Source organism: Emys orbicularis, chromosome 15, assembly GCF_028017835.1.
Source record: "Emys orbicularis isolate rEmyOrb1 chromosome 15, rEmyOrb1.hap1, whole genome shotgun sequence".
In the NCBI taxonomy this organism is placed as follows: domain Eukaryota; kingdom Metazoa; phylum Chordata; order Testudines; family Emydidae; genus Emys; species Emys orbicularis.
This window is the reverse complement of record NC_088697.1, coordinates 7211923-7355260: the sequence shown is the minus strand read 5'-3', so window position 1 is coordinate 7355260 and position 143338 is coordinate 7211923. Positions and strand designations below refer to the sequence as shown.

The window sequence follows — 143338 nt, the reverse complement described above, 5'->3', positions numbered from 1 at the left end:
GCAGCCGTGGGGGACGGGCAGGTGACTGGCAACTGATTGCTGGGGGCAACTGTGTTGGTAGTTAGGGGGCAGCAAGTGGGATTGGGAAACCGGGTGGAAATCTGGGCAGTCCCCATCAGGGCACTTGCTCCTGCCTTCCCGGCCCTGGCAGAGAACCAGGATCCCATCCCCAATCCAGGGGCAGCCATGTTTTGGGGACTGACTCAGGGCAACAATTTCCCACCTAAACAAGGACAAATTACTGCAGATAAAATGGGTGGGAAAATCCCCCTCATTAGAGATTTTAAATTGACATTTGAGACTCATGGAGAGAACAGGGGAAAATCTGGGGAGAGAAGAGAGCTGATCAGTTGAGGGGAAAGGGGGGAATCTCCCCAGATTTTATAGCCACGTGTGAGATACTGAGAGAGGAAAGGGGAAGAACTAGAGAGAATTTGTATCGGGGGTGAGAAGCAAGTGGCACAAACAGGGACAGGATCCAATTAACTCCCCTCCCCCCTTTCCCCACCCGCCACTTCCCCCCCGGGGATTTCCTGGCTGCACAGAGACAGTTCACCCCCCCCCCCCCCCCCGCATCCCACTGACCCCCCCGCAACTCCCGCTTCTCCCCTCCCTGCCCGACACCCCACAGGGGACCCCCCGCCGGGCCCCAGTCTCTGCCCCCCCCCCCATCCCAGCGGTGCCGGGGGCAGATCCTGCTGCAGCTCCACTGGGGCTGAGGCAGCTCCGAGGCTTCTCCCAGGTTCGCCGGGGCAGAGAGTCACTTTCCTGCCCGGCCCCAACGCCACCCCCCCCGGGTCTCTCACTCACCGGGGGCTCCGGCCCGGGGCTGCCCAGGGGGCGGGTCCGAGCTGGAGAAAGCCCCCCCCGGCCGGGCACGGAGGGGTTAATGCCGGGCTCCCCCCAGCACAGACCCCGGGGAACAGCACCTGCTCAGCCCGGGCCCCGGATCACACGGAGACAGCAGCGATAGTGACGTTGAGCGGGGGGAGAACGAGCGAGCTTGAATGGAGCATGCGCAGTAAAGCTGCTGACCCCCTCTCCCATACCTGAGCTGAAGAGGGCGGAAAGGCCCCCGGCACAGGCTGGGAGATGTAGTTCCTGACTCTCCCAGGAGCGGAAGTGACGTTCAGCAGGGGGCGGAGGAGGAGCCGGGCTGCGAACCCGCGCGGGGGCTCTGCGGATCTGCCTGGCTCCTGCGGGGCCGTTGGAGCCTCTCCCGGAGCCGGAGAAGGGTTTTGTGTCTCCCGGCTCTGGGCATGCGCAGATTGGCGGGGGGAGAGTCCCGCATGCGCAGAGGCAGCGCTTACCCGCTGCTGCTCCCTGGCGCTGCGGGGCCGGGCGGAGCAGGAGGGTCTGAGCCGGGGAGACCCATTAACCCCCCCGTGCCCGGCCCAGGCCCTGCTCCCGCTGGAGCCGCCCCGGGCTCTGCCCGCCCCGCTGCGGAGCTGCAGCCTCCAGGTACCGGAGCGAGCCCCGGGGCCGGGCGGTGACTCTGCCCCAGTGTCCGTGGGGGGGACCCGGCATCTCGCAGCGCCGGGATCTGCTCCCTGGGGGCAACGTCCGCGGGGGGCTCGGAGCTGCTGTCCCCGCAGGAGCCCAACGCCCCCGGCCCGGCCAGGCTCTGCCCTGGGGCCCCACGGGGGGTTCCGGGAGGAGGGGACCAGCCCCCACTGGGGTCCCTGCGTGGGGCCGGGCGGGGGCTGCCGGGCGGGGGGTTTGGGCTCTAGAGAGCAACATCCAGGGTGACCCCCCCCTTCCCTCAAATCCCTGAGAAGGTCTCTGTTCCCCTCCCCCGATTGTGCCCCATTTTCTCTTCTCTTCGCCAATGGCCAGTTCAAATCTCAGGTTTCGGGTGTTTCCCCCCATTTTTACCTGCAGTGATTTGTCCTTGTTTAGGAGGGAAATCGTTCCCCTGAGGGATTTCTGAACTGGGAAGAGGGTTAATGGGCAGAGGCTGGGAGAGCCCTGAGACAGGGACACCTCTGGGCTGGGCTGGGTTGGGGGGCCACTCTCCCCTGGCAACAGGGCATGGAAAGGCCCAGGAAGGGAAGGGAGGAACAAGCTGGGCTGTCTCCCCATGGAGACAGCCCAGCCCCAGGTTTCCCAGTCGCAGCTACTTCCCCTCCCCGACCCAACCCTGCAGCCCCCTCCCCCCATCGCCTACTAGTCACATTCCCAGACCCCACAGCCAGCCCCTCCCCACAGCCAGTGACCTTCTGACTCCAGGCCCACTCCTTTCCCCTGTGAAAGCCACATCACCCAGGGCTCCCTGCCGGCCTTGTGAATGTGAGGCAAGAAGAATCCGTCCCATTCTGTTGTTGTTTGAATATCACTGTATAATCCCCTCAAATTTCCCCTCTTTTGTCTTGAACTGTGGAATGGTGACATAAAATCCCCCAGATGTTGGTGCTTCTCTCTTATATTGGCAAATATTTAGTTTGTGCCCCATTTTCTCCTCAGTTCTGAACTACTGATATCAAATTGTTGAAAATCTTCTGACTGAGATCAGGGCTCTTATCATACTGAGCGTGGTACAGGCCTTGCCTGAGATCAGGTCCCCCAGTGTGCCGGGCACTGCACAAACCCTGACCGAGTTTGGGGCAGTCTTTGTGCCAGGCACTGCACAGACCCTACAGAGAGCAGGGACCTTGTTGTGCCGGGTGCTACAGTGTCTCTGACTGAGCTGCGGGCCCCTATTGTGCCAGGCCCTGCATCAACACAAAGTGAAATCAGGCTCCCATTGTGCCAGGTGTTGCAGAGACTGGAAACAAAATCAGGTACCTTGTTGTTCCTGGAGCTGCAGAGACCCCAGCTGAGATCTGCACCCTTGTTGTGCTGGGCTCTGCACAGACACTGATCAAGATCAGGGTCCCCAATGTGACAGGTGCTGAACAGACACCAAAGGTATCTCTACACTGCCATTAAAAACCCACAGCTGGCCCATGCCAGGTGACTCAGACTCACGGGGCTCAGGTGATGGGGCTGTTTTATTGCAGTGTTGATGTCTGGGTTTGGCTGGAACCAGGCTATAGAACCCTGTGAGGTGGGAGGGTGCCAGACCTTGGGCTGCAGCCCAAGCCGGAACATCTACTCCACAATTAAACAGCCCGGCAGCCTGAGCCGTGTGAGCCCAAGTCAGTGGGCACGGGCCAGCCGCCGGTGTCTAACTGCAGTGTTGACATGCCCACAGTGACAGGGAGTCCTTGCCACAAAATGCTCAGAGGCTAAATAGGCCAATGGTGGGAGGCGACTCTCCATTTTACAGATGGGGAAACTGAAGCTCTGAGAGCTGAAGTAATTTGCGCAAGTTTGCATGGAGAATTTGGGGCAAAACTGGGAACTGAACCCAGATTGTTTGAATTCTTGCCTCTTCCCTTATCCACAAGCCCAGTGTGTGTGTGTACAGCATTGTTTTGGTCTGAGTGTTTGCCTTGCATTGGCTTCGAAGGGAGGTTGTGGAATTTCCTTCATTGGAGGTTTTTAAGACCAGGTTAGAGATACACCAGTCTGGGAATGTCTAGGGATACTTGGTCCTGCCTCATCACAGGAGGCTTCAGTAGATACCTCTCAAGATCCCTTCCATGCCATTGAAATAAGTCTGTTTTGTGCTGTGTCGTACTCTACGCTGAGCTGTTTTGCATGGTGCCATTTGGAAGTGTGATGCACCATGTTGTGTAGCATAGTTTTATGGTGAATTGTTTTGCCTCAGCGTGTTTGGTGCCTGTGTTGTGTTGGTTTCAGTTGAGCTCTTTCCATTGTGTGCTTTTGTCCTAGGGTGTGTTAGTTTGCATTGTGTTGCTTTCTTTTCCTTTGCATTGTCATTTTATGTTGTGTTTTTGTGTTTTTGTTTTCTGAATTGCCTGATATTATGTTGTGGTGGGATTTTTTTCTGCATGTTGTGTTTTTGTATGTATATGTTGCATAGCATCATAGACATGTAGGGCTGGAGAGGACCTCAAGATGTCATCAAGTCCAGCTCTCTCTGCCGAGGCAGGACCAAGTCTATGTAGATTATCTCTGACAGAGGTTTGTCCTACCTGTTCTTAAAAACTTCCAGGGAAAAAGATTCCACAGCCACCCTTGTAAGACTATTCCAGAGCTGAACTGCCTAAGCTCTGGTGACACCCACACAGGTTTTAGTGGTGAGCAGCTCTGGAGAGAGAGGAGACCCCAGTGAGTGCACAGCTGGGTAAATAGGCTAACGTTGGGAGGAGAAACATTGACGTGTCCAAGGTCACCCAGGCTGTCCGTGACAGAGCTAGAAAAAGATCCCATTTCTCGTGCCACCGTACTGCTGTTTTGGGTAATGACGATCTCTGCCACACTGGTGTTTTAGGCATTGGTGCAAACCCTTTGTATAGACAAAATTTACACTAGTGCACTCTGATTGGCACTGGTGCACCCTGTCCCAATTTGAAGGTTTGGGGTGTGGGGGGGGACAGTGACGTCACTGAGGCCTGGTGCTGGCTGAACAGTGCAGCTGGTAATGGAGGGGCAGCAGTGAGTGCTGGAGGTATGAGCCAGGAGCACAGCCCCACAGGACTGGACACTGACTTCTCCTGTGTGCAGGGACTGCAGCTGAGGCCAAGACAGCCTGTGCATCCATGGACAAACCTCCTCTTCCTGCAGCCTACAATGGGGTCTGGGGACCTTTCCAAACTGTGGGTAACGGGGCTCTGGAGTTACCGGGGTTTGTTCCTGGCTCTGTCACTGACCTGCTTGGTGACCTTGGGGAACTCACAGCCCCTCTCTGTTTTCCTCCTACCCATAGTCTACTTGGATTGTGATCTCTTTGGGGCAAGATGAGGTAGCATTGGTGTTTTGTATAACAGTACTAACTTATTGCACTGTTAAATTTCATCCCACAGCTACCATGCTGAAACCCATCCCATTTCTATTACTCCAGCTTTCAAGGTCATGCAGATCTTCTTGGATGATATTCCTGCCCTCCTCCATATTGGCAATCCCTCCCAGCTTTGTGTCACACTCCCACTTTTTGTGCCAAGGTCACTAAATGTTGAATAAAATTGGTCCCAAGACTGATCTCTGAAGAACTCCACTAGTAACCTCCCTCCAGCCTGAGAACTCACCGTTCAGTATGACCCCTTGTAGTCTCCCATGTAACCAATTCCTTATCGACCTTTCAGTTCTCATATTAATCCCCATCTTGTCCAATTTAACGAATAGTTTCCCATGTGGAACTGTATCAATTGCCTTACTGACATCCAGATAGATTTGAGCTACTGCATTTCCTTTGTCCAAAAAACTAGTTACCTTCTCACAGAAGGAGATATGGTTTCTCTGGCACCATCTACCTTTTGTGGCACCATGTTTTATTTATTTATAGTGCTGAAGGCTGGAAGGAACTGTTAGCAATAGTCTGAGAATGGCCATGTGGAGGTGGGGGAGGGGATGGCAGACAGTGTGGAGGTGGGGGAGGGGATGCGATGTTGGAGGTGTATCTGGGATTTTGTTTTGTAGGAGTCCATGTCTCTGCTCCCTGTGGCCGTGGTGCATTCCGTACCAAAGCAGCATGTCAGCAGAGCAGACGCACACCCCATAGCTCCATCTGGAACACGCAGCATTCACTGCCAGATGGGATGGGTGATTTTTCAGGGGCTCAGCTTGATATGCCTTGCTGGGGTGGATTCAGTTGGACAGGGGTCTGGGTCTCTGATAGTTTGGGATGTTCCTTTTTGCATAGTCAGTTCTTTCCCTTTATTGTTTTACCCCCACCTATGCCTGATGTCACTCTCTTCTTAACTTGCTTTGGTTATTTCACTTCCAGTTTTTAAATGGGATCTAATAATTGCAAAGCTGAATGAAAGATAAAACAAACAGAACCATTTGAGTTTTGGCACATAGCTGGTAGAACTATACCTAGTGAAGGTCTGCTGTAATTACCTGGTTACCTATAGCATTTTCTGGTGGGGTGGATAAAGCAATGTCAAAGAGCCAAAAGCGATTTTAGGGCGAAAGGGCTCGTCGGGTGTTTGCTCTCTAGGAAGCATGTCACAGCCAGGGCTTGCAGCCTTTCAGGAGTGGTGCGCTGGATTGTATTTAGGAATCTCAAAATAAAAGGTTAAGACTGCTGGTTCACAATATCCAATGAAATCTTGCAAACAATTATACAAATAGACCTTAACACTATTAAAACAACATGGTATTAATACTGATTCAAAACTGAAATTAAAATTACGAGCTAAACGCATGAGAAATGAACTGACACCTAATTTCCATTTCTTAATTCCTGAAATTTTGACACTTGCTCACACCATCTTTTTTTTAAAAGCGATGCACAGCACACAGTCAAGTTAATTAATGAAAGCACACCAATTATTGACTGCTTTGTGTCGCACAGTGGTTCTCAAACCTTTGTACTGGTGAGCCCTTTCACATAGTAAGCCTCAGTGTGCGACCCCCCCCCCCTAAATTAAAACACTTCTTTATATATTTGACACCATTATAAATGCTGGAGGCTAAGTGGGGTCTGGGGTGGAGGCTGAAAGCTCGTAGCCCCCCATATAATAACCTCCTGACCCCCAGTTTGAGAACCCCTGGTGTTCATAAGCATCTGATTAAGCATCTGATTAAAACTGTACCACTGTAAATGAAAATGCATCAACACAGCTTAGCTCCAGTGTGTTTTTGAATGTTATAATTCTTGACATCTGATTTGTGTCCATTTATTCTTTTACATAGAGATTGCCAGCAGTGCCCCTCTGCCATGTACATAGGCCAAACCGGACAATCTCTACGTAAAAGAATAAATGGACACAAATCAGACGTCAAGAATTATAATATTCAAAAACCAGTTAGAGAACACTTCAATCTGCCTGGTCACTCGATTACAGACCTAAAAGTCGCAATATTACAACAAAAAAACTTCAAAAACAGACTCCAGCAAAAGACTGCTGAATTGGAATTAATTTGCAAACTGGACACCATTAAATTAGGCTTGAATAAAGACTGGGAGTGGATGGGTCATTACACAAAGTAAAACTATTTCCCCATGTTTATTCTTCCCCCCTACTGTTTGTTCCTCACACCTTCTTGTCAATTGCTGGAAATGGGCCATTTTGGTTACCACTACAAAATGTTTTTTTCCCCCTCCCCTGCTGGTAATAGCTCACCTTAACTGATCACTCTAGTGTGTATGGTAACACCCATTGTTTCATGTTCTCTGTGTGTGTGTGTGTGTGTATATATATATCCTCCTACTATATTTTCCACTGTATACATCCGATGAAGTGGGTTTTAGCCCACGAAAGCTTATGCTCAAATAAATTTGTTAGTCTCTAAGGTGCCACAAGTACTCCTGTTCTTTTTGTTTTTGAACAGTTATATGATTTGGCTCTTTGAATCTCAACATGTACTGTAATTAAATAATTCTCTGACCATCCCCATAACTTCCCACAGCTCTGAACATTGAAATTGTAAACATTAAAAAAGGGCTTAAAAATAAATATTGCTATACTCTATTGAAATTAACAGCAATCCGAATATGCCAGGGGATGGAAATTCACACCTAAGGCCCCCACTTAATTCTGCCCTGTAGTGACACTAGGCAATTGCCAGAGGGCTACAAATAAGGCATTTTACTGTATAAAGTTCCAGGTGAGATTATACCGACATGTGCATGCTGAGCAGCTTCTGGAATTTGGTTCAAAGAATTTACATGTTTCCCTGGCCTGTTCTTAAAAGTGCTGCTATAGAAAGTGGGAGGGGCAGAAACTCACTGCAGGATCTGTAGCAGAATCTCTTAGAACAGGGGTGGCCAACCTGAGCCTGAGAAGGAGCCAGAATTTACCAATGTACGTTGACAAAGATCCACAGTAATACGTCAGCCGCCCCCCATTAGCTCCCCCGCCCTGCTCCCAGCACCTCCTGCCCACCGGCAGCCCCACTGATCAGCGCCTCCCCCTCCCTCCCCGCACCTCCCGATCAGCCGTTTTGTGGCATGCAGGAGGCTCTGGGGAGGAGCGAGGGCACTGCAGGCTCAGGGGAGGGGGTGGGAACGGGTGGAGTGGGGGCAGGGCCTGCAGCAGAGCCAGGGGTTGAGTAGTGAGCACCCCCCAGCACATTGGAAAGTTGGCACCAGCCCCGAAGTCGGTGCCTATACACGGAGCTGCATATTAACGTCTGAAGAGCCGCACGTGGCTCCAGAGCCACAAGTTGGCCACCCCATCTTAGCTATTTATAGCTAATTGGAAGAAGGACGGGGATTGGTGGGTGTCTAGGGATCTAACAACACACACACATATCATAGTTCTTAATGAATTCTCATTTTACGATTCCCATAACCCACTAATTATATCCCTGGCTGTCCCCGGGAGTCTGGGGAGGGAGTGTGGAACTTAAGGCACAAGGATCTTTCAGTGTCTGGCTCAAAGTCATCCACTTCATTGGATAAATCCCTAGTTGCTGGACTCTGTAGAGGGGTGAGGAGGTGAATTTTATCCCCCATTCCTGGGCATGGACCCCCACACACAATCCTCACCCCGATCTCAGACACTACTCCAACCTTCCCCTGCTGTGATGGAACCACTTGATGCTGCCAGAGCCATCTGCCATGGGACCTAGAGGGGGTAGAGGCTCAGCTCCAGAACTGCTACCCCTGCCCACAGCCCCCACACTGTGCTGGAGTTGCCCTGCCTTTCCAGTCTGCAGATGGGTCTAGCTGTTTGAGGACCCAGCCCGTGCATCCACCACACACAAACTTCCTTACAATGCACATCCCACGATGGGGAAGGACCATCTGGGGCTGGCTGCAGTCTCCCTTTGCTGCTGTGAGAGGAATGAGGTGGTCTCTCATATAAGACACAAACATACCCAGGGGCAGAAGGGAAATGTAGTTTCTTCCAGGGGCTTGAAAATGTTTGATTTAGAGTCCTGAGCTCTCTCTTCCTGTTTGTCTCCTTCTGCCACTTTCAGGTCTCTTGGAGAGACAAGGTGGGTGAGGTAATTTCTTTTAGGACCAATTAAAAATACCTCTCTTTGATATCCTGGGACCAACATGGCTACAACAACTCTTTTCCCTTTGTATCCCCTCCCCCTCTAATATCCCCCTCAGCAGAGACTGTCCCATGTGATGGGAAAATAAGGGTTCAGTCCTGTCACTGGATTGGGTCTTGCCGGCACTGACGGGAGCGAAAGCCTGTGTGTATTAATGACAGTAGCAGCTCTGGGACTCGTAGACATAGAGAGAAGAGATGGGAGTGAGCAGGTTATGTTTGTGCAGGGTGTGAGTTACTCATGTGGGAATTCTGCGCCACTGCATACACACAGAATTCACATCCAGCGCAGAATTTTTTTTTGTATGAAGAATATACATTCTGCCCGAGAAGTGCTGCAGTTCTGCCTATCACCCACCAGAGGCCCCTGTGGCACCAGAACAGCCAGCAGCCAGCTGGGTTCATCTTGGTGGGAAATTGTTGCCCTGAGCTATACCCCAAATGGGAAGAGAGTTAGTGGGTGCAACTTGGGAGAGTCCTGAGACATGGCTGCCTCTGGGGTTGGGGACAGAGTGGTCATTCTCTACTCACAAGAGGGTGTGGAAGGAGCACAGGAGGAGCAAGCATTCCCAATGGAGACTGCCCAGCCCCAGGTTACCCAATGCCAGCCGCTTCTGCCCCTCCCATACTCCAAACCTCTTCACCCCTCCAACTATCAGCTGTCAGTCTTCCCTCGCTGCTACCCCTTCCTCACTGGCAGAGAAACTCTAAGCTCTATCCCCTTCTCTTTCCCTCTGAAACTTGCCTTGCCCAGGACTTTGCTGCCCCTGGGAATGGCAAGTAGGGATGGGGAGCTATCACTTTCTGCTTATTTACTGAACATTCATCTAGTCACTGACACCTTCATTAATGCTGAGGTAAGATTGCCAAGCAGTATGTTGGGCCCTGCCAGAATGTTAAGTTCAGCAAAAGCCAAACCTCCACAAACTTGGAAATACCTAGCTAATGTACAAGCCAATGCAACCTTAACTCTGCCCCCTGGAGCTGGCAACAGCCACTGGGCGGTATCTGCCTGCACTCCAGCTGCACTCACTGTGTAGCTGCACTGAAATGTAGAGGCATTAGTTAGAACAGCATGGTGGAGGTTTGATTCTAATATGAGAAGATCTGGGTCTGAGTCCCCTATGTTTGCAATGAAAGGAAAGAGGTGCATGTGTACCTTGAGCTTCCAGTCTGGATCATTTCTGCACTGAGCTGTGCATATTGTCAGGAGGAAACAGGGGACTGTTTGCCATGGGAATGGTCAGCAGTGAGATGGGATCTGAGAGCAGTCTGTGTGCTTAACCATGGGTAAGTGAATGTTAATAATGTTAGCTGGAATTTCTGTGAGTAAGAATTAAACAGTTGTAAAAAGGGGTGAAGAGGTGTTCAATTGACCAAGTGTGCAGCTGTTTCTGGGAAGCAGACTCAGTGTCTGAGTGTAGAACAGGTGTCAATAGCTCCTGTACAGCGCAGCTCACTTAAAACCACATTCTGTCTTAGCAAAGGTAAGGTGCTTGATTCTGTGCCATGGTTGTCTTTTTCCCTAGTACTTTAGGCCGGGTGCACATAGGTGTGTTGTAGGGGTAAAGAAAGGGTCATTGCTCACCTGGGTCATAATTAGGATTACATTGGTGTACACTTTATTTCTCCATTTCCTGATTCTGACAAGTTTGAGTTTTGCTGATCTCTCTTCTGGAGGGGCACCAGACAGCTCCGGGCAACCTTAAATTGCATTAATCAAGTTTTTTGGAAGTGAATTTCCTAGCTTTTTACACAGAGTGGTGTTGGCTGGAGGAGTTAGCAGCCCTGTAGGCAGTTGTGGGTATCATGCAGGTTTGCATTCGGAGGCACAGAGAACTGCAATGACTTACCCAAGGTCACCCAGCAGGCCCATGGCAGAGCCAGGAATAGCCCCGTCCAGTGTTCTCTCGACATAGGTGCTGGGAGAGTCTGAAGTGCAGCTCCCCTATCCTGTACCTTTTGTTACGGTGGAATGGGAATAATTGCATGCAGTTCAGCGTAGAAGCGGCATGTCCGCGGCTCTGACCCGGAGCGACCGTTTGCCTCCTTTGTTTTTTGATAGGCTTGTCTGAGCTCCTTGACTTTCACGCGGCACTGATCTGAGTCCCTATTGTGGCCTCTCTCCATCATGCCCTTGGAGATTTTTTCAAAAGTTTGGCATTTCGTCTTTTCGAACACAGTTCTGCTAGCACTGAATCCTCTCCCCATATAGCGATCAGATCCAGTACCTCCCGTACGGTCCATGCTGGTGCTCTTTTTCGATTATCAGCCTGCATGGTTACCTGTGCTGATGAGCTCTCTGTGGTCAACTGTGCTCTCCACGCTGGGCAAACAGGAAATAAAATTCAAATGTTCGCGGGGCTTTTCCTGTCTGCCTTTCCAGTGCATCCGAGTTCAGATTGCTGTCCAGAGCGGTCACAATGGTGCACTGTGGGATAGCTCCCGGAGGCCAATACCATTGAATTGCGGCCACACTAACCCTAATTTGAAATGACAATACTGATTTCAGCGCTACTCCCCTCGTCGGGGAGGAGTACAGAAATCGATTTTAAGAGCCCTTTATTTCAAAATAAATGGCTTCGTTGTGTGGATGGGTGCAGGGTTAATTCGATTTAATGCTGCTAAATTCGAATTAAACTCATAGTGTAGACCAGGCCTTAGAGTGAATAAATGAAGCCTCGGCACACCACTCCTGAAAGGTTGCCGACCCCTGATCTAGACCATTCCTGACAGGTGTTTGTCCAGCCTGCTTTTAAAAATCCCCAAGAATGAAGATTCCACAACCTCCCTAGGCAATTTATTCCAGTGCTTAACCACTCTGACAGGAAGTTTTTACTAATGTCCAACCTAAACCGCCCTTGCTGCAATTTAAGCCCATTGCTTCTTGTCCTATCCTCAGAGGTTAAGAAGAACAATTTTCTCCCTCCTCCTTGTAACAACCTTTTATGTACTTGAAAACTGTGATCATGTCCCCTCTCAGTCTTCTCTTCTCAAGACTAAACACACCCAATTTTTTCAATCTTGCCTCATAGATCGTGTTTTCTAGATCGTTAATCATTTTTGTTGCTCTTCTCTGGACGTTCTCCAATTTGTCCATATCTTTCCTGAAATGTGGCGCCCAGAACTGGACACAATACTTCAGTTAAGGCCTAATCAGTGTGGAGTAGAGCGGAAGAATTACTTCTTGTGTCTACTTTACAATACTCCTGTTAATACATCCCAGAATGATGTTTGCTTTTTTTCTAACAGTGTTACACTGTTGACTCATATTTAGCTTGTGATCCACTATGACTCCCAGATCCCTTTCCGCAGTACTCCTTCCTAGGCAGTCATTTCCCATTTTGTACGTGTGCAACTGATTGTTCCTTCTTAAGTGGAGTACTTTGCATTTGTCCTTATTGAATTTCATCCTATTTACTTCAGACCATTTCTCCAGTTTGTCCAGATCATTTTGAATTTTAATCCTATCCCCCAAAGCACTTGTAACCCCTCCCAGCTTGGTATCCTCCGCAAACTTGATAAGTGTAACAGAGAGACTCTGTTACTGGGAGGGTTTCACCATGTCTCAGAGGGTTACACCGTGGTGGGAGGAGGCTAGGCCTGTACTGGAATAAGGTCACTCTGTTCTTCACAGTGTGGCAGAACCGAGAATGTCCATTAGCAAGGAAAAATCTGGGGGGAATCAGCTTGTGGAATGGACAAAAGCCCCTCTGAATTCTCTCACATTGCCCTTCTCGCCCTGGCAGGCTATAGAATAACGTCCACGTTTTGCTCCACATCATCCCGTCCTCCCAGGGGGAAGGAAATGGCTGCACTGGAGCTGGCTCAGGTAAGGGATTATCAGGGAGCTGGTGATGGGTTCTGCTTGGAGGGAGAGGAGCAGTAAATGTATAGGAGGGTGGGAGCTGCTAGAGTTGGTGGGAGGCAGGACATATCAAGGGTGGAGAAAGGGAGGGGACAGAAGGTCACAAATCTGCTGAGATTTGTGTAATCTAGTCTAGTCTAGACTTGTGTAATCTAGGGTGTGATGGGTTGTCACCCCTGGGGTTCCATCTGGGGGGCTTCTGGGAACCGCTGTGCCCTCTAACCCTCAAGCGGGGCTGGCCCATCTCACACTGCTTTGCTGGAGATTCAGCCAGCCTCTCTAGGCCCTGTTATCACCCAACACAACAGCAGGTGGCTCCATACACCCAACTAAGCTATCTGAGTGTTTTACCTAAGCCACTCAAGGACAGATAGAAGACAACAGCCATTTTCCCAACTCCCCAATCTTGCACGCCTGCTGTAGTATAAATCCAGAATTATACCAGCTTTTAGTGCACAAGGATCTGTATAATGTAAACTCATTAATATTGTTCACCTTCCCCTCAATATGGGAAAGATATGCATAACAAGCTTGGGCTAACCAAGCTAATATTTTCCCCAGATACTTCACTCAAAATACACTGGTTAAGATAAAGCATCAAACAAGTTTATTAACTACAGAAAGATAGATTTTAAGTGATTATATGTGATAGCAAACAGATCAAAACAGATTACTTAGCAAATAACCAAAAACTGAAACTAAGCCTAACATACTAGATGGATAGAATCTGAATTAGGAATTTCCCACCCTGACTGATGATACAAGCAGTCCACCAAGTTTCCATACATAAGCTAGAAATCCCTTTATCCCGGGACCAGCACTTCCCCCAGTTAAGTCTTTCTTCCTCAGGTGTTTCCAGGAGTTCTCTTGTGTGAGGAATGAGGCCAAGAGATGATGTCACACTCCACCTTATGTAGCTTTTCCATGTGGCGGGAACCCTTTGTTGCAAACTCAGTTTCCAGTCCAGTTTGTGGAAAAATACAGGTACTAAAATGGAGTTCAGTGTCATGTGGTCTGGTCACATGCCTTAGCATGCACTGCTGAGTCATAGTAGCCGTGACTCATAGGCTGTCTGAAACGTTCACAGGAAGGCTAAGATCTTCCAGGGTCCATTGTCTTTGTTGATGAACCATCAGCACTTTCTGGCTTCTTCATAGTTGTACCTGAAAGGCTCGTTGTGGGTGTTACCCAGAGTAAGCACATTTGAAATAGATACATATTCAATATCCATAACTTCAGATACAAACATGATCCATGCACACCAATAGTATAATAATATTCAGCAAATTATGAATTTTCCAGTGATACCGCACATGATGAATCTTGCACAAAATGCATCATAATAATGTCCTAATCATATTATAATCATACCGCTATGCTGAATATGGGGTGTAGTGTCAGATAGGGCCTAATTTCAAGGCACAGGAGTTGGGAATGGAACTTCTCTTCTTTGTGGAACAGGAAATAACCCTCCAGCAAGGGCTGGGAAAACTTCCCAGACACACCCAGTGCTGGAGCCTGAATCTGACACTTCATTAGTTACCACCGCCCCCAATCTTTCTGGCAACTGCAAACTTGATCAGTGATGATTTTATATTCTCTTCTAGGTCATTGATAAGAATGTTAAATAGCACAGGGCCAAGAACCAATCCTTGCGGGAACCCCCTAGAAATAAATTCACTCGATCACGGTTCCCCATTTACAATAATAGGTTTTAATCTATTTTAATGTATGCCGTGTTTATTTTGTATCATTCTAGCTTTTTGGTCAAAATATTGTGCTGAACCAAGTCATATGCCTTACAGAAGTCTAGGTATATTACATCAATACTATTAGCTGCAATCAAACTTTTGATCTCATCCAATAAGGATATCCAGTTAGTTTGATAGGATCTATTTTCTCTAAACCTTTGTTAATGGGTACTAATTATTTTATCCTCCTTTAATTCTTTATTAATGAAATCCAGTATCGGCTGCTCCATTGTCTTGCCCAGTATCAATGTCAGACTGACACTCCTGTAATTAGCTGGGTCATCTCTTTTATACTTTTTAAATATTGGCACTGCATTAGCTTTATTCCAGTCTTCTGGAATTTCCCCAGTGTTCCAAGTCCTAATTAAAATCAACATTAACAGTCCACCAGGCTCTTCCACCAGGCCTTTTAAAACTCTTGGATACAAGTTATCTGGACCTGCTGATTTCATAGAATCATAGAATATCAGGGTTGGAAGGGACCTCAGGAGGTCATCTAGTCCAACCCCCTGCTCAAAGCAGGACCAATCCCCAGACAGATTTTTGCCCCAGATCCCTAAATGGCCCCCTCAAGGATTGAACTCACAACCCTAGGTTTAGCAGGCCAATGCTCAAGCCACTGAGCTATCCCCCCAAGTAAGTCAACCTGTTTCTGCCGGTTTTCGAACCGGGGACTTTTTGCGTGTTAGGCAAACATGATAACCACTGCCCCTCCTTTCATAAGAACATAAGAATGGCGCTACTGGGTCAGACATTTAAACATGTCTAACTTTAATAGCTGCTGTTTAACGCCCTCGTGAGTTATTATTGGAATGGAAAGAGTGTCGTCGTCAACATCTTATGAAATGAGTACATCATCTGTTTTTCTCCAAATCCAGGAAAGAAATATTTATTGAACACTTTTTTACCTCTTCTGCATTATTTTTGATACTTCTGCCATTTCCGTCTAGTAATTTTCCACTACCATTGTTAGGATTAATTTTCTACCTAATATACTTTTAAAAACTTCCTTCTTATTTTCACTGATTGGTCATTGATTTCTAATAGCTTCCCCTATCAATTTTCCACAATTCTGGCTAGTAGGTATGTGATAAATGTGAAAACCCTGCCTCCGTCTGTCAGCTGGGAGACACAAAGTTTCTCTCTTTCTCCCCTCTGAGGCCTCCTGGCTGATCTAAGCAAGGTTGGGTGGGACTCGGTTAACATGTGCCTCCCGGAGCTTCCATTTACCTGGTGCTGCTGTTCCGTGAATAGTGGGGTTGTGACGGGGGCAGCAGGTACTGAGTGTTGGACTCTTACTCTTTCAGGGGCCGGTGACTTTCGAGGAAGTGGCTGTGTATTTCACCAGGGAAGAGGGGGCTCTGCTGGACCCCACTCAGAGAGCCCTCTACAGGGATGTCATGGAGGAGAACTATGAGACGGTGGTATTGCTGGGTAAGGAGTCCTGTCCCTTCGGTTATTAGAAGCTGTGAGGTCTCTAAAGAACCTGAGTAGTAATAACTTTATACCTTTATTCATCATAAAAGTTTTGACAAGTTTCCTTGCCCCCCTTTTTTTTGCCTTATCTCCCACCCACTAGTATATTTTTTGGACATGTGCCTTTTTGGTGCCATCAGTCATTTTAAAATTGCATTTAATGTATCCTTATTGGATACATTAATAACTACAGTAATAACTGTAGCTTCCATGCCTTTTCCTCATTTTAAGAGGACAATATGCTGCCTGTAGAATTCTAAATTGAATAAATAGCTGTATGACATATGCATGGCTTGTGTGACAGTCAGATGAGCTCCTCTTTTGATAGGAGAGTGTATAATGTTGCCATTCAGGACCCCATGGGTGAAGGGAGAATAGCCATGGGAGGGGAGGAAAAGGGGGGAGTAGATAATTCTGGGGTGTCAGGACATGGGGAGAGTGTGTGCAGGATTAAAGCTAAGAAGCAGCAGGGAGGGATGAGGTAGTGAGAGACGAGGAGGGAACACAAGAAGCTCCCAAGGTGCTGGGAGGTGGTGCCAGCTGAGAGTAATGGGATGAAGGGGAGAGGAGTCTGGAGGCAGGGCACCCAGGAAGTGGGCTGGATGGGTCAGTGGGAGGGAGGAGAGGTTTGGGGATCTAGAGCTGTGGGGGATCCCAGACCTTTAACCCCGAATCCCTACCCAGGCCTTGTTGCTTTAGAGCCTACATTCCAGTTCTATTTCTGTTCAGTTTCACTTCATTATACATTTTCATCCCAAATATTATTATTTTAACTCTTGACTACCCTCTCCCACTCATTACCCCCTCCCCATATAACCTCCCCATCTCTATGCACAATGACCCTGGCCACCGATCCTGAGTCCTTGCTGCATTCCTCCCTCCCAGGGCGGGGCCGCTACCCAGGCATAAATGGGCACTTTGTTGATGATGTCACTGGGTGGTAGTGTAGCCTGTACAATTTTTACACCTATAAGATTACGTACTGGGGTACAGCTTGCCCTTGTACATGGCTACTCAAAGTTAATGGAGGAGATGAAATTTGGTGAAACACACAGAAATTTGATTTAATACAGACAGTTATAATTGAAGTTGTAGGCAAAAATCAATACACATAACGATTAGACTAAGATAAGTATAGTAAAGAGGGTTTTGCACTGTGCATACTTATGGACACCATTGGAAACAAAGATTGAGGGGCAAGGGAGCCCATCAGAAGAGAGGCCCTGCTTCAGTTTACACTGTCTCGGGGACGCGACAAAATGAAAAAATGGTAACTAGGGGAAGTATTTTATCCGCTTTCTTATGGTAATAGGATGGCTATATACCATATCTGCTCCTTTACTCTGATTACAATAATGGCAATAGCTGCCTCAACCCATATGTGGCCTTTGGGAAGTACATAATTAACCATCAGGCATTAATACTCATGATTTACATCACTTATTTATTAATGATTCTAATATATGATTGCAGCCCAACTGCTGAGATACTGCATAGCAACCTAATTGCTAAAGCCTGCCCCAGAGTTCCTTCTTTCAGAATCCTGTGGCGTATTGCACCTGTTTGTGGTTTCTTCTTAGACTCTCAAAATGAGGGTGCAAAATATCTGACTTGGGAGTCTCTCCTTAGGCCTCTTCAGGTAAATCCTAGACTTCTGCATAACTACTCCCACAGAGCCTCAACCTAATATAAGGCCCTTAACTGTAGCAAGCTTAGGCTATGTCTACCCTACCATGGTCAGTCGAACTAAGCTACACAACTCCAGATACGTGAATAATGTAGCTGGAGTCAATGTACCTTAGGTCAAATTACCGCAGGGTCTCCTTACCTTACTCTTCTTGTCAGAAGTCGAGTACAGGGGTCGACTGGAGAGCGATCTGCAGTCTATTTCGCGGGTCTATACTAAACCCGTTACATCAACCACTGGATCGATCTCAGAGCTTTGATCCCGGCTGTAGTGTAGTGCCTGCCCTTAATAACCCATTTATTTATGTTCACCTCCTTGCCCCTCCATGCATGTTCCAAGCTAATAAGAAATACTCTGATAATGACATTTTACCTCTAGCGAGTATAAAATTGCCCACAAGACATGTGACTAGGTCATAGATCATAAAATCAGGTCGGGGTCAACAGGAATGAGAGTTTGGAGAGACTCTTGTCCCCCCTCTCCCCATCCGCAGCAGCCACAAGCTGTCTTCCCTCCAGGCTCCTTGGATCTTCGAGCCTGTCCCTCCTGAGGTTGCGTGGCCCAGTTCTTGTTTCTTACATTCTCCTTTTCTGGAAGAATTAGAGGCTGTTGCTCCTGAATTTTAGTGTTTAATTCCCCAGCCTTCTCCACACACTGGGGGAGTTTCATTCTCCCTCCCATTACACCTGAGTCTCTAGATTTCCTAATTCCCCAAAATGTGCATTTGCGATGTCACAGTCCTGGGGTAGCTAAGCCTTTGACCTGCCTCCATGGTCTGCTCAAGGAATGGCCTCTCAGGTATCAGGCCTCTAGCCAGCCCCTCTCTATGGGTAGGGACCCACATGCCTCTCCTTTTTGACCAAGGTTTGACGATTGCAGCTTGTCCTCCACTGTGTTCACTGGACTAATGTCCAGTTCCTGTGCTTTGCTTTCTCTCCAAGGGCTGTGAGCAGTGGGTGTGTGTAATAGAGGTAGGAATTTTGGTGATACTTGTATGATGCCAATATGCACCTCAGTTTCCCTCTGTGATTGGTATTGCTATGTTTATAAAGAGCAGGAGAGATGAGGTGTTTTGTCACGTAGCTGTCATGGGGTGATATGAATGGGTCATTAAGGACTGGCTGGGACCAACGTACATCAATGGAATACCCGACAGAGACAAGGGAATAATTCTCACCTGTCCATGGGAGGATCTCAGCTTTGCTGAGTGAAGTATACATGGACTCGTTATGTTTTTGGGAGCAGGAAGAACTGGGTTTGCAGACGCAAGGAGCTCTACCGGAGTAAAGACAAATGGACAGGCACAGTGAAAGAAAACCAAACCATTTTCTACAGCAGCATGGCTCAAGAGCATTGGCCAATATGGACTATATTGTCTTCTTTGCTTCCCTGTCCTAATCTCAGGACTTTCCAATGATGTGTTTCAGTTGACTAATAAACCCTGCTATGTTTTAAAAGTCTGCCCAGTGTCACAGCAAAAACTTGCTCTGTGCATTGAATGAAGAACAGTCTCTGAACGGGAGTGTCGTTCATCTGGATGTGCTGGCAGAGCTCACAGGTTGAAATAGGAGTGTTGAAGCCAGAGGCTCAGTCTCAGGTGTTGAAGCTACTCGGCCTATCCTTGTGGAAGAGTGGGACCCCTTAGGGGTCTAGCGCACTCAAGGGGCACCTCCCAAGGATTAAAAGCCAGGGCATTGCACAGATCCTATGGATCCGTACCAGTGTGCCTTATGGGGAAAACATATAAAATAAGAAAAGGATCTAAATGTATATTTACCATCACCCCCTCATCAGTCCTCATGGGAATCCCTCATCAGTTACAAAGGCCTGGACTACACTAGGAGTTTATCTCGAATTTAGCAGCGTTAAACCGAATTAACCCTGCATCCGTCCACACAACGAAGCCCTTTACTTCGATATAAAGGGCTCTTAATATCGATATCTGTACTCCTCCCCGACGAGGGGAGTAGCGCTGAAATCAGTATTGCCATTTCGAATTAAGGTTAGTGTGGCCGCAATTCGACGGTATTGGCCTCTGGGAGCTATCTCACAGTGCACCATTGTGACATCTCTGGACAGCAATCTGAACTCGGATGCACTGGCCAGGTAGACAGGAAAAGCCCCGTGAACTTTTGAATTACATTTCCTGTTTGCCCAGCGTGCAGAGCACAGGTGACTATGCAGAGCTCATCAGCACAGGTAACCATGCAGTCCGAGAATCAAAAAAGAGCACCACCATGGACCGTACGGGAGGTACTGGATCTGATCGCTATATGGGGAGAGGATTCCGTGCTAGCAGAACTACGTTCCAAAAGACGAAATGCCAAAATATTTGAAAAAATCTCCAAGGGCATGATGGAGAGAGGCCACATTAGGGACTCACTACAGTGCCGCGTGAAAGTTAAGGAGCTCAGACAAGCCTATCAGAAAAACAAAGGAGGCAAACGGTCGCTCCGGGTCAGAGCCGCAGACATGCCGCTTCTACGCTGAGCTGCATGCAATTCTAGGGGGGGCCGCCACCACTACCACCTCTGACCGTGGATTCCGAGGCGGGGGTAATCTCAGCCATGCCTGAGGATTCTGCAGACGGGGAAGATGAGGAGGAGGAGGAGGAGGATGACGACGAGCTTGCGGAGAGCACACAGCACTCCGTTCTCCCCAACAGCCAGGATCTTTTTCTCAGCCTGACTGAAGTACCCTCCCAACCCCCAGACAATGAGGCCATGGAAGGGACCTCCGGTGAGTGTACCTTTGTAAATATAAAACCTGGTTTAAAAGCAAGCATTTTTTAATGATTACTTTGCCCTGAGGACTTGGGATGCATTCGCGGCCAGTGCAGCTACTGGAAAAGTCTGTTAACGTGTCTGGGGATGGAGCGGAAATCCTCCAGGGACATCTCCATGAAACTCTCCTGGAGGTACTCCAAAAGCCTTTCCACAAGTTTTCTGGGCAGTGCAGCCTTATTCCGTCCTCCATGGTAGGACACTTGACCACGCCATGCTAGTTGCAAGTAATCTGGTATCATTGCATGACAAAGCCTGGCAGCGTATGGTCCCAGTGTTGGCTGGCATTCAAGCAACATCCGTTCTTTATCTCGCTGTGTAATCCTCAGGAGAGTGATATCGCTCATGGTAACCTGGTTGAAATACGTGAATTTAATTAAGGGGACAGAGGTGGCCATTCCTACTGGGCTGTTTGCCTGTGGCTGAAAAGAAATCCTATCCTGCAGTTAGCCAAATGGGGGGGCGGGGGGATCATTGGCGCTGAGCTTTTTGCGTTTGGCTAGCAGGGAACTTCCCTGATACCAGCCAGGCGGTGGGGGGAGGGATAAAGCGATCATCCCAGAGAATTGGATGGGGGGGGTTAGTTTGGTTTCTGCTGCTGCACATTAACAGGAAAACCACAGCACTCTACGGGCTTTGCTTGGTATGTGGGAAAGGAGGGCGCTGCTTGTAGGAAAGCTGCAGAAGCCGAAAGACAATGGCTTACCATGGCCGCATGCAAGCCGAATTCTGTTGCCCGGACCTGCGTCTGTACTCTCTAACACCAAAGTCGCAGGCACTCAATATTAAGATGCAAAATGTGACCTTGTACCGAAATCACATGTGCTATGTAATGTAAATAGTGTTGTTCACCGTGAAAGAGTATAAGCATTGTTCTGTAAAATGTATCTTTTTAAATACTTCTCTCCTTTTTTTCCCTCCCTCCAGCAGCTGCAAATTTTTCAAGCCTCCCTCCTCTGTCCCGAAGGCTATCTCAGATAAGGTGGCGGAAAAAAAGGACGCAAGACGAAATGTTCTTGGAAATCTTGGAATCCACCCGCAATGAAAGAGCTCATCTGAATGAGTAGAAGGACACGGTATCAAAGTACAGGAAAGATGCCAGTGAATGTGAGGCCATGGGGGACGCTCAAAATGAGAGGTGGCAGGCTGCAATGCTGGGGCTGCTGCGTGATCAAACGGACATGCTCCGGCATCTGGTGGAGCTTCAGGAACAGCAGCAAGAGCACAGAGTGCTGCTGCAGCCGCTGTATAACTTCCCTCCCCCCTCACCATGTTCCATAGCCTCCTCACCCAGACATGTAAGAATGCGGGGGGGGGGGGAGGCTCCATGCACCCTCCCACTCCACCCCAATGGACAGCCCAACCAAAAGGCTGTCATTATATTGAACTTTTTTAGTGGCCTTTTCCTTCCCTCCTATCCTTCTCCCAAACCCCACCCAGACTACCTTGTCAGTTCTCTCCCTCTTTTTATAATCAATTAATAAAGAATGCATGATTTTTAAATGATAGTGACTTTATTTCCTTTGAAAGCAGGCTGGGATCGAAGGGGGAGGGTGGGTTGCTTACAGAGAACGAGTCAATCAAGGGGGTGGGTTTTCATCAAGGAGAAACAAACAGAACTTTAATACGGTAGCCTGGCCAGTCATGAAACTGATTTTCAAAGCTGCTCTGATGCGCAGCGCTTCTGGTGTGCTCTTCTAATTGCCCTGGTGTCTGGCTGCGGGTAATCAGCGGCCAGGTGATTTGCCTCAGCCTCCCACCCCACCATAAAGGTCTCCCCCTTACTCTCACAGAGATTGTGGAGCACACAGCAAGCAGCAATAACAATGGGAATATTGGTTTGGCTGAGGTCTGAGCGAGTCAGTAAAGTGCGCCAGCGACCTTTTAAACATCCAGATGCACCATTCTGCACTTGCTCAGCCTGTAGTTGAACAGGTCCTGACTACTGTCCAGGCTGCCTGTGTATGGCTTCATGAGCCATGGCATTAAGGGGTAGGCTGGGTCCCCAAGGATAACTATAGGCATTTCAACATCCCCAACTGTTATTTTCTGGTCTGAGAAGTAAGTCCCTTGCTGCAGCCGTTTAAACAGAGTAGTGTTCGTGAAGACGCGAGCGTCATGAATCCTTCCCGGCCATCCCACGTTGATGTTGGTGAAACGTCCCTTGTGATCCACCAGTGCTTGCAGCACCATTGAAAAGTACCCCTTGCCGTTTATGTACTGGCTGCCCTGGTGCTCCGGTGCCAAGATAGGGATATGGGTTCCATCTATCGCCCCACCACAGCTAGGGAATTCCATTGCAGCAAAGCTATCCACTATGACCTGCACATTTCCCAGAGTCACTACCCTTGATATCACCAGGTCTCTCATTGCCCTGGCAACTTAGATCACAGCAGCCCCCACAGTAGATTTGCCCACTCCAAATTGATTCCCGACTGACCGGTAGCTGTCTGGCGTTGCAAGCTTCCACAGGGCTATCGCCACTCGCTTCACAACTGTGAGGGCTGCTCTCATCTTGGTATTCTGGCGCTTCAGGGCAGGGGAAAGCAAGTCACAAAGTTCCATGAAAGTGCCCTTACGCATGCGAAAGTTTCGCAGCCACTGGGAATCGTCCCACATCTGCAACACTATGCGATCCCACCAATCTGTGCTTGTTTCCCGGGCCCAGAATCGGCGTTCCACGGCTATAACCTGCCCTATTAACAGCATGATCTCCAAAGTGCTGGGGCCTGCGGTTTGATAGAATTCCATGTCCATGTCCTCATTATTCTCGTCGCCGCGCTGCCATAGCCTACTCCTCGTCGCCTGGTTTTGCAGGTTCTGGTTCAGCATAAACTGCACGATAACGCGCGAGGTGTTTACAATGTTCATGACTGCTGTCTTGAGCTGAGCGGGCTCCATGCTTGCCGTGGTATGGCATCTGCACTGTTCACCCAGGAAAAAGGCGCAAAATGGTTGTCTGCCATTGCTTTCCCGAAGGGAGAGGGAGGATGTACCCAGAACCACTCGCGACAATGTTTTTGGCCCCAGGCATTGGGCTCTCAAGCCAGAATTCCAATGGGCGGAGGAGACTGCGGGAACTATGGGAACTATGGGATACCCACAGTGCAACACTCCGGAAATTGACGCTAGCCCCGGTACATGGACGCACACCGCCGAATTAATGTGCTTAGTGTGGCCGCATACATTTGACTTTATACAATCTGTTGCCAAAAATCGAATTCTGTAAATTCGGATTAAACCCGTAGTGTAGACATACCCAAAGTGTATTAAAACCTTCCTTAAAGGCTTACCTCTTGGTTATCAGGTCATGTCAATTTTGTTAGAGGGCTTTCCCTTCATCCTCCCACTTCCCTAGTTCTTGTCACGCAGACAGGAAGCAGCAAAAGACCAGAAGTCTGAAGCGCAGACAATGCGATGTTTATTGGGGTTAATTTCCAAGCAAGCATATTCTGAAGCCCTTCACACCAGTCGGGCTTATCTCGATAAACTGATATAATCTGAATATCTATATTTCTAACAGTGGGTTCTACCCCTTCCCCCATTCTGTGTCTGTCTTGTCTATTTAGACTGTAAATTCTTCAGGGCATGGGCTGTGACGTTGTGCAGTCTATATGGTTTTATAAAAACTTGATAATAAGTCAATATAATGTAACTGGGATAGTTTTAGAGAAAATACGGTAATAAGTGAATGTAACGTAACTGGGATATGCTTCATGCAAAAGGTCTCTTGTAAGGTATCATTACAAAGCTTATAATCTACTGAGTATGATCATCTGATTTGTATAAATGTACCACTCTTGTATCTAAAACTAGAAATATAAACTGTAACTCTGAGGGCCTATTGTAATTATGTAAAGTGTGGGCCATTAATGATGGTTTGGAATCTTGATGACTCCCCTTGTCTACAGATGGCTGTTTACCTGTGAGTCTCCCTGTATATGTGTGTGCTGGCAAGTGAGTAATGAAGTCTTGCAGTGACATGTGATCATTTCACCTGACCTGGAATCCATCTTTAACCTGGTGCTTTTCCAGTGAGGGGGGGTGGAAACCCAGAGGGACAAAGGGTTCCCGCCTTATGCAAAAGATATATAAAGGGGTGGAAGAGAACAGAGAGAGAGAGAAGTCATCATGAAGAATCCCCTAGCTACCACCTGAGCTGCAACAAGAGCTGTACCAGGGGAAAGAATTGTGCCCAGGCCTGGAAGGTGTCCAGTCTGAGAAAAACTTACTGAAGCATCTCTGAGGGTGAGATTATCTGTATTTAGCTTGATTAGACATAGATTTGCGCATTTTATTTTATTTTGCTTGGTGACTTACTTTGTTCTGTCTGTTACTACTTGGAACCACTTAAATCCTACTGTCTGTATTTAATAAAATCACTTTTTATTTAGTAATTTACTCAGAGTATGTATTAATACCTGGGGGAGCAAACAACTGTGCATATCTCTCTATCAGTGTTATAGAGGGCGAACAATTTATGAGTTTGCCCTGCATAAGCTTTATGCAGGGTAAAACGGATTTATCTGGGTTTAGACCCCATTGGGAGTTGGGCATCTGAGTGCTAAAGACAAGCACACTTCTATGAGCTGTTTTCAGGTAAACTTGCAGCTTTGGGACAAGTAATTCAGACCCTGGGTCTGTGTTGGAGCCAGACTGGAGTGTCTCGCTCAGCAACACAGGGTGCTGGAGTCCTGAGCTGGCAGGGAAAACAGAAGCAGGGGTAGTCTTTGCACATCAGGTGGCAGCTCCCAAGGGGGTTTCTGTGATCCAACCCGTCACAGTGGCGTAGTCAAGCAGGATCTGTGCACAGCTGATTGCTTTGAGATACTGGTAGTGATTTTAAGTGACTTTTAAGTGTGGTGGCTGGAGAACAGACAAAGTGGTTACTGGTTTGTTATTTTCTGTTTTCTTATTTCGGGAAAGGGAAGTAGGGACAGAAAAGGAAGCAAAATAAGTAAGAATGAAGATGAAAAGAAGCTAAAACTACACAAGTTTCAAATTGCCCAGAAAGACTGAACAATGGGTGCTGGGAATGTCTCTGTTAACTAAGAAGCCCCTGAGCTGAGTGCATCTCAGTTTCAGTGAACTGCAGATGGGTGTGGCCCAACCTCTGTCTGTGCTGAAGCTGACTGGAGTGTCTAACCTAGCAAGACAGGAGGGGAGGGGTGCCTGTTCTGGCAGGAGGGTGTTCTCTGTGGTATCCCAGCTCATCAAGTGATGGTCTCAAGGGAAGGCAAATGGAAATTGATGTACAATTTGCCTGGGAAAAGGCTGACCTGGAAAAAGGAAAGGCTGCCCACCAGCCTGGACTTAAGAGAAAGCAAGTAAGGCCTGGTCTACACTACGAGTTTAGGTCGACTTTAGCCGCATTAATTCGAATTTAGCCTGGACACGTTTACACGACGAAGCCCTTTCTTTCGACTTAAAGGGCCCTTTAAACCGGTTTCTTTACACCACCTCCGACGAGGGGATTAGCGATAAAATCGGCCTTAGGGGGTCGGAATTGGGTTAGCGTGGACGGAATTCGACGTTATTGGCCTCCGGGAGCTATCCCACAGTGCTTCATTGTGACCGCTCTGGACAGCACTCTCAACTCAGATGCACTGGCCAGGTAGACAGGAAAAGCCCCGCGAACGTTTGAATTTCATTTCCTGTTTGCTCAGCGTGGAGAGCACAGGTGACCACGCAGAGCTCATCAGCACAGGTAACCGTGATGGAGTCCCAGGATCGCAAAAGAGCTCCAGCCTGGACCGAACGGGAGGTACGGGATCTGCTCGCCATATAGGGAGATGAATCTGTGCTGGCCGAACTCCGAAGCAGTAAACGAAATGGCAAAATATTAGAAAAGGTCTCTAAGGCCATGAAGGACAGAGGCCATAACAGGGACGCACAGCAGTGCCGCGTGAAAATTAAGGAGCTAAGGCAAGCCTACCACAAAGCCAGAGAAGCAAACGGAAGGTCCGGGGCTGAGCCGCAAACATGCCGCTTCTACGCGGAGCTGCATGCCATTCTAGGGGGTGCAGCCACCACTACCCCAACCGTGTGCTATGAGTCCCTCACTGGAGAATCACACAGGGAAGCGGGTTCGGGGGACGAGGAAGATGAGGATGGAGATAATATAGATAGCTCACAGCAGCAAGGAAGCGGAGAAACCGGTTTCCCCAACAGCCAGGATATGTTTATCACCCTGGACCTGGAACCAGTAACCCCCGAACTCACCCAAGACCCTGTGGGCACACAGGGGACCTCTGGTGAGTGTACCTTTGTAAATATTACACATGGTTTAAAAGCAAGCGTGTTTAATGATTAATGATTAATTTGCCCTGGCAATCGCGGCCAGTACAGCTACTGGAAAAGTCTGTTAACGTGTATGGGGATGGAGCGGAAATCCTCCAGGGACATCTCCAGAAAGCTCTCCTTCATGTACTCCCAAAGCCTTTGCAAAAGGTTTCTGGGGAGGGCTGCCTTATCCCGTCCGCCATGGTAGGACACTTTACCACGCCAGGCCAGTAGCACGTAGTCTGGAATCATTGCATAACAAAGCATGGCAGCGTATGGTCCCGGTGTTTGCTGGCATGCAGACAACATCCATTCCTTATCGCTCTTTGTTATCCTCAGGAGAGTGATATCATTCACAGTCACCTGGTTGAAATGGGGCGATTTTATTAAGGGGACATTCAGAGGTGCCCCTTCCTGCTCTGCTGAACAGAAATATTCCCCGCTGTTAACCACGCGGTGGGGGGGAGGGGTGAGGTGACCATCCCAGAGAATTGGGTGTGTGGGGGAGGGGAGTTAGTTGGGTTTGTGCTGCATGTTAACCCTGAAACCGCAGCCCCTCCTTTTACATTGCAAACCCATTTTAAATGGCCAACCCAACGGGTGCTTGGTATGGTTAATGAGAACAATACTGTTTTAAACCACCCCCACATGTTAACAAGGTTAAAAAAGCCAAAAGACTGTGTCTTACCATGGCTGCCTGCAACCTGAAATCTGTGGCCTGGCACTGCGTGAGTGATCTCTCACACCAAACCTGCAGGCTCTCAATATAAGAGGAAAAATGCGACCTTGTAATGAAAGCACATGTGCTGTGTGATGTGAACAGCAAAATCTAACGTGAAAGAGTGTACCCATTGTTCTCTAAAATGTATCTTTTTTAACCACCTCTCCCTTCTCCTCCACCAGCTGCAAATGTTTCTCCTTCACAGAGGCTAGTGAATATTCGAAAGCGGAAGCGAAGGACGCGTGATGAAATGTTTACTGAACTACAGACTGCCTCCCACGCTGACAGAGCACAGCAGAATGCGTGGAGGCAGTCAATTACTGATTTTAGAAAAGCCCAATATGAGCGAGAGGAGAGGTGGCGTGCTGAATCGCGGGCTGAAGAGGAGAAGTTGCATGCTGAATCGCGGGCTGAAGAGGAGAGGTGGCGTCAGCTTGCAGACAGAAGGCAAGAGTCGATGCTCCGGCTGCTGGAGCATCAAACTGATATGCTCCTGCGTATGGTTGAGCTGCAGGAAAGGCAGCAGGAGCAGAGACCGCCGCTACAGCCCCTGTGTAACCAACAGCCCTCCTCCCCAAGTCCCATTGCCTCCTCACCCAGACGCCCAAGAACACGGTGTGGGGGCCTCCGGCCACCCAGTCACTCCACCCTAGATGATTTCCCGAGCAATAAGTGTTAAAGTTTTAAAGTTTTAAACTGCAGTGTGTCCTTTTCCTTCCCTCCTCCCCCACCCATCCCGGGCTACCTTTGCAATTATCCCCCTAGTTGTGTGCTGAATTAATAAAGAATGCATGAATGTGAAGTAACAATGACTTTATTGCCTCTGCAAGTGGTGCTTGAAGGGGGGAGGGTAGGGGAGCATGGGGTGGTTGGTTTACAGGGAAGTAGAGTTAACCGGGTGGGGGGGGCGCGGAGATTTCATCAAGGAGAAACAAACAGAAGTTTCACACCGTAGCCTGGCCAGTCACAAAACTAGTTTTCAAAGCTTCTCTGATGCGCACCGCGCCCTGCTGTGCTGCTCTAACCGACCTGGTGTCTGGCTGCGCGTAATCAGCGGCCAGGCGATTTGCCTCTACCTCCCACCCCGCCATAAATGTCTCCCCCTTACTCTCACAGATATTGTGGAGCGCACAGCAAGCAGCAATAACAATGGGGATATTCTTTTCGCTAAGGTCTGAGCGAGTCAGTAAGCTGCGCCAGCGCGCTTTCAAACGCCCAAATGCACATTCCACCACCATTCGGCACTTGCTCAGCCTGTAGTTGAACAGGTCCTGACTCCTGTCCAGGCTGCCTGTGTACGGCTTCATGAGGCATGGCATTAAGGGGTAGGCTGGGTCCCCAAGGATCACGATAGGCATTTCAACATCCCCAACGGTTATTTTCTGGTCCGGGAAGAAAGTCCCTTCCTCCAGCTTTCGAAACAGAACAGAGTGCCTGAAGACGCGAGCATCATGTACCCTTCCCGGCCAGCCCACGTTGATGTCGGTGAAACATCCCTTGTGATCCACCAGGGCTTGCAGCAGCATTGAGAAGTACCCCTTGCGGTTTATGTACTCGGTGGCTTGGTGCTCCGGTGCCAAGATAGGGATATGGGTTCCATCTATCGCCCCACCACAGTTAGGGAATCCCATTGCAGCAAAGCCATCCACTATGTCCTGCACGTTTCCCAGAGTCACTACCCTTGATATCACCAGGTCTCTCATTGCCCTGGCAACTTAGATCACAGCAGCCCCCACAGTAGATTTGCCCACTCCAAATTGATTCCCGACTGACCGGTAGCTGTCTGGCGTTGCAAGCTTCCACAGGGCTATCGCCACTCGCTTCTCAACTGTGATGGCTGCTCTCATCTTGGTATTCTGGCGCTTCAGGGCAGGGGAAAGCAAGTCACAAAGTTCCATGAAAGTGCCCTTACGCATGCGAAAGTTTCGCAGCCACTGGGAATCATCCCACACCTGCAGCACGATGCGGTCCCACCAGTCTGTGCTTGTTTCCCGGGCCCAGAATCGGCGTTCCACGGCATGAACCTGCCCCAGGAACACCATGATTTCCACATTGCTGGGGCCTGTGCCTTGTGAGAGGTCTAGGTCCATGTCCATTTCCTCATCACTCTCGTCGCCGCGCTGCAATCGCCTCCTCCTCGGCTGGTCCTGGTTTTGCTTTGGCATGTCCTGGCTCTGCATATACTCCAGGACAATGCACGTGGTGTTCATAGTGCTCATAATTGCCGCGGTGATCTGAGCGGGCTCCATGATCCCAGTGCTAGCTATGGCGTCTGGTCTGAAAAAAGGCGCGAAACTAGTATCTGACGGACCAGGGGAAGGAGGGAGGGAGGGACGGGCGAGTGACGACATGGCGTACAGGTACAGGGAATTAAAATCAAGAAAGGTGGCTGTGCATCAGGGAGAAACACAAACAACTGTCACACAGAATGCCCCCCCCCAGAGATTGAACTCCTAAGCCTGGGTTTAGCGGGCCGTTGATTTGACGGAGGGAGGGAGGAAGGAAATGAATACAGAACAAATCTATTTTTTACATCTTAAGACGACGGTGCAGCATGACTGATAGCCCTTGGCATTTTCTGGGTGCTTGGCAGCAAATACTGGGCACTTGGCAGTATGATGATGACGGATACCAATCATAATATACTATTTACTGCCAAAAGGCAAGGGGTTGCTGCTGTGTAGCAATGTAGCCCCATGTGTGCCAGCCACATGTGTGCCAGCACCCAGATCGCCCTCGGCCTCTTCTGGGTGCTTAGCAGACAATACTTGGCAGAAAATAGTATACTATGACTGATAGCCATCATTGTCCGACGAGGACGGTTACCAGTTGTAATAAACCATCTACTCCAAAAGGCAAAAGGTAAGGGGCTGGTGCAATGCAGCCCTATGGCTGCCAGCCCCACAGCTACCAGCACCCAGATCGCCGATGAAGGCTACCAGTCATGCTGCACCGTCTACCGCCAAAAGGCAGTTAGCTGCTGCTGCTATGTAGCAATGCAGTCCCACGTCTGCCGGCACCCGGATGACATATGGTGACGGTGAGCTGAGCTGAGCGGGCTCCATGCTTGCCGTGGTATGTTGTCTGCACAGGTAACCCAGGTAAAAAGGCGCGAATCTATTGTCTGCCGTTGCTGTGACGGAGGGGGAGGGGCCTGACGCAATGTACCCAGAACCCCCCGCGGCACTGTTTTGCATCATTCGGGCATTGCGATCTCAACCCATAATTCCAATGGGTGCCGGAGCCTGCGGGAACTGTGGGATAGCTACCCATAGTGCAATGCGCCGGAAGTTGACGCTAGCCTCGGTACTGTGGACGCGGTCCACCGACTTCATGCACTTAGAGCATTTTATGTGGGGACGCACACAATCGGCTGCATACAACCGATTTCTATAAAACCGGCTTCTATAAATTCGACCTAATTTCGTAGTGTAGACATACCCTAAGACCCAGAAGCATGACCTGGCTGTAATGGAGTGGAAGAGGTGCACAGAGACATGTATCCTGGAGCTGGAAGTTGGGGTCCTGGTGACTGCTGCGGTGGGAACAAACCCCAAAGACTCTAGCTGGAAGCAAACCCAACCTGAGTGAAAGGGGGGGGATTTGGCTGGCCAGCGAAAGGTCTCTCATAGCTTGGAGCTGTGAGCCTACAGCTGGATCAGGGTCTCTTTCCCTTTTGGGGGACACAGGAGTGTCTGCCCCAGAGGGGAGACCAAAAACAAATTTTAGGTATACTGCCTCCGCCATGGTCAGTGTCCAAGTCTCTGGCAGTAAGTTCAGGAGGAGGGTGTGACGTTGTGCAGTCTATATGGTTTTGTAAAAACTTGACAATAAGTCAATATAATGTAACTGGGATAGTTTTAGAGAAAATACGGTAATAAGTGAATGTAACGTAACTGGGATATGCTTCATGCAAAAGGTCTCTTGTAAGGTATCATTACAAAGCTTATAATCTACTGAGTATGATCATCTGATTTGTATAAATGTACCACTCTTGTATCTAAAACTAGAAATATAAACTGAAACTCTGAGGGCCTATTGTAATTATGTAAAGTGTGGGCCATTAATGATGGTTTGGAATCTTGATGACTCCCATTGTCTGCAGATGGCTGTTTACCTGTGAGTCTCCCTGTATATGTGTGTGCTGGCAAGTGAGTAATGAAGTCTTGCAGTGACATGTGATCATGTCACCTGACCTGGAATCCATCTTTAAGCTGGTGCTTTTCCAGTGAGGGGGGGTGGAAACCCAGAGGGACAAAGGGTTCCCGCCTTATGCAAAAGATATATAAAGGGGTGGAACAGAAGAGAGAGGGAGAGGAGCCATCATGGAAAATCCCCGAGCTAACACCTAAGCTGGAACAAGAGCTGTACCAGGGGAAAGAATTGTGCCCAGGCCTGGAAGGTGTCCAGTCTGAGAAAAACTTACTGAAGCATCTCTGAGGGTGAGATCATCTGTATTTAGTTTGATTAGGCATAGATTTGTGCATTTTATTTTATTTTGCTTGTGACTTACTTTGTTCTGTCTGTTACTACTTGGAACCACTTAAATCCTACTTTCTGTATTTAATAAAATCACTTTTTATTTAGTAATTTACTCAGAGTATGTATTAATACCTGGGGGAGCAAACAACTGTGCATATCTCTCTATCAGTGTTATAGAGGGCGAACAATTTATGAGTTTGCCCTGCATAAGCTTTATGCAGGGTAAAACGGATTTATTTGGGTTTAGACCCCATTGGGAGTTGGGCATCTGAGTGCTAAAGACAAGCACACTTCTATGAGCTGTTTTCAGGTAAACTTGCAGCTTTGGGACAAGTGATTCAGACCCTGGGTCGGTGCTGGAGCCAGACGGGAGTGTCTCGCTCAGCAAGACAGGGTGCTGGAGTCCTGAGCTGGCAGGGAAAACAGAAGCAGGGGTAGTCTTTGCACATCAGGTGGCAGCTCCCAAGGGGGTTTCTGTGATACGACTGCTGTCTTGAGCTGAGCGGGCTCCATGCTTGCCGTGGTATGGCATCTGGACTGTTCACCCAGGAAAAAGGCGCAAAATGGTTGTCTGCCATTGCTTTCCCGAAGGGAGGGGGAGGTTGTACCCAGAACCACTCGCGACAATGTTTTTGGCCCCATCAGGCATTGGGCTCTCAAGCCAGAATTCCAATGGGCGGAGGAGACTGCGGGAACTATGGGATACCCACAGTGCAACGCTCCGGAAATTGACGCTAGCCCCGGTACATGGACGCACACCGCCGAATTAATGTGCTTAGTGTGGCCGCATACATTTGACTTTATACAATCTGTTGCCAAAAATCGAATTCTGTAAATTCGGATTAAACCCGTAGTGTAGACATACCCAAAGTGTATTAAAACCTTCCTTAAAGGCTTACCTCTTGGTTATCAGGTCATGTCAATTTTGTTAGAGGGCTTTCCCTTCACCCTCCCACTTCCCTAGTTCTTGTCACGCAGACAGGAAGCAGCAAAAGACCAGAAGTCTGAAGCGCAGACAATGCGATGTTTATTGGGGTTAATTTCCAAGCAAGCATATTCTGAAGCCCTTCACACCAGTCGGGCTTATCTCGATACACTGATATAATCTGAATATCTATATTCTAACAGTGGGTTCTACCCCTTCCCCCATTCTGTGTCTGTCTTGTCTATTTAGACTGTAAATTCTTCAGGGCATGGGCCATCTACTATTCTCTGTTGTACTTTGCCTAGCACAATGGGACCCACTGTTGGTTGGTCCTTAGACACTAAGGTAATAAATATGATTTATAATAATAATAACTCTCCTGCCACTTTGAGCCAAGGAAGCTGACCTTGGGATGTTACTGCTTAACAATGAGCTGGGGTTAAAACCATGGAATATTCTTCGTGACAAGAATCCCACAAATTCCACTGACCTTCCTTGTTTTCTTTGCCTGGAGTAGGGTTTCCAGTTTCCAAACCTGATGTGATCTCGCAGCTGGAACGAGGGGAAGAGCCATGGGTCCCGGACCTCCAGGGCTCTGAGAAAGAAGTGCTCCCGAGAGCTGCCTGCACAGGTGAGGAATTGGTTAAACCAACTCAACAACTGTTTGGGAATGCAGGAAACATTTGCGATGCCCTACAAAGGCCCTGTGAGCTCTCCAAGTTCAGGATTGTTCCCTGCAGATGTGGAATCATTATGGCAGATGTCACTCATGGCTTCCCTCCTATTCTGATAACTGGCAGCATGTCCCTCCCCAATCTCGCTTTCTCCTGAGTGTTCTGGTGAGATGCGGCCCAAAACTGATCCCTCCCTCTCTCCTCTGGGGAAGGGTTTGCAGAAAATCAGCTCCTGATAGGTTTGATCTCTCCCACACATATTTTGGTTTGTTCATCCCTTCTTCCATTCCTCTCGCTGAGATTTCTTTTCTCTCTGGTGCAGGGAGTGACCTATGTCTGGATTCTCTCTGTCTCCCATCAGGTGACGGGATGGTGAGTGAGAACGAGGAGACACCCCAGCAGGAAGATGCTGAGCAAGTAGAACCACATGGGATGTTATCAGGAAGATCCAAAGGGAATGTTTCCGGGAGTTGTGCACTCCCAGAAAAAGCAAAAGCCTGTGAGACTCAGCAGAGGCCAGAGGAAAACTTCAGTAGCCACTCAGACCTTATTACACGCGAGAGAATCAACTTGGAAGAGACACACTACACATGCCATGAGTGTGGGAAAAGCTTCAATGGGAGCTCAGACCTTTTCACACATCAGAGAATCCACAGAGGAGAGAGACCCTACATGTGCTCTGAGTGTGGGAAAAGCTTCAGTCGGAGCTCTGCCCTTATCACACATTGGAGAACCCACACTGGAGAGAAACCCTACACGTGCTCTGAGTGTGGGAAAAGCTTCAATCGAAGCTCTGCCCTTATCACACATAGGAGAATCCACACGGGTGAGAAACCTTATGGATGCTCTGAGTGTGGAAAACGCTTCAATCGGAGCTCACACCTTACCACACATCAGACAATCCACACAGGTGAGAAATCTTATGGATGCTCTGAGTGTGGGAAACACTTCATTGATAGTTCAACCCTCATCTCACATCAGCGAATCCACACAGGAGAGAAGCCCTACACATGCTCTGAGTGTGGGAAAAGCTTTAGTCGGCACTCACACCTTATCACACATCGTAGAATCCACACAGGAGAGACGCCCTACACATGCTCTGAGTGTGGGAAAAGCTTTAATCAGCACTCACACCTTATCACACATCTTAGAATCCACACACGAGAGAGAGCCTACACATGCTCTGAGTGCAGGAAAAGCTTCAATCGAAGCTCTGCCCTTATCACACATTGGAGAATCCACACGGGTGAGAAACCTTATGGATGCTCTGAGTGTGGGAAACGCTTCAATCGGAGCTCACACCTTATCACACATCAAACCATCCACACGGGTGAGAAACCTTATGGATGCTCTGAGTGTGGGAAACGTTTCATTGATAGTTCAACCCTCATCTCACATCAGCGAATCCACACAGGAGAGATGCCCTACACATGCTCTGAATGTGGGAAAAGCTTTAATCAGAGCTCTGCCCTTATCACACATAGGAGAATCCACACAGGTGAGAAACCTTATGGATGCTCTGAGTGTGGGAAACGCTTCAATCGGAGCTCACACCTTATCACACATAGAAGAATCCACACGGGGGAGAAACCTTATGAATGCTCTGAGTGTGGGAAATGCTTCACTGATAGTTCAGCCCTCATCTCACATCAGCGAATCCACACAGGAGAGACACCCTACACATGCTCTGAGTGTGGGAAAGCTTTTAGTCGGCACTCACACCTTATCAGACATCGTAGAATCCACACAAGAGAGAAACCCTACATGTGCTCTGAGTGCGGGAAATGCTTCAATCGGCGCTCACAGCTTATCACACATCAGAGAATCCACACAGGAGAGATGCCCTACACATGCTCTGAATGTGGGAAAAGCTTTAATCAAAGCGGAAATCTTACATCACATCGAAGAATCCACACAGGAGAGACACCGTACACATGCTCTGAGTGTGGCAGACACTTCAATCAGAGCTCAAACCTTATTAGACATCAGAAAATCCACATGAGAGAGAACGGTAATAAATGCCTTGACTAGGGCTGGCCAAAGATTTTTTTTTTTTTTTAAATCACATTTGCTAATTCCCACATAGTGATCTTTGCACCATCTTCACTGTGATCTCTCAGCTCCCCCAGATGAGTTGCCTGCTTCTGCCTTTTGCAGCTCACCCTTCTTTGGGGTCAGTCCTGTGATCTTTTCTATCAATTCCTTTCCTTTTGAGTCGTAGGCATTTGTGTCATAGAATCATAGAATATTAGGGTTGGAAGAGACCTCAGTAGGTCATCTAGTCCAATCCCCTGCTCAAAGCAGGACCAACGCTAATTAAATCATCCCAGCCAAGGCTTTGGCAAGCCGGGCCTTAAAAACTTCTAAGGATGGAGATTCCACCACCTCCGTAGGTAACCCATTCCAGTGCTTCACCACCCTCCTAGCAAAATAGTGTTTCCTAATATCCAACCTAGACCTCCCCCACTGCAACTTGAGACCATTGCCTCTTGTTCTGTCATCTGCCACCACTGAGAACAGCCAAGCTCCATCCTCTTTGGAACCCCCCTTCAGATAGTTGAAGGCTGCTATCAAATCCCCCCTCACTCTTCTCTTCTGCAGACTAAATAACCCCAGTTCCCTCAGCCTCTCCTCATAAGTCATGTGCCCCAGACCCCTAATCATTTTCGTTGCCCTCCGCTGGACTCTCTCCAATTTGTCCACATCCCTTCTGTAGTGGGGGGACCAAAACTGGATGCAATACTCCAGGTGTGGCCTCACCAGCGCCAAATAGAGGGGAATAATCACTTCCCTCGTTCTGCTGGCAATGCTCCTACTAATACAGCCCGATATGCCATTGGCCTTCTTTGGCAACGAGGGCACACTGCTGACTCTCATCCACTGTAATCCCCAGGTCCTTTTCTGCAGAACTACTGCTTAGCCAGTTGGTCCCCAGCCTGTAGCGGTGCATGGGATTCTTCCGTGCTAAGTGCAGGACTCTGCACTTGTCCTTGTTGAACTTCCTTAGATTTCTTTTGGCCCAATCCTCTAATTTGTCTAGGTCACTCTGGACCCTATCCCTACCCTCCCACATATCTACCTCTTCCCCCAGTTTAGTTTCATTCGCAAACTTGCTGAGGGTGCAATCCATCCCATCATCCAGATCATTAATGAAGATGTTGAACAAAACCAGCCCCAGGACTGACCACTGAGGCACTTCGCTTGATACTAGCTGCCAACTAGACACCGAGCTGTTGATCGCTCCCCGTTGAGCCTGACAACGTAGCCAGATTTCTTTCCACCTTATAGTCCATTCATCCAGCCCATACTTTTTTAACTTGCTGGCAAGAATACTGTAGCAGACCGTATCAAAAGCTTTACTAAAGTCAAGGTGTATCACGTCCACCACTTTCCCCGTATCCACAGAGCCAGTTATCTCATCATATAAGATTTTGCAATATTTTGGTGTGTCATTGATACCAATGAAAAAGAAATTAAACATGAAGTTATTGGTTAAAGAGTAAGATGCTAATGATGTGATAACCTGGATTATATTGGAAAACTGAAGGATATATTGTTTTTTTTTTCTTTTTGTTACTAATATAGGCAATGGTGGTTAATGCTGAAAAGCTTATTTGGGGTAATTTATCCCCCTTGGACAGAGGAGCTCTGACATCAGACCTTACTCCAAAGCTTGGGGTGGGGAAATATGTGAGAAAAGTAATGGATCTGAGAATACAAACACCACAGAGAATTTAATTATTTGTATTTCAAATGGAATTCATTTGAATAAGTGCTAAAGTAAATGTCTGTAAAGAGGAAAACAACTTAAGGACACAATTTGTGTAATCTTTTCCCTAGTTAGATTTTAAGGATCATGGAGTTCCCACTCTCTCTTGTTTGCAAAGGAAAGATGTGAGATGTGTCATGAGATACACACACTTATTAATAAGAATTGTGATGGATGCATGACACAGTGAGTATCTTTGGGGTTCACACATCCACGATTAATGTGGTTTGCAACAAGAGCTATTTTAGGAAAACTGCTGAGTTAAAGGAGACTTTTCCAAACTGACGTTAGCCGAAAGTCTACCTCATTCCAACAGGACTGGTGTTAGTACTTGTTAGTAAAAATAATACCTTTCTTTCTTTCTTTCTATATATTTGATTCATATATATGTTTACTATTCTTTAGAATCTTTATCTTCTACAAAGAGTATATCTGAATTCTAAGGCCCAGAACACAGGTCTTGACCAATGTGTAACCCTATTCAGGAATTTATTCATTATGCTGTATTTAATAACTCTAGGGTGCCTTCATGTCTGTAAAACTCTTTATATTCTTGGAAACCATCTCCTTAACATATATATAAAATGCTAACATAGGCCTATATAGATTAGGGACACTAATAAGAGATTATTGTTATAGCAGATGTTTTCTGTTGGGGAAATCAACATGGAAGAATGATTTTGGGGTAAGAAAGATCCACTGAGAGATATTAACTTGAAGAATTGTTAGTCCTCTCAGCTGTAAATAATCATGCCTTCTCCCATGAGTCAGGTAAACTGAGAATGTTCAGAAATGACACCAGAACATATGTTTCTGGGAGACTATTCTTGGCAAGTAGGTTTCCTTTGTCTGAAATCCTATACAATGATACCGATGTGGGAACTTAGTTGGGGGAATGAAAACTGCACAGATGCAGGACAGACACATATCCAGCTCTTAGTCTGACAACAAAGAGCAGTAATGGATCTATTTATTTCTGTATTCTATATAGTGCTATACTAATCTCTGATTAATAATCTTAGATTAAATCTTTTCAATTGAGCCTGTTATTTCGACAATCTCGAGTCGTTAACTCAGACACACAACAACTGGGCATGTTGTCTGTATCCAAGGCATAGTTCATATCTGATTTACCTGGAAGATCTCAGGGGAGACACCATGAATTGGGATAAGCTGGAATCGTCATCCACAAACACCAAGGGAAAGGCTGAAGTCCTTTGCCTTTCGGGTCACCAGGGTGTCTAAGAGAGACTGGTCCCCCCTGGGAAGGAGCTCACAGCATCAGTGACAGGGTAGGCCTGTATTCTCTGCCTAATAAATCCTGCTAGTGGGGAGTGCTGGGCTAGTTACCCCATCGCTTGGTTCCTTGACCAGCTCCAACTCCTACCACACAAGTCCAAAAACTGAAAGAGCTGCAGAGTTCCAACCCCTTCTCATTGTAGTACTTTTCCTTTTTCTGTTTTTTTCTCTTTCCTTTGCATTAGCAGGGAGATGTCCTGACCTTTCTATAATATTAGAGTGTGGCTCAGTGCATTCCCCTGTGTTGATCACCCATAAAATCCACAAAGGAAGGCATCAGATAGACTAGTTGCCCTAATCTTTGTAGCCCTAAAACTCTCCCCAATGACATCGCTGAGTGTGTGTGTTTCATTCTGTGCAAGCACACCAATAAATTAAGTTGTCAGCTATAGTCACAACTGTTACACTTCTGCTCATGAAAGCCTCAGTAAGGGCTGTGTTTGTGGAAAGAGAAGGATTAACCACACAAGAATTCAGTTAAAGGAGGAAGCTTTAATTGGCTTTGAGGTTGTAGTTTAAAGACAAACAATCCTTCGGTTTCCGTATTGAAATATATAACGAGCTCAATGTGGATTGCACAGCGTGGGTGAAGTTCTCTGAGGTTTTCAACTAACTGGACAGCCGCCTCCTTGGCTTCCTGTTTTAGGATTTATAAGGGTTGATGATCCGTTGTATTAATTTGATCATTTGATATGGTGATAACATGATTCCTGTGCAATAGCATTGTTAATGCATTGATTTACTGATTTTGACCTTAACATGGTAACAGTGCATTCACCCCCATAGTTAGTTTAGTCATGTATACAATAGTTTAGTCTTAGTGATGTGTGTACTTGATTTTGTTTTTTTCATTTTAATAACATGTATAAAGGGAATCTGGAGCCATTTCTTTCAATAAGCAACGTGGGCCAGAACTGCAGAAAATCAGGGTGGAGATCAGCGAGTGGACCTTGAATTGCCATCTAAATTAACCCTTTGGTTCTCACAGGGGAGAAACCAAACGGAGCATCCATCTCAGCTTCAGCTGTAACTGGAGGAACTCTGGGCATCACAAGGGAAAATGAGCTCCCCCTCCCAGGTTTTGGGGAATTGGGTGGGGTAGTGTGGATGAGTGAGGAGGGGTCAGTGAGGTGGGAAGAGTCTGTCAGTAGTGGACAACCTTAACTGTTCATTTCCTGGTTTTCAAAAGTTTGAATTTTGCTGACATTGAGGTTCTGAAAGGAATAACATCTCACCAGGCAAACTTCAGTAGGCATTAACCAAGTTTTTTGCCCTTTAATTAATAGAAGCAAGGGAGGTCCTGGCTGCCAACTAGCTATTAACCAGCTATCAAGACCAACTCCAGGGCTAGATAGATGGAAAGAAAACAATGAAAATGCCCATTAGAAAAGACTCCTTTAAAACAAATACATCTCTCCTACCTGCACAGCTAATGCTGGGAAGAAGCAAAAGAAAGTGACTGAATGCCATTCTCTAAGGGAAAGGTTTCACATATCCATCTTGGGTGTCTTTGTTGTAAAGGTGAAGCGGAAGAAAAGTCAATTGAATTCACAGGAAGAAGTTAGCAGATTTCTTCCCCTTTCCAGGCCCCAGAGAGTGAACGCTGTTTTCCTTGTAGCTCTTTGCTTTATTAACTCCTCCCCCTTGGTCTGAATTTCTTCTAGTAACAAACTCTAGTTTTGCTGCCTTCAGTATCTCAACATGTGTAGGCTTCGATGAGTAAGGGCCATTTCATTTCCCATTCAACCTGCCTCACATACAGATGAGACCTCATTCCCTCACCATGTGCCCTGCCCATGTGTTTGTCCGTTCACACCCCATTCATTCTTCCACTCTCCATCTGCACAGATTCCCTTCCCAGGGAGGAGGGTTTAGGGCCCAGATCTATGGTTAACACGTTGTCAAAGTGTCACTTAAATTTCAAAAACCCTAGTAGATCCTGGCAGCCCCCAGCTCTTCCTGCTCCCTCTCTCCCTTGGCAGTTCAGCTGGGCTGCAAAACCTCCCCAGTCAGTTTGACATCACAAAGAGACTGTTGGTTTCCCAGGTAACCAGGTAACTAGGCAATGAAACCCTCTCTGCAGGGGCCTGGCTGCAGGGGCCTGGTCTGAGCCTGGCATGAGTGGATCTACACTACACACTAAGCGTGGGATCCAACTCAGGTTTGAGCCCAAGCCTCAAGTCTGTGCAGACACAAATCAGTCCGACTTGGGTCAGCAGGCACTCAGGACCCAGGTCCTAGGACACAGCTAGGGAGGATGGTCAGATCCTGAGCCCAGTCCCTGTCATTGGACAGTGGGGATGCAGGTCAAGTGGCAGATCCAAGTCAGAATGGCTGCATAGTGCAGTGTGGGCATGTAACACAACCCCCCCCCCCAGTCCTCACTGGTGGATCAGGCAGAAGAGGATCGTTGGATCCCAATGGCTGTGAAAGCAGGTGAAGGCTGCAGCGAGTTGGGATCTCCAGTCATCTCAGACTTTCCCTGCCGCTGGGCCCCAGACCTCCTGCTTGTCATGATCGTGTGGTCGCTGCTGGAGCACCAGCTGCCCCACGTTTAAAGAAAACACTTGCAGGCTTCTACCATGCCCTGAAGGCATGTCTCAAGAAAACTGATGTGGACATCCCAAATAGGGGGGTGACCAGATGTCCCGATTTTATGGGGACAGACCCGATATTTGGGCTTTGTCTTATATAGGCGCCTATTACCACCCACCCACTGTCCTGATTTGTCACATTTGCTATCTGGTCACCTAATTGCAAGCTGGGAGGAGCAAGCTACCAACTGACCTCAATGGTGCCACATCCTCCATCAGGCAGTGCCTGCTTTGAGGAGAAGCATCTTCCCCTCCAAGCGGAAAAGAGAGAGAGAAAAGGAAGGAAAAAGAAGAACTTTCTCCCAGCAGGCAGCTGACCTGCCAGGAAATCTCTGTACCTACTGCAGGCAGAGCTGTGGTCCCAGGCTTGGACTCCTGAGTCATCTCAGGACCCACATGTAAATCCATGCTGGAGATCATCCTCGAATTGAGGGATCGCCGCCGGTGATTGACATGTCACACAACTGTGACACCTGGGTCAAACACATGTAAGCCCAGGTTCACAATGCAGTGGGGATAGTTAAACATGGGCTTGGAAACAACCAAGCACAGGTCACACAGACCTTTGAGAGAGATGTCACCCTTGAACCCTGCTGATTTTCCTCTTCTTGATAGGTTTCTTAGAACCACTAAGAGCTGTAGGTTTGTCACAGGACAAACAGCCCTTGTTTGTCTCTGAGACAATCTAGTCTGGGGCTGGCTGGATGAGGAAAGAGAAGGGCAGAAAGATTATTGTGGAAGAGAGGCTGAGTCAGAAGCTCATTGCACATCCAGCACTGACCAATTGCACTGCTGATTCTTCTCGTGAGACAAAGGCCGCCTTCTCAGACTCAGCAAATTAAATCTAGAAAAGGGGATGGACATTTTTATATGGCATTTACTCTAGATTTTAAGAAAGGAAAATTCAACAAATAGGAGTTTCATTCTGATCAGCTGTAGTGACCAGTCAGTGTGTGATCAGCAAAGCGGGGCCTTTAGATCCACCATACAGACGTCTGCCATGTCAAATAATAGAGTAGCAGCCGTAGTAGGTTGTTATCCTGTATGTAGACTGGCCATTGGTTTGGGGAGGGGGGAATGAGACACACACACCCTTCCAGGGAATTTCACAGCTATTTGCTATCAGCTGGGGAATGTAGAAAATGCACTATCCAACCACTGCAGTATCCCTATGCGTCTCCAATAATTCCCATCATCCCCCCCACATGCTCCTAACTTCCTTCCACCCTCAGTGGCTCCTGGCTCTGTCTCCTCCCTGCTCCTCACCCTTTGCATTGGGAGCAGGCTGGTTACTCCATCTATTCCACCCTGTTTGTTGCCAGAATTGGGATCCTGGAGAGCACTGGAGAGACACACTCCCTGCTCTCCTTGCTGGTGCTTGGTACCACACCAAACCCTGGTTTCCTCTCCATGGCTGCAGCGTAGAGGGAGCACTGTGGGATGGGATGAGAGTTAAGGAGGGTGGTGGAAGGCAGACAGCTTGCAGAGGAGGAATTCTCGCTTTCTCTACTTTCTGTTCTTTCCTTTCCCTGCCAGGATGGTGGCTTGTATTTCAGATGAGACTGTTGCTGAGAATGCAGGAGGGAGAGCAGAAAGAGCCCGTGAGCTCAGGGGAACCTGCTCCCATCCTGAATTCCATCCCAGCTGGGTTCTGCTAGATGGGAGGGACCCAGAGCTCTGTTTGCAGCTGGAGCTTGAGCATTTACACTGCAATTAAATAGCCTGAGCCCTGTGAGCCTGAGTCAGCTGGCACAGGCCAGCAATGTGGTTTTCAATTGCAATGTAGACATGCCCTCAGCCCCTGTGCAGGGCTGTACCTGTAGCTCTAGCCCTGAAGGGATGGTGCCACTGTGTGGCCGATTTATCCATTCCACGCTGGGGTGCTTTTCCAGGGAAACGCATTTTCTCTGCAGGGAGCCAGTAGCAGAAAAACCTGTTTCTGGCTGTCTGAGCTACAGCGTTAGACATCGTGGACACTCTCTCTTGTTCATCTGCAGTCTCTTCCTGTCCCTTTCCCCCATCTGGCCCTGGTACCTTGTCTTGCCTTGGTTCCTACTTCTGTTCTCTTGGGACAAATCCGCCAGCTCTGGCAGAGTTCTGGGGGATTTGGGGGAAAGGTGGGTTTTTTTATTGTTGTTTGTTTGTTTGGTGGAGGATCACAGTGACGGTTGTTGAGTCACACCAGGATGTGTTTTGTGAATCTTCTTCCAGCCAAGCAATGCACTGGAAGGGCCCCTGCTTGAAATTCAGCCATTGAGCTCCTGCCCTTTGAGCTGGGGCTGGTGTTATTTTATAACCAGCAACAGAGGGAGTGTGTCCCTGACACTTTCCCCAGGGTCTGCCTCTCAGCACCTTATTCACGGCAGGTTGGAATCTTACTCTAGCACCAGGTTGACGGTGTCCCTGGTTTAGTCGCACACTGCAATCTGATTGAACAGCGGGAAGGAAAAGCCTGGGCTTTAGTATATTTCTGAAACACTGCATGTGCTTGGACACCTTTAAGTTCCCTGTGTGTCAGGGTAACACCCACCTCTGCATGTGGCTTGAATGAACAAACAATAACGTAGCAGTGGAGGGCACTGGAAGGAAAACTAGATGAAAGGAACTTTTGTGCAATAGTTTGGTCTCTGTGCCAGGATAATATAGCGAATTCCAGAACTGTGCATGGGGGTAATAAACCTTAACCCGTTATTTTGCCAAGCTCCTGGGCATAAAATCCACTGTTCTTAATGGGGGTAGGAGTCAGCAATTATTAAATTAAAAAATCTTCAGGGAAGTAGCTGCAAGTGGTCCGCAAAGGTTTCTTTGTGTTCACATTGGTACAGGAATGAGGCATAAAGCAGAAATGCAGGGGAGGGGCTCTGAATTTAAATCAGTTTTAGAGAGAAATGTGTTCAAACACAGTGAGACTCGATGTACGGAAGAAATAACAAGTGATCCCCAGCTCCTTCCCCCACGCTTCAGGTGGGGATTAGCTGCCAACAGCTGCGGCTGCTGCTCTGAGGGGAGCGGTATAAGCTATTTGCCTGTGGATGCAGCCCACCAGCTGCTTCTCCTGGGGCAGATGGTGAGTTGCTGGGCAGGGATGCTGCACCGGCTGGGGTCTGAAATATGAACAGGGGTCTAAGGAACCGGCCTCCAGTGGGGGGTCGAGGATGCTGAGGCAGTGGAATCTCAGCATCACAGTCATGAAGAGTCAAAGCTGCTTGGGGGTGAGGATGGGGGGCAATGGCCCAACTGGATTTTTTGTGCATCCCTTTAACTACTTGCCCACAACAACCTGGCAGCCCCCAGCTTTCTCTCTGCACTACGATCATGTGCTCTGTGGAAAGGGGCTTCTAGGAATCGGTATTTCCAGAGTCATAAAGGAGAAGGAAAAGTTAATGCCTTAGAAAACTCTGTGTGTGTGTTAGATGGATGGGAGGGTGTCTAGAAACCACTCTGGTATAGTCTCTTTTCTCTGATTTCCTTAAGAAAATCTGAAGCAGGGAGCAAAAACAGTTACCCTCTCTGAGGCTTGAACTCAAGACCTTCAAATTATGAGACTGACACGCTGCCAACTGCACTAAGAAGGCTTGGAAAAACCTTTGGCTCAGTGCATATATGACCCTCCTACAGCAGGGAAGCTGCCAGGGGTGTGCTGGAAGAGGCAGGGAGATCTGCTGCCTAGAGACCTGTCCTGGCAGCTTTCTCAGCACCAAACAAATCAACTCCCCCTGCCACTGAACAAATCCACCTGGGACTAAGAGCAGCACTGGGGGGCTTTCTTTTTGCCACTTCTGCTGGGGTGGGCAGGCATCCTGGAGGCCTTTCTGGAAAAGAATTGGGAACTGAGTTGGGAAAACCAGTTTGAAAACAACAATCTCAGGGTTACATTCATTTATTTATAATATTAAATAATCCTTCGATTTGAGTGTCACAATCTATACACTTGCTTCAGCCTGATAGTTTCCCAAAGGGAAAACGTAACTTCTTCTTTGAGTGATTGTTCATGTCTATTCCACAATAGGTGGGCGTGCTCGCCATGTGCACCGGTGTCGGAAGTTTTTCCCCTAGCAGTACCCGTAGGGGAGCACCCCAGTGACCCCTGGAGTGGCACCTCCATGGCGCGGTATAAGGGGCGCTGCATGCTCCCCCCACCCTCAGTTCCTTCTTGCCGCCAGTGAAGCTGCTTTGGAACTGCTCTGCTCCAGCTTTGCTACAGCCCATCCCCAGAACGCTTGTTCATTCAGTGTATGGTACCTGTAGTTAGTAGTTGATTAGTTAAGTTTAGTTTAGTTAGTGCACCTGGGCCGCGGCATGCCCCACGCCCCGGGTTTTAAGTTGTGCGACACTTGTAGGCGACTGATGCCAGTGAGTGATCCTCACACAGACTGTTTACGCTGTTTGGGGAAAACCCATCTCAGCAATCACTGCAAGATTTGCAAGTTGTCTAAGCCTCGGACAAAGAGAGAGAGAAACATTAGGTTCCGGGCCATCCTAATGGAGTCGGCGTTGACCTCGACTCCGGCACGCCACTCCGAGTCGGCCCTGGGTACCACCTTGTCGGTACGCAGTGACCCACCAGCTCCATCTACCAGTTGGCACCGCTCCCCATCCATGGGACACGCCAAGAAGGCTAAGAAGACGCCTTCTTTGTCACGGCACCAGAGCAAGACTGGGGGAGAGGCTAGACCCATGCTGGGCACTCCTCGGTCCCCATTGGCCTCTCGGCCTCCGACTCAGGTTGAGCGGAGTAGCCCGGCCCGTTCAGAGCAGCCTTCCCCAGATGTCCATATGCCCTCCACGCCAGAGGCCCTGCAAGTGGCTCAAGACGTTATGGCCATGCCAGTACCAGGAGCACTGCCAATGTTGGCCCCGCAGTCCAGAGGCAAGCCGCCACTGGGATCTCCCCAGTCGCCCCTGACTCAGTAATGGTCTGGTTGAGGGAATGTTCCTGATGCTGTTTGCCGCTTAGCAACCGTCCCGTGCATAGTCCACGCAGGTCGCCGTCGACACCCACCAGGTTGTCTGGCTGGGTTCCGTCTGACAGAGGCTCCAGGCACTGCTCCACCTTGAGGAGCAGATACCGACAGGACCGAGGCAGATGACGCCAAAGGTCCTTGTGTCATCAGGGCTACTGTAGCCAGTCATGACATGAATGTTGATGCTGTTCTCGTTCATCATCTCGCTCCAGGACCCCACCCCGGCACCGCTCCCGTAGCCCTGGGCATTGATTGCCGTCGCTTCGCCGTCGTGGAGCAGCTGCTATCGACGTTACCGTTCCTCCACGTTGGGGTTGTGGTCTCGTGGTCAGCACTGCTCCCAGCGTCGCCCTCCTCCCAGTCCAGGGACAGTGGCAGGTCCTATGTCAGCCCAGCCTCCCTCCGTAGTCGTCCATCGATGGGTCAGGCCAGCCAAGCCGAACAGCCTGCTCCGCCGGTGCCACAGCAGGTGCAGTGGCACTGGGCCTCCTGGCTGGCACAGTGGTACCAGTGGGCACCATGGCCCCCGACGCAGCCCCTGGTGGGGGCTCGCTCGGTGGAGGGAGCTTCTGAATGGCTGTCGGCCTCCCTCTCTTGGCCTCAGAGGAAGGAGTCGGTAGGAGGCATGTCTTCGGCACCATGCCCAGAGAGTGACTAGGGGGTGGATCCTCTGGTACTGGTGGACATGCAAAGTACCGCGCCTGTCTCCTCACCCTGACCTGATGAGGCAATTACGGCCCCTCTTCCCTCTGTCCCACAGGAGGACTCTAAAGCCCACCAGGAACTATTGAAAAGGATGGCATCAAACCTCAACCTTCAGGCAGAGGAGGTGGAGGAGCCCTCAGACTCCCTCTTTAACGTCCTGTCTGCCTTGGTACTGGGCAGGGTGGCCTTGCCACTCCACAAAGGGGTGGTGAAAATTTCAAATGCCTTATGGCAAACCCTGGTCTCACTGCCCCCCATCTCTAAGAGAGCAGAACACAAGTATTTTGTGCCACCAAAATATGAAATATGTATCACCCATGGGTGGGGCTGAAATTTTGTATCTGACATTGTAGCTCCACTGTTATTTTATTGAATTGCATTAAAACAGCAAGTCAAGAAAGTCTCCTAAGGGCCAGGCTCTCTGCCATGGAAACAGCTGCCACTGCTCTCCAGAAGTCTGTGCATTCCACACAGCAAAGTACAAACCTGCTCTGAACTGAAGGGTTATCAGACAGTGACAGGGTTGGTAACACAAACAGTTCAGATTATATACCCTGCTAGGTCCCTTTATTTTAATCATTAACCCAGGACATGCCAGACAACTGTTAACCATGGTGTCATCTTCATCTTAAAATACCTCTCAGTACATTTAAAAGAGGAAGTGAAACCCCCTCCCACAAATGGCTCCCTCTTATGGAGTTGTACCACACCTGCCCCTGGACACTGGTTTCATACTGTCAAATATTTTTCTCTTCAAACCCATCCTTATCCCAATCTATGCACCAACCTCCACATTTCAGAGTTTAGAATTTACTCTCATCACCCTAGTATGGTACTTTCTGTGTGAATTAGGCAAAGCAAGTTGCGGAAGCTACATGGGTAGTGAAAACCAATGCTCCAGGTGAGGCCTGAACTCAACCCCAGCAGTGTCCCCCCGACATTAACCAGTTGCACCACTGCAGGTGCTTCTCAGGGTATGTCTACACTACGAAATTAGGTCGAATTAATAGAAGCCGGTTTTATAGAAATCGGTTGTATACAGCCGATTGTGTGTGTCCCCACATAAAATGCTCTAAGTGCTCTAGTCGGCGGACCGCGTCCACAGTACCGAGGCTAGCGTCGACTTCCGGAGCATTGCACTATGGGTAGCTATCCCACAGTTCCCGCAGTCTCCGCCGCCCATTGGAATTCTGGGTTGAGATCCCAATGCCCGAATGATGCAAAACAGTGTCGCGGGGGGTTCTGGGTACATGTCGTCAGGCCCCTCCCCCTCCGTCAGAGCAACGGCAGACAATAGATTCGCGCCTTTTAACCTGGGTTACCTGTGCAGACAACATACCACGGCAAGCATGGAGCCCGCTCAGCTCAGCTCACCGTCACCATATGTCATCTGGGTGCCGGCAGACGTGGGACTGCATTGCTACACAGCAGCAGCAGCTAACTGCCTTTTGGCGGTAGACGGTGCAGCATGACTGGTAGCCTTCATCGGCGATCTGGGTGCTGGCAGCTGTGGGGCTGGCAGCCGTAGGGCTGCATTGCACCAGCCCTTGCCTTTTGCCTTTTGGCAGTAGATGGTTTATTACGACTGGTAACCGTCCTCGTCGTACAGCAGTGGCTGGAACTCCGTATGTCCCCCAGTCCCCCATCCCCCCAGTCATATTCTGCTGCCTTCACAATGACGATGATGGCTATCAGTCGTAGTATGCCATTTTCTGCCAAGCGCCCTGTTGGATCATTGCACATTAGCAGAGTCTTCCCTGAGCAGCAGATCGTGCAATAGGCCTGAAGGCCATCGTCATCATAACTGCCAAGCGCCCAGTATTTGCTGCCAAGCACCCAGAAGATGCCGAGAGCTATCAGTCATGCTGCACCGTCGTTTTAAGATGTAAAAAATAGATTTGTTCTGTATTGATTTGCTTCCCCCCTCCCTCCGTCAAATCAACGGCCTGCTAAACCCAGGCTTTTAAGTTCAATCTTTGGGGGGGGACCATTCTGTGTGACAGTTGTTTGTGTTTCTCCCTGATGCACAGCCACCTTTGTTGATTTTAATTCCCTGTACCTGTACGCCATGTCGTCACTCGCCTCAGATATCCATCACTATCCATCAGATACTAGTTTCGCGCCTTTTTTCAGACCAGATGCCATAGCTAGCACTGGGATCATGGAGCCCGCTCAGATCACCGTGGCAATTATGAGCACTATGAACACCACGCGCATTGTCCTGGAGTATATGCAGAGCCAGGACATGCCAAAGCAAAACCAGGACCAGCCGAGGAGGCGATTGCAGCGCGGCCACGAGAGTGATGAGGAAATGGACATGGACATAGACCTCTCACAAGGCACAGGCCCCAGCAATTTGGAAATCATGGTGTTCCTGGGGCAGGTTGATGCCGTGGAACGCCGATTCTGGGCCCGGGAAACAAGCACAGACTGGTGGGACCGCATCGTGCTGCAGGTGTGGGATGATTCCCAGTGGCTGCGAAACTTTCGCATGCGTAAGGGCACTTTCATGGAACTTTGTGACTTGCTTTCCCCTGCCCTGAAGCGCCAGAATACCAGGATGAGAGCAGCCCTCACAGTTGAGAAGCGAGTGGCGATAGCCCTGTGGAAGCTTGCAACGCCAGACAGCTACCGGTCAGTCGGGAATCAATTTGGAGTGGGCAAATATACTGTGGGGGACGCTGTGATCCAAGTTGCCAGGGCAATGAGAGACCTGGTGATATCAAGGGTAGTGTCTCTGGGAAACGTGCAGGCCATAGTGGATGGCTTTGCTGCAATGGGATTCCCAAACTGTGGTGGGGCCATAGACGGAACCCATATCCCTATCTTGGCACCGGAGCACCAAGCCACCGAGTACATAAACCGCAAGGGGTACTTTTCAATGCTGCTGCAAGCCCTGGTGGATCACAAGGGACGTTTCACCAACATCAACGTGGGCTGGCCGGGAAGGGTACATGATGCTCGCGTCTTCAGGCACTCTGCTCTGTTTCGAAAGCTGGAGGAAGGGACTTTCTTCCCGGACCAGAAATTAACCGTTGGGGATGTTGAAATGCCTATCGTGATCCTTGGGGACCCAGCCTACCCCTTAATGCCATGGCTCATGAAGCCATACACAGGCAGCCTGGACAGTAGTCAGGACCTGTTCAACTACAGGCTGAGCAAGTGCCGAATGGTGGTGGAATGTGCATTTGGGCATTTAAAAGCGCGCTGGCGCAGCTTACTGACTCGCTCAGACCTTAGCGAAAAGAATATCCCCATTGTTATTGCTGCTTGCTGTGCGCTCCACAATATCTGTGAGAGTAAAGGGGAGACATTTATGGTGGGGTGGGAGGTTGAGGCAAACCGCCTGGCCGCTGATTACGCGCAGCCAGACACCAGGGCGGTTAGAGGAGCACAGCATTGCGCGGTGCGCATCAGAGAAGCTTTGAAAATGAGTTTTGTGACTGGCCAGGCTACGGTGTGAAACTTCTGTTTGTTTCTCCTTGAAGAACCCTCCGCCCGTCCCCCCCCCACCTGGTTAACTCTACTTCCCTGTAAACCAACCACCCCACCCTCCCCTACCTTCCCCCCTTCGAGCACCACTTGCAGAGGCAATAAAGTCATTGTTACTTCACATTCATGCATTCTTTATTAAATCATCACACAACTAGGGGGATAATTGCAAAGGTAGCCCGGGATGGGTGGGGGAGGAGGGAAGGAAAAGGACACACTGCAGTTTAAAACTTTAACTCTTATTGAAGACAAGCCTTCTGATGCTAGGGCAATCATCTGGGGTGGAGTGACTGGGTGGCCGGAGGCCCCCCCACCGTGTTCTTGGGCGTCTGGGTGAGGAGGCTATGGAACTTGGGGAGGAGGGCTGTTGGTTACACAGGGGCTGTAGCGGCGGTCTCTGCTCCTGCTGCCTTTCCTGCAGCTCAACCATATGCTGGAGCATATCAGTTTGATGCTCCAGCAGCCGGAGCATCGACTCTTGCCTTCTGTCTGCAAGCTGACGCCACCTATCATCTTCAGCCCGCAACTTGCTCTGTCCATCCCGTGATTCAGCACGCCACCTCTCCTCTCGTTCATATTGGGCTTTTCTATAATCAGTCATTGACTGCCTCCACGCATTCTGCTGTGCTCTGTCAGCGTGGGAGGACATCTGTAGTTCTGTAAACATGTCATCACGTGTCCTTCGCTTTCTCCTTCTAATCTTCACTAGCCTCTGTGAAGAAGAAACATTTGCAGCTGGTGGAGGAGAAGGGAGAGGTGGTTAAAAAAGACACATTTTAGAGAACAATAGGTACACTCTTTTACGTTAAATTTTGCTGTTCACATTACACAGCACATGTGCTTTCGTTACAAGGTCGCATTTTTCCTCTTATATTGAGGGCCTGCCGGTTTGGTGTGAGAGATCACTCACGCAGTGCCAGGCCACAGATTTCAGCTTGCAGGCAGCCATGGTAAGACACAGTCTTTTGGCTTTTTTAACCTTCTTAACATGTGGGAATGGTTTCAAACAGTAGTGCTCTCATTTCCCATACCAAGCACCCGTTGGGTTGGCCATTTAAAATGGGTTTGCAATGTAAAAGGAGGGGCTGCGGTTTCAGGGTTAACATGCAGCACAAACCCAACTAATTCCCCTCCCCCACACCCAATTCTCTGGGATGATCACTTCACCCCTCCCCCCACCGCGTGGCTAACAGCGGGGAATATTTCTGTTCAGCAGAGCAGGAACGGGCACCTCTGAGTGTCCCCTTAATAAAATTGCCCCATTTCAACCAGGTGAACGTGAATGATATCACTCTCCTGAGGATAACAAAGAGCGATCAGGAATGGATGTTGTCTGCATGCCAGCAAACACCGGGACCATACGCTGCCATGCCAAAGCATTGATTATGCAATGATTCCAGACTACGTGCTACTGGCCTGGCATGGTAAAGTGTCCTACCATGGCGGACAGGATAAGGCAGCCCTCCCCAGAAACCTTTTGCAAAGGCTTTGGGAGTACATGAAGGAGAGCTTCCTGGAGATGTCCCTGGAGGATTTCTGCTCCATCCCCATACACGTTAACAGACTTTTCCAGTAGCTGTACTGGCCGCGATTGCCAGGGCAAATTAATCATTAATCATTAAACACGCTTGCTTTTAAACCATGTGTAATATTTACAAAGGTACACTCACCAGAGGTCCCCTGTGTGCCCTCAGGGTCTTCGGTGAGTTCGGGGGTTACTGGTTCCAGGTCCAGGGTGACAAACATATCCTGGCTGTTGGGGAAACAGGTTTCTCCGCTTCCTTGCGGCTGTGAGCTATCTCCTCCATCCTCCTCTTCCGAACCCTCTTCCCTGTGTGTTTCTCCAGTGAGGGAGTCATAGCACATGGTTGGGGTAGTGGTGGCTGCACCCCCTAGAATGGCATGCAGCTCCGCGTAGAAGTGGCATGTTTGTGGCTCAGCCCCGGACCTTCCGTTTGCTTCTCTGGCTTTGTGGTAGGATTGCCTTAGCTCCTTAATTTTCACGCAGCACTGCTGTGCGTCCCTGTTATGGCCTCTTTCCTTCATGGCCTTGGAGACCTTTTCTAATATTTTGCCATTTCGTTTACTGCTTCGGAGTTCGGCCAGCACTGATTCATCTCCCCATATGGCGAGCAGATCCCGTACCTCCCGTTCTGTCCACACTGGAGCTCTTTTGCGATCCTGGGACTCCATCATGGTTACCTGTGCTGATGAGCTCTGCGTGGTCACCTGTGCTCTCCACGCTGAGCAAACAGGAAATGAAATTCAAATGTTCACGGGGCTTTTCCAGTCTACCTGGCCAGTGCATCTGAGTTGAGAGTGCTGTCCAGAGCGGTCACAATGAAGCACTGTGGGATAGCTCCCGGAGGCCAATAACGTCGAATTCCGTCCACACTACCCCAATTCCGACCCCCTAAGGCCGATTTTATCGCTAATCCCCTCGTCGGAGGTGGAGTACAGAAACCGGTTTAAAGGGCCCTTTAAGTCGAAAGAAAGGGCTTCGTCGTGTGAACGTGTCCAGGCTTAATTCGATTTAACGTGGCTAAAGTCGACCTAAACTTGTAGTGTAGACCAGGCCTCAGACAAAGTTGGGAAGCAGGCAGTTATCAGTCTCTGTGGTTCACACCTTTGCCTGGTAATTGAAAGGGTGATGGTTCAAACCTAACTAAAGATGCAGCTTTTCAGCGATAAGAACAGGAGTACTTGTGGCACCTTAGAGACTAACAAATTTATTAGAGCATAAGCTTTCGTGGGCTACAACCCACTTCTTCGGATGCAGACTAACACGGCTGCTACTCTGAAACTTTTCAGCGATGAGACTCCAGTACATTTTAACAGGAAGAAAATCTCCCTATTCTGGTCTAGCCCCATTTGACTACTTCTGCCCATCTTATTTCTCCCCCCTCAGTTTCTTTCCTTCCCCATTGGGGCCATGCAGAGAGGAGCCCCAGTCAGTCTCTGTCACAGAAAGTCTGTATCCCATAAAGGGAGGGAGGGGTCGCTCTAAAACATTGATAATGGGTGGGGGAGGGGTGTGCATGGTTATGGGGATATAGGATGGAAAACTAACAGTGGGGCCCAGAGAGATTCCCCCAGATTGGGGAGATCCCCTGCTGCCCACCGTCAGCCAGCTGTTGGAAGAACAACTTGGGATTGCTTGGGGAAGCCACCTTTAAAAACACAAGTGTAACATGCTAATTACATTTAAATAAGATCAAAGCCTCCTCAAACCCAGTGTCACAATCACAGGACTTTGTCCTGATGTTTTGTTTGCCAGCCGCAGCCACAAAATAAGTCAAATTACAGTTCCAGTTCAGAGTAATGCACACAGAAGAATCCGGAGGCTTTTAATTCCTTAGGTTCTGCCATCCTATGCTGTGGCCATTTCATTTCATTTCATTTCATTTCTATTTATCATTGTGCAAAGCAACGTTAGGTCCTTGGGAGAGACCGGAGCAGAGGCTGCATTCATTTAACCTGCCAAAAAAACAGATTCTTGTCCATGGGATCACTGTAGGGGGGCTGGGTCCCACTGTGACTTTTCTGACTCTGTGACAGGCCAGGCTGCAATAACTGGGGCATCTGAGCACCCAGGGCCTTCTCTGGAGCTGCCATTCCCCTTCCCCTTCTATGGTCTCATCTGTCATTGACTCCAGCCTTTTTTCTATCCATCGTCAGCACCATCCCAAGCAAGCTGCACTCACCTCAAAAAGACAGTGTCCCCTGTTGAGTGTAAATCACTGACCTCTCTCCTCTCTGAGCACTGACTGCCCCTCTGTTTCCTTGCCTCTCAGTCTGTGCAGATGGGACCTTTCCCTTCCGTACCCTTCTCCTTCCTCATCCACCATCGGCCCAAGCAGCACAGCCGGTGGGAATCTTAAAAGTACAGAGGTGATTTAGGAGCAGAAACCCCCACAGACCATCCATGCAATTGGCACTTGCCCCTCACTGACCAGGATTGAAGCTCATGCACGGAGACTGCTGGCTCGTCTGGGTGTGAGCAAAGCAGCAGGGTGAAAAGAAAATTTGGAAATGCTGGGGATTGAACCCAGGACCTCATACATGCAAAGCATGTGCTCTACCACTGAGCTACATCCCCAGATAGGCTTCAGAGTAGTAGCTGTGTTAGTCTGTATCCATAAAAAGAACAGGTACTCCTGTTCTATTTCCAGATGGGCTGTGTGTGCTAATGGTTACATTCAGAGCCCTCCTGGTTCCAGCACATCCAGTGGCCTAAAAGTAGCATGGGGGAAACATTCCCTACTGTGAGGGCCAAACCTGCTGTCCTGGAGGTTGGTGGTTCTTAGGGGTCACTTGCAGCAGAGCCAGATTCTATGTGTGGGGCAGAGAGAGTGCGTGCCCTGGACTCAGGGTGCAGAACTACACTCAGCCCTCCCCCCTGCATTGGGTGGGGGGTGCTGCAATCCCCTGCTGCAAGGTAATGGTGGGGGGTGCTGTGAGCTACTCAACACCTGACCCTGGTGGCAGAAGTGGTGTGGGAAGCTCCAGGCAGGGCCAGCTCTAACTTTTTTGCCGCACCAGGCAAAAAAGAAGAGTGCTACCCCGCCGTACCCCCTCCGGGAGCGCAGCCAAAATCCCTGCCCCCCCTGCACCACACAACCCGAAGCCCCGCCCCCAGCACCGTGCCGCCCGAAGCCCCACCCCCTCCAAGCGCTGCACCGCGCCAGCCCCCAGATCCCAAAGACCCCACCCCCGAGCACCACGCCACCCAAAGCCCTGCCCCCCAAGCACCACGCCGCCCAAAGCCCCCGCCCCCCCTCCGAGCACCGCGCCGCCCAAAGCCCCATCCCCCCTCCGAGCACCACACCGCCGAATCAAAATAAATAAATAAATAAAAAATCGAGCCCCGCCCTGCCCCAAGGTGCCGCCCCAAGCACGTGCTTGGTTGGCTGGTGCCTGGAGCCGGCCCTGGCTCCAGGTGTTTCTAGGATCTGCTATTTCCACCTGCCTGTAAAGTCCAGCTTTCCCCAGCACAATCACTGCAGTGCAATTGGGTCACTGTTTCCATGGCTGTACAGTAAAGAATCACTCCCAGTTTCCCTTCTATCTGCAGCAGGATTAGCCTGTGTCAGTGGTTAATGAAGTGGACCTAGTTGTAGATTGTTATTCATTCCCCAATTTAACAATTCAGACAGTCCCTTTCCTACTCAAATCCCCAGCATCTCAGTGATCCCAGTAGCAGGGGTTGGGTTTTCCCTGAGGCCCTGAGATTTTCGGGGTCCTTTCTTCCCTCAACCTGGAGTGAGCTCAGCTTTTCCCCCATCCCACACATTCCATGAAATAACAGCAGCAGCATAAAGAAAGAGGGGAGGGAACATCTCACTGCCAGGGCTGGATGTGCCCAGGGCCCCCTCCTTGTCCATTGTTTCCATGGAATTTGGCACCCTGCTTTGCACAAGGGACAGAGAAAGATCTTGCTGTTCTTGTGTCTGTGCAAAGAAAATTGTGTTTCTGTATGAAAGAGAGGCGGGAAATGGCCCCATGGTGGGACAATATCCTCAGGATTAAGAGCAAATGACTCAGACTGAGAACTGATGTAACTCCACTCATCTCGGATTTAACAAATTGTCTTCCATGGAGACACTGGGAACTTATGACATTGATCCAGATTCTGGGGGTTTGGGCTGCTTTAACTCTTGGTAAGAACGTGAACTTGATTCCAAGAAGGGAGAGAGGAGAAGCCTGAAGCTGACTTTCGTCCCAGGCTGGGGTCTCCTGGACAGTGGGAAACATCCTTTGCTGCTACCAGGGGACAGCAGGCTACTGGTGACATACCAGGGTTGGGATGAGAGCGGAATGTTGCATGGACTTTACCATACAGGCCCCATCCTGCTTCTCAGAGCCCACAGGACAGAATCTAGAGATGGGCAAGTCATTTCTCAGAAGAGCTGCTAGGACTTCTTCCTGCCAACTATTCACACCTCCTGCTCCCCCCCTCAAATGTTTCTGCTCCAAAGGCTCCTGAATGCTGAGAATGGGGAGGGGGTCACTCCACCATCTGAAATGAAAGGGGTGCTCCTGGATGGGAAGGAAAGAACAGAAAGTGGCGAGAGAGAGAGAAACAGAAAAACAACAACCTCTTCTCTCTCCCTTTCCCCTCCCATCAAGAACTGTGATGAATGGGGAAACTCCCCTCCCCAGGAACAATGAAGAAAACAGAAAGAGATTCACCACAAACTGAACAGTGACAGACTTGGTTGCATCATGTTGCAGTGAGATAAAGGAGCTGGAATTGTGGGACACCGGAGTTCTGCTCCCAGGGATTTGAAACACTTGCAGCATTGAAAGCGAGCTCCAGGCTGATCACCAGGTGAGTCTGAATTAGCATGAAACTTCCAAGTGTGTCAGAAAGTCAGCCTTGGGCGGGAGAATCAAACTCTGGTCTCCTGTAGCACAAGCAGGGATACTCACCCCTATCTTATCAAGCAGGTAGCTGCCTTTCAACAGACACCTAGGAGAGGGGGTGCTGGGGGCTCTGCAGTTTTCACAGTGGGGAGGAGGGCCAGACTAGTGGGGCTGTCTCTGGACTCACCAGTGGCTCTAGGTCACATGTTGGGGGGCAGGTGTCAGTAGGGGCTACAGGATGTGAGGCTGGTTAAAATTAAACTGCACAAAATACCTCCCCCTTTGTTCCAGCTAAAGGCCCTACTTTGGCCTCTCCCCATTTCATGAAAATCTCCATCTCTACCCCGCCTCTCAGAAACCCCCTCTCTCCCATGGGTATTTTCATGGTTTCTTCCTTTTTTCATGGTCTCATACAAATATTTTTGCCGTGAAAATGATCAAGTACATTTAAAATGAGAAAAACAATTAAACAACACATCTGTTCAGGGGGCCTGGGGCAAAGCAATTTCAGGGGTCCCTTCCATAAAAAAAAGTTGCAATACTATAGAATACTATATTCTCGGATTGCCCCACTTCCCCCCCCCCCCCTCCCGCCCCCGGGCGGCCCTGTCTGTATCTCCTTCACCAGACATAGTGTTGTTAGGGTCCTTCATTTTCAGGTTTTATTTTATTTATTTTTTCTCAGAAATGGATCAGTGTTTATTACCACCACCACAAAAACTGGTGAAAATCAGTGCAAAAGACTATTAATCATGTTTCTGGGTAAATATTGGGGTTTATTTTGGTGGACGGAAAGACGGGGGGGGGGGGGAGTATTCAGTAGATTCATGCTTTGAATTCCGTTCATCAATGTGGTTTGCTGCAGAACTAAAACAGAATTCAAAACAAAATTAGTTTAAGAAAGCAATATCTCTCTAATCCCCAAATAAAACTTTTCAGTTGAATAAACAGGTTACTGTTGCAGACTTAGAACTATTAGCCTATAAATATTTACATTTAATAACTGGGCCACACCATTTGCAATGCATACACTCAACTTCATCCTTTTCTCCTGGTTTTGTTTATTTAAAACTTTCAAATACTTCCTTCACAGGACCTAACCAGATCAGCCACACCATCACCGGTTCATTCACCTGCACATCCACCAATGTAATATACGCCATCATATGCCAGCAATGCCCCTCTGCTATGTATATTGGCGAAACTGGACAGTCCCTACGTAAAAGGATAAATGGACACAAATCAGATATTAGGAATGGCAATATACAAAAACCTGTAGGAGAACACTTCAACCTCCCTGGACACACAATAGCAGATTTAAAGGTAGCCATCCTGCAACAAAAAAACTTCAGGACCAGACTTCAAAGAGAAACTGCTGAGCTTCAGTTCATCTGCAAATTTGACACCATCAGCTCAGGATTAAACAAAGACTGTGATGGCTAACCAACTACAAAAGCAGTTTCTCTTCCCTTGGTGTTCACACCTCAAATGCTAGAAGAGGGCCTCATCCTCCCTGATTGAACAAACCTCGTTATCTCCAGCCTGACTCACTCTTGCTTGCATATTTATACCTGCCTCTGGAAATTTCCACTACATGCATCCGAAGAAGTGGGTATTCACCCACGAAAGCTCTTGCTCCAATATGTCTGTTAGTCTATAAGGTGCCACAGGACTCTTTGCTGCTTTTACAAATACTTCCTTGAGTTCTGAAAAGTATTCTGAGACAGATTTTCATTTTCTTCCCATTTTAGAGTGTCAAATCTTTAGACTGTTATCTGCTAACAGCTTGAAATGTGCACGTGATGGGTGTGAGATTCATCAGTACAGTCAGATGCATGCACACATCAGAGCTTGCGTGCGTGCCTGTTTGTTTATTGTGTGTATCTTCTAGACTAATACATAGTCTTACTTCAACCGGCAGCTCTGTGTATACACACAGACACATGTATTATCATAATACATATATCTCATACAATGTATTGTTATTTTCTACGTAATTAAATGATACAAAAGTAGGGTAAAAATCGGAAAAAAATGAATACTACTTTTTGTCAAACCTGGGAATTTTTCATTTTTCATTTTTCAATTTTTTTTAATGGGTTTAAATTGCAAATGAAGAGGCTTAGATATTGTGTCTGAATTTTCCTAGTCCAGGTGATCAGAGTCACCCCTACATTCACTTCAGCTCAAACCCCAGACTTGCACCAAGCACTTATCGGGGATGTGGAGCAGAACTAAACTTCATTGACAGCAGCGAGGGAGGAAGGTTGCGACTGAGCTGTCTGGGGAATATTTAAATCTTTTTTTTTCTTTTCTTTTTTTTTGAAAATTAAATCAATACAGCTTCCACTCCTCAGTCTCTCCCAAGGAAATAACATTTCTGTGCAAAGTACCCAAAACTTTTAACAATAAGAAGTGAAATGAAAAAGCCATACGATGGCACCAGAACCTAAGGATTGAGAAGCCATGTGATTATTGAATGTGCATTGATGCTGAAAAGGGATGCATTTTGTCTTTGGCTCCCCTTCACCCCGTGTTGAGCACTAAAGCCCACTCTTCTCCCAGAGAACTAAAACCCAGGAGTCCTGACTCTTAGCCCCCCTGCTCTAACCCACTAGACCCCACTCCCAGTGACAAAGAAGGAGCTGAGAAACACCTGTGCTGTCCCCTTACTTCCCTGCCTGTGCTGCACTTGAAACCCAATGTGGTTTCCTTGGGCAGTTTTGAATCTTGCTCCCAGGAAGGGTGTAATTTTAGGTACAAGTTCCAAACAGTAGAATGAACCAACCAGAAGGGGCAGCAGGTATCGGTGTAGTAGCCATTGAAATAATCACGGCAACATACTTCAGGGAAACATTTATTAATGAAGTGTCAGTGAAAGGTCAGAATCTGATAGTGTCAGTGTCACACTAGAGGGTGCTGTGATGGTTTTAAATTTGTCATCCAAACCTAGGTAACACCTAGCACATATTTCAACCTCTTCTTCTCTTACGGTTGCTCATTATTAGTGAAGGGGAGAGAGAGGAATAGAAACAGAGGGTATAACAAAAATGTCAGCGCTGGGGACACAAATACTAAAGTTTAGAACCCCAGGTCATTTGCTTTTCTTTCATTATAATTAAGGCTACGTTTTCATCACGGGTATTTTTAGTAAAAGTCACGGACAGGTCATGGGCAGTAAAAAAAAAAAAAATTCATGGCCCGTGACCTGTCCATGACTTTTATTAAAAATACCAAAGAATAAAACTTGAGGGGGGGGGCTTCCCAGGGGCACCATGGGTGCTGGGGGAGGGTGGGCTGGCTGCTTGGGGGGGGGGGCGGCGTGTGGCCTGGGACCCTCTGCTGGTGCTAGGGGAGGGGGGGTTTGGTGAGGCAAGCAGGCTTCGTACATGGCTCCACACCTCCCCCTTCCCCCCCAACAGCAGCAAAGATTGGGTGTGGGAGGGGGGAGGGACAGGGTGAGGCAGGCTCTGTGCAGCGCTTACTTGGGGGGCTCCCCAGAAGAGGCAACTGCAATCTCAGTAGAACCATGTCTTGAGTTGCTTTCTTTCTACATCCCATTCTAAAGAAAAACTTGTAAGAGTCAGTGAGCTAGTTTTCCTTCCCTTCCCTTTTCCAAAAGTCACTGAAGAGTCTTGCATGGTGAGGGAGCAGCAGGGAAAACACCAGCATTAAAACTGGGCAGAGATTCCTAATTAACATTCACATTTCCAAACTGCTGCTAAAATCCACATGCATGCTCAGATTGGCTTGAGAATGGCTCCGCCAGTTCGGCAACCAGCACAGGGTTAATGGGGAAATAATTTGTTTAGGGACAATAAAACAATGCTATTGAGTGATCTGTGTTCAAAAACATACCTGCGCTGAGAGACACTGGATGCATTAGTTACATAGCTCAGCTGGTAGAGAGGAAGACTGTAGGATCTATGTCTATGGCCAGTGACACATAAGGGAGAACATCAGAGAGGCCACACCAGGTCCGACCAAAGGTCCATCTAGCCCAGTATCCTGTCTTCTGACAGTGGCCAATGCCAGGTGCCCCAGACAGAATGAACAGAACAGGTAAACATCAAGTGCTCCATCTCCTCTTGCCCATTCCCAGATTCTGGCAAACAGAGGCTAGGGACACCATCCCTTCCCATCCTGGCTAATAGCCATTGATGGACCTATCCTCCATGAATTTATCTATTTATGTTTTGAACCCTTTTATACTCTTGGCCTTCGCAACATCTTCTGGCAAAAAGTTCCACAGGTTGATTGTGCGTTGTGTGAAGAAATACTTCCTTTTGTTTGTTTTAAATCTGCTGCTTATTAATTTCATTTGGTGACTCCTAGTTCTTGTGTTATGTGAAGGGGTAAATAACACTTCCTTATTTACTTTCTTCACACCCATCATGATTTTATAGACCTCTATCATATCCCCCCTTAGTCATCTCTCTTCCAAGCTGAAAAGTCCCAATCTTATTAATCTCTCCTCATACGGAAGCCATTCCATATCCTTAATCATTTTTGTTGCTCTTTTCTGTACCTTTTCTAATTCCAATATATCTTTTTTGAAATGGGGCGACCACATCTGCACGCAGTATTCAAGATGTGGACATACCATGGATTTATACAGAGGCAATATGATATTTTCTGTCTTCTTATCTATCCCTTTCCTAATGATTCCCAACATTCTGTTTGCTTTTTGACTGCCACTGCACGTTGAGTGGATGTTTTCAGAGAACTATCCACAGTGACTGCAAGATCTCTCTCTTGAGTGGTCTCAGCTAATTTAGACCTCATCATTTTATAGGTATAGTTGGGATTATGTTTTCCAATGTGCATTACTTTGCATTTATCCACACTGAATTGAGCGGCAACACCATTACATCTTCAGGCACTAAAGTTTGCAGGCACTATCCACATACACCCCCACACAGCTGCTTACCCCATCCTCTCAAGTTTGGGGATCCTGGCTGCATTTGGGGGGTGGAAGATCCTTGAACTGAGGCATCCTGGGCATAGCTTGGGGGATCTGTGCTTTGCTCCACACTGGGGATATTTGCACACAGCTGATTCGGAATCTTCCCACAGGTGATGCAGTGAGAGGATCTGGAAGTTGGGAACTGCTCTGCCCACTTATTTCTCCTTCTGCCCCTTTCAGTCTCTCTCTCCCTCTCAGGTTGGGAGACGCTGGTCACTTTCCTGTTCCCAGCCAGTGGTGTTCGCTCTCCCCTAGCTAGATCGGCTTCTGAACGTGCTAACCAGGTGCCAGAGCGTGTGTGTGTGTCAGTAAATACAGCGGCTCTGACCAGTCACAGACGCATGGGTGGTGAGCAGAGACGGGAGCTGGCTGCAGCCGGAGAAAGTCCTGCCCTGCCCCAGTGATCGCTGCTGCAGCCCGGGTTGGTGTTTGCAGGACACACACAGGAAGGGGCTGGAGCAGCAGGGAGGAGCGAGGCAGGAACCGGGGAGAACAAAGAACCGAGACCAGGTACTGTTACAAGCCGCTGCTTTGCCTCCATTGTGACCTGGAAGCCCTGCAGCAGCAGTTGATTCCCCAGCTGGGGAAAGACCAGCATTAAAGCTTCTTGTGTGTCCAGCTGAAGTGGGGGAAGTTTCTCCAGCTGGAGCTAGCCCATAGGGCAACTCTGGGCTCTGCGGACACCAAGCCTGAGCCGGAAACTCCAGGTAATTGAGAGAGACCCCGGGGAGAAAGAACTGGTCACGGGCAGGAAAGTGACTCTGTGCAGAGAAGGTCCTGCGATCTTGCAGCTTCTGCACATCTGCTGCCTTGGCGCTAATGAACTTGCGGGAAGGGGGTGGGGGTCTTAGCTGCAAAGGAAACTTCCACCGTCAGTCTGCCTTCAAGCTCCGGCCAGGATCTGCCCCAGAGAGGCGAAATGTGGGGAAAGAAATCGGGCCCCAGTGGGGGGGGGGTGTTCCCCTTTGTGTGTCTGGAGGTGTCAGGGAGGGGAAAGACAGTGTGACAGGCTGGAGATTTAACTACCTCTGTGCAGGCAGGGCATCCCTGCAGGGGAAAGAACAGGACCCTCTCCTCTCAAACATCCATAAAAGTCTCTCTAGTTCTTCCTCCTTTTCTCCCCAATTATTAACCAATCCCAGCTGCTGATGCCTACACCCAGGGCCGGCTCTAGGGTTTTTGCCACCCCAAGCAAAAAAAATGTTGGCGGCCCCCTCCCCCCCTTTTTTTGGCTTTTACACATGTTTGCACATTGGGGGAAATAATCTCAGAATATAATCACACATCAGCATGTTTAGTTGACTCTGTTGCTGCAAATTTCAGAGCAGAAATTCCAAGGAAAATCTTGAGCTCCTCTTTGAGCTGAAATAAAACAGTGCAATTAGTCAAACTGATCTTGGGAGTTGCATGCAGGCTGATACGAACATCTGGTACATCAAAACTGTTAAAACTCAGTGATCTTTCACTTGTTAAAGAACATGTGTCGCTTACTCTGAAGAAAAAAAAATAGGAAAAAGGCTCATAGAAAATTAAATTGCTCCAGGAAAAAAAAAATCCAACTCCCCCAAGGAACAGGAAGTGAGATACTTTATTACTATACATTGATCTGTCAATGCCACTCACGGAAAGTCTGAGCAATCAAGCTGCAGCAAACATATGATGGTTACAGATATCTAACCAATGTTGAAATTAGTGGAGTTGAAAAGTTCAGCAGCGAGTGGCTGCAGGGACGGCTGCCCCACCTCTTTCTGCTGTCAGCATATGAGAGGAGGCCAGGCTGGGAAACAAGGCTGAAATTGACCATATGCCAAGAAGGAGAGTTGAGCAAGGAAAACCCACAGTAACGTTCAACCTTAAACCGCAAAGGAAAAGAAGGAAAAAGGCAAGGAGGGGGGAGAAGAGGAAGGCGAAGGGGTGGCTGACTGTGCTGCTGAGCTGGGAGCGTGTGTGTACACACACACATAATCCAGGTCCAGCCTCTGCTAGAGCCTGTCCAAAAAGGCTCTGCGGAGGAGCAGAGCAGCAGCTAGGGCCACCGGGGAAAGCTCTGGGGGAAGCAGAGAGAAGCAAGGGCAGCCAGCAGCAGCCCGGCTCCATGGAAGGGAGCACATCAGCTGGGGAAGAGGAGAGCGGGGGTGGGGAGAGCGCCGCGCTCCCTTTGCAAGCTCCTAGCGGTTTCAGATCCTCCTTGTGCTCCAGTTCGCCCGGGGTGGGGGACAAAGCCCCGCAGCAGGATCCCGGAGCAGCATCCTCCTGCAGCCGGGTGGGGAAGAGCCAGTGGGAGATTAACAACGCGCGTGTCCGAGTCCGAGGCAGGAGGAGGCGACATCGCCCGGCCGCCGCATGGTATTTACTGTCCACAGGCTGGAGCGCAGCCCTGGAGCCTACAGCAGCTGGTCTCGGAGGAGCGGGACCTGGTGATCGAAGTTTCCGGCCGGTGGATCCGAGCCCACAAGTCGGTGCTGGCGGCCAAGTCCACGGACATCCTGCGGGTGAAGGGGTGAGCTACTGGGGACTGCGCCTGCTCATCGACAGGGCCAGCATGGGCAACGTGCGCCACGACAACCTGGCCAAGGTGGTGAGCGGCACCGCCGTGCTGCAGATGCCCTGTGCTCTGCACTACACGGCTGAGGCCATGCAAGCCCAGCTGTCTCCACAACTTCTACCATCTGCTGTGCCTCCCCTGGGAATGTGCCGCCCCAAGCAGGTGCTTGTTTTGCTGGTGCCTAGAGCCGGTCCTGCCTACACCCACAACTACCCCACGCAAGTCGCCCCCACTCCCAGATATTACTTGCCAATCACTGTCCATCCCCTGCTGCTGCCCCTCCCTGCTGGCTCTTTTCCATCTTAAAGCAGCTTTAAAAAGGTTTCCCTGCTGAATGGTGGGAGGTGGTCAGGTGGTCGTGGCTTATTAAACATGCCTATATGATCCCTTCAAACCTTACCAGTTTCCCCCTCTAGCTTATTACTAAAGCTATAGAATCCCTCAGATCTTGGTGTTTTTCCTCTTGTATAATCAAATATTTAAGTTTTGACCCATTTTCTCCCCAATTCCCAAAGATTGATATAAAATACTAGGGCTGTCAAATGATTAAAAAAATTAATCGTGATTAATTGTACAATTGAAAAATAATGATTAATCACTGTTTTAATCATGCTGTTAACAATAATAGGACACCCTTTGTTTAAATATCTTTGGCTGTTTTCTATATTTTCAAAAATATTGGTTTCAGTTACTACACAGTGCTCACTTTATATTATTGTTTTTATTACAAATATGTGTACTGTAATAAAGAAGAAAATAAATAATGTTTTTCAATTAGTCTTATACAAGCACCGTAGTGAAATTTCTTTATGGTGAAAGTGCATTGCAGGGGGGAATTACAGGTAGGACCTTGTAAATGTAAAGAATTTTATAAAAAATTGTAAAATGTCTTAGTGATTGACTGAACAAGAAGTAGGATTTGTAGGCTCTAAAGTTTTACATCGTTTTATTTTTGAATTCAGTTATGTAAAACAAAGCATTCTACATTTGTAAGTTGCACTTTCATCATAAAGAGATTGCATGGCAGTACTTGTATGAGGTGAATTGAAAAATACTATTTCTTTTGTTTATCTTTATTACAGTGCAAACATTTGTAATAAAAAATAATACTGTAGAGTGAGCACTGTCCACTTTGTAATTGGAAATCAATATATTTGAAAATGTAGAAAAAATCCACAAATATTTATAATTTTAAATTGGTATTCTATTACTCTTTAACAGTGTGTTTAAAACTGTGATTAATCATGATTATTTTTTAAATCCAGTTAATTTTTTGCATTAATTGCTTGTTAACTGTGATTAATTGACAGCCCTGTAAAATACCTTAAAATTTTGTCCTACTTTTTCTCTATTACTAATTTCATATGTCGTGAAATTTTTCCCTGGCTCACACACAATTTCACAGCTACAATTTCCTCAGCTATTCCTCTTTTCTCAAATTCTTGGACAGTGATATAAAATCCTTGCAAATGTTGCCCTTTTCTCTCTATTTATCAAATATTGATATGAAATTCACGCAGATTTTACTTCTTTCTCTATTATAGACCATGGATAGAAAAACCCTCATGTTTCCATTTTCCTTTCTAATTTGTGAAAATGGATCCAAAATCCCTCAGATTTCCACCCTTCTCTCTTGCATTACAGAACATTGATCTCAGATCGCAGGTTGTTCATTTTTCTATGTAATTATCAACTGTCTAATTAAAAATCCTCTCACACTGGCGGGGAGGTCCCCATCTTTTTTAATTGTGGCAACTTCTCCTTTTTGGAGGGAACCTGTAGCCCTGAGTCCTTCTTCTTACTGGAGGCTGCAGGGGGTTAAATTCTGCAATGATCAACTTTCCCATCATGGCAGAATCATCTGATTTCCCGTTTATTTCCTTTAAAATGTTTGCTGATAAAAGAGACTTGCCCCATATTTAATACACATCAAAGCCAGAGGCTTGCGATTAGTGGCTCCCACTTGCTAACAGGACAGTTGGCTAGATCCTTTTCTTTTCCCCAGACAGTGGTGGTTTAGCCATTGGTCCAGTGGAGCCTGTGCCCAGGGACCCTCGTGAATTAGGGGGCCCCCATAAAAACCCCATTTCCTCAGCAGGAGTGCTGTGGTGGGGTGGGCAGGGAGGACTGCAGGTGGGAGGCATGGGGAGGGTCCCCAATTGCTCTAGCCCAGGGCCTCACAAACCCCTAATCCACCTCTGTTCCCAGATGGCACAGGACAAGGGGTTCACTCCCCTCGGGGGGATGTGCTGCATGTGACTGGGTCCTTGCTGCCCCAGGCAGTGCCCAGAGTGGCTGAGAATCTCCTTGCTACTGTGTTAACCCCTCACCTTCCCATCACCACTTTCAGCAGAAGGATCCCAAACCCCATGATGAATGCTCTCCATCAGTGGTTGCTTCCCCCAGCACCAAGATGCAGCCACCTCTGGGGTGGATCCATGGTGACCATTATGTGTCAGTCACAGGGCATGGACATTTCTAAAATGTTTTGTCCCCTCCATGCCCTCTATTCTGTTAAAGAAGCATCCCCCAGGGCTCCCTCTGCCTGTGTGAATGTCCAGCAGAGGGTGGTGATAAATGGGTAGAAAGTTATCAAATACTGATATAAAATCACCACTGATTTTGCTTCTCTCCTGCCTTCAAAACTTCATGAACTTCAGAGGGAAACCCGAGTCCTTATCCTGGGGGTGGAGGGAAAGGGGAAGGGGGGTTAATCCCCACCCTCAATCAATTTAAAAGGATTTAGGTCTCATCGCTCCTGAGCCATATTTCTCGTCTCACTGAGACCAGTGTTGATCCAGAATCACTGCACAGAAGGACAAGGAGTGCCTCCAGATTAACACGGGAGTGAATGGTTTCAGAGTGGTAGCCGTGTTAGTCTGTATCAGCAAAAAGAACGAGGAGTACTTGTGGCACCTTAGAGACTAACACATTTATTTGAGCATAAGCTTTCGTGGGCTAAAGCCCACTTCATCAGATGCATGCAGTGGAAATATATATATATATATATATATATATATATATATATATATATATATATATATATATACACACACACACAGAGAGAACATGAAAAAATGGGTGTTGCCATACCAACTCTAATGAGACTAATCAACTAAGGTGGGCTATTATCAGCAGGAGGGGAAAAAAAACTTTTGTAGTGATAATCAGGATGGCCCATTTCAAACAGTTGACAAGAAGGTGTGAGTAACAGTAGGGGGGAAATTAGCATGGGGAAATAGTTTAGTTTGTGTAGAGAAGCAAACTATTTCCCCATGCTAATTTTCCCCCTACTGTTACTCACCCCTTTTTGTCAACTGTTTGAAATAGGCCATCCTGATTATCACTGCAAAAGTTTTTTTCCCCCTCCTGCTGATAATAGCCCACCTTAATCCATTAGTCTCATTAGAGTTGGTATGGCAACACCCATTTTTTCATGTTGTGTGTGTGTGTGTGTGTGTGTGTGTATATATATATATATATATATATATCTTCCTACTGTATTTTCCACTGCATGCATCTGATGAAGTGGGCTTTAGCCCACGAAAGCTTATGCTCAAATAAATTTGTTAGTCTCTAAGGTGCCACAAGAACTCCTCGTTCTTTTTACGGGAGTGAATGAGATCCACATCTGGCCCTTTGCAGAGGTACTTTCATTGTTCTGCCTGACCCTGGGCTGAGCAGCTGCTTCTCCCCCAATGGAGTCTGTGTGGGAGTGGAGAGTGACCTTCTGTCACAGAGTCACCCCCCACCTCTTAATCTGCTGTTCTCAAGATGGGGTCTTTGCTCATCTTCCCAGCTGTGAGGTGGAGGAATCCATGAGCTTGCATTGTCTCTATGGCCCCCTTGTTGATTTGGGTCAGTTTTAACCAGTTCCTTAGTAACTCTTCATTCCACCCAGATGCCTATTACTCTTAGGCCATGGCTACACTCGAAACTTCAAAGTGCTGCCACGGCAGCGCTCCCGCGGCAGCGCTTTGAAGTGCGAGTGTGGTCACACGCCAGCGCTGGGAGAGCTCCAGCACTGCAGGTACTCCACCTCCACGAGGGGATCATCTTACAGCGCTGGGAGCACGGATCCCAGTGCTGGGGCACTGTTTACACTGGTGCTTTACAGCGTTGTAACTTGCTGTGCTCAGGGGGGTGTTTTTTCACACCCTTGAGCGAGAAAGTTGCAGCTCTGTAAAGTGCCAGTGTAGCCATAGCCTAAGTCTGCCCCGAAAGCAAACGTCATCCTTTCCCCCCAAGTGAGTAGCAATGCAAGACATAAGGGAAACTGAGGCACGTGTTTGGTTAATAAAATATTACAAAAAAATCCCACTTTGTTACACATTTGTTTCAGCTTTCTGTGTTCCCAGCTGAATTGAGGACTTTCTCCAGCTGTTGCTAGCCCGCAAGACACCCCTATGCTCTGCCAATGTCTGCACCTGAGCTAGAGACTCCAGGTAATTGACCTTAGGGAAAGTTCTGCAGGGGTTAATGAAAGTGACTTTGCACAAACAGAGTCTCCCCTCCCATCTCCCCTCCCATTAGCAATTGCAGGAGCCGATCCAGCCATGGGAGAGCAAATGACCCGGGAATGGGACTCTCTCAACCAGAAGGAGAGGGAGAGGGGACAGGGGAAGGAGGACAGAGAGACTGAAAGGGGCAGAGGGAGAGGGAAGGAGGTTCCCAGATCTCTAACCTGTCCAGACACACTTATTGCAGCATCCCTGGGCAGAATCACTTTTTCGTGAACAAGGTGAGGAAAAGCCAGTTTCTGGCTCCCTATTCTCCCTGCTTGGTGGGGGGGGGGGCATTCTGCTCTGGGGACAACATCAGGGGGAATATCCCATAGTGATTGCTTTGGGTCTGCTCTTTGGTAGCATTTTGTTCAGAGATTTTGTTACTGGGGTGGGGGGTGGGGGTTTAAATGTCTTGGTGGGAGAGGCCAGGTCTGCACTGTAACAAAGCAACCAAGTGTTTCCTCAGCACAGAAACATTGGGTGGGAACAGCGGAGCCAGTTCAGGTAGAGGTTATCAGGGAATTGCTGGTGGATTTCTGCTGGAGAGGGGCAATAGATACATAGGAGGTTGTAGCTTCTGGGGAGGATGCTCTGGAGGTGGGAGGGGGCAGGAAATACCCAGGGTAGAGAAAGGGAGAAGGAGAGGGTGTGACAAACCTATTGGGCTGTGTTTAACATGGGGCCTATCACACTTCAGGGCAACCGCCCCTGTATTCCCTCTCTGTGTTCCAGCAATTTTTGGGCTTGTAGTGTCCTGGCTGTTTTCTTAGAGGCAGCCTGGTGCAGGGCTATCATCACCTTGCTATCCCAGGCCTGTCTGCCTCCCTTTCTTTCTCTGCACTCTCCCCATTCTAGCAGGCCTTGTTTCCTCTGTTGGTTGAAGCTGAGTGTGCCTGCCTCCATGACTGGCAGCTGAGTGAGGGTGAGATCCAGCTGCTTGCTCGTAAACAGGAGAGACTCTCCTCCCCACTCTGTCTATTTCAGTATGGGGTTTGTAGATCCCATTACATATTGTTCCCTGCAAGGCCAAAGCCCCACCTTGGCTGGCATAGGCTATTTCCCTGGCCAGAAAATTGGCATTGTGATGCAAACTTGCTGCCTGGTGGGGCATGTGGTTGTAGTGACAGGTACCGTCTCATGATCCTCTGGTTTGTGTCTTTCATCCCATTGAGCCAAAGCAAAGGAGCATGATCTGCAGGCGTTCTATTACCTCTTTTGGCAGCCAAGCACTCTTTCTATCACTGAGTATACCTTCTCCCGGGGAAGAGTTTCCTGCTGATATCTACATGGGGTGTTCTTCTCCATCTACCTCTTGGGAAAGGACCGCCCCTAGTCCTACCTCTGATCTGTCTGTTTGTAGAACAAATTCCTTTTTGAAGTCTGGGCTATACAACATGGAGTGTCTATAGAGTATGGGCTTGAGTTCCTGAATGGTGTTTTCACAGGTGGGTGTCCACATCTTGGGGCAGCGTACCTAGTTAGGTCAGTTAGCTGGGCAGCTGTGGTGGTGAAATGGGGTCTGAACTGGTGGTATCAGCCAGCTAAGCTTGGGAAGGCACACACTTGCCTTTTGATTGTGGGGGTTGTTATCCACCAAGGGGCGGACTTGTCCTCTACCCACTCTGTGTCCCAGGTAATGGGCTTCTTCCTTCCCTATTGCGCATTTAGAGGGGTTTGTTGTCAAACTGGCTTTTCTCAGTCATCAAAGAACAATGGCTTCTTTTTCCAGAAGGGAATCCCGATCCCTGCTATAGATAACTACGTCAAGTATGTTGCTGCATATTGACTGTGCTTTTGGAGTAATCGGTCCATCAAACATTGAAAAGTGGTCACCGCTCCATGTAACCCAAAGGGCATGGTCTTAAAATGGAATAGACCGAATTGTGTAGAAAAAGACGTCTTCTCCTGGGAATCCTACATTAAGGGGGCCTGCCAATATCCCTTTGTCAAATCCAAAGTGGTGCTGTATTTTGCTTCTCCCAGTCACTCTAAGAGTTCATCCACTCATGGTATGGGGTAGGCATCAAATTTAGACATTGCATTCAATTTTCTGAAGTCTATGCAAAAATGTAGCAAGCCATCTGGTTCTGGGACCAGCACGGTAGGACTCCTCGAGTCATTCTGGGATTCTTCTATCACCCTAGTTCTAACTTGGTCCTGATCTCTTTCTTGATGGCTTGTTGGGAATTGGTCAGAGCCCTTCCCCTATTACTTTACTGCGTTCTGTATGAATGTGATGATGTGCCAGGAATGTCTTCCCACGGAAAGCTAAGAATACCTGTGGGAAAGCAGCCACCAGTTGGAGTGCCTGTTCCTTTTGAATTTCATTTAAGTTCTATCTGAGGGGTACTGGGCATTGTTGTAGGCAGTCATAAATTTGAGATCCTTGTTCCAGTTCCTCTGGATACGGTGTGATGAAAAGGTTTTCCAGGATATCAATAAACTTATGTCATAAATTTGTTCTTTGTTTGTTTGACCCAGTAGTCCACTCTCCCAACTTTATTTATCACCTCATAACGGCCTTGCCACTTGGCCATTAACTTTGATTCCAAGCGTGGAAGAAGCAATGGGACTCAGTTGGCCAGCTGAAAATACACATCCACTCCCCTTTATTATACTGTCTTGTTTGTTGTTCCTGTGCTTCCTTGAGATTTTCTCTAGCCTCCAGTCTCTCGCACAACTTCAAAGCACACGGCGCTAGGTTTTCAGCTCTCGGTGCTTGTCATTCTGAGGTTTCCTGTACCAGGTTGAGTATACCTCTCGGTTGTCATCTAAATAGCAATTCAAAGGGCACAAACCCTGATGAGGCATGGGGCACTTCTCTCATGGCAAAGAGTAAGGCTGGGAGTAGTTGGTCCCAGCATCAGAGATCCTGGATAAAAAATTTCTTGAGCATGGTCTTGAGTGTCTTATTAAATCTTTTTTGTAGGCCATCTTTCTGTGGGTAGTACACATAGGTGTATAATGCTTTGATTTTTAATAGTTCCTATATTTCTCTCATCAGCCAGGATGTGAAACTTCTTTGGGACCTCTTTGCCAACCCTACCTACACAAAGATGTTCAGCAGCAATAGTCTTAGCAGTCATAGAGTGGCGTGGCTTCTGGGTATCTGGTGCTATAGTCCACGACAACAAGTATTTGCTGATGTCCAGAGGTGCTCTTCTCTAAAGGGCCTATAAGAATGATTCCTATTCTTTCACCACCAAAGAGAGGGATACTAATGGAGTCCATGGGATTCCCTATGGGGATGTTAATTTACATTCAGTGCAAAAATTCTTGACTTCCCAAAAGTATCAGGCCAGGGATCCTAGACTGCATCTTGTCTTTCCCAAGATGTCCCGCACATGGGGTTGCTTGTGCCAGATGCAGTAATTCGCAGTGATATACCCCAGGTGCCAACAGTTATGTCCCTGTCCCTTGTGCCAGCTGTTACAACAAGTGTTGCTGATGGGCTGCCATCAGTTCAAACAGCTGTTGTTGTCATGCTTGTGAGTCAGCCAGCCATTGCAGGAGCTGATTCATCTCCATAGTTCCCTTGTATATCTAGGGGGTGGGGAAATGGGGGGGGGGGATTTTTGTTGTTGTTGTTTTCTTCAGGGATGGTTAACTGCAACCCCACTTCTAAGACCACATTGTCACTGCCTCTTGGGGTGGAAATACCCAGGGTAGAAAAAGGGAGGGGGGACAGGTTGTACCAAACCTAATGGGACTTGTTTAATGTGGGGCCTAGATTCTATAAATAGATATGGGCATACTTTAGGGCAACTGAAGTTGTATCTGCAGTCCAGCAATGGCACTGTCACTCCCTCTTGGGGTGGTCTCTCAGGGGACCTGGGCTTCTCTTGACTGACCCTCCTTAGTTTGCTCTGAGTCAGGTCAATTTCTGGACCCTCCCCTTCCATTAAGCCTGACAGTCTTTCGGTTTTTTGGGCTTGCAGTATCTTTTAGCCTCCTGACTGTTTTCTCAGAGGCAGCCTGGTGCAGAAGCCTTTCTGCCTCCCTTTCCTATACTCTGCTCTGCTCTTTATAGCTGGCTTTGTTTCCTCTATTGATGACCACTCCAGGCTCCTGCCTCCATGATAGGAAGCTCAGCAGCTGTGATCAAGTTGCTTGCTCATAAACAGGAGAGACTCTGCTCCCCCCTCTGTCTATGTTTAGTATGGGGTTTGTAGGCCATATTGCAGACACCCACTCTAGGCTCCTCTGCTGGTAGAGACTCACATCTCTCTCTTCTGCCCCCTGTTTATACGGTGATTTTCTCCTGCAAGGCAGCGCACCTAAACAGGCTTGCTTGTGTAATGCCAATAGACCCCGGTTGTCAGCGGGCGGGATTGAACCAGGGACCTCAGTGCATGAGCCTCTATGGCATGAGCTGAAAGCCAACTGCCTGTGAGCAGACTCATTTAACTCTCTCTCTAAGTGGTCTTGGGAGACAACAGCACACCCTGGAGGTGTGGGGGTTACACTTGCTTTCTCTTCAGTGACTATTTTCCAATGGTTATAAGTTACCACCAGTTTCTAAGCAAGCACATTTATTCTTCAGGTGGAAAACATTGCAGAGAAATCGTATGAAACACACTAAAAGAACCTGCATGTGGGCTAATAATAAGCGTGTTAGAGATAATGCCAGTTCCAACATGGGCTGTGGCAGTCCTTCAGATCTCGCACATGGGTTTTCAAGTTCATGCTGAGAACAAGAACATTCAGGAATCTGTGAGGCACTCGTTTATCCAGTTTGGGCCTTTAAAGAGGCCATGAAGAGGTAATCAGTGAGACAATGGGTTTCTGCCCAAGGCACCTCTTCAAAAGGATGGATTCAGTAGTGGGTCACTTGTGCCCATCGCCTCAAGCATTTCCTGGGAAACCTACTCAAGTTGCGACTTGTCTACATCTGAAATGCTACAGCTGCACCACTGTAGCACTTCAGTGCAGCCACTACTACCTGTACCGATAGGCAGGATTCTCACCTTGGTGGTGGTAACCCAACTCCCTGAGAGGCAGTAGCTAGGGTGATGGAAGATTTCTTCCATTGATCTCACACTGTCTACACTGGGGGTTGGGTCGGCTTAAGTATGTCGTGCAGGGGTGTGGATTTTCCATACCCTCGAGAGACATAACTGGGTCGACCTCACTTTTTAGTGTAGACCGGGCCTAACAGTTTACATTCTTTCAAAAAGTCCTTTGACGTTCCTAAAACTTCCCCAAGGATTACATTAGTCACCTTGCCTAGAAAAGTTATTTGCCATCTTACAATAGCACATAAACAATTGTGTTTTTACTACAATGGACCCCAAAGATATTAACCTTAATTTGCTAGGGTGCAACTTAATTCAATACGGTTTATTCAGGAGACTGCAGGAGATTGCCCAACATTTCACCAGGTTTGGGGGTAGAAATTCCCTAATGTGTCTAGCAGGAAACAAATCCTCTGGACTGATCTGGGAAAACTTTCCAGACCCCCCAGTGCTGGAGCATGAACCTGCCAGTCAGAGGCTGTTATGACATATGAAAGGGGGCACCCACCAGAAGAGCTTAAGGGAGATGACTTGTCCCATCACATCCAGCTGCTGGCAATGGGGAAGGGGTTGGGATTCCTACCAAGGGGCTGTCCCTGGAACCTGCTGGGTACTCCATCTCCTGTATCAGTCTCTGGCTAGTAGGTGTGTGAGAAATGTGAAGACCCTGCCCCCCTCTGTCTGCTGGGAGGGACAAGGGGCTTGCTCTTTCTCCCCACACCCTGATGCTTCCTCTCTACTCTGAGTAGTGTGGGGGTGGGACTCTGCTGATTGTGAGCTTCCCAGAGGTTCCATTTGACTGGCCCTGCACCTCCATGAATAGTGGGGCTGTGACTGGGGCAGCAGGTACTGAGGGTTGGACTCTTGCTCTTTCAGGGGCCGGTGACCTTTGAGGAGGTGGCTGTGTATTTCACCAGGGAAGAGTGGGCTCTGCTGGACCCCATGCAGAGAGCTCTCTACAGAAACATCATGCAGGAGACCTACGAGAATGTGACCTCACTGGGTAAGGATTCCTGTCCCCTCGGTTCTTAGAAGGGGAAATGAAGAGTTAAGGTTCACAACACCCCTCAAAGCAACCTTAACTCTGTCCTGTTTCAGCAACACCCTGACATGCCAGTCCACACATGCTAGCACTCTCCTCTCCACTGCTACAGAACAGTTTGGGAACAGAGCACAGGAGCAGTTTGGCACAAAGTCTAATATCTCTTTGATAAGGTAAAATCTGGGTTTAGCTCTGGCATAGCAAACCGAAGCTGCCTACACCTGGCTGACACTCAAACACTGAGCCTTATCCACACAAACCATCTCAGAATTGCAAAAGGTTACCACCCCTTTACCCGCACCCTGAAGGTTCCTTCTGAGTCATTGCCTTCACTTACCCCTCACTGAGCCCTGCAGTTCACTAGCATGTAGGCCACCAGACAGCTAACAATCCCCATGTACCCTTGTGTAACTTGACTGACACAATCCAAAACACTCAGCACTGAAATGGGGCAAACTTGGTCCCTCAAGGTTCACATGCACCTCTTTTTATACCACAGTCACAGCTCTGCCAAGCTGCTCCATCTAATCCTCCATCATCCAGCTACAGCTGACAGTGCACACAGTTGGAGGGCATGCAGAGAAATGCTGGTATTCCCATCTGTGGAACACAAACAATGGCATGTTCTCTTAGTCCTTCCTTGTACATATTATAGATTCATAGATTCAGGCCAGGAGGGATTAAGGCCATGTAGTCTCACCTCCCATATAACACAGGCCATATCCAGTGGAATTCCATCCAGTTACTGCTGTGTTGAGCTGAATACCTTGTGTTTGACTAAATCATCTTCCCAAAAGGCATCTATTGACCTGCAGACTTCAAGAGATGGAGAATCCTCCACTTCCTGTGGTAGTTTGTTAACCCTTGGACTACCCTTACTGAATTATTACCAGTGGCTATTGCCCACTCCAGGGTTCGGGAGAGGGCAGAGTTCTGGGTGCATTGTATGGGTGGCGTATACTTCAACTCTTCATTTCTGAGTTTTCAGAAATACAAGTTTAGCCACCGTTCAGTGATGTGAGTCAGCCCTGGGCAACATTAGCTCTGCATTAATGTAGTTCATGGGCATTTAACTTTCTTGAGTTTTTTTTAATGGATTTGTTGCTACTATGACTCTGTCTACACTAGAGGTTTTGCTAGCATAGCTATGGCAGTAAGGGGGTATGATTTTTTCACACCTCTAACCAGCAGAGCTATCCTGGCAAAGCATTTAAGAGCACACCAGGTCGGAGTCTGCACATGGGTTTTAGAGAACTTTAAAATATTGCTCTGAACCCAGAAAGTTTGTAATCAGAGGGCAAACTTCCAAGAGGAACTCCTGCTGAATGCAAGAAAAATGCACAACACATTATGCACAAATGCATCAGCGGTAGGGATCAACCTCATATGCATGGGTGGAGCTCAACTTCAATGGCCACAGCATGTTCTCTTGTGGGAAAAATATAATGTGAAAGGAGATTGCTGGAAACGCTCTGGCTGTTAACAAGAGCCTTAGTCTTGCTGCATTTCATGTGCATGCCATGTGCATTTCAATCTCTTTTGGCTCCTCGCTTTTGCTCATGCCAATCTGAAATTCCAAACTCTGCAGTTATCTTTTCCAGTGTTGCTTCCCCAAAGAGGCAGGGGCAGCCCTGCAGTAGCTGAGAAATGCCAAGTGACTGAGATCAGATGGGGGACAATTAGAACCACTGTTTCAGCTCCAGCTGTGTGCAAAAATAGTTAGAAGACCCAGGTGATTGTATCAAAGGCTGCTATTAGGGAGGGCTGCATCTCAGGAACCTTTCAATCAAATAAAATCACTCCATATTTGGACCACTAGGTCTCTTCTTCACCCCTATGATGAGCAGAAAATTTCAAGAGATTCTGGGTAAGCCTTTGGATTTTAGAGCAATTACAATAGTTGGATCTCTAAACAGAAAGTAATGCAGAACCTTAACTATGGTAGAGCTGGTGCTTTGCTGTAATAACTTCCCAATTGCATGGAGGGTGTAACACTCAAGGGCCCCCATCTGATAGGAGACAGGGTGAGGTGCTGTGACGTTGTGCAGTCTATATGGTTTTATAAAAATATAAGTGAGTATAATGTAACTGGGATATGCTTCATGCAAAAGGTCTCTTGTAAGGTATCATTACAAAGCTTATAATCTACTGAGTGTGATCATCCGATTTGTATAAATGTACCACTCTTGTATCTAAAACTAGAAATATAAAACATAACTCTGAGGGCCTATTGTAATTATGTAAAGTGTGGGCCATTAATGATGGTTTGGAATCTTGATGACTCCCATTAACAAGGACCATTGTCTGCAGATGACTGTGTTTACCTGTGAGTCTCCCTGTATATGTGTGTGCTGGCAAGTGAGTAATGAAGTCTTGCAGTGACATGTGATCATGTCACCTGAACTGGAATCCATCTTTAACCTGGTGCTTTTCCAGTGAGGGGGGGTGGAAACCCAGAGAGACAAAGGGTTCCCGCCTTATGCAAAAGATATATAAAGGGGTAGAAGAGAACTGAGAAAGAGAGAGGAGCCATCATGGAGAAACCCCTAGCTAACACCTAAGCTGGAACAAGAGCTGTACCAGGGGAAAGAATTGTGCCCAGGCCTGGAAGGTGTCCAGTCTGAGAAAAACTTACTGAAGCATCTCTGAGGGTGAGATTATCTGTATTTAGTTTGATTAGGCATAGATTTGCGCATTTTATTTTATTTTGCTTGTGACTTACTTTGTTCTGTCTGTTACTACTTTGAACCACTTAAATCCTACTGTCTGTATTTAATAAAATCACTTTTTATTTAGTAATTTACTCAGAGTATGTATTAATACCTGGGGGAGCAAACAACTGTGCATATCTCTCTATCAGTGTTATAGAGGGCGAACAATTTATGAGTTTGCCCTGCATAAACTTTATGCAGGGTAAAACGGATTTATCTGGGTTTAGACCCCATTGGGAGTTGGGCATCTGAGTGCTAAAGACAAGCACACTCCTGTGAGCTGGTTTTCAGGTAAACTTGCAGCTTTGGGACAAGTGATTCAGACCCTGTGTCTTTGTTAGAGCAGACTGGAGTGTCTGGCTCAGCAAGACAGGGTGCTGGAATCCTGAGCTGGCAGGGAAAACAGAAGCAGGGGTAGTCTTTGCACATTGGGTGGCAGCTCCCAAGGGGGTTTCTGTGATCCAACCCGTCACAGTGGCGTAGTCGAGCAGGATCTGTGCACAGCTGATTGCTTTGAGATACTGGTAGTGATTTTAAGTGAATTTTAAGTGTGGTGGCTGAAGAACAGACAAAGTGGTTACTGGTTTGTTATTTTCTGTTTGCTTATTTCGGGAAAGGAAATTAGGGACAGAAAAGGAAGCAAAATAAGTAAGAATGAAGATCAAAAGAAGCTAAAACTACACAAGTTGCAAATTGCCCAGAAAGACTGAACAATGGGCGCTGGAAATGTCTCTGTTAACTAAGAAGCCCCTGAGCTGAGTACATCTCAGTTTCAGTGAACTGCAGATGGGTGTGGCCCAACCTCTGTCTGTGCTGAAGCTGACTGGAGTGTCTAACCTAGCAAAACAGGAGGGGAGGGGTGCCTGTTCTGGCAGGAGGGTGTTCTCTGTGGTATCCCAGCTCATCAAGTGATGGTCTCAAGGGAAGACAAATGGAAATTGATGTACAATTTGCCTGGGAAAAGGCTGCCCTGGAAAAAGAAAAGGCTGCCCACCAGCCTGGATTTAAGAAACAAAGCAATTAAGACCCAGAAGCATGACCTGGCTGTAATGGAGTGAAAGAGGTGCACAGAGACATGTATCCTGGAGCTGGAAGTTGGGGTCCTGGTGACTGCTGCGGTGGGAACAAACCCCAAGGACTCTAGCTGGAAGCAAACCCAACCTGAGTGAAAGGGGGGGGATTTTGCTGGCCAGCGAAAGGTCTCTCATAGCTGGTAGCTGTGAGCCTACAGCTGGATCAGGGTCTCTTTCCCTTTTGGGGGACACAGGAGTGTCTGCCCCATAGGGGAGCCCAAAAACGAATTTTAGGTATACTGCCTCCGCCATGGTCAGTGTCCAAGTCTCTGGCAGTAAGTTCAGGAGGAGGGTGTGACGTTGTGCAGTCTATATGGTTTTATAAAAATATAAGTGAGTATAATGTAACTGGGATATGCTTCATGCAAAAGGTCTCTTGTAAGGTATCATTACAAAGCTTATAATCTACTGAGTGTGATCATCCGATTTGTATAAATGTACCACTCTTGTATCTAAAACTAGAAATATAAAACATAACTCTGAGGGCCTATTGTAATTATGTAAAGTGTGGGCCATTAATGATGGTTTGGAATCTTGATGACTCCCATTAACAAGGACCATTGTCTGCAGATGACTGTGTTTACCTGTGAGTCTCCCTGTATATGTGTGTGCTGGCAAGTGAGTAATGAAGTCTTGCAGTGACATGTGATCATGTCACCTGAACTGGAATCCATCTTTAACCTGGTGCTTTTCCAGTGAGGGGGGGTGGAAACCCAGAGAGACAAAGGGTTCCCGCCTTATGCAAAAGATATATAAAGGGGTAGAAGAGAACTGAGAAAGAGAGAGGAGCCATCATGGAGAAACCCCTAGCTAACACCTAAGCTGGAACAAGAGCTGTACCAGGGGAAAGAATTGTGCCCAGGCCTGGAAGGTGTCCAGTCTGAGAAAAACTTACTGAAGCATCTCTGAGGGTGAGATTATCTGTATTTAGTTTGATTAGGCATAGATTTGCGCATTTTATTTTATTTTGCTTGTGACTTACTTTGTTCTGTCTGTTACTACTTTGAACCACTTAAATCCTACTGTCTGTATTTAATAAAATCACTTTTTATTTAGTAATTTACTCAGAGTATGTATTAATACCTGGGGGAGCAAACAACTGTGCATATCTCTCTATCAGTGTTATAGAGGGCGAACAATTTATGAGTTTGCCCTGCATAAACTTTATGCAGGGTAAAACGGATTTATCTGGGTTTAGACCCCATTGGGAGTTGGGCATCTGAGTGCTAAAGACAAGCACACTCCTGTGAGCTGGTTTTCAGGTAAACTTGCAGCTCTGGGACAAGTGATTCAGACCCTGTGTCTTTGTTAGAGCAGACTGGAGTGTCTGGCTCAGCAAGACAGGGTGCTGGAATCCTGAGCTGGCAGGGAAAACAGAAGCAGGGGTAGTCTTTGCACATTGGGTGGCAGCTCCCAAGGGGGTTTCTGTGATCCAACCCGTCACAGTTTTGCTGTAATAACTTCCCAATTGCATGGAGGGTGTAACACTCAAGGGCCCCCATCTGATAGGAGACAGGGTGAGGTGCTATTTGGATATCCTTGGGAAAAGGTGATGTGTGAAGATTACTGGAACACAAATGTGGGCCTGTGGAGTCCCAGGGGGTGGCAGTTCCATGCCACCAGCTGAGGCAGAGCCCCTGTCAATGCACATCCTGGGAGACATATGAACAAAAGAACGGTCATAGAGTCAGACCAATGGTCTATCTAGCCCAGTGTCCTGTCTTCTGACAGTGGCCAGTGCCAGGTGCCCCAGAGGGAATGAACAGAACAGGTCATCATCAAGTGATCCATCCTCTGTTATCCATTCCCAATCACTGCAGGAAGTGCCACCCACACTAGAGATGACCAGCAGCTCCTCCCATGACCTCTGATTTGACCCAGACCTACTATTTAAGCCTGGGGGTAGTACTGGGATATCACTTGTGCAACAAGGCAGATCTGTGACCAGCTGCTGAGACAGACCACATCTTGTTCCTGGTCCCTGACTCCTCACCCTGGTGCTTGGTTCTAGCCTCTGGTTACCAACTTTGGCGTCATTCCTTGGGGCTGACCACTTATGGCTGTAACCACTGGACAGCACTGCTCATGCCCCAGTTCCTGACATGGAGCTCCAGACGGCTGAGAGTAGGGGAGAAGGGAGAGGGCTGCGTGGAGGATTAGGACTAGAGGGAATCAGGGAGGGCTGGGTACAGTGGATGTAAGAGGAGGGAAGGAGTCAAGGACAGAAGTTCCTGAGGACAGGGATTGGGGTAGGCAGAGGGACTGGGAATGGGGAAAAGGAGGTGGAAGGTCAGCAGTGGTGCTGTAGGTAAGGGAGGATTGGGTGGAAGAGCTGGATTATGTGGGAGTGGGAAACATTGGGGTAGTGGGGGGGGGGGCAAGAAGGGAAGGGATTGGAGAGCGGTTCCTCTAGGGAGCAGGAAGGGTCTTGTGGGAGTGGGAAGGGAAGGTTTCAGAAAGGCAGAGATTTGGGGTATTTCACTGCCACTGCTTTAGCCGAAGTCTTTAATGATCTCTCTCGAGTCAAAACCCTAAACTCCATCTTCATCCTCCTTGGCCTGTCAGGCCCTTGTGACACCCCTGACCATGCTCCTCTTCTTGAAATATTGTCCTCTCCTGGTTCTCCTCTGTGATGCTGCCTGGGGGGGGGGGTTACCCAGAGCGATGAGGAACCTCACCCTTAGCCTGAGTGTCAGCTGCATGACTCCACCAGCCACAGTCAACACTAGCCCCCCTCTTAGCCGAGGCAGGTCCTCTCAACAGGTCAGCAATCGACACCCTACAACCTCTGAGCCCCCCAAGAGTCTCCCTGGAGCGTCCAGCTCCCATCCTAGTGGATGGTCACAGAATTCACAGATTCACTGCTCCCAAAGAAGAAGTTCACCCCAGCTTAACAGTTCCACCTTCGATCGCCACACCGCTTAACACACACCACTCAGATGTGTTTATAGGGAACATAAGTAAAAAAGTTTATTTAACAATGTATCAATTCAAGTAATAGCAAGCAGAAGTATGGGAAACAAATGGTTACACATCAAATAAAATGAAAACAGTCATTCTAGAACCTAGACTTACATAACTAGATCCTTGCATATATCATAGACCAATGCTCCTATGAAGTTCTTCCAGCATTTTTCAGGATCAGTTGTGATCTTCCATTCATGGGACAAGTCACACTGTCAGTTTACCTCCGCCGCTGAAGATGCAGGGTGTATCTCTGCACCCCCAAATATCCCCCCACATGCCATTGTCTTGACTCGTAACAGGATCCTGATCTTTATTTTTTCCCTGTAAATTTTCCCCTCTTGAAGATTTCATAATCTCTTCAATTAGCATTTGGCTGAGTTTATAAACAGGCTCCCGTTGTGAGACATACAGTGCTCAGTATGCACGTGGCCAGACAGAAAGAGAAAGGTCTGTTACCTCCTGCTTGAAAGGAACCTGTATGAGGCCTTATGATACATAACTACTTAAATGTCCTCTTTACATACATTTCTCAATGATTATGATAACAGTGGGCTACTGGTCTCAGTAGAGACCTTACATGCCAACCTTTGGTGAGCGAATATGTATGTATGTGGCCCACAGGATTCCTGTAAAACACTAGGCACCCTTCTGGCCTGGGTCAACTGGCATCAAGAGGTCCATGGGACATATTCTCTTCCTTCTCTAATCACTCCATTAGTGTGTTGTGTGAAGAGTTCTCCTCATCCTCACTCCAAATTTCCATTTGGGTCCCACAGGACTCTGACCTTGGTCCCTCTCTCTTCTTCCTCTGCACCGTATCTCTGCATAATCTCATCCACCAACACAAATTGAACTCCCATCTCTATACTTATGGCTCACAGGTCTACCTCTCTGCTCCAGACTTGCCTCCTTCTGTCCAAACTGAAATCTCAGCTTGGCTCTCTAACATCTCCTCATGGATGTCTATCCTTCAACTCAAGCTTAATAGCTAAACTGTCTAAAACAGCTCTTAATAATATTTCCCCCAAGCCATCCCCCTCACCTTCTTTCTCTATCACTGCAGGCTGTACCACCATCCTACATCTCACTCAGGCTCGTAATTTGGGCTACTTCTTTGACACAGATCTCTACTTCCATCTAGGCTATGTGTCCATCTTGCATTTTCTTTCTACAAAACTTCCCTAAGGTACAGATGTGATGCTGGCAGACCAGGTGTCAGTTCATGCCAGGGCCCCTAGGCCTCATTGAACACTGTCAAATGCATAGATGGAAACCAGTCAGGCTCACCTGTGTATTAGCATTGTTAAAATAGGTGTTAGATTTATAGAGATGCATTTAGTTTTTGGACTTTATGAAATCCTTGTGAGCTTCTGCATGCATTAATCTCACTTATCTCTGTATCCCATGCTATAAGGTAATATCGAAGTGTTTGCTTTGTAACTGTAAAAGTGTTTGTTATGCAATTGGAAACCCACACAGTCAGGAAAGCAGAATTACCAAGTGTGAAATACTGGTTTACCACAAGAGGTGTCGTCTCCTGCCCAACAAAGAAGGCCAAGAGACACAAGGCAAACCATGGTGGAACAGCAGCAGAGAAAAGACTTTGCTGATTGCTCCTCGTCCCCTTCCCTCCCAAATGAAGAGGGGACATGCACATACCCTCAATCCCATCACAGTATGAACTCAGGGGGAAAGGAATGAAAATCACTATGCTGCTTGGAACTTGGAGAGGTCAAGATTTCTCAACTTAAGCAAGGGGGCTCCAAACTGCTTAGCTTGGGTTAGCCCCAAATGACGTAGACAGCTTAGATACTTCAGCAGCTTCTATTACTTTTTGAAAACTAAGACTGTGTAACTCATTTGTGTGTGTTACATTTACCTGCGTTAACCTTATAAACAACTTGCTTATTTAGACAGTTATTTATTAGTTAATATATCTTTTCTTAGTTTAATATAGGATTGGCTACAATCGTTATCATTGGTGAGCGGTCTAAGGTACAATTGACCTAGGGTAAGTGACTGGTCCTTTGGGACTGAGAGTAACCAGAATTGTAACCGTGCCTCAGTGGGCCACAACTGAGAATGCCAAACTCAGGACAAACTGCTGAGAAATAGGGCAGATACACCCCAAGACTGGTGGCTAATCCCCCCTAGGATATACCAAACCAGCAACAAAAGTAAACTTTTGTTTCACCACACTGGCTAACAAGAAGTAATAAAAGCAGTTTCCTTAGGCATTCCAGTCCTTGTATTACCACCGAAAACACTAGACTTAGAGATGAGTGGTTCTTTAAAACCAATCTCTTCAAATAAAAGGTTCTTCTGATTCCAAAGAACCAGCCACACACGCAGGTCAATATATAACTCAGATCTTACCCAAAAATCATACTGATGCTAATCCTTTAGTATCTAAAATCTAAAGGTTTATTCATAGAAAGAAAGGTGAGAGTCAAAATTGGTGAAAGGAATCAAATACATACAATAATTGCAAGGTTCTTGGTTCAGGCTTGTAGCAGTGATGGAATAAACTGCTGGCTTGATAAGTCTTTGGTTGCTTCCAAATCATTGGAAGGTCCTCAGTCCATTGGTTAGAGGCTCCCATTGGTATAAGTCCATACTCCAGAACCTGCAGCAGAAAAGAGGCTGGAGTAGGATAGAGGCAAAATGGAGGCGTTTCCCAGGCCTTTTATATTTTCTGCCATGTGGAGGGAATCCTATTGTTCTTACCATGGAAAAGTACAGTAACAAGATCGAGTTTGGAGTCACATGGACAAGTCCCATGTCCGTGCATTTCACCTAGTCACAACAGGAAATTCCATTAAGAGTAATAGGCATCTCCCATGGTTCATTGTCAGTTAAATGTTCTTTTGATGGGCCACTCCATTTGAATAGTCCCTTCAAGATGTGCTGGCTAACTACCTTGTGGGCATTACCCCAGAAGCAAACATTTGAAATCCAGGTATAGAGCCAATACTTATAACTTCAAATACAAAAATGTTACATGCATCCAGATAGCATAATCATAACCAGATAATCATAACCAGTAAATCACAACCTTTCCACAGACATCTTATATGCCACATTTTGTACAAGATTTGTTGCAAATATATAACAGTGGTTGCAACAATGGTCTATATAGTCATATTTTAATCAGATAATGTCACAAGAATATTGTGATTCTTAGTGTAAAGGATCATCTATCACAGTGCTTGAGGAGTACATACTTGATAGTTGGTGACATCTAATTATAGAACATAAGAAGACAAGAATGGCCATACTGGGTCAGACCAAAGGTCCATCTAGCCCAGTATCCTGTCTTCCGACAGTGACCAATGCCAGGTGCTTAGGAGGGAATGAACAGAACAAGTAATCGTCAAGTGACCCATTCCCTGTTGCCCACTCTCAGTCACTGGCAAACAGAGGCCATTGATGGACCTATCCTCCATGAAATTATCAAGTTCTTTTTTGAACTCTGTTATAGTTTTGGCCTTCACTCCATCCTCTGGCAAAGAGTTCCACAGGTTGACTGTGAGTTGTGTGAGTGAATACTTCCTTTTATTTGTTTTAAAGCTGCTGCCTCTATCATGTCACTCTGCAGACAACCTGTTTGGGGTTTGTGCACTGGTTTGTAACACCACATCTGTGAGCCACTCCAGACATCTTGACAACAGCCTTCCCTATGCATCCACACAGCTAAAACTCTTCCCTGGGCTCACATCCTCTCCTTTCTCAGTTATTGCAAAATCCTTTTCTCTGATCTTGACAAATGCAACCTTGCCCTGCTCATCTGCATTCAGAAGTAAAAATCTACCTCCTTATCCTCAGTCCTGACCTTTGAGGAAGGGTTGAAGGAATTGGGCATGTTTAGTGTTGAGAAACTGGGGGCGGGGGGGGGGGGAGTACCTTAGAACACTCTCCAAATATGGAGAGGACTGTTACAAAGAGGATGGAGACCAATTGTTTTCCCATGTTCACTGATGGTTGGAGAAGAAGTGATGGGCTTGATCTGCAGCTAGGGAAATTTAAGTTGGATATTAGGAAACACTTCCTAATTGTCAGAATAGGTAATGTGACAAAGTTCCTCCTCTCCCTTGGTGGGTCCTGTGCTTATTGGCGGATTTGCTCACTTCACAGATTCACCCTGTGGGTCAGGAAACAGTCCAGAGACCTTCCCCTCTGGTAGAAGCTATAGTCCAGGTCAATTCCTCCCACCCTCTACTCTGGGTTCCAGCCCAGGGCCTTGTGGACTGCAGCTGTTTAGAGTGCCTCCTGGTACAGTTGCACGACACCTACAACTCCCTGGGCTACTTCCCCATGGCCTCCTCCCAACACCTTCTTTGTCCTCACCACCAGACCTTCCTCCTGATGTATGATAACCCTTGTACTTCTCAATCCTCCAGCGGTACGCCTACTCAGTCTCAGCTTCTTGCACACCTCTTGCTCCCAGTTCCTCACACACACTTCCTCCCCCTGGCTTGACTGGAGTGAGCCCTTTTATAGCATCAGAGGGGCCTTAATTAGAGTCAGGTGCTTAACTGCCTCACCTGACTCTTAGTAGGTTAATTGGAGTCGGGTGGTCTATTAGCCTGGAGCAGCCCCTGCTCTGGTCACTCAGGGAACAGAAAACTACTTATCCAGTGGCCAGTATATCTCCCTTCTGCTACTCTGGGTCTATCACAGTAAGTACTGGAATAGGTTACCAACAGAGGTTGTGGAATCCCCATCATTGGAGGTTTTTAACAACACATTAGATAAACACCTGTCATGAATGGTATACTTATGTTTGATCCTGTCTCAGGGCAGGGGGATGGACTTGATAACCTCTTGAGGTCCTTTCCACTCCTATATTTTATGATCCATTTGTGATGTTATTGATATAAACAGTGACTGTATAGAATCATAGACTATCAGGGTTGGAAGGGACCTCAGGAGGTCATCTAGTCCAACCCTCTGCTCAGAGAAGGACTAATCCTCAGACAGATTTTTGTTCCAGATCCCTAAATGGCTCCCTCAAGGATTGAACTCACAACCCTAGGTTTAGTAGGCCAATGCTCATACCACTGAGCTATCCCTCCCCCAAAAAACCAAGGAGACACACCACTGCTCTGTTCAAATAACGAAGTCCAACCACAATTCTGCTTTCTTTCCACAACAATAGGTAACAGCCTCACAAAATTGGGTAGAAACTCATAAATGTTCCTCTCCAGGGAAATCTTTAGTTTAAAAAAAAAAGGCAAAAGTTTTATACGATCTGAAGAGAATGATCATTGTTGCAACCAGGGTCCTATGGTTGCACCAGGTCTTGTACAGAGGAGGTCAAGTGGGGTGTCTATGGAAAGGTTGTAGTTTGCTGGTTATGATTATGCTGTCTGTATGTGTCAGTGAAGCATTTGGTCAGCTTCTTGAGAAAGGACTATTCTCAGTAAGTGTCCAATCAAGAAACACTTAACTGACAATGGACTTTGGGAGATGCCAATTCACATCTGAGCTTTCCTGGGAACGTTCAAACTAACATGTAAACAATGGTGTCAGCCTGCAAAAAGCTGAATCATTCATGGACATGTGACTTGCCCAGGTGGCTACCAACTCCATCTTGTTGCTGTGATTTTGCACAAGAGAACAAAGGGGTTTCTGCTCACAAGAGAGAGAATGTAAAAGGCCCTGGAAACCTCTCCATTTTGTCTTAAGCTGGTTTAAGAGATGGCCTCTCCACCCCAAAAAGATGCCTGACAGAAACTGGAACAAAGGACAGTAACTATGGGAGTGTGAGTGATTGCTGGACCCAGACTAGGAAGGAGTCCAGTCTGTGAAAGAAGCTTATTGGGAAGTCTCTGGGGGTGAGATTTCATCTGTAATCAGTTTCTTAATGTATTAGGCTTAGACTTGTGTGTTTTGTTTTATTTTGCTTGGCAACTTACTTTGTTCTGTTTCAGAGTAGCAGCCGTGTTAGTCTGTATCCGCAAAAAGAACAGGAGTACTTGTGGCACCTTAGAGACTAACAAATTTATTAGAGCATAAGCTTTCGTGGGCTACAACCCACTTCTTCGGATGCATCCGAAGAAGTGGGTTGTAGCCCACGAAAGCTTATGCTCTAATAAATTTGTTAGTCTCTAAGGTGCCACAAGTACTCCTGTTCTTTTTACTTTGTTCTGTCTGTCATTACTTGGAACCACTTAAATCCTACCTGTTATAGTTAATAAAATCACTTTTTTTTATTAATTAACCCAGAGTAAGTGATTAATACCTGGGGGAGCAAACAGCTGTGCATATCTCTCTATCAGTGTTATAGAGGGCAGACAATTTATGAGTTTACCCTGTATAAGCTTTATACAGAGTAAAATGGATATATTTCAGGTTTGGATCCCATTGGGAACTGGGTCTCTGGGTGCTGGAGATGGGAGTACTTTCTAAGCTGTTTTCAGTTAAGTCTGCAGCTTTGGGGGCGTGGGTCAGACCCTGGGTCTGTGTTGCAACAGATTAGCATATCTGGCTCAAGAAGGCAGGGTTCTGAAGTCCCAAGCTGGCAGGGAAAACGGGCTCAGAGGTAGTCTCAGCACATCAGGTGGCAGTCCTAAGGGGGTTTCTGTGACCCAACCCGTCACACCATTATCCTAGCCCTTTGCTTTGACCATATCTTCTTTCTTTCTTTCTTAAAAAATATGTATGACTCAGCTTCCCCTCACATTTTGCTTTGTCACCCACTGAGTGTGAAGGAATTAATTCCTTCTGTGGGACAGGGGAAGTAATTGCTATTGGAGAAAGGTAGGCCTCTCCATGTTGGCATGGATATTCTGTCAGGAATTGTCCACATAGGAAAAGAGTGCCCTGGAGAAACAATGGAAGACAGACAGACTCTATACTGTAATGACTGTGAGGAAGGAAAACAGAACATGGGAACAGAGCAGGACTGCAACTTGGGACAGAGGGACTAGGCTATAAACAGGCTGTGCTTTTTAAGTTTGCTACTGCCCAGGGAGAAAGAAACAGAGATGAAATTGAGGAGTTTTTGGAAAAGCTGGGCAGATGACTTTGCCAACATGAACTTTAAGTTAAGTTTTGCTTTATCAGGCTAACCTGAGAATCCTTCCATCCTGTATTCTAGTTGTCTAATAAATGCCGGCTTGTTTTGGAAAAAAACTGTCAGGTTTTGTTGCAAATGCCTACTGGTTTCATCACCTTCTAAAGAGGTAAAGTCACTACCAGGAGTCTGAAATCATTTGGACTCGCTGGAGAGCCATGATGAGAAAAACAGGTGCTGCCATTCAAAGGCCTGGAGCTGGTGGGGCTTGCCCTGGGAGGACTATAAGCCTACGTGAAAGGGGACGGTCCCAGAGAGACTGTTTTATTTCTCTTCAACAGGGTTTCCAATTTCCAAACCTGACATGATGTCCCAGCTGGAACGAAGAAAAGAGCCATGGGTCCCAGATCTCCAGGGATCTGAGGAAAGAAAGATGCAGAGAAATGCCTTCACAGGTGAGGAATTATTAAACTAATTCAAATACCATCAGTGCCCAAAGCTGTGATATCCCACAAAAACCTTATGAGTTCTCTGAGTTCAGGATTGTCCCCAGCAGGTGCCAGCACCTCATAGCAGATATCGCTCATGGCTTCCTACCCACCCTGACTGACACCAGGGAGTAGCTTCCTCCATTTCCCTCTGAGTGTTTGGATGGAATGTGGAGGCAGAATTGATCCCCTCCTCTCCACTCTGGGAAAAGTATTTGGGGAAATTCAGCTCCTGATTTTTATTTTCCTTCTCTCCAACACTTACTTTGGTTTGCTGTCCCCTTCTCCATCCCTATTTTTGAGATTTCTCTCTTTATACCAGCAGGTGATGGGATGATGGGTAAGAACGCAGATCAGAATCCTCACCAGAAAGATGCTGCACAAGTGGAAGCATGTGGAGCATCATCACGAAGATCCAAAGGGAATGTGTCCAGGAGTCATGAGCAGGGTAAAGCCTGTGACAGGCAGCACATGCCAGAGAAGCAGCAGGGAAACGAACTACAGGAGAAAGTTGGTAAATCCATTAATTGTCAGGGAACTCAAAAGAACCTCAAGGAAACCACCACTCAGCAGAGAATCCTCAAGGGGAAGAGGAAAAATACATGCGCTGAATGTGGGAAAAACTTCAATTACCACTCAGGCCTTATTAGACATGAGATAATCCACACAAAAGAGAGACCCTATGAGTGCTGTGAGTGTGGGAAAAGCTTCAATCAGACTTCAGCCCTTATTAGACATCAGCGAATACACAGAGGAGAGAGACCATACGAATGCTGTGAGTGTGGTAAAAACTTCCCTGACAGCTCAACCCTTATTAAACATCAGAGAATCCACACAGGGGAGAGACCTTATGGATGCTGTGAGTGCGGGAAAAGCTTTTCTCAGAGCTCAGCCCTTATTACACATCAGAGAATCCACACTGGGGAAAGACACTATAAATGCTGTGAGTGTGGGAAAAGTTTCACTCAGAGCTCTGCCCTTATTACACATCAGAGACTTCACACTGGAGAAAGACCTTATGAATGTTGTGAGTGTGGGAAAAACTTCACCGACAGCTCAGCCCTTATTAAACATCAGAGAATCCACACAAAGGAGAGACCCTATGAGTGCTGTGAGTGTGGGAAAAGCTTTACTCAGAGCTCAGACCTTACTACACATCAGAGAATCCACACAGGAGAGAGGCCCTATGAGTGTTCTGAGTGTGGGAAAAGCTTCACTCAGAGCTCAGACCTTACTACACATCAGAGAATCCACACTGGGGAGAGCCCTTATGAATGCTGTGAGTGTGGGAAAGGGTTTACTCAGAGCTCAGCCCTTGTTACCCATCTGAGAATCCACACGGGAGAGAGACCCTATGAGTGTTGTGAGTGCGGGAAAAAATTCACTGACTGTTCAGCCCTTCTTAAACATCAGAGAATCCACACAGGGGAGCGACCCTATGAGTGCTGTGAATGCGGGAAAAGCTTCACTCAGAGCTCAGCCCTTATTACACATAAGAGACTTCACACAGGAGAGAGACCCTATGTATGCTCTGAGTGTGGGAAAAACTTCACTCGGAGCTCTGCCCTTATCTATCATCAGAGAATCCGTAAGGGAGACAAACACCATAAAAACCTTGTCTAGGGATGTCAAAAGATTTTTGTATTAGTTAATACTTTTGCTAATTCCCACATAGTGACCTTTAAGGTTGTTTGCACGATTTGCTTCACCATCATCTCTCAACTCCCCCAGGTGAGTTGCCCATTTTTGCCTTTTGCAGCTCATCCTTCTATGGGGTGGATCCTGTGGTCCTTTCTATCATCTCCATTGTCCTATGAGTCATGGAAGTGTGTGTCCTTTACCAGGAATGTCTATGAGCCCGAGGTGGAGGAGATAGTTGTGACCTTATGTAGCTACATTGGGATAGAATCCACCTGGGTCTCATCACTGTGGAGTTAGTGAGAATTAGCTATCATGATGTAAATACACAATTATTCTTTCAGTAAACAAATAGCTCATGTATAGTGGCCAGAGATATCAAACATGTTTCCTCATGACCTGACCTAAACTCCATCACTTTTCTTAGTCTAAACTAATTTGGAGCATCTCAATTATACTGTTCCTCCCACTGTAAAGTTACTCTTAGAGACACCAAGTTCCCCTCTGGGGACAGATTATCTCAGTTGCAGTTATTCTCAAGTGGCCTTGTGCTGTGCAAAAGTGGTTATTCTTTGTACTGTTATCCTCACTTAAAATATATTTGAATATAATGAAGAGCAGGAACATGGGGACACGGGCATACACATATACACACACACAAGTGTCATTTCAACCTCTGCAACAGTGGAAGGATAAGGGGTGACTCAGAGGGAGTCCCTGCTTCCCCATCACCCCAGAACTGTTACCTTCAGTCTGAGCCATGCAAATTTTATCTTCTTCATATTCTATCCCTCTACCTCCCAAAAAATCAGGTAATGCAGTATTTTCAGCTCTCTGTGCTAGGGAATGATGCTGTGATTTATTTGATTTAAATCAGACACATGGGGGCAGGAGATGAAAGTGTCACAGATACGGAAGGGGAATTCAAATGGGTCCCAAACACAGTGTGATTATTCAGAGTTTTAATCCCAGTTTCCATCTATTGACAAAGCCACTTATGGGCAGGTTGGCTGTGGTTTCCCCTCCTCCCCACATTATGTTGATGCTAAAACTTTTGTAAGTAACACAACTCAAGAATGAGACAGCGCTGAGTGAAGCAGGTTTAAATGGACCAGCGGAGAACGGGATGGGAGAATCTCTTGTCCCCGATTCTCAGTCATCAGAAGTAACCTGCTTTGGAATTCACTTCACCTGAAAATCACAGTGTCTTGTATCTCTCTCTGATCTGGGTTTTCTGTCTTTCCTGAAGTCTGTTTGGTCATATAACTGGATGTTAATTTTGTTTCACAGACTGTACCTCAGATTTATTGGGGACTTTGAGACAAATGATGATTTGCTAATGTCATCATGTCTTAATTGCATTTTGCTTGCTCCTTACCTTTCTTTTTGACATGGAGAAAGTTCAAATGCAGTTCAGTCAACAGGAGAAGACTTTCCAATCTACTGGACATGCTAACAAAGAAACAGTAGTGTTTTTAAATCTCCACTCAGAAATGGTGACCAACAGCATGGTCCAAACTGTCCTACTAACTGAAGTAACTGCCTGCGATCACAGTGGTGTTCAGTTGTTTAGGTCAATATTGTCTCAGATGATCCACAATAAGTGACTAGTGATGAGGCAAAATGCCCATGTTTTTGTTTCCCAAAGAATCTGTGATCCTGGCCCTACAGGAAATTACTCCTGAAGATATCCCCTAGCTAATCCTATAATCTGTGAAATGCTACTCTTAATGATACAGATGTGGAGAAATAGATATGACGTTTTTTGTAGGTGCATTAAATGTGTTTAAAATAAGTTCAGTATTGAATGTGAGATAGCCGCAGGAAATAACTATTTTCAAATAGAAACCCCATCTCCGGTAGCTTACAGAGAGTCTGACCCAGACCTGTATCTAGTTCCTAATTTAGACTAGCGCCACCAAATTAAAGAAATAAACTGGGCATGTTTGGGGAAGCCATTCCTCACTTACACCGCTGACATTCTGCAAGGTTTGGTAAGGGATTCTCCACTGGAGAAGTGCAAATTTACCATAAGCAAGGCCAAGAATTTGGCAAGAACTTGTATAGAAATAATAGGCACATAGTTGTTGGTTTTCACCCCTGAAAAGGAAGCTGTGGTGACTATAAATGGCCCAGGTAAAACTGGTTTTGGAACACCACTCCCTAGTTGGTAGCACTGATTACAATCCCAAAGGATGCCACGCTTAGATTGGGAAGAATTGTCCTTTGCTATTTCAATCCAAAGTTTCATAAGGCAAAGAGAGAGAGTCCCTCATAGGACATTCCTTCCCCATGGATCCCAAACTGGCTGCCTGAGTGGGTAATAAGGACTTTCAGGCTTTAGAAATGATGGCCACCAGTAAGGCAATGAATGTGTCAGTCTCCAATTTCAGACTTCCGGATAAACGCATGTTGAGTCGTGATTCTATGGTTTTGTGTCTGATGCTATGGCTACACAATAAATCAGATGTTGGCGCAGCTACACCAATGTAGCTGTGCTGGTGTAGCGCTGCTATTACAGATGCTCTCAGCCAATGGGAGAGATCTCTCCCATCGGACTTTATTAGTCCAGCCCCTGCAAGCGGCTGTGGCTATGTTGGCAGGAGAAGCTCTCCTGCTGATGTAGAGCTATCTACACAGGGGTTTAGGGCTGGTAACTACGTTGCTCAGCGGTGTGGATTTTTCACACCCCTGAGCAATATAGTTATACCAATAAATGTCTTTAGTGTAGACCAGACCTTAGTTTTCTCTTTTGTTTAATGAGTTAACATCACTTCTCTACTTCCACCTACTTTGAAAGATTAAAAAATGTGAAAAGAGAGGTATTTTTCCTCGTGATGCCTACATTCCCACTTAGGAGACCCCTTCCACCAACACATATGGCAGAAGGTCCAGAGATAAACGAATCACAGAAGTGGGAGGCACCTACACTGGGACAAACCACAACTTGATCCTGGGGTTCAGTTGTTGGCAATGGGGATTAAAAGAAAACTAACATATATGATAAGATTTTCTGATCTTTGAATATGTTATTGTTACCAATGAAAATAAAATTATAGGTGAAGTTATTGGTTAAAGAGTAAGAGACTAATTATGTGATCATCTGAATGAGAAACAGATAGCCACTGTACCTCCACTGATTATTTCATGAACTCTTGTAACACAAATAAAAAAACAATAAATGAGATGTGTCCATGCAATACCAATGCAAACTGCATACTTACCAGAGGTTCCTTGCCATGCACCACGCTCGCCCGTGCTGGAGTGTTGGAACTGGATGGACTGCTCCGAGGTTACAAACAGCTCCTGGCTCACCACGACAATGGATTCCCCCACTTGCCTGTCCCCCATTCTCATCCTCCTCTTCCTTGTCCAAAACTTCCTCCCCAGGGTTGCCTGTGATGGCTTGTGATTCTGACTCCTCCAATATATCCCCAGGGCTCTTAGGGAAGGGGGTGTCACTGCAGAGGATAGCATGCAGCTCCTTGTAAAAGCGGCATGTCTGCAGTGCTGCATCAGAGTGACTGCTTGCCTCCCTTGCCTTCTGGTATGCCTGCTGCAATTCCTTGATGTTCACGCAACACTGCTGCGGGTCCCCCTTGTAGCTCTTCTCCCCCATGCCCCGAGCAGTCTGCTTGTAGATGTCCACAGTTCTACGGCTTGATCAAAGCTATGCCTGCACAGCCTCCTCTCTCAACAGACCCAGGAGTTCCACCACCTCCTCTGTACTCCAGGCTGGACATGTTTGAAGCATGTAGCGCTCATGCTCAGGTGGACAGTTGCCAAGTGAGCGCTCCACACTGAGCAAACAGGAAATGGAAATTCAAAAAAAATTGCAGTCCTTCAACAGGGGAGGGGCTTATTCCTGTGTACCTGGCTGCTGGGAAGCGGAGTTCAAAATGGTGACCAGAGCAGTCATAGTGGGGCATTGTGGGACACCTCCTGGAGGCCACTTCAGTTGATGTAAGCAACACAGTGTCTACAGTGGTGCTGCGTCAACCTAACTACATCAACTTAAGCCCTACGCCTCTCATGGAGTTGGCATTTAAAGTCAATGTAGTCGGCAAGTGACATCAGCGGGAAGGACACTGTAGTGTAGATGCTACATTATTAGGTTGACGTAAGCTGCCCTATGTCAACTTAACTCTGTAGACTGAGCCTGAGCGTCCCAGTTCTTTTGTTTGCAAAGCAAAGATGTCACAATGGTCAGGAGATGTCTGAATTTAAGATGGTGATGTGTGAATAAATGGGAGCTTTTCTGATTTTTTTTCCAAATAGCTATTTGTATGGCTGCTGAGGCCCCTTTTCTTTTTGAGGAGACCTGCTGTTAGAACACAGCTGTTTAACTGGGACAGAGTTTGGGTGCTGGGTGCAGGCTCCGGGCTGGGGCAGGGGGTGGATGTGCAGGAGGTGGTGCAGGGTGCAGGCTCTGGGATGCAGTTTGAGTGCAGGTTCTGGGTTGGGGTGGGGTTGCAGGCTCTGGAACGGAGTTTGGGTGCTGAGTGCAGGCTCCAGGCTGGGGCAGGGGCTGGGGATTCAGGATGGGGTGAGGGGTGTAGGGGCTGGGAGGTAGTTTGGGTGAGGGCTCTGGGAGGGAGATTGGGGCAGGAGGGGTTGGGTGAGAAAGGGGTGGGGGTGCAGGCTCTGGGAAGGGGTGTGTGTGTGTGGCGCTTACATGGGGCTCCTAGGCAGGGTGTGCTGGGGGGTCTCCATGCACTGCTACCCCCCAGGCACTGCCCTGCAGCTTCCTTTTGGCCACAGGGGCGCTTCGGGCAGGACACAGACCCACCCCACCCAGGGACTGCAGGGAGGGGCCAGCAGCCATGTGGAGCAAGCAGGCAGGAAACCGCTCAGCCCCCTGCACTGCCGGTGGTGAGTGGGGTCTCCAGACCATTTTAAATTACTCGGGGGATGTGCGGGGCTGGGGCACCCAGGGGCAGAAGGTAGGGCCAAGGGAGAGACCCGGCCTCCAACTCTACTGGATCCGGGCTCCGGGCCAGTAATATTCCTGGTGCCCAGGCAACACGGGCCCATAGAACTTGCCGCCCATGCAAGTAGGTCAACCAATCGGGCTGCCTCCTAGGCCAGGCTGCAGCCCAGCTTCAGTACTCAGAGGAAATGGAGCTCGCATCCCTACCTACAGGACTCCAGGCATGGCCAGCCTTCTGGATCAAACGTCCCCTCTTGCACTGAAGTCACAACAGCTAGAGGACAAAAGACAGGCTCCCATGTCATTTGAGAGAGCAAGACAAAGCCTTGGAACACCCAGTAGTGTTAGAAGAGCTGTCCCAAGGTCCCACCGAGACTTGAACTCAGATTACAGGATGTAAAGCCCTGAGTGCTCACCCTTACACCATGGGACCAGTAGAAATAACCTTGGATTCTTCTGACTTCCAGTGCAGAAGAGCCTGGGTGGACAATTTCCCCCCTCCCCTGCTCAAGGCCTCTCTGGCCAGCCCTGCATTTGCTCAACATGCAGTGGTTTGCTGTAGACCCAGAGGCCTTTCTTCCTCCAGACTGTGAGGCCAATGGGCATGTGAGGAAGTTGGCCCTTCAGTCCCAGGCAGTAAATGGCCCTTCCTAGGAAAGGCCAAGTCCTGAAAAGAAATAAGTAATATCAAGGAGTACTGAAGAGCTGTCCCTTGAAGGATGTCACAGGGGGAAATAATCCCCCCTAAACCTGCCCAGGGACTTGACCCCTGGACCTTCAGATTAAAAGTCTGATGTTCTACCAACAACTGCTCCCACTTGCCATAGTAAAACCCTTTGCCTGCCCTCAATTAGAGACCAGCAGGAGAGAGTCAAGGCCCATCCAGGTCCCAGATCCCAGCCCACGCCCGCCTCCATTCTGCTGCTGACTCACAGTGTTTTTCCCCCATGGCCAACCGTTTAAAGGCCACAGAAACCTGGTTAGCCATTGCTGAGGGTAACTGCCTTCGTCACTGAAGATGCTCCTCACAGGTGGGAATTCTCCAGAAACTCATAGCATTGAATGTGAGATCTGGATTCTGGCTGATATCTGGGGTCCCCTTTGTCCACTTCCTCCCCCCATCCTAGCACCTCTCAACCTGCTGACTTCCCTTGTGGTAAAAGTTCTGTATATGGACTGCAAATGGCAACTCTGCCTAGGGGTCCCACTGCGGTAACACCAGGATCTCTGACACCACCAGCCAGGTGATGGAGACACAGCCAGGCCGTTAGCTTCTCCACCCGCTGCTCTCACTGAAGGGTTTTGCCTCAATTCAGGGCCACAAAAGAGGAGGAATCACAGCCCTAATTCACTTTACTTCAGAATCCCAGTCACTCTTCCTTGGCAGGGAGTGGGCAGGAAACTGACAGACCTCCCAGATGTGAATCCCCAATTACTGAGGGACTTTGGAAGAAGGACCCCCCAATCTGGGAGTCTTAGGGGCCTCTGAGAGCTGTACAGAGATCTGAGACATCACAAGAACCATCCCACCCCCCAGCGTCCTTGCCCCTCACTATATACTCCATACCATCAGCAGGGCAGCCCCAAGCTGAACTGGCTCTGGAAGCTGAACTTCACTCTCACCCAAGAGCTCCTGGCCTCTTTCCACGGGAATTGTTATTATTAGGGCTGTCAATTAATCGCAGTTAACTCAAGCGATTAACTCAAAACAAATTAACTCAATTTAAAAAATGAATCGCAATTCATCGCAGTTTTAATCACACTGTTAAAGAATAATAGAATACCAATTTAAATGTATTTTTGGATATTTTTCTGCATTTTCAAATATATTGATTTCAATTACAACACAGAATACAAAGTGTACACTGCTCACATTATTATTTGTTATTACAAATATTTGCACTGTAAAATGATAAACAAAAGAAATAGTATTTTTCAGTTCACCTCATACAAGTGCAATCTCTTTATCATGAAAGTGAAACTTACAAATGTAAGATTTTTTTGTTACATAACTGCACTCAAAATGAAAATAATGTAAAACTTTAGAGCCTACAAGTCTACTCAGTCCTACTTCTTGTTCAGCCAATCGCTAAGACAAACAAGTTTGTTTACATTTATGAGAGATAATGTCACCCGCTTCTTATTTACAATGTCACCTGAAAGTGAGAACAGGCATCCACATGGCACTTTTGTAGTCAGCGTTGCAAGGAATTTATGTGCCAGATATGTTAAACATTCGTATGCCCCTACATGCTTCAACCACCATCCATAAGACATGATTCCTTGCTGATGATACTCATTAACAAAATAATGTGTTAATTAAATTTGTGACTGAACTCCTTGGGGGAGAATTGTATGCCTCCTGTTCCTTGGTTTTACCCACCTTCTGCCATATATTTTGTGTTATAGCAGTCTTAGATGGCAACCCAGCATAGAATATTAGGGTTGGAAGGGACCTCAGGAGGTCATCTAGTCCAACCCCCTGCTCAAAGCAGGGCCAACCCCCAACTATTTTTTTTTACCCCAGATCCTTTAATGGCCCCCCTCAAAGATTGAGCTCACAAGCCTGGATTTAGCAGGCCAATGCTCAAACCACTGAGCTATCCCTTCCCCTCCCAAGTGTTGTCTGATTTAAGAACACTTTCATCAAAGATACGACAAAACACAAAGAAGGTACTAATATGAGATTTCTAAAGATAGCTACAGCACTGGACGCAAGGTTTAAGCATCTGAAGTGCTTCCAAAATCTGACAGGGATGAGGTGTGGAACATGCTGTCAGAAGTGTTAAAAGAGAAACACTCTGATTCAGAAACTACAGAACCTGAATCACCAAAAAAGAAAATCAACCTTCTATTGGTGGCATCTGACTTAGAGGATGAAAATGAATGTGCATTGGTCCGCACTGTTGTGGAACATTATTGAGCAGAACCTGTCATTGGCATTGGTAGTGTAGCAGGGCTGTCTTTATGATTTATGGGGCCCTACGCAGTATTATTAAACTGGTGCCCCTATTCCCGACTTGCCCTTAGCAACACAAACATAAGCTTACAGTATTGGAAAGCTTGCCACATGCACTTTATTAAAAACAGTTTAATTGTGCTGCCTTCACCCCAACCTCTGCACAGTGCCACCTTCACCCCAACGCGTGCACTTCCCCGCCACCTGTGCCCCCAAACCGAGGCCTGCCCTGCCAGCATGCCCTGCCACACCTCCCCAGTATCCCACGCTCCCTTATGCCCAGCAACTCCCATGCCCAGTGGCCCCTCACCCAGAGATCTCCACCACAGATCCCTATGACCAGCGATCTCCCCCCCACAGACCCTGCCCAGTGCTCCTCTCACAGCCCCCCCCAACTGCCCAGCACCCCATATTCCTGAGGGAATTCAGCACCAAAAAATTAAATTCTGTGCACAATATTTTAAAATTCTGCAAATTTTATCAATAAATAAATGTGGAGGCTCCATCATGGCAGTGGCAAGCATAGGCCACTGGCTGCATGGAGGTGGGAGATCACCCTGCAGCCTTCCCCCTCCCCAGCTAGGATAGGGACTTGGCAGTGAGATACTGCTGTGTGCATAGGCGCCCACTTTGTGGGTTCTCTGGGGCCAGAGCACCCACAGAAAAAAATTGGTGGGTGCTGAGCACCCACCGGCAGCTCCCCGTGACCCCGCCCCACCCCCCTGCTCCAACTCACCTCCACCGCGAGTGCGCCGCCGCATCCTGCTTCTCCTCCCTCCCAGCCCTTGCGCCGCAACAGAGCTGATTCGCGGGGCAGGCAGGGAGGGGGGAGGAGGGGGAATGCTGCACATTGGGGGAAGAGGCTGGGCCGGGGCGGGGATTTGGGGATGGGATCCAATAGGGGCAGGGAGGGGGCAGAGTTAGGGCCGGGACTTTGGGGGTGGGGTTGGAATGGGGGCAGGGCCAGGGGTGGGGAGGGGTGGGGGTGGGGGTGGGGTGGAGGGAACAGGCACCCACCGGTGCCGGAGAAAGTTGGCGCCGCTGGCTGTGTGCATGTGAAAAGGCCACAGGGAAACATTTTGCATGATGGCTGGGATGTCAGCCATGACACAAAATCCATTTGAATGACAAAAAAGAAATAGCTGATACCAATGGCTGAATCCAGCCCTCATCGAGGCCCTTGCCTGCCACTGCTCTGGGCCATCAACTCCCAAATGGCCTTTCCTTCTTCCTAAAATAGACCATTTCCCTCTAATCCTGACAAGTGAAGAGGTGCTTGGGATGTGCAGTTTAATAAGAAAAGAAATTATATTTAGGCACCAGTCTTTTTTTTTTCTGCCCTGATTTATACACCTGGTTGCCACACAAGGCTCAGTGGGTATAACTCAGCATGCAGTTTCAACAATGCTTCAACAGTGGGGCTGGAGCCATAAGCAGCCAAGTCTCATTTGAACAGTGGCTCTTGTTTTGGATTATTTAAGGCCATTTTTAAAGGTCTTTCCCACGGGTGAGGAAGAAAGTGCTGCATTCTTGAAAGGACCTTTAAAATCCCACTCAACTCTGCACTGTTTAGAACTCTCCCTCATTCAAAATGCTCCAGCTTGAGAGACAGCCCTGAAGATACTTGGATCCACAAGAAAAAAAATCACGTCCTTTCCCCCTAAATAAAAGGTTTCAGCTACTCCAGCCTTGTCAAGTGTGAGTCCATCTTCCTCCCCAGCTAAGAGGTCACTCCCTCCCTTGCATTCTGCAGCCCTGATTCCTGCTTTTCTGCTCCAGGTACGTCCCCCTCCTCCCATTGTTTTAGTGTCAGTTTCCTCCTGTTGAGACTGGAATATTGTGAATGGGCAGGAAAAGCAAACGCCACCTTCTTTTATTTTCTTTAACATTCCGTCCTCTCCAGCCTGGTTGTGTGTGTGCCTCTCCCTCCGCCCAACCCGCTGCTACTGATCCTGGCTGGGGAAGGGAGGAGAGGAAAGGTGACAGTCCAAAGGGGATCCTTGGTACCTGGGTTTAAACTTCAGAGAAGAGGGAGGTGGAGTGAAAAGGAGACTAGGAGAGAGATTGCAGGTAGTTGCCAGCAGGGCAGGACGTGCGGGCAGAAAAGGGGAGAGGTGTAGGTACAGTGGGGGGCTTCTCGGAACAGCTACTCTCCCCTGGGTCCACCAGCCTGCTCCCCAGGAGGCCCTAACTCATTCGCTGCTCACTCACTGTGCCAGACAAAGAACCCCCCTGCTCTTTTCTCTTCCCAGCCCAACTCCCCCAGCAATCCCCAGCCCGGTTCCTCCTCTGCCCCCCCCGCTCCCCGAAGTCCCGTGCCCCGCTCTACCCCTGAGCTCAGCTCCCCCCTCTCTTCCCAGCTTCCAGGTATCCCCCCCACTCTGTTCCCAGCCTTGCCTGGCCCAGCTCCCCCCAGCCTGGTTCCTCCTCCATCCTCCCAGCTTCCCAAAGTCCCGTGCCCAGCTCTACCTCCCCTCTCTTCCCAGCCTCCAGGTATCCCCACCTGCTCTCTTCCCAGCCTTGCCTGGCCCCGCCCCGCCTGGCCCAGCTCCCCCTGCTCACTCACATGTAAACTCTCGCTCCTGGCCCTGAGCCATAGCCCTCAGCCAGCCAGATGAGGAGTCAGTGGGCAAAGGGGAGGGACCAGGGGGTTGGGTCGTGGAGAAGCCTGCTGGTCCAGTGCAGCGGAGGGGCTGGAGAGGAGTCCATGCAGCACCCAGCGAATTAGGCTGGTGCCCCAAATTTTTGGTGGCCTACGCAGATGTGTATGCTGTGTATGCCTAAGGATGGCCCTGCCTGCTGAGGGCTCCCTTGCTGAAACTGAAGCTGGTTCTGCTGGTGCCCTGTGGCTTGCCCTCATTCATCCAGGAACAAGCCTAAGGCTAGCTGTAAATAATCCTGTCCAACCAAGTCTGGCAACCACCATCATGGATCCAGAAGTCCTCACACCTGCTGGGTAAGAAAACAAGCCACCAGAAAGTGGTCCATAGTCTCAAGTGGTGCCAGAGCCTGACAAAGCGCCCATGGACAAACTTTGCCCTGCACATGCCGGCCGTGCACATTTGCATGGATGGACAGCTTCCCATGAATGATGTGCCACCACACAACTCAGTACTTAAAGGGCACCCATGCCATTTTCAAATACTTTAAGGCTCTTGTCAGTAAGATATGGGGACAGATGCTCACCTTAAGAGGAACCTCACTAAAATTGGCCTGTTTCACCCAGTGGTACATTGTCCTCCGTATGGACTGAGCCGAAGTGGGGCCTCGCTGCTGTGGCCGAAGCTGCTGTGAGGGCGGCCACTGTTGTGGCTGAAACCAGGGAGGGCATTATTGGTGGACTTTGTGCTCTGTAGCACTGGTTATCACTATATTATTGTGTATGATCCCCAGTTAAGATGTGAAAGGAAAGTTCTATGGAAGGAACTGGCTCCCTTTCTCTGGACCTCATGGTGTTTGGTGTTGGGGGGGATTTTAATTGTGTCAGCAGGCCTGAACACAGCTTGTCCTGTTTTCCTGACTATCAGAGGAAACTCTTTTACAATGAGTACTACCTGGCGGAGGTCTGTAGCGAGGTCGGTTTAGAGGACGTCTTTCTCTGTAGTGGAACCAGCAGTAGGCAATATGTAGCCTCCTATTCCTCTGATCCAAGCTCACACCAGCCACAGATGGGGTACACCTTTCTGTGGGGACAGGCCAGGAGTCGCATTGATCTGATTTACATGAAAGAGAGCATGTTGACAGCCCAGTGCAGAGTAATGCCAATGGACTTTTTGGATCATGCAGCTCTCACCATGTGCCTCAATGTGGGCAATTCCCTGGCCCATGGCAGAGGATATTGGAAGCTGAACAACCAGAGCTTGCAAGATAAAGGGGTGGTGCAGCGAAGCCTAGTAGTGTTGGCAGAATGGGAAAGCATCAGAGGGTTCTATGTCAACCAGGGGGATTGGTGGAAGTCAGTGAAGGAGGAGTTGGTGGCTTTGTTCCGGTGGCCAGGCAAACACCGCAACATTAAAGAATACCAGTGGTGCCAAATCCTCCAGTGTCACCTGTGAAATTTCTACAAAACCATCCAGTGAGGGGAGCCAGTCAACATGTGACTGTATGACAGTATCAAGCGACAGCTGGCCAAGTTCTGGGAGATGAGGCTGCAGTGAGCCTGATTTGAGTGGGACCACCAACTGAAGTGAAGGGCAGTCTCCCTAGACATTTTTGCGGCCTGCAGAGAACAGAGACAAAGCAGGAGGATTTGGGGACTCAGGGCGAGACTCGCGGATCCAGTAGTGCAGGACAACAGTCGAATGCTGGCGGTCATGGAGGCCGATTATGGGGAGCTGTTCCAGGACTGGGACATCGCTCAGCAGGTGCAGGAGCAATTTCTCTCCTTTTCTCGGGACTGATCACAGCTGCGGTCAGGAGCTGACCAGAGGAGTTTGCTGGAGCCCATGTAGGAATGTGAGGTGAGGGAAGCAAGTTTGTCCTTGAAGACCGGCACATCTCCTGTCCCGGACGGCCTGCCCCCAGAACTCTACTGGGAACTACTGGAGCCTCTGACACCAGTGTTGATGAACATCTTCAACAGCTCTCTGCACCACTAGGCACTGAGTCCATCACAATACGATGCTATGCCGGTATTGCTGTACAAGATGGGAGACCTGACTGACATCTGAAACAGGAGGCCCATTGCTCTGTTTAATACTGACTACAAGATCTTGGCCCGAGTACTCAAGAGGAGGCTGGGAGGGGTAGCAGACCGACTGGTGCATTGTAGCCAATCCAATGCGGTATGAGGTCGGACAGCTGCAGACTCTCTATGCAGCATGCGGGAGGCCTGTGAATGTACATGCCGGAAGTAGTGGGAAGGTTACTTGTTGGCTCTGGATCAATCCAAGGCCTTCGACTGAGTCAACCTGAACTATTTCTGGTGAGTGCTCTAACAGTATGAAGTTCTGGGGGACTTTATCAGATGGCTGCAAGTGCTGTAGAAACAGGCCTCAGTCTGCCTGTTGGTGAACAGTTGGCTAGGGAACAAAATCCCTATGCACGCAGGCATATGACAGGGCTCACCTCATCCCAATACTGTGTTGCCCAGGACAGCAGTGTGGGAGCTGACCTTGTCTGTGAAGACAGAGGCAAAAAAAGCATTGAGTACTTCAGCTTTTTCCACATCATCTGTCATTAGGTTGTCTCCCCCATTCATTAAGGTCCCACACTTTCCCTGATATTTTTCTCATTGCTAACATACCTCAAGAAACCCTTCTCTTTACCCATCACATCCCTTGCTAGCTGCAACTCTAGTTGTGTTTTGGCCTTCCTGATTACACCCCTGCATGCTCGAGCAATATTTTTATACTCCTCCCTAGTCATCTGTCCAAGTTTTCACTTTTTGTAAGCTTCCTTTTTGTGTTTAAACTCACCAAAGATTTCACTGTTAAGCCAAGCTGGTCGCCTGCCATATTTGCTATTCTTTCTGCACATTGGGATGGTTTGTTCCTGCACCCTCAATAAAGCTTCTTTAAAATACAGCCCGCTTTCCTGGATTCCTTTCCCCCTCATATTAGCCTCCCAAGGGATCCTGCCCATCAGTTCCTTAAGGGAGTCAAAGTCTGCTTTTCTGAAGTCTGGGGTCTGTATTTTGCTACTCTCCTCTTTCTTTTTGAGGATCCTGAACTCAACCATCTCATGGTCGCTGCTACCCAGGTTGCTGCCCACTTCTACTTCCCCTACCAATTCTTCCCAGTTTGTAAGCAGCAGGTGAAGAGAAGAACGGCCCCTGGTTGGTTCCTCCTGTAGTTGCAACTGGAAGTTGTCCCCAACACTCTCCAAAAACTTCCTGGAGACTGGAGACTATAGACCACTTTCTGGTGGCTTGTTTTTTTACCCAGTAGGTGTGGGGACTTCTGGCTACATGATGGCTTTTGCCAGACTTGGTTGGACAGGATTATTTTCAGCTAGCCTTAGATTTGTTTGTAGTGCCAAAAGTAATCTCGTGTTGCTTCTTTCCATGGCACACAGCAGATCAGGCAACTCTGATTCCTGTTCAGTTTGGGAGCGCCAGGAAGGTGCATGAAACACTTATCTTCAGGAACACTGGCCTGATATACTTCATGACCAGCCATAATGTGTTCATAACAGTGACCACAACAGTAGAGAGCAGTGCAGGATCCATCCTTTCAGACAAAGATGGAAGGCACACATTAAATAGGAGGTCGTTAAAAATATTGTGAAATGCAGTCAGAAGCCCGTAGAATGATGGGATGGAAAAATCTGCATCATGGGATGTTAAACCCACACCCATGATGCACTGTGATCCATTCTGCTTTCCTACAACTCTTAGCTGTAGAAGGTGGGAACTTCACAAGTAGCACAGTGGAATAGCTACCCACAGTGCATTGCTCTCACTGTCGATGCTAGAACACCAAGTGTGGACACACTCTGCCAACAGAAGGATTGTAGTGTGAACACGCACTCTGATTCCTGTTCAGATTGGTAGTTCATGATTAACTGCATTACCATCCATGATGTGTTAATAACAGTGACCATACTAGTAGAGAGCAGTGTGGGGTCCGTCCTTTCACACAGATATGCCGTGAAAAGCAGTCAGAAGACCATGGAATGCTGGGACAGAAAATAATGCATAATGGGACATTGAGACAGCACCCATGATGTGCTATGATACACTCCACCTTCCCACAACTCCTAGTAGCAGAAGGTGGCAAGTCACTGGCATAAGTACCCACAGTCACAGGAGCCAACTTTCAGCTTTTCTCAACCCCTGCTCAGCCCCATCCCCACTCCACCCATTCCCCCAAGATCCCACCCTCGCTCCGCCTCTTCCTGTCCCACTCCGCCCCCTTTCTGAGGCTCTGCCCATGCCCACCTCTTCCCACCCTTGCTCCTTCCCTGAGCATACCCCACCCTCTCTGCCTCTTCCCACTCCTTCCCACAGTGCCTCCTGCCCACCACCAAACAGCTGCTTGGTGGAGGGTGGGAGGCACTGGGGTAGAGGGGGAGGAGCTGATCAGTGGGGTCTGCCAAACAGCTAATTGACAGGTCGCTGGTGGATACTGAGTATCCACTATTTTTTCCCGTGGGTGCTTCCGCCCTAGAGCACCCACGGAGTTGGCGCCTATCCCCACTGTGCACTGCTCTTACTGTCAATGGTAGAGCACCAAGTTTGGATGCACTCTGCCAACAGAGGGAGTGTTGTGTGAACATGCAATAGTGATAAACTTATAGTGCTTTTTGATCATTGACATAAATTTTGATGAAAAAGCTCTGTAGCGTAGACAAGATCTTAGAGTTCTTTAGATTCTGGAAATATGCTATTGAGTGCCTTCCATGTGTGGATTTGACAGGTGATCAACATAGATACATATTGGCACACTTCTTGGAGTGCACAGGCTAGTAGTCACCTGCCACCTGCAAAGGGGAGTGTTGTCTGTGCCAGCTGGATGTTAGCACCAAAATTGAACCAGCCTGTCAGCCATTCAAACACCCTCCTCTGAGCTACACCAGCCCTGCTGTTTGACAAGAGATGCACCCCAGCCCTTGAGTCCATTCAAAGCACCCCCTTCTGGTGTCCAGCCCCTGTTCACCAGAGACCTACAAAAAACCCAGATCCTCTGTTTCCAAAGCAATGGTGTATCCCAGGTAACTAATTTTATTGTAAACCAGTACTCCTGTATCACACATAGCACTTGAGTGCAGTTATAAAACAAAAGGAAATTTATTTAAGAAGGGATAGAGATTTAAACAGGAACAAATGTGAATGATAGAAAAAAAATGGGTACAGACAAAAGAAAATCACAAAATGTGACCTAGACTTATTGGTAGTTTACCTTTCTTATCTAATAAAGTAGATTCTCACCTCACATTTCAGTCTATTGCGGAAATTGCTGGTCCCTAGGAGCCATGGCCTTGTCTTTCATGAAGCACCATTGCTTCTCAGGGATCTCCTTGGTGAATGGACCAAGAGTGTTTTTCTCCACCATGTTATATACTGAATCAGTGTTTTGTCTTTATTCACAGAAAGGGCAATCCCCTCATTGTCATATCATCCTTTTCACTTCCAAATGGTTTCAATATCTATAGTTTGTCTTTGATGGTTTCCATTCGCTTTTCTGGGTTGGTACAAAGGTTGACAATTGAGCAATGCATCACATAATTGGCTAGCAAGGGAGGGGTGACAATTTCCTCCAACTTGAATGGGCTGTCATCACTGAAACATGATTGGGATGACTCACTTTCACTCCAAGACCAAATAAGCATAATTTTCAAAATAGTTGCATTATTCCTTATATATTACCCATACATACATCCTGTAGTGATCATGAGTATCAATAATTTACAAGCTTTCAGTAGATATCTCACATGCTCTCCTTCCTGGATAAATATATCTGGGGAGAGATAGCTCAGTGGTTTGAGCATCAGCCTCCTAAACCCAGGGTTGTGAGTTCAATTCTTGAGGGGGCCACTTAGGGATCTGGGGCAAAATCAGTACTTGGTCCTGCTGGTGAAGGCAGGGGGCTGGACTCAATGACCTTTCAAGGTCCCTTCCAGTTCTAGGAGATGGGATATCTCCATTAATTATGAAAGCAGTGTATTAGGAGTGATGAGTTTGTCAAGTCTGAGACACAATTTGCTTATGAAGAACAGTGACTCCTTTGCCAGTTGGCACCAGTGTTTCATCACACATGCACTGAGCCACAGGACACCTCCCAGTTAATGAAAATAAAATATAGAGAAAGGGTCAATAAGATGTGAAAATGACTTTCTCTTAGTCTTTGGATTCATGGGTAATAAAAGCTAAAGTTGTAGCTCAGGAACCAGAGGATTGGGTACGTGGCACGTGGCCCTGCATGCCACTGTAACAATGCTGTTCTGGCAGGACCCAACTAAGAGTGCCAATTCAGGACCAATTGCTTAAAACAGGGCAGTTACAGACCAAGGCTGGGGTTTTTTCACCTCTAAGGCAAACCAAACCAGCCAGACAGTGAAGACTTTGGTCTCACCCCACTGGCTAGCCACCAGTCACACAAGCAATTCCCTTAGACACTCCAGTTTCCCAGTATCACCACCAGTGCCACTCGTTATGAAAACCAATACCCCAATAAAAGAGAAAAGGTTCTCCTGATCCCAAAGGATCAAGCCCAAAGGATCAAGCCCCAGACCCAGGTCAATATACAAATTAGATCTTACCCACAAATCACACTGTTGCCAATCCTTTAGAATCTAGAATCTAAAGGTTTATTCATAAAAGGAAAAAGATATGGATGAGAGCCAGAATTGGTTAAATGGAATCAATTGCATACAGTAATGGCAAAGTTCTTGGTTTAGGCTTGTAGCAGTGATAGAAACTGCAGGTTCAAATCAAGTCTCTGGAATACATCCCCAGCTAGGATGGGTCATCAGTCCTTTGTTCAGAGCTTCAGTTTGTAGCAAAGTCCCTCCAGAGGTAAAAAGCAGGATTGAAGACAAGATGGAGGAGAGGCCTCAGCCTTTTATAGTCTTTTCCAGGTGTAAGAACATTTCTTTGTCCTTACTGTGGAAAATTACAGCAAAATGGAGTCTGAAGTCACATGGGCCAGTCCCTGCATACTTTGCTGAGTTGCAAGGCATATTTGCCTTCTCTCAATGGGTCAATTGTATAGCTGATGGTCCTTAATGGGCCATCAAGCAGGCTAGGCAGAGCTAACACCAACTTGTCTGGGACGTTTCCCAGAAGCATAGCATAAGTTTGAAATACAGACAGTATAGAGCCAATATTCATAACTTCAACTACAAAATTGATACACACATATAGACAGCGTAATCATAATCAGCAAACCATAACCTTGTCTTAGACACCTCATTTGACCCCCGTTTATACAAGATTTGGTGCCACTACAGGACTTTGGTTGCAACCATGTTCTATATGGTTCCAGTTCAAATCAATAACCTGACAGCCACTCTAGCTGCTTTCTCACATATAGGGAGACAGTTCAAACTGGCATTGATGTCATGACTTCCTTCCCAGAGGGGATAAATCTCTTGATGGTTATGTCTACACTTTAAATATTGGGAGTATTCTTCCAATGACCTAGCACTGTCTACACTGGGGCTGAGATCAATTTAACTACTCTCAGGGAAGTGGATTTTCACACCCCTGAGACATGGCTATTCTATTATAGCTTTTCAGCATAGACCCTGCCAACTGATGTGCCAAGACTACTTCTGCCCCTGCTTTCCCTCTGCCAGCCTGGGAATCCAGCAACCTGTCTTGCTGAGCAAGACACACCCGTCTGCTCGAACACAGACCCAGGGTCTGAACCAAGTGCCCAAAAGCTGCAGGCTTAACTGGAAGCAGCTCACAGAAGTGTTCTTGTCTTTAACACTCAGATGCCCAACTCCCAATGGGATCTAAACCCAAACAAATCTGTTTTACCCTGTATAAAGCTTATACAGGGTAAACTCATAAATTGTTTGCCCTCTATAACACTGATAGAGAGATATGCACAGCTGTTTGTCCCCCCCCCTCCCCCAGGTATTAACACATACTCTGAGTTAATTAATGAGTAAAAAGTGATTTTATTAAATACAGAAAGTAGGATTTAAGTGGTTCCAAGTAGTAACAGACAGAACAAAGTGAATTACCCAGTAAAGTAAAATAAAACACGTAAATCTAAACCTAATACAGTAATACAACTGAATACAGGTAAAATCTCATCCTTAGAGATGTTTCAATAAGTTTCTTTTCTCAGACTGGATGCCTTCCTAGCCTGGGCACAGTCCTTTCCCCGGTACATCTCTTATTCCAGCTCAGGTGGTAGCTAGGGGATTTCTTATGATGGCTCCCCCTTTCTTCTGTTCCACCCACTTATATATCTTTTGCATAAGGCGGGAATCCTTTGTCCCTCTGGGTTCCCACCCCCACCCCCACCCCCACCCCTCCTCACTGGAAAAGCTCCAGTTTAAAGATGGATTCCAGTTCAGGTGACATGATCACATATCACTGTAAGACCCCAAGTCTTCATTCCTCCCAGCCTGACTCACAGCAAGGCCTGCCTGCAAACAGAGCCATCTACAGTCAGTCGTCCTGGTTAATGGGAATCATCAAGATTCCAAACCACCATTAATGGCCCACAATTTGCATAATTACAATAGGCCCTCAGAGTTATGTTTCATATTTCTAGGTTCAGATACAAGAGTGGTTCATTTATACAAATAGGATGATCACACTCAGTAGATTATAAGCTTTGTAATTGTACCTTACAAGAGACCTTTTGCATGAAGCATATTCCAGTTACATTATATTCACTCATTAGCATATTTTTATAAAATCGTATAGACTGCAATGTCACAATGGCTATTCCATTATAGCTTTTCAGCATAGACCAGCCCTTAGATGGCTTGTTGACCTGAAAGGCAATGGACTTCAGCTTTTTCCTTGACATTGATGGTTGACGATTCCAGCTTACCTACTTAATGGTGCCTTCCCTGAGTTCTGTGGGCAAATCAGGTTTGAAGTGTGCCTTGGATACAGACAATGTGGCCCAATCAAATTGGAATAAGGCAAACTTTGGCCTAAAGTCAGCTGTTTTACCTCAGAAGTTTTCTTAAAATATCTGGTATTTCAAACCACATTCAGTGTGGATGTGTTAACCCCCAAACTATCAAAATATCAAGAAAATATCAAAAAGAAAAGAAAAAAACACGGCCAGTTTTGAGGAGGTTTCCATAGCCTGTCCTGATGGTTAAATGACCGTGTTCTAAGAGCTGGCCTCCTCAAAAACGAAAAGGCGTCTCAGCACTCATTAAATAACTGGAAACAAAAATTTGTAACAGAAAAACTGCATCATGCATCCATCACCATTCTTAAAAGTAAGTTGAGGCATCTTGTGACAGATGTCACGTCTCTTGTTTGCAAAAGAAGAAGAAGAAGTGGGGAACTCAGTGACTTTGCGGTCCAACTGGGTAAAAGGTTATACGACTCATGTGCTCAAGTAGATTTCTTCTTAATAGAAATTGACTTTGAAGCTAATCAAAATAAGTTCCATTTGAAATACAAAAAAAATAAATCTATACTGGGTCAGTATTCTCTTATACACAATTTCTCACAGAGATTCCCCCACCCCAACATTTGGAGTGAGGTTTTACATCAGGACATTTTAGGACAAAGGGGGAAAATTACTTCAAATTATCTTTTAAGGATTAGTCATCATTTCCTATATTACTAACTAACTAAAAAAACAAAAACTAAAAAACAATACAAGTTTTATTGTTCCAGTATACTTCAGTTTATCACATAATTAGTCTCTCACTCTTTCATCCATAACTTCATGTTTAATTTCATTTTCATTGGTAAGAATAATATACCCCAAAATTAAAAAAAATCTTCTCATATATGTTAGTTTTCTTTTAATCCCCCCTTTCCACCAGTGAACGCTTAAGTATAGTTGTGTTTAGGGATTAGATACAATCCTAGATCTGAATCTCTGTGAGATAACAGACATGAGGTTTCTATTTAAAAATAGCTATTTTTCTGCAGCCATCTCAAATTCAACACTGATTTCATCTTACACACAATTATAGCACCTAAAAATGGTGAGTTCAACCAAAACATCACTTCTATTTCCTCCACATCTGAATGGTTAGGGACAGCATTTCTCAAATTTTAGGATTAGCTTAAGAGACCTCTTGACTTCAAGGGTAGTGAAGCACTGGAATGGGTTACCTAAGGAGGTGGTGGAATCTCCTTCCTTAGAGGTTTTTAAGGTAAGTCTTGACAAAGCCCTGGCTGGGATGATTTAGCTGGTGTTGGTCCTGCTTTGAGCAGGGGGTTGGACTAGATGACCTCCTGAGGTCCCTTCCAACCCTGATATTCTGTGATTCTATGAATTGAAGTATAGTGTGATCATATGCACTTTCTTCAGTTAGTTGCACAGTTTGGGGTCACCATTTCAGAGTGGAAATTTAGAAACACAACTTTTGCTTTGATAATATGTCCAATAGCTTGGACTATTCTCTTCTGTTGATGGAACTGCACTTGAATTTTTTCCATGTCATCATGCAAGGATAGGGGAAAAAACAAAACTAAAGTAAGAAATGATGATTGTAGCAAATGGTCATTTGTCTGAACGTTCCTAATAAATCTGAGTTACATTCTGTCAAACAAAACTAATATCCAGTTATACGACCAAACAGCTGTCATGAAAGATAGAAAAGCCATATGACAGTGAGGTAGAAGACACATTCATTTTCAAGTAAAGTGAAATTCCAGAGTCGGTTACATCTGATGATTCAGAATCAGGATGAGAGAGTCCCCCATTGCAGTCTCCTCTGATCCATTGAAACCTGCTTCACTCAGTGCTGTCTCATTAGTGTTATTTACAAAAGTTTTAGTATCTTCATAATGGGGGGGAGGGGAACAGCCAACCTTCACAGAAATGGCTTTGCCAATAGAGGGAAACTGGAATTTAAACTCTAAATGATCACACTGTACTTGGGATCAATTTTAAATCCCCTTACAGGTCTGTGACACTTCCATCTCCCACCCTAACAATTCTGATTTAGGATCAAAGACATCCAATCACCATTCCCAAGCACAGAGAGCTAAGAACACTACCTCATTGGACACTTTGGGAAGTAAAGGAAGGTAACAGTTATTGGGTGATGGGGAAGGAGTGAATCCCTCCAACACAACCCATCTCCTTGCAGCACCACAGAGGTTGAAATGCCATTTATTTTCCCATCCCTGCTCCTGATCTTTATATTTAAATGTAAAAAAACCTCAAAACCCTGCTGTTCAGCACAATCCAGGATAACACGAGAACAACTGGGAATGAGTCAATCTGTCCTCATAGAGGAACTTGGTGACTCTAACAATAACTTTGCAGTGGGAGAAAGAGTATAAATGTGATGCTCCAGGTTTGTTTAGTCTCAGAAATACGATGGAGTTGAGGTCAGATCAGGAGGAAATGTGCTAGATAAACCCAGCCACTATACAGGGCCCATGTCTTTACTGCAAGAATAGTTGTCTTTTTACATCAGGAAAGTGAACTCAAGCTAGCTAACTCCATGGAAACCCCAGTGATGAGGCCCAGGTAGATTTTACCTCGATGTAGTCGTTGAAGACATGCCCTATCTCCCACACCTGGAGTGATGAACATCCTGGTAGAGAGGACACATACACCGATGACTCATAGGAAAATGGAGTTGATAGAAGGGACCACAGGAGTCACACCAAAGAAGGGTAAGATTCAAAAGGCAAAAGTGGGCAACTCATCTGTGGGAGCTGAGGGACTACAGTGTGCAAAAGATGCAAAGAGCCTTAAAGGCCACTTACCTGGGAATTGTCAAAAGAAAGACTTAAAGAAAAAAATTGACAGCTCTAAACAAGGTTTTTATGGTGTTTAGCTCCGTTACAAATTCTCTGATGATAGATAAGTCATGAGCTCTGAGTGAAGCTTTTCCCACTTGCAGCATTCATAGGGCCTCTCTCCAGTGTGGATTCTCTGATCGCTGAGTGAAGCTTTTCCCATGTTCACTGCATCCATAGGGTCTCTCCCCTCTGTGTATTCTCCGATGTCTAGTAAGGGCTGAGGCATGATTGAAACTTTTCCCCCTACACACAGCATTCATAGGGTCTCTCTCCTGTGTGGATTCTCTGATGTGCACTAAGGACTGAGCGCTGAGTGAACCTTTTCCCACAGTCACTGCATTATAGGGTCTCTCACCTGTGTGGATTCTCTGATGTACAATAAGGTTTGAGTTGTGAGTGAAACTTTTCCCACACTCACCACATTTATAGGGCCTCTCTCCTGTGGGGATTCTCTGATGTGCAGTAAGGTGTGAGTTCTGAGTGAAGCTTTTCCCACACAAACAGCATGCATAGCGTTTCTCACCTGTGTGGATTCTCTGATGCGTAGTAAGGTCTGAGCGCTGAGTGAACCTTTCCCCAAACTCACCACATTCATAGGGTCTCTCTCCTCAGTGTATTTTCTGATGTGTAGTAAGGTGTGAATGCTGAGTGAAACTTTTCCCACACTCACCACATTTATAGGGCCTCTCTCCTGTGTGGATTCTCTGATGCTTAATAAGGACTGAGTGCTGAGTGAACCGTTTCCCACAGTCACTGCATTCATAGGGTCTCTCACCTGTGTGGAGTCTCTGATGTACAATAAGTTTTGAGTTGTGAGTGAAGCTTTTCCCACACTCACTGCATTCATAGGGTCTCTCTTTCATGTGGATTTTCTGATGTATAGCAAGGTGTGAGCTCCGAGTGAAGCTTTTCCCACTTTCACAGCATAGATAGGGTTTCTCACCTGTGTGTATTCTCTGATGAGTAATAAGCGTTGAGCTGTTAGTGAAGCTTTTCCCACACTTACAGCATTGATAGAGTTTCTCACCTGAGTGGATTCTCTGGTGGATAATAAGCACTGAGCGCCGAGAGAACCTTTTCCCACAGTCACTGCATTGATAGGGTTTCTCATCTGTGTAGATTCTCTGATGGATTATAAGTCCTGAGCTGTTAGTGAAGCTTTCCCCACACTCATAGCATTGATAGGGTTTCTCTCCTCTATGTATTTTCTGATGCATAATAAGGACTGTGCTCTGAGTGAAGCATTCATAGGGTCTGTCTTTTGTGTGCATGATCTTATGTCGAATGAGGGCTGAGCAGTATCTGAAGTTTTTCCCACACTTGCTGCATGTATTCTCTCTCTCTACCCTGAGGATTTTTGCCTGGGATGTGGTTTCTTTGAGTTCCCTGTGAGTTCCTTGAAAATAAATGGGTTCATCCACTTTCTCCTGTGCCTGGTTTCCCTGATATCTCTCTGGCCTGTGGTGACTTTCACAGACTTTCTCCCATTCATGACTACTGGACAGATTCCCTGTGGATCTTTGTGATAATGCCCCACATGCTTCAACTTGCTCAGCATCTTCCTGCTGAGGATTCTGCTCCTTGTTCTTGCCCACCATCCGATAACCTACTAGAATAGAAAAGAAATCTCAGAATTAGGGATGGAAGGGCAGAGAGCAGTATTGGATAAAATAAGTATTGGAGAGACAGAAAATAAAAATAAAAAGCATAGGGGAGAGGGGAGGGGATCAATTTTGCCTCCACATCCCATCCAAACACTCAGTAGGAAAGGAGAACTAATGCCAGGTGTCAGTCATGATCTGTAGGAAGACATGAATGATATCTGCTGGGGACTCACAGAGCTCACAAAGTCTTTGCGGGGAATCCCAGCTGTTTCCCTCAGGCACTTACAGATTCTGGTTTGGTTTAATGTTTCCTCATCCGTGCAGGGACCTCTTAGGATCTCGCTTTCCTCTGAACTCTGGAGATCTAGGACCCACAACTCTTCCCCTTCTTCCATCTGGGAGGCCACATCAGGTTTGGAAAGAGGAAACCTTGCTCAGGGGAAAGAAAACAAGGAGATATGGGGAGTTCATGGGAAATTTGTAATAAAAAGCATTCTATTAGTTTAAGCCCAGTTCGTTTTAAACCAGTAAAATTGCAAGACTAGCTCCACTGATGCTCAAAGGTGCAGGACATAAGCTCTGCTTATGAGGCATTTAACTACCCACATCTCTGCTAGGAAAATACACAGCCAGACACTAATTATCAAAGAGCTGCCTAAAACACAGAGAACAGAACTGCATATCCTGGAAAGTGAAGACTCCAAACAGAGGATGAGTCCCCCTGGAAGTGCACAACTGACAGAGAGGTTCAGAGACAATGAGAGAATCCTATGGAAGCTGATAACAGTAAGCATGGTGTGACAATGCGGTTCTGGCAGAACCCAACTGAGAGTGCCAACTCAGGACAAATTGCTCAAACAGGGCAGTTACAGCCCAAGGCTGGGTTTTTTTCCACCTCTAAGGCAAACCAAACCAGCCAGACTAAGAGGACTTCGGTCTCACCCCACTGGCTAACCGCAAGTCTCACAAGCAATCTCCTTAGACACTCCAGTTTCCCAGTATCACCACCAGTGCCACTCGTTATGGGGACAAATGGTTATGAAAACCAAGACCCCAGTAAAAGAAAAAGGTTCTCCTGATCCCAAAGGACCAAGCCCCAGACCCAGGTCAATATACAAATCAGATCTTACCCACAAATCACGCTGTTGCCAATCCTTTAGAATCTAAAATCTAAAGGTTTATTCATAAAAGGAAAAAGATAGAGATGAGAGCTAGAATTGGTTAAATGGAATCAATTACATACAGTAATGGCAAAGTTATGGTTCAGGCTTGCAGCAGCAATAGAATAAACTGCAGGTTCAAATCAAGTCTCTGGAATACATCCCCCGCTGGGATGGGTCCTCAGTCCTTTGTTCAAAGCTTCAGCTTGTAGCAAAGTTCCTCCAGAGGTATGAAGCAGGATTGAAGACAAGATGGAGATGAGGAATCAGCCTTATATAGTCTTTTCCAGGTGTAAGAACACCTCTTTGTTCTTACTGTGGAAAATTACAGCAAAATGGAGTCTGGAGTCACATGGGCAAGTTCCTGCATACTTTGCTGAGTCTCAAGGCATATTTGCCTTCTCTCAATGGGTCCATTGTATAGCTGATGGTCCTTAATGGGCCATCAAGCAGGCTAGGCAGAGCTAACACCAGTTTGTCTGGGATGTCACCCAGCAGCATAGCATAAGTTTGAAATACAGACAGTATAGAGCCAATATTCATAACTTCAACTACAAAATTGATACACACATATAGACAGCCTAATCATAACCAGTAAACCATAACCTTGTCTTAGACACCCCATTTGACCCCCTTTATACAAGATTTGCGTGCCACTACAGGACCTTGGTTGCAACAATGATCTATATGGTCCCAGATTATATCAATAACGTCAGCTGATAACAGTAAGCATGGGCTGGTGGGGTTCAGTGAAATAAGGAACAGGAGAGGCGAGGATATCACAGAATGCTGAGCTCAGTGTGGTACAGCAGGGCCAGAGAGCAGCAGGCGAGTGGTCCTATTGGGTTGAGGGAAGTGGGTGGGTGCAGGACTGCCCACTGCTAAAGGACCCTTCCCCACGAACTCAAATAATTATGGGGGACAACCAAAAATATAACAGGGACAGGTGTGAAGGTCAAAGGGCCAAAACTAGGGAACTGGAAGGGAACACTGAGCAGAGAACCCCAGACAGTGCCACTGCTCCTCAAAAGCATCCAAGGAGCCAGCAGATGCCACCCAGAGGACTCTGCCCAGATGTGTGAACGGACAAAGGAACAAAAATAGGCCCCAAAGTCAGAGAGGCCCCCCTTCCACCAGCCTCCTTTCCCTGGTGTTATAAATGGCCACCTTGGCCATGCTTAGGAGGAGGTTGATGAGGTGGTCCCATGATTTCATGGGGTCATGAATGGGGTGTGCATAAATAAAAAGGTGCAGAGAAAAGTGCAGCCAGAACCTCAACAAGAGGTTCTAGAGGAGCCGGAAGAGGGACTGCAACCTGGCACACTGCAGATAAATGTGTGCCAGGGTCTCCCTCACACTTCAAAAAGGGCAGGCATTGGGAATAGGGGGTGAACCATGCCAGGTACACACCCGTGCTCACAGCTCCATGAAGGAGCCACCAGCTACTATCCCCTGCATGCTGTGGAACCAAGATGGAGTAGAGGCTGGCCCACAGGCGTCCCTCACCCTCTACAGCTGGAAGAAGGTCCTACCACTGGTGTCAGGGCGGGACACAAGGGTGGTGAAGTGAAGAGTGTGGAGCATGAACATGTAAAGATGGTCCCAACAGTGCAGTTCAGAAGTGAACCGGCTGCAAATTGCACAGACGGCTTGGGGTACAAAGGGGTGGGGGCCAAGAGAGCTCACAGGGCAGGGGCCCAATGAAGAGATCTGGAGGGCCTAGGGTAAAGAGTGGGCAGGGGATACCCTCTCAAAGGACCTGCTTAAGGAAAGACTGAGAAGTGGGCATTAAGGCTGCCTCCTCCTCCTGAAGTATGCGCCAGGGGGTGCCAAGGGTGGAGAGCCCCATGCACCTGCTGAGCACATAGGGATCCACGCAGTCTCCCCGGTCATAGTCCTTGTAACTTCCACCAGGACCAACCTCTGGCACACCAAGGGCGACTCCAGCACCTGCACACAAAGATGAGGGAGACCTGTCCCCTCGGTGGCCACAACAGACCTGTCTCTCTGAGAACAGCTTCCAGGTCCAGAGGAGGTCCTGGTAGAAGACCGGAAGCTTAGAGAGGTCTCGCGGAAGGCCTCTCGGATGGAGATGAAAGAGCTGCCAGTCATATTGGAGCCCTGGGAGGTGGCAGAGGAAGGCATGCACCAACGTACTCCATGCCGAGCTACCAGCACCATAAAGGAGTCTCTGCAGGGCCTGGAGGAGGAAGAAATGAACCTGAGTGCTCAGGCACACCAGGCCCTGTGTAGCGATACGGTTCTGGCGGGACCCAACTGAGAGTGCCAATTCAGGACAAATCACTTAAAACAGGGCAGTTACAGCCCTAGGCTGGGGTTGTTCCACCTCTAAGGCAAACCAAACCAGCCAGACAAAGAGGACTTTGGTCTCACCCCACTGGCTAACCACAAGTCACACAAGCAATTCCCTTAGACACTCCAGTTTTCCGGTATCACCACCAGTGCCACTCATTATGGGGACAAATGGTTATGAAAACCAATACCCCATTAAAAGAAAAAAGGTTCTCCTGATCCCAAAGGATCAACCCCCAGACCCAGGTCAATATAAGTAAAACACGGCTGTAATGCTGTATGTTGACCTCGTTATTGGGGTGTTTTCTGAAGTACTAATTTAGTTTAGTATCAGAGGGGTAGCTGTGTTAGTCTAGATCTGTAAAAAGCAACAGAGGGTCCTGTGGCACCTTTAAGACTAAAAGATGTATTGGAGCATAAGCTTTCGTGGGTGAATGCTCACTTCATCAGACGCATGTCTGGCATCTGACAAAGTGAGCATTCACCCACGAAAGCTTATGCTCCAATACATCTGTTAGTCTTAAAGGTGCCACAGGACCCTCTGTTGCTAATTCAGTTTAGTTTAATGGGGTAGGAGGTATCATAAGGAAAACAAGTAAAAAGGGAAGAAGAATGGCTTAGGATGAGCCATCCCTTGCTAAACACTTAAGGATTGCAAAGAGACGCTACCCAAACTATTAGTCTTGAATATTCTACATCCTGGCTCCACCCAGCTTACAGAACTGGGTTAGGTGAGCAGGACCAAGGCCTGGGACCCAAAAGAACAAAAGAAATGGAGCAGTTTATAAAGGGAAACCTTCTCAAGAGGGGAGTGGCTGTTTAGGTAATTGTTTGGGGGAAAGAGACAGAGCCACGGGGACCATGCTGGGGCATGTGAGGAAGTTATGTCCGCCTAGCTGACCATCAGATGATGATGATTTACTGTTATTTTAAAATCCTTTTTTCTGTTATCCTTTTTCCTACCACAAAACAAACACTAGTATGGTTTAGAGGAGGCTGTTTTATCACTGGGCCCCACTGATCCCAGCCTGCTGGAAGGTGTCTGCACTCGGCCTGGCCTGATGGGTAAGCACAGTTGATACACAGGGCATCATGGCCCAGGACCTGTTCTAGGAGCAGGATAATTGCAGAATTCCACTCCAGGAGAGGGAAAGACCTGACACCCGAGGGGCGCCCTGAGAGATACCAGGAATTGAACAGGGTACACCTGGCCCTGTCACTCACTATGACACCCACTCCCCTTCCTCCCATGGTTTTTAGCCCTCCCCTACCTTCTGGGGCCCTGTGACGCTGATCCAGCAGGGATTAACTCCACCCTATGGACAGAGGAGGCTGTGCCCCCATGGCCCTGCCGGGCATGCTCCAGCTGGAAATCAGATATAGAAGGGAGCAGCTCAGCTCAGTCAATGCTGACTGCTGAAGAGGGAGGATGCAGGCTGACAGCTCCAGCCTGAAAGCCACAGACTCCCCATACTGTGGAAGCCAGCCATGCCAAGATGCAAGAAGATGCTCACGACCGCTAGGAACCACCAAGAGCTGCCCGAACCAAGGAACCCTGAGACACCGGGGCTAGGACCATGAGGAGATTGGGTAGGAAGTGGCCCTGGGGGGAACGATCCATTAGGCCGGACGCTTGTCAGGGTGTTTCGGCTGGATCCCCGCTGACCAAATGGCAGAACCATCCACTACTGTCAGGGCCCTGGGCTGGAACATGGTAGAGTGGGGTGGGCCCAGTTTCTCCTACCCCCTGCTGCCATCCCCACTCCCACCCCTGGGGTGGCAACCTCCCCATCTTAGGTCTAGAGGCCTGTGTTTGTCTGCCATTCACCAGAGTTAGAACATTGGACCAGTGGTTCTCACCCAGGGGTACACATCCCCCTGAGGGTACGCAGAGGTCTTTCAGGGGGGTACATCAACTCATCTAGATATTTGCCTAGTTTTGCAACACACTACATAAAAAGCACTAGCGACGTCAGTACAAACTAAAATTGCATACAGACAATGACTTGTTCATACCACTCTATAGATTATACACAAATATGGGTACAGTATTTATATTCCAATTGACTTATTTTATAATTATATGATAAAAATGAGAAACTATGCAATTCAGTAATAGTATGCTGTGACACTTTTGTGGTTTCTTATGTCTGATTTTGTAAGCAAGTAGTTTTTTAAGTCAGATGAAACTTGCGGTATGCAAGACAAATCAGACTCCTGAAAGGGGTACAGTAGAAAGGTTGAGCATCACTGCTCTAGACTGTTTAGACGGTTTGGTGCTCTGACCTGCCTGAGGGCCCGAGCCCCGTAGACTGTTTATTTGGTGCTCTGAGGGCCTGAGTGTAGACTGTCTGGTACTTTGCCCTGCCCTGAGGGAGAGGGCCACTATATAGATTCTGGTCAATAGGCTGCACAGTTCTGAGAGAGAAGGCAGCCACATTGACTTTGACCACTAGGCCACACCAACCCAAGATTAAGGGTGATCAGGCAGACTTAGCTGTGGGGCTTTAACAACCCTTACCCTACCAGAAAAGGGGATGAGGCACACTTGCTCCATGAGAGGTCCCAGGAGCACCCACTCCTTGTGTTCTCTCCTCCCTTCCCATTGTCCCCAGCCTTCCTCACTAGAGGTTCCTCCAAATTTCCCACTTCCCAACCATTTTCCATCTCACCTTCCCACTGTCCCAAGTCGTCTTTGCTTCTGACTCCTAGAAGTTTCTGCTTCCCTTTCTCCCATTGCTAGCTCCCCCATTTCCTGAAGCAAATGCTACCCAGCCCCCACCCACCACTCCCCCTCCCAGCTCCTTAACCCAACTCCCTCCCATTTCTTCTGGTCCTGCATTGCACCCCAACTCCCTACAGCATCTGATCTATGGCATCCCCCCTTCCCACTGCCCCCAGACCTCCCAGCTCCCAAACCTGCCCTGTGGAACCCAAACAGAAAGTTCGAGTAGGGATGAGGCAGATCATTCTAAAGACACTCTAATGCAATGATTGTAGCAGGAGGAGGATGTGACTCATGGACCTCTTGATGCCAATAAGGGTGCCTATTGTTTTACTGTGATCCCACAGACCAGTTCACCTAAGGGTGGCACGTCAGGTCTCTGTCGAGACCAGTAGCCCACTGGTTATCACAATCATTGAGAAATCTGTGTAAGGAGAACATTTATGAAGTTATGTATCTATACTAAAATTATATTCATAAAAAACTGAAAGAGATTCCTTTCAGCCAGGTGGTAACAGACCTTTCTCTCTCTGTCTGGCCACGTGTGTACTGGGCATTGTACGTCTCACAATGGGGGGCCTGTTTGTACACTGAGCCAAATGCTAATGAAGAGAGGAAATCTTCAACAGAGGAAATTTACAGGGGAAAAATAAAGAGCAGGATCCTCTTACAAGTGAATATAATGACATGTTGGGGTATATTTGGGGGTGTGGATGCACACTCTGCATCTTCCACTGCAGAGGGAAGCTGACAGGATGACTTGTCTCATGAAAGGAAGATTACAGCGACGCCTGGCTGTAAAATGCTGGAAGGACTTTGCATGAGCTGTGCTCTATATCATGAAAGAATCTAGTTATGTATGTCTAGGTTCTAGAAAGCATGTTATGATTTTACTTGATGTGTAACCATTTGTTCCCAAGACTTTGTTGTATCCACCAAGCAAAGTATTAACAACTTCAACAGAACTTTATTTACAGTGGAAGTCTCTTTTCCAAGCTATAGCTGCACACTCTGTAACTCTCCCAGCCTCCTCAACTCCTCCCCCCTCCTTCCTGTTTCCTGTCCTTTCAGACTCCCAACAGCCAGTGCTCCCAGTTCCAATAATCACATGCAGCATCTAAACACCACAGACTTCTACTGCCTATCACTTGAATCTCTATTTTTGGTTGAATAAACTTTTACTTGTTTTCACTAGAAACCTATCTGAATGTTGTGTGTTAAGCAGAGTGGTTGGCATGTAAGGTCTATTGAGACCAGTAGCCCACTGGTTATCAGAATCATTGAGAAATGTATGTAAAGAGGACATTTAAGGAGTTATGTATCTATACTGGAAATTATGTTCATAAGGCCTCATACAGGTTCCTTTCAAGCAGGAGGAAACAGACATTTATCTCTGTCTGGCCACGTGCGTACTGGGCACTGTATGTCTCACAATGGGGGCTTGTTTGTACACTGAGCCAAATGCTAATAAAGAGATTGTGAAATCTTCAAGAGAAGAAATATACAGGGGGAAAAAATCCCAGGAGGATCCTGTTACAAGTGAAGACAATGGTATGCTGGGGTATATTTGGGGGTGCAGAGGTACACCCTGCATCTTCAACACAGAGGTAAACTGACAGTGTGACTTGTCCCATGAATGGAAGATCACAACTGACCCTGGAAGGACTTCACAGGAGCATTGGTCTATGACATATGCAAGGATTCAGTTATGTAAGTCTAAGGCCTGGTCTACACTAGGAGTTTATGTCGAATTTAGCACCGTTACATTGAATTAACTATGCACCCGTCCACACCACGAAGCTATTTAGTTCGACATTGAGGTCTCTTAAATTCGACTTCTGTACTCCTCCCCAACGAGGGGAGTAGCGCTAAATTCGACATGGCCATGTCGAATTAGGCTAGGTGTGGATGGAAATCGACGGTAATAGCTCCGGGAGCTATCCCACAGTGCACCACTCTGTGGACGCTCTGGACAGCAGTCCGAGCTTGGATGCTCTGACCAGCCACACAGGAAAAGGCCCGGGAAAATTTCCTGTCTGGGCAGTTTGAATCTCATTTCCTGTTTGGACATCGTGGCGAGCTCAGCAGCACTGGCAACGATGCAGAGCTCTCCAGCAGAGATGGCCATGCAATCTCAGAATAGAAAGAGGGCCCCAGCATGGACTGATCGGGAAGTCTTGGATCTGATCGCTGTGTGGGGCGATGAGTCCGTGCTTTCCGAGCTGCGATCGAAAAGACGGAATGCAAAGATCTACAAGAAGATCTCTAAAGCCATGGCAGAGAGAGGATACAGCCGGGATGCAACGCAGTGCCGCGTGAAAATCAAGGAGCTGAGACAAGGCTACCAGAAGACCAAAGAGGCAAACGGACGCTCCGGATCCCAGCCCCAGACATCCCGTTTCTACGAGGCACTTCATTCCATCCTAGGTGCGGCCGCCACCACTACCCCACCACTGACCGTAGACTCTGAGGATGGGATATTGTCGACGGCCGCTTCCTCGGACATGTTAGCGGACGGGGAAGATGAGGAAGGAGATGAGGAGGACGAGGCAGTCGACAGCGCTTACAACGCTGATTTCCCCGACAGCCAGGATCTCTTCATCACCCTTACAGAGATCCCCTACCAACCGTCCCCAGCCGTTAACCCGGACACAGAATCAGGGGAAGGATCAGTCAGTAAGTGTTAATCATGTAAACATTTATTTTTAACAGAACAGGAATATTAACAATATTAACAATGGGTTTTTCATGATTAGTTTGCCCAAGGCGCTTAACGTTTCAGTCCTTGGCAGTGCAACTACTGAAAAAAAATCTAACAATGTCTGGTTTAGCATGATTGTTCTGCCCTAGCCTACTGTTTAGTCCCAGCCAGTGCAGCTACAGTAAAATGCGGTCTATATGTCCGGGGATAGAGCTGAAATCCTCCAGGGACATCTCCACGAAGCTCTCCTGGAGGTAATTGGAAAGCCTTTGCATGAGGTTCCTTGGGAGAGCGGCCTTATTGGGTCCTCCGTAGTAGGAAACGTTTCCGCGCCAGGAGACAAGCAAGTACTCCGGGATCATTGCCTTGCAGAGCATGGCGGCATACGGCCCTGGTCTTTGCAGGCTTTCCCGAAGCATCCTTTCTTTCTCCGTCTCTGAAATCCTCATCAGAGTGATGTCGCTCATGGTGACCTGCTTTGAATTAGGTAGGGGAATGTTAGTATTGGGACTGCTTGCATGTTCCTTTACAGAACTGTAACCGGCGGCTTACAGCCACGCGGTGGAGGCGGGAGAGGGGCAGCATACAGGGATCTTTCCCTGGGACAGCCGCGAGGGGGTGGGACAGGGGCAGAGTTCATGCTTGCCGGATTGCTGGCAGCAGGGACTGGCATTGCTTTCAACGTGAAAGGAGGCCAGTGCTATTATTAAAGTTTTAAGCAGCCACAAGTCTACGGCTTACCATGTCGGCCTGCTACACAAATTCCGGTGTCCTGCCCCGCTTCTCTGATCTGCACTGCAAGACCCCAGGCACTGAATGCGAAGGCCGAAAATTCGACCTTGTCCTGAGTGCGCATGTGATAGGTGCTGTGCATGGTCTAGTTCACAGAGAAAGACTATGTTCTTTGTTCACCCAAAAATTTATCTATCTGAGGAATTCACTCCCTTTTTCCCATCCCACAGCTGCGACTGTCTCCCGATCTAGCCTGGCATCACACTCCCAGAGGCTAGCGCAGATTAGGCGTAGGAAGAAGAGGACACGGGAGGACATGTTCTCGGAACTTATGGGCTGCTCCCGAGCCCAGGCAGCCCAGCAGACCCAGTGGAGGGAGAACTTGTCCCAAATGCACTGATCAGACATGGAACGGGAGGAGAGGTGGCGGCAGGAAGACCAGCAGGCGACTCAAACGCTGCTTGGACTAATGAGGGAGCAAACGGACACGCTCCGGCACCTTGTGGATGTTCTGCAGGACCGGAGGCAGGAGGACAGAGCCCCGCTGCAGTCTATCTCTAACCGCCCTCCCCCGCCACCAAGTCCCATACCCCCCTCACCCAAAGTCCAAAGAAGGAGGGGCGGCAGAGTCCGTGAAAACTCTCACGCCACCCCTGCAGACTGCTCAAGTACCAGAAGGCTCTCATTCCCCAAAATTTGATAAGTCCTTTCCTTCCCGCCTCACCCAAGCCCCCGTCCAAGTTTCATCCCCCAGTTTCATGTGTAGTTGCTAATAAAAAATACGTTTCTGTTAATTACTGTTTCCATCATGTTCTTTTAGAGGAGAGTCTGTCTGAAGGGGGGGAAGGGGGTTGGTAATTGGACAGGACAGTCACCTTTACCAGGGTACAGAGGCGGGGGCAGGTTCAGCAGCAGGGCACACACACATTGCAGTCACTAGTTACCCTGGTCATTCTGGGAGGTGGTTTTCATATTCTGTGTGTGTGGGGGGGGCTCTGTGACTTTGTGGCGGGGGAGGGCAGTTAGAGATCTTATGCAGCGGTCCTTATCCTGGATCACAGAGCCACGCAGCAGGGGATCTGTAACCGTCCTCCCCCTGCCACAAAGTCACATAGCCCCCACACACAGAGTCCCGAACAGGAGGGGTGGCAGGCTCCGTTGAAACAACCAGTCCACCAGTGCAGAGCCTGTCATTCCTGGAGTTTAGAAGTGTCCTTTGCATCACTACACTACACCCGCTCCCCACCACAGTCTGCGTCCCAGGTTCAACACTTTACCGAGAAAACAGTAATAAAGAAAACGGTGTTCATTAACAAAATTCAAGTGATTTTATTTTTAAACGTGTGTTGGAAGGGGGGGAACGGGGTATGTAACTGGAGAGGATAGTGAATATTTACTTGGTAAAGAAACGGGGGCAGGTTCAGCTTCTCTGTAAACAAACTTAATAGTCACAGGTTACCCTGCTCACTCAGGAACCTAGCTTTCAAAGCCTCCCGGATGCACAGCGCATCCCGCTGGGCTCTTCTAATCGCCCGGCTGTCTGGCTGGGTGTAATCAGCAGCCAGGCTATTTGCCTCAACCTCCCACCCCGCCATAAAGGTCTCCCCCTTGCTCTCACACAGATTGTGGAGCACACAGCAAGCTGCAATAACAATGGGGATATTGGTTTTGCTGAGATCACAGCGAGTCAGTAAGCTTCTCCATCTCCCCTTGAGACGGCCAAAAGCACACTCCACCACCATTCTGCACTTGCTCAGCCGGTAGTTGAAGAGTTCTTTTTCAGTGTCCAGGGTGCCAGTATAGGGCTTCATGAGCCAGGGCATTAGCGGGTAGGCTGGGTCCCCGAGGATGACTATAGGCATCTCCACATCCCCAAGAGTTATTTTGTGGTCCGGGAAGTAAATACCTTCCTGCAGCCGTCTAAACAGACCAGAGTTCCTGAAAACGCGAGCGTCATGAACCTTGCCCGGCCATCCGACGTTGATGTTTGTAAAACGTCCCCTATGGTCCACCAGTGCTTGCAACACCATTGAAAAGTAGCCCTTTTGGTTAATGTACTGGCTGGCATGGTGGTCCGGTCCCAGGATAGGGATGTGAGTTCCATCTATAGCCCCACCGCAGTTTGGGAATCCCATCGTGGTGAAGCCATCTATGATGACCTGCGCTTTTCCCAGGGTCACTACCTTTGAGAGCAGTAGCTCAACGATTGCGTTGGCTACTTGCATGACAACCCCCACGGTAGATTTGCCCACGCCAAAGTGGTTCGCGACTGACCGGTAGCTGTCTGGCGTTGCAAGCTTCCAGAGGGCTATGGCCACTCGCTTCTGGACACTCTGGGCTGCTCGCATCTGGGTGTCATTGCGCTTCAGGGCAGGGGACAGCAAGTCACAAAGTTCCAGGAAAGTCCCCTTCCGCATGCGAAAGTTTCGCAGCCACTGTGATTCATCCCAGACCTGCAGCACTATGCGGTCCCACCAGTCCGTGCTTGTTTCCCGGGCCCAGAATCACTGTTCCACAACATCAACATGACCCATTGCCACCATGATGTCCTCGGTGCAGGGTCCCGTGCTTTCTGACAGGTCTGTGCCACTCTCAGACTTCAGGTCCTCACCGTGCTGCCGTAGCCTCCTCGCCCGATTTCTCAGCATCTGCCTCTGGGAAAGGTGGATGATAAGGTGCGAGGTGTTGACAACGGCCATAACTGCAGCGATGGTCGCAGCGGGCTCCGTGCTCGCAGTGCTGTGGCGTCCGCGCTGTCACTGACCAGAAAAGTACGCGAACTGATTTCCCGCCGGCGCTTTCAGGGAGGGAGGGCGGGAGTGACGGTCGGATGACGACAGTTACCCAAAAGCACCCTCGACACATTTTTTTACCCAGAAGGCATTGGCGGCTCAACCCAGAATTCCAATGGGCAGCGGGGACTGCGGGAACTGTGGGATAGCTGCCCACAGTGCACCGCTTCCAATGTCGACGCTTGCCCCATTAGTGTGGACTCACAAAGTCGAATTACTGTCCTTAGTGTGGACACACACGTTCGACTTTGTAATATCGATTCCACATATTCGATTTAAGTAAAATCGAACTACTCTCGTAGTGTAGACATACCCTAAGTTTTAGAATGACTGTTTTGATTTTACTTGATGTGTAACTATTTGTTTCCCATATTTCTGCTTGCTATTACTTGAATCTATACATTTTTAAATAAGCGTTTTTACTTATGTAACCCTTCTGCCCATCTAAGTTGTCAGCAACAAGGGCCGGGTTCTGTATCTAGGGGTTCTGTTTCAATAACGCAATGCAAAACTGGCTCGAGCCCCCACCCAGTGACCTGGGACAATTAGATACCACCCCCTGGGCACCTCTAAGAGGCAATACTTCCCCTCTCACAAGCACGGAGTCTGAGTGTAGCAGAAAATGTTTAATAACATGAGGTAAACGACATCAGCATTAAATTGGAAAAACACCACAAACAGGATTCATAACACAAACCAGGAGCAAAAAACCCACCCCAGCAAATTGGGCTGTGTCCTTTCCCTTTGGTTCTTGAATCCAGCAACCCAAAAATCACCCAGAGTCCCCAAAGTCCAAGACCCTCAAAGTCTCTTGGGTCCAGCAACCCCCCAAAGTCCCAAAAGTCCAACAACCCCCAAAGTCTCTGTCCCTGGTCAGTGCAGACCCAGGGTAAAAGGGGGGCACGCAGGGTGTTAAGGGGCACCTTACGTGATCCGAGGCCGGCCGTCTCTCCGTGGGGTTCCGCCGCAGCCTTCACCATGAGCCAGTCCACTTTCTGCCGTCCCTCGAACTGCTCCGCTCTACAAGCTGCTCCGCTCCGCTTACCGACCTGTGAGCCGCTCCAGCCGTCTCCGCAAATGGCTCCGCTCACGGACCTGTGAGCCGCTCCAGCCGTCCCCACAAACAGCGCCGCTCACCGTTCCTTTGGCTGCTCCAACCATCCCCGCCAGGCTCCGCGCCGCTCACTGCTCCGCCAGCCGCTTAGCAATATAGCTTCAGGCTCCCCCACTATTTAACACAGCACTCAGTGATCTCAGCTCTTAATAACTTTAGCGCTTTTGTGATTTCAGCTCTTAGCAATTTCAGCTCATAGTAGGGGAGCCCCAGTGCTGGTGCACCATTAGCCCAAAGTGAATTCAGCTCAGCAGCCTGTAACTAGACTCCTAATGGAATCAAAGCTAGCTCTGACATTCAACAGTGGAGAGAGAAGATGGTGCAATTGGTGTGTCAAGCCCTCAAAGAGGGCCCATACCATCAGGTACAAATACCTATCCCCATCCTCTCTCCATTCACTGGGTTTTGTAACCCATGCCCCTTGTCTAGCAAGTGCTACTTAATTACTGGTGAGTCTCTCTGTCATACAACAGTTCCACTGGCCTTGCTTCACCGAATCAGGGTAACAACACTTTATTCTTCCTGCCCCAACAACAGAGAAAATGGGGATCCCACACCAGCCAAAGTAACCACTTTCAGTTGTTGTTGTCCCAGGCTAGGTGGGTAGGTGTGCCTATGCAAACAAGGTCAGCCCCTGAAGTTCTTTTCAACCCTCACCATAATTCACCACCAGATGTCAGGGTAGAGCTTATCCTGCCTCTGCTTACATCCTCCCCCCAGCCGAGAATTTGTCATCCCGACAAATCACACTCCCTATTATACTAACTCACGGGTTCCCTCCAAAGGGCCTCAGATAGCCCACTTTAGCTTCCACAAGCCTGTGTGCTAAATGTATTGGCTCCTCACTAGTCACCCCAGGTGCATCATAAGTTAACCGTTTTACTGGTCTTATTACCCTGTCTCGTCTATTGAGAATCTCTGCTGCCGTGGTAGGGGGGACATCCTCTTGAGCGACGGATGGAGAGGCTTCCTTTGAGGGCCCCTTGGCTACTGGCATAGGCCCGTGCATTTCTAGTTCTAACAGTGGAGGGTCCAAGGTGCCCAGGACATCCCCCACCTGTATGTCTCCACTGTCCAATAACCTGTGTGTGTCATCACACGGGGGTCCCACCAGTGCCTCAGGGGTGTCAGGAATGGGCCTAAATTCTTCTGCCATGGGGTTTAGGACGGAAGAGGAGGAGCTCTCTTTTGATTCAGCTGATCGAGACTGAAATCTTGTCTCCATCCCAGGATACACCATGGTTGTGTCTTCCTCCTCAGACTCACACTCAGATGTGCTGCATAGGGGTAGGTTAGCTGCAGGGGGCCGGCTGTCCACGTTGGAGAGCGGCTTTGGTCCAGCACCTTCGTTCTGCCCGGTTGCCCTGTTGTGGCCCATCTCATAAGGGGTGCCTACCAATTCCCCCACAGGGAGCAAAAGGTTTCTGTGCACTGTCTTTATCTGCCCTGGACCCTCTTCAGGTTTGATCTTGTAGACCGGCAGGTCTCCTAGCTTTTCCATCACCAAGTAAGGTATTGCCTTCCATCTGTCAGCTATCTTGTGTTTGCCAGCAATACCCAAATTTCGCAGCAGGACTCTGTCCCCCGGCTGGAGTTCTTGCAGACGTACCCTAGCATCATATCGATGTTTGTTGCGGTCTGCATTCTTCTGAGCTGCAGATGTAGCTAAGTGATAAGCATCCCGCAGCTTTTCTCTTAGTCGGGATACATATTGCTGATGAGTTTCATAGCTATCTCCATCCTCTGATACACCAAAGCACAGGTCTATGGGTAATCTTGGTTCTCGCCCAAACATTAAGAGATATGGGGTGACTCCCGTAGCATCGTTCTTTGTGGCATTGTTCTAGACTTTTTAATTCCAGCTATCCTCAGCACCTCCTTCAGAAGGTGACTCTCAAAGTCCCGCCCCTGATCAGAGTGTATCCGGGCTGGGAATCCATAAACTGAGAAATATTTTTCCCACAGTACTCGATCAACAGTGGTGGCCTTCTGATCACGTGTGGGATATGCCTGTGCATATCACGTATAATGGTCAGTCACTACTAGAATGTTCCCAATATTCCTCCTGTCTACTTCTAAAGACAAGAAATTAATGCATACCAGCTCCAGAGGCTTGTTGCTGGTGATATTCTTCAGATATGCAGCCCTCGTGGGCAGAGTTTTTCTTTGCACACATCGAGCGCAGGTCTCACATTTCCTGTGAACATCTTCAGCCATCCGGGGCCAATAGAACCTACTACGAATAAGTTCCAGGGTCCTCTCCATCCCTAAATGTCCAAAGTCATCATGCAGGGCCCTCATGGCCAGGGCTCTGTACTCTTTCGGCAGCACTAGTTGAGTCCGTTGCTTTTGTAAAGGGTCTGTGGTCACTCGGTGTAGCACTCCCTGAATCAGTTTTAGTTTGGTCCATTCTCTCAATAGTAGTTTACCCTCTGGGTTAGGTGGGTCAACCGCGGCTGGGCTTCGCCCCTCCCTTTTGGCAAGTAGTGTATCACAAATGTCAATATCTTGCAGCTGGGCTTCCTGCCAGTCAGCCGCATTAAGCATGGGCAAAGGAGATTGGTCCAATGCAATATAGTTCACTGAAGCAGAAGGCACGCATTCAGGGGGCAGGCCCAAAGCTTCTGCAGCACATCCATGAAGGCTCTCATGGGCCTCTGGCTCTCGGCGACTCACACTGCAAATAGCTCTCACTCCATCTGTGGGTATCATAGCAACTCCTTGTGCTTGTGGACGCCTGGACAATGCATCTGCATCTACATTGCTTCTCCCTGATCGGTATTGAATGCTGAAGTCATAGCTAGCCAAAGCGGCCACCCATCTTTGCCCTTTAGCATCCAGCTTAGCACTTGTTAACACATAAGTCAGTGGGTTGTTGTCCGTCCACACCTGGAACTGAGCACCATACAAGTAGTCTCGAAATTTCTCAGTGATGGCCCATTTCAAGGCCAAGAACTCCAGCTTGTGGGTGGGATAGCGAGTTTCACTATCAGACAGTCCTCGGCTGGCAAAGGCTACAGGTTTACATTTGCCTTCCACCTCCTGGTACAGTACTGCTCCCAGACCCTCCAAACTGGCATCAGTATGCAGGATAAACGGCTTGCTTGGGTCAGCAAAGACTAGGACCGGAGCATGAGTTAGGCAAGTAATGATTTCTCGAAAAGCCCTTTCACATCTCTCATCCCACCGTGGCCCAAATGGTTCAAAGGGGCCATAGTGTCTCTGTACAGGAGGCTTTGGGGACCTCTCCTTATTCTTGGTCTTAGATTTGTTCTTGCTGGACTGGTATCCCCTGGTAAGATCATTCAGAGGTTTTACAATTGTAGCATAGTTTTTCACAAATCGGCGGTAGTAGCCACTAAATCCAAGAAAGGTCTTGAGTTCTCTGTAGTTACTTGGACATGGCCATGTAGTGAGTGCTTCTATTTTATCGGGATCAGTACTCAGACCCTCTTGGGACACGATGTGACCCACATACTTCACTGAGGTCCTGCAGAACTGGCATTTGTCAATTGAAAGCTTCAAACCATAATCCTCCAACCTATCAAGCACTTTAAGAAGTCTTTCTTCATGCTCCTCCAAGGTTCTTCCAAACACAATCAGGTCATCCAAATAAACTAACACTTGCAGTAAATTCATGTCTCCCACAACTTTCTCCATAAGACGTTGAAATGTGGCAGGTGCTCCAGAAATCCCTTGGGGCATGCGTTCGAACTGATAAAACCCTAATGGGCAGATGAAGGCTGTCTTCTCCTTATCTTCTTCACCCAGAGGGATCTGGTAGTATCCACTCCGAAGATCCAACACAGAGAACCACTGGCTTCCCAGCAAACAGTCTAAGGCATCTTGGACTCGGGGCATGGTGTACTGGTCAACCACAGTACGGCGGTTTAGGGTGCGGTAGTCGACACACATCCGGATTTTCCCACTCTTTTTACGGACCACCACAATGGGTGAGGCATATGGGCTGCGGGACTCCGTAATGATGCCATTTGCAGCCAGCTCCTGAAGATGTTGTCGCACATCTTCCATCTCAGAGAGAGCAATCCTCCTAGATCTCTCCCTGAAAGGTCGAGAGTCATGTAATCTGATGTTGTGCTCTACTCCTTTTGCACATCCCACATCCCACTCATGCAATGAGAACACCTTGGATCTTTCACAAAGTTTCCTCCGCAGGCGATCTTTCCACTCCTCGGACAATGGTGAATCTCCAAAGTCAAACTTTGCTGGGTCTATTGTCGGAACTTGAGTCTCACACTGGGGTTTTACAATTGATTCAGGCTCGAAGAGGTCTGCTATCTTTTGCCCTGGCTTCAGAACAACATCTCGACTTGTTTCATTAGAAATCAGTATAGTCACCTTTTCCTGGGCGTCAGCAGGTAGCGTTATGACTCCACTGGGGACCAGCACTCCTTCCGGGAGCTCTCCTTCAACTGGCTGCTCTACCATTGCTAATGCCCCTTTACTGCCTTTCAGCCTGGTACTCATGACAAGCACTTCCTGCTCTGTCCTTGCAGGCACTACTAAGGGGGTTGTGCCCATGTACTTCAGCGCCCCAATCGGTAGCTCAGATGTCTCCTTTTTAGCGCTCTCAATATTCCTATAGGCTTCAGCACAAAGCGTATGGATCATCAGGGTATTCAGGTACTGGTCCCCAGCCCGTCATCTGCAGTAATCCGCGAGCACCTTGAAGAGGCTGGAGTTGGTCCCTATCAGCACAGACACATCAGAGGTCCCTTTAGGGTCAGGGCATATTAAGGCAGCTGTGTCTACCTCTTCCCTTACCCCAGCAACCTCCTCTGGGAATTCCAGGTGCACTATGACATACCCTTGGTAGGGGTATTCATCCATGCTGAGGCCACACAGACCAACGCCAGTCAGTGGCTGTATAGGCAGGTGCCTAAGCATCTGTTGGTAGAATGACTGAAATATAATAGTCACTTGAGATCCAGTGTCAAGCACGGCTTTACACTCCGCCCCTTCAATCCTCACCATGACCTCTGCTCGAGGCCCTATCAGTCCTCCGGGGATCTCAGCTGGACGGTCTTTTCTGGGGGAATCTTCAAATCCTGCAGGCCTGGGTGGTCCCCGTCCCTGGACTCTCTGGCAGCTACCGGATCTCTCCCAACTGATCCTCAGCTTTCCATACACTAAGGAGGGGTTTTCTTCATTATGGCACTTGGCAGCACTGTGTCCATCCTGACCACATCGGTAGCAGAAAAATTGTCCTTTCCCCCTTCGCCCAGGTGGGATGGTGGCTCTAAATGCTGACTTCTCCATCACCACAGTCAGAGGCTCCTTATTCCTGGAAGTCTTAGCTCGGTCAATGGTGCTTTGCAGTTCAGCTATCCGTTCTGTCAGGACCTGCATTTGTTGGGCAAGTTCCTCTGTGGTGCTCACCATCAGTACACTGGCCGTTTGCAGTGGTGTTGTGCTGGCTGGCTCCAATGTTTGGGCTTCCCAAAACTCGCTGGCAGCCTGCCTTTCTTCCTCTTCTCTGACCTCCTTTATCAGCTGGGAATAACTTGGGGGATGTTCCCATCGTTCTCTTAGCCGGAGATGGAGTAGAATCGGGTTCTGATACTGAGCTCCTCTTACAATTTGAGCCAGTCTGGTCCGATCCATCTGTTCAGCAGTCACTGCTCCCCTCATGACAGCTCTCTGAAGCAGTCTCTCCAGCCTCTGTATATAGGCTGAAATCTTCTCGCCATTTTGCTGTTGGGAATTAAGGAACTTAGAGTAATGGTCTTCAGGGCCCTCTACGCTCCCAAAGGTATGATCAAGGGCCTCTAGGCAGTCCTTCACACTGACCCCAGGGTCAATGAGCTTCAGGGTGCGAATCACATCTAATGCTGGGCCACTAAGGCTCTCTATTAGACATCTTCACTTTTCTGCATCGGGTATGGCCCACTCCCGCAGCATTTCAGTGGTATGCTCCAACCAGGGTTCAAACTCCTCTTCCCCAGCAAATAACCTTAACTCTCGACAAGAGTTTGACCTAGCATGGGACAACACAACCTTTTCCAATATTTGCCCCAGTGCTTTTGCCCAATCATTGGCTGAGGCTGCGGCCCCTGAGCTAGAGGCTGCAGGGCCGGGGCCCAACAAACCTGACATATTAGCCATTATACAAACAGTAATTTCCTCAAAATATAACCACAATTGTTTCCCAATGCAGTGGAACACTCAACAGGTGCTTGCAAGGGGTACTGACCCAGGGAATCCCGGATGAGCCCCCCAAAATGTAACCCTTCTGCCCATCTAAGTTGGCAGCAACAAGGGCCGGGTTCTGTATCTAGGGGTTCCGTTTCAATAACGCAATGCAAAACCGGCTCGAGCCCCCACCCAGTGACCTGGGACAATTACATACCACCCCCTGGGCGCCTCTAAGAGGCAATACTTCCCCTCTCACAAGCACGGAGTCTGAGTGTAGCAGAAAATGTTTAATAACATGAGGTAAATGACATCAGCATTAAATTGGAAAAACACCACAAACAGGATTCATAACACAAACCAGGAGCAAAAAACCCATCCCAGCAAATTGGGCTGTGTCCTTTCCCTTTGGTTCTTGGATACAGCAACCCAAAAATCACCCAGAGTCCCCAAAGTCCAAGACCCTCAAAGTCTTTTGGGTCCAGCAACCCCCCAAAGTCCCAAAAGTCCAACAACCCCCAAAGTCTCTGTCCCTGGTCAGTGCAGTCCCAGGGTAAAAGGGGGGCACACAGGGTGTTAAGGGGCACCTTATGTGATCCGAGGCTGGCCGGCCGTCTCTCCGTGGAGTTCCGCCACAGCCTTCACCACGAGCCAGTCCACTTTCTGCCGTCCCACGAACTGCTCTGCTCTACAAGCTGCTTCGCTCCGCTCACCGACCTGTGAGCCGCTCCAGCCGTCCCCCCAAACAGTGCCGCTCGCCGTTCCTTGGGCCGCTCCAACCGTCCCCACCAGGCTCCACGCCGCTCACTGCTCCGCCAGCCGCTTAGCAATATAGCTTCAGGCTCCCCCACTATTTAACACAGCACTCAGTGATCTCAGCTCTTAATAACTTTAGCGCTTTTGTGATTTCAGTTCTTAGCAATTTCAGCTCATAGTAGGGGAGCCCCAGTGCTGGTGCACCATTAGCCTAAAGTGAATTCAGCTCAGCAGCCTGTAACTAGACACCTAATGGAATCAAAGCTAGCTCTGACATTCAACAGTGGAGAGAGGAGATGGTGCAATTGGTGTGTCAAGCCCACAAAGAGGGCCCATTCCATCAGGTACAAATACCTATCCCCATCCTCTCTCCATTCACTGGGAGTTGTAACCCATGCCCCTTGTCTAGCAAGTGCTATTTAATTACTGGTGAGTCTCTCTGTCATACAACAGTTCCACTGGCCTTGCTTCACCGAATCAGGGTAACAACACATTATTCTTCCTGCCCCAACAACAGAGAAACTGGGGATCCCACACCAGCCAAAGTAACCACTTTCAGTTGTTGTTGTCCCAGGCTAGGTGGGTAGGTGTGCCTATGCAAACAAGGTCAGCCCCTGAAGTTCTTTTCAACCCTCACCATAATTCACCACCAGATGTCAGGGTAGAGCTTATCCTGGCTCTTCTTACACTTATGTTCCCTATAAACACATCTGAGTGGTGTGTGTTAAGTGGAGCAGTGATATAAGGTGGAACTGGTAAGCTGGGGTGAACTTCTTCTTTGAGGGCAGCGGATCTGTAAATACTATGAGTGTCCAGTGGAACGGCGGCTGGATTCTCCAAGTAGACAGTGGGGGGGCTCAGTGTGTCTGGAGTGTGTCTATCAGTAACCTACTGAGAGAAAGCAGTGCCTGAGTAGGGTAAGATGGGGGGGGGGACTTGTGCTGCTTCTGGCTAGTGGAGTCGGGCAGCTGACCCATGTCAGGCACGGACCAGGGTCCCTCACACTAAGGGCAGGTGGTAGTGAGGACCCTTACCGCTCTGGGTAGCCCTGGGCAGCATCACAGAGGAGAACCAGGAGAGTACAATATTTCAAGAAGAGGAGCATGGCAACAGGTATCAACGAGAGCTGACAGGTCAAGGAGGACAAAGATGGAAGTATTGGGCTTTGGCTCAAGATACGTCACTAGAAACTTTGACTAAAGCAGTCTCAGTGGAATGCCCCATATCTCTGCCTCCCTGAAACCTTCCCTTCCCACTCCCACAAGACCCTCCCTGCACCCTAGAACAACCATTCCTCAACCCCATCCCTCCTCCTTCCCACTATCCCCAGTGTTCCCCAGTCCCCAGTAATCCAGATCTCCTACCTAATCCTCCCCCTCCTACAGAACCAATGCTGGGCCCGCCACCCCTTTTCCTCATTCCCTGTTTCCCACAACCTCTGTCCACCCTAATACCTGTCCCCAGGAGCTCCTGTCCCTGATTCCCTCCCTCCTCTTGCTTCCATTGTACCCAAGCCTGACTGATTCCCTATTGTCCTAATCCTCCACATACACCTCCCCAGGAGAACCGTGTCAGGAATTGGGGCATGAACGGTGAGGTCCAGTGGTTAGAACCATAAGTGGTCAGACCTGTGTGGTCAAGAAAAAAATCAAGTGCCAGGGTCTGGCTCAAAACACAAGGAACCATAGAGCTGTGTGACAAGTCAGGGACCAGGAACAAGGCATGGTTTCTCTCAGCAATAGGTCAGGGATCTGCCTTCCTGCACAGACACCTTCCTGGTATTTCCCAGTTTAAACAGGAAGTCTGGATCAATCAGAGGTCATGGGAGGAGCTGCCAGTCATCTCTAGTGTGGATGGCACTTCCTGCAGTGACTGGTCTCCCAGGATGTGCATCGCCAGCAGCTCTGCGAAGGCTGCCCTGTGATGGAACAGAACCACCACCCACCTGGGACTTTATAGACACATATTCATACCCCAGTAATCTTCATGCACCAGCCCCACATCATCTTCTCCCAAGGAAGGAACCTCCCACTGTCTCCTATCCGATGAGCTCCCCTGAATGTCACACCCTTCATGCATTTGGGAAGTTATTACAACAGAGCACCAGTTCTACCACAGTTAAAGTTCAACATTACGTTCTGTTTAAAGGTCAGCTATTCTAATGGCTCTAACATCCCTCTGCTTATGAAGAATCCCTTGAAATTTGTCATGGGGGTGCTGACCAGGGCTAGTGGCCCAAATATGGGGTGATTTGATTGAAAGGGTCCTGAGCTACAGCCCTCCCCAAAGCAGCTTTTTACATTATCAGCTGGCTCTTATAATATGTTCTGGGGCTGAAATTATGCTTCTGATTATCCACCAGCTGACCTCAGTCCCTTGGCCTTTATCTCTGGTGGTACATGGCACCCAGTGCCTCACTGGGGAAGCAGAATCATAAAAGCTAATTAACTGTAGAGGTTGGAATTTCAAATTGGTACAAGGAAAAGTGCTGAGTCAAAGAAACTGAAATGCTCATAAAGTGCAGCAGACTCTTGTTAACAGCCAGAGGATTTCCAGCAATCTACTCTCACAGGAATTGACTGGCTCCAGAGAACATTCTGTGGCCATTGAACCTGAGCTCCACCCATGCCTTTGAGTGAGACCCCTACCACTGATACCTTTCAGACAATGTGTCTTGTGCATTTTTTTTGCATTCTGCAGGAGTTCCTCTTGAAAGTTTTGCCCTCTGATACCAAAATTTCTGGTTAAGAGGAATATTTTCAAGTGTTCTAAAACCCACATGCAAACTTCGACCTGGTTTACTCTTAAAAAGTTTTGCAAGTCCAGCTCTGTTGTTTAAGGCTGTGAAAAAGCACATCCCTCTCCTGCCCCCCAACATAGCTCTGCTGGCAAAAGCTCAAGTGTAGGCACAGTTATGGTAACAAAAGCATCCATTTTTAATAAAAGGAAACTAAATTCTCATAAACTACATTAATGTAGAGTTAAGGTTGCCCAGTGCTGTCTCCTGCCTTACACCATATGGATGGTGGCTAAACTTAAACCTCTCCAAACCAGGAAATGAAGAGTTATTGTACATGCCAACCCTGCAAGGCAACCTTAACTCTGCCCCGAACACATAACTGCAGCTGGCAAGAACAATTGGGAATGGATATGTATGGGTGGTGCAAAGGTTAACAATCTGCCACTGGAATTCAGCTCAGTGCAGCAGTAACGGGATGAAATTCTATGGTCTGTGTTATACAGGACATCAGAGTAGATGACCTAATAATCACATCTAGTCTTAAAATCTATGAACCTATAATCAATACAAGGAAGGACTAAGAGAATGTGCCAGTGTTTGTGTTGTGTTCACAGATCAGAATACCAGCATTTATCCGCATGCCCTCCAGCTGTGTGCACTGCCAGCTGTAGCTGTAATTGCATGATGGAGGGATTAGTTGGAGCAGCTTGGCAGAGCTGTTACTGTGGTATGCAGAGAGGTGCATGTGAACCTTGAAGGACCAAGTCAGACTCATTTCTGTGCTGAGTGTGGCAGGTTCTGTCAGTGAAGTTGCACAAGGGTGTGTTCTTCCCACAGGGATTGTCAGCAGTCTGGTGGCATACATGCTAGTGGTCTACAGGCCTTAGTGAAGGGCAAGTGAAGGTAATGACTCAGAAGGAATCCTCCAAGTGAGGGCAAAGGGGTGGCAACTTTTTGCAAGTTTCAGGTGGTTCAGAAGGCTCAGTATTGGAGTGAAGGCCAGGACAGGCAGCTTCTGTTTGCTATGATGGAAATAAACCCAAATATTACCTTAGCAAAGACAAGTTGTTAAACTTTGTGCAGTACTGCTCCTGTGCTCTGCTCCCAAAGTGTTCTGTAGCAGGGGAGGGCAGAGGACTAGCAGGTGAGTCCCTGGCATCTTGGGGTGATGCAGAAACAGTGCAGAGTAGAGGTGGCACTGTGGGGGTAATATGAACCTTAACTCTTCATTTCCCCTTCTAAGAACTGAGGGGACAGGAATCCTTACCCAGTGAGGTCACATTTTCATAGTTCTCCTGCATGACGTCCCAGTAGAGGGCTCTCTGAGTGGGGTCCAGCAGAGCCCACTCTTCCCTGGTGAAATACACAGCCACCTCCTCGAAGGTCACCGGCCCCTGAAAGAGCAAGAGTCCAACACTCAGTACCTGCTGCTCCACTCACAGCCCCACTATTTGTGGGGGAGAGGAGCCAATCAAATGGAAGCTCTGAGACAGAGACAGTCAGCAGAGTCCTATTCCCATATTGCTGAGAGCAGCCAGAAGGCATCTGGGTGAGGGGACAAAGAGAGAGACCCTTGTCTCTCCCAGCAGATCCATCACACACCTACTAGTCAGAGGCTGATATAGGAGATGGAGCCCCCAGTAGGGTCCAGGCACAGCCTCATGGTAGGAATCATAACACCCTCCCCACTGCCAGCAGCTGGATGTGAGGAGCAGGCTGAGGGTTCAGCACTGGAAGTCTGGTCAGTTTTCCCAGCCCTTCTCAGAGAGTTGGTTTCTCTGTTTCCTGTTTCACAAATTAGGGAATTTTCTCCCCCAACACCCAAGCATTTGTTCCGAGGATCTAGGCCCACGTTAAACAAGTCCCAGCAGGTTTGTCACACTCTATCCCCCTCCCTTCTTCACCTGGGGTATTCCCTACCCCCTCCAGAGCTATCTCCCCAGAAGTTGCCACCTCTTCAATGTTTAATGCCCCTCTCCCTCCAGCAGGAACCCACCAGCAACCGCCTGATAATCCCTACCTGAGCTGGCTCCACTGCAGCCACTTCTCTTCCCTGTCCCATGGGAGGACGGGATGAACTGGAGTGAAACATGGAGGTCATTCTGCAGCCTCACAGGGCGAGAAGGGAAGTTGTGCAGGTTTCAGAACAGACTTTAGTTAATTTCACGTCACGATTCCCCCCAGACTCCTTCCCTGCAGACAGAGATTGTAGATTCTGCCATGGTGGGAACATGCTCAATCCCTGTATTGCAGCACAGACCTTCCCCGTCCCCCATGCACTGCCCCAAGCAGTAGTAACAAACCAAGATATTTTCAAACCCTCCCAGCAACAGAGTGTGAATTAAACACTGGAAAAGACCAGAACCAAAGGAGCCCCTTGGGGGGGATTCCCCCTGACACTTGTCATACCCCAAAGGCCCCCTCCCCATAGGGGGTCCCCCAAGCAGGTAGATCAGCATGGTATATTGTTGATGCTGTGGCAAGCATCACAAAGCATCTTGGGGAGGATTAGAGGGGTGTGAGTGGAGAGTGGAAGTTTCCTTTGTAGGTACAAGAGGCCGAAAGGGAAGAAGAAGGAGAGCAGAGAATGGGTTAATTCAACACTGTAGCTAACGAACTCAGTCTGAAGATTAGATGCTAGCTGCCACCCAAGGACATTGCTCACAGCCAACACTTGGCTGACAGCTGAGAAAGACAGGGCTTGAAAGTTGTCTGGGCAACCATGAGAAAGGAAGATTCTCAACTGAACAGACACAGAGCTGTAGATAACAGCAAACACAGTGAAGGCCAAGCCAGAAAGAAAAACAGTCTCCAGAGCTGGGATGTTTTGGGAAACCGGGGAGGCCACAGCAACCCTGTTTGGACTGGTAAATGAGCACCAGGAACAGAGGGCCCGGGACAAAAACACCCCGAAAGACGCCCAGGACTTAAAACCCTCCCAAGAGCTGGAGCAACTTGGAGAGCACAACTGATTCTTGGACAGGCCTGGGCCCAGGACAGTACTCCCATCCACCTTCCCCCCCCTTCTTCTGACGTTACACCCAGGCCTGGCCCGCCTGGATAGAGTATGTGTAAGTATGAACATGGGTTAGGGCTTGGGGTTCTAATGCTTTCTTTCTTCCCCTGAGTGATGTGGGAACAGTCCCAGCACTCTCTGCTGTTATTTTATTATTTTGTCAATAAAGCTTTTAAAATTTAGATCCTTGGTGTGCCTCATCATCTCATCCCAAAAAAATCCTGTGGCCCCGGCCTGATCAACTGACGTTCCAAGCAGATTGGTAACGAAAATCTGTCACAGTTTTGGTGGAGAATTGCAGGGTGGGGAGCCCTGCAGCATGCGCCAACGGTTCTACCCTTGGTATTTCATGTTTCCTCTGTCTGGCACTGTTGGTATTTCATGTTGAAGATTTATGATTACAGGTGTGCCCACTCTCAGTTGTAGCATAGCTGAGAACCAGAGAGGGGTTTAGCGTTCCACTCTCCACCCTTGTCGGCAGGGAAAGGGTGCTGGTGGGTAAACCCCTGGTCGTAGGAGTGCCGAGTAGAGGGGGACTTAGAGATCCTCGCTCCAGGAGAGAATCCTCTGTCCGTACGCCCTCAGTCGCAGAAGGGCTGAGTGAAAGAGGAGAACTTAGGGTTTCTCGCTCTGCCCCTGGGAGGGCTTTGTGTATTTGGTGTGTGGACCCTCGATGGTAGAAGGCTGAGCAATACGGAGGGAGGCTTAGCGTTTCTCCCTCTGGCCCAGTGGGGTAACATTGGAAGCCCCGGTGCCAGCGTGAGCTACATAAAATCTCAAGTAATTAAAGAAGTTTCAAGTTATACTAAAAGATTGTAACAGCATGTTCAGGAAACAGAAGAGTACAGCTGCAGACTCGGAAGTCCCGCAGTCGTGGGCGATGGTATCACCGTGGGGTTCAAGCCTGGACGTATGGACATTAGGGGGCACAGTTCGGCTGCCCGGTTAGCTGGCATCATGGGAGGCTGGTGAACCTAATGCTCGGGCCTCGGGAGAGGCGGCGCAGAGGGACGGGACCCTGCTTCCTCTTTCAAAAGTGGGGGGGGATGATCTCTCCTGGCTGGAGACGGCTCTCACCAGGGTGGGATACAATCCCTGGGGTTCCGTGACGGAGCTTCAGAGGAGGGTATATTCTTGGCAAGATTTGTTAAATGTATATACTAAGTATGAAAAGCAGAAGGGTAAAAACCTAGGGGCAGCTGTGGGAGTAATTTGGAATGCAGCTGCCATGTGGTATCAAATGCTGTCAAATCAAAACAAAAATTGAGAAGAAGGGAGGAGGTGTGTACCCGACAGCTGGGGGAGGGGGAATAAAAATTAAGCAACTAAAAGCACAAAGTATTAACCAGGCTGCAACCCAAGCCTATGCCCAGGACAAGTTGCAAGCCTTAAGACAGGACTTCCAGGCGAAAAAGGTGAAATGCACCTGCCTGGAAGCACTAGCTAAGCAAGTACCGGTCCTTCAGGGACTCATCAAAAATTTGACCATTCATGCCCAGCATACACTGCAGTGGCGTGTGCTCGCCATAAAAACAAAATCAAGCAGTTGAAATGTTAATTGGCCGTGTGTTCGGTCCAGGTGGTGAGTCTCACAGGGATGAATTGGATGACCCTTGTGAGGGCTTTGATCTCTCCCTTTGGGAGGATCCTCAATTTTGGGTGGAACCTTGTTCACACCTATAGCAGCCCTCATTAAGACTGAGGAGAGGTCCAGCGGGTGAAGGGGGGGGGAGAAGGTCGTATGTACGGCACCCCCAACTATGAGGAAAGCACCCCATGGGGTAATTATGAAAAGGAAAGGGACCAGGAGGGGTGGGGGATAGTTAAGGAGCCTACTCTCCTTGCTGAGTTGGTAATGGAACAAATCCTGTGCCCATGGAAAGGGACAATACAGGGGGAAAAATTGGGCCCAAACAAGCAGGCAAGCAACAAATAAAAAAAAATAAAAAACAGCCTTAAGAGCATAATAGGGAAAAAAAGTACTAACAAAAAATGTAAATCTCTAAATAATACTTAAAATAGTAAAATCTAAGTTAATTAATATGTCATATTAAAAATAAGCAAGTATTTTTTAAAAAAGTAAAAAGTTAACTCTGCAAAAGCTAAAAGAACAAACCAATAAAATGTTGTACATTTTTTTTTAAAAAAATCCTTGGTTTCTTTGCAGCTATTCTAAAGAAAAATAGGCCGCAGGGCAGCACACTCATGCAGCAGGGGAAACAGGGAGGGTCAGGGGCTGGTTTTTCCTCTGTCTGCTCCTCACTTTGTTCACAGGAAAGTGACCCTGTGCAGGGATGCTGCAGTGAGTGTGCCTGGGTGGGTCAGAGATCTGGAAATCTGCTCCTGCCCCCTCTAATTTCTCCTGACACCCTCTTCCATCTCTTCCTCTACTTTCCTAGCACCCTACCCCCTGGATGGGAGACGTGGTCACCATCCCATTCTTGGGGGTTTTCTCTCT

The 143338-nt window shown here is 47.9% G+C and overlaps 4 protein-coding genes, 2 non-coding genes and 1 pseudogene across 6 annotated transcripts; 3 read left to right on the top strand and 4 right to left on the bottom strand.

Annotated features, from left to right (window-relative positions):
* The first annotated feature begins 1390 nt into the window (after positions 1-1390).
* On the top strand, positions 1391-21842 carry LOC135889393 (zinc finger protein 707-like). Its single transcript, XM_065417263.1, has 4 exons — positions 1391-1461; positions 12767-12849; positions 15944-16070; positions 21513-21842. The coding sequence occupies exons 2-4, from the start codon at positions 12826-12828 to the stop codon at positions 21647-21649; spliced, it is 288 nt and encodes a 95-aa protein (XP_065273335.1). The 5' UTR covers positions 1391-1461; positions 12767-12825; the 3' UTR covers positions 21650-21842.
* Positions 21843-34035: 12193 nt separating this feature from the next.
* On the top strand, positions 34036-64325 carry LOC135889533 (zinc finger protein 883-like). The gene is made up of 5 exons (XM_065417395.1): positions 34036-34492; positions 34661-35677; positions 46505-46908; positions 47053-47166; positions 64185-64325. The coding sequence occupies exons 1-5, from the start codon at positions 34036-34038 to the stop codon at positions 64323-64325; spliced, it is 2133 nt and encodes a 710-aa protein (XP_065273467.1).
* Positions 44831-44903, bottom strand: TRNAM-CAU (transfer RNA methionine (anticodon CAU)). Its single transcript has one exon. It is a non-coding gene; the product is annotated as a tRNA-Met (tRNA).
* Positions 54517-54588, bottom strand: TRNAA-UGC (transfer RNA alanine (anticodon UGC)). The gene has a single exon. It is a non-coding gene; the product is annotated as a tRNA-Ala (tRNA).
* Positions 64326-64363: 38 nt separating the features above from the next.
* On the top strand, positions 64364-90808 carry LOC135889532 (zinc finger protein 436-like). Its single transcript, XM_065417394.1, has 4 exons — positions 64364-64528; positions 74763-74889; positions 89039-89152; positions 89511-90808. Exons 1-4 carry the CDS (start codon positions 64364-64366, stop codon positions 90806-90808), a joined length of 1704 nt encoding a protein of 567 aa, XP_065273466.1.
* LOC135889700 (U5 spliceosomal RNA) lies at positions 86825-86950 on the bottom strand (annotated as a pseudogene).
* Positions 90809-102914: 12106 nt separating the features above from the next.
* LOC135889531 (zinc finger protein ZFP2-like) lies at positions 102915-114345 on the bottom strand. The gene is given in 3 exon segments (XM_065417392.1): positions 102915-102931; positions 113322-113513; positions 113598-114345. Coding segments are annotated over 3 exon segments (957 nt in total).
* Positions 114346-143338: the final 28993 nt, after the last annotated feature.

Bases quoted from the DNA above. Each gene is read 5' to 3' on its own strand.
- LOC135889393 (XM_065417263.1), top strand. From the start codon at position 12,826: ATGGCTGCACTGGAGCTGGCTCAG. The intron at 12,850-15,943 runs GTAAGGGATTAT...TTACTCTTTCAG, and splicing joins CTGCACTGGAGCTGGCTCAG to GGGCCGGTGACTTTCGAGGA. The intron at 16,071-21,512 runs GTAAGGAGTCCT...TCCCTCCAGCAG, and splicing joins TGAGACGGTGGTATTGCTGG to CTGCAAATTTTTCAAGCCTC.
- LOC135889533 (XM_065417395.1), top strand. From the start codon at position 34,036: ATGGTGAGTGAGAACGAGGAGACACCCCAGCAGGAAGATGCTGAGCAA. The intron at 35,678-46,504 runs GTAATAAATGCC...ATCTCGCTCCAG, and splicing joins AATCCACATGAGAGAGAACG to GACCCCACCCCGGCACCGCT. The intron at 47,167-64,184 runs GTACTGGGCAGG...TACTGTCCACAG, and splicing joins TTAACGTCCTGTCTGCCTTG to GCTGGAGCGCAGCCCTGGAG.
- LOC135889532 (XM_065417394.1), top strand. From the start codon at position 64,364: ATGGGCAACGTGCGCCACGACAACCTGGCCAAGGTGGTGAGCGGCACC. The intron at 64,529-74,762 runs GTGCTTGTTTTG...TTGCTCTTTCAG, and splicing joins GAATGTGCCGCCCCAAGCAG to GGGCCGGTGACCTTTGAGGA. The intron at 89,153-89,510 runs GTGAGGAATTAT...TTATACCAGCAG, and splicing joins GCAGAGAAATGCCTTCACAG to GTGATGGGATGATGGGTAAG.